Below are 144,179 nucleotides of genomic sequence, written 5' to 3' on the forward strand. Positions count from 1 at the left end.
AAAAGCTGAGCTAGAACCTTGAAAATTCACATGCCATGATCTAGTGTCAAAATCTGTTTGAGCTACTTAGATTGGTAGGTTGGAGCAAAAAGGTTAAGTTAATCTCTTATTGAAATAAGTGCAGAACCTTTCAACTGAACAGAAACACACACACTTAGGGTATGTCTTCACTACCGGCCGGATTGGCGGACAGCGATCGATCCAGCGGGGATCGATTTATCGCGTCTAGTCTAGACGTGATAAATCAATCTCCGAGCGCTCTCCTGTCGACTCCTGTACTCCAGCTCGATGAGAGGTGCAGGCAGAGTCAACGGGGGAGCAGCGGCAGTCGACTCACCGTAGTGAAGACACCGCAGTAAGCAGATCTAAGTACGTCGACTTCAGCTATGTTATTCACGTAGCTGAAGTTACGTAACTTAGATCGACCCTCCCCCCCCCCAGTGTAGACCAGGCCAAAGTTTCAGTACTAAATTCACCCGTGGGGTTGCCAGTACAGCTTCAAACTTTTAAATACACGTACATACACAATTAAAAAAATTAAAAGTAATAGTATACTGGTAACAGATTTTTTTCCCAGAATGAATAGCTTTCTCAAGATCCTTTCCAAAAGTACTCACTATCTCTGGAGATTTGGCCCATTCTTATTTGATTGTGGAAATAAGCATTCTGTATTGCAAACAAGTTGCAAAAAACCCCCAATCAAATGCAGGAAAGAATATAAATAGCTGCTGGCAGAGTTAACAGTGGATTACAGGCTTACTAACAGGTGGAATACACACGTAATCACAAAAGCATTGCATTGAGACAAGTACAGAACCAAACCAATACTAATAATTTATGGAGACATATATTAAGATATTCAAGGTTCAATTTATAAACTGTGACTGCATAACATGACTTCTGCCCCTCTGTTTGTAATTACATCACTTTCAGTTATATGTATTAAATGGTCCCCAAGCTGCTCTTTAGAAAATAATAAATTGCTTAATTTTAAAAGCAGCCCCATATGTTTAAGATAATTCAAGAGATACAATTGAGTAATATAATTCATAATTTTTGATTTAAACCTTTATATTAAACTAAAAATAGAGATCTACAGTGTTTATTACAGTAAATATTCTTATTAAAAATAACAGCACATGAGGAATTCCCAGCAGGCTCTGCATAAGCCGTCAGTGAAATATCTCATTGTAATTATTTTTCAGCAGTTTCCTCCTACTGTGATGCACATTGTTATAATATATACTCCAGAACACTGTGCAACAAAACAAGATGTTGGTACTTATCAGTCTTCTGAATGAAGGAGTTTCAATGTAACTTTTATTAGCTTATAATTAAATGGTGGGGAGGCAGAGAGGGAAGTACATATTGAAAACCAGCTCCATCCACAGGAAGCTGGTGGAATCCACAAACCTTTTTTCCTAGATGTACGGCGGCCTCATTGAATATTGGCATGATAGCTGATCCAAGTGATGTTTCAGCACAGTGGCCTTCTTCCTAAGTGGCAGAATGAGGAAAACGCTTTGGGTTGTCCCACACTACATTAGGCTACTCCAAATAAACTGAGGATGAAATACTGAGGCATTACACGGATTGCCTGATAGTATTGTGGGCCACATTTTCTTTAACCTGAGGCTGGTCAGGAAATTGTAATCTCTTTTTAAAAGATACCAGATGTGGGTCTCCTCACAGTTAGCCATGCTTTTATCACCCTCCAGGCTGGATTACTGCAGAGTGCCCTGGATGATGGTGTACAGTACAAAGAAAGACTCTCTTGTCCTGACAGTCCTCCAGCTGGTATCTCTCAGGGGCTAGCAGAAGACAACCCTTAACTTTTGAATTTATTTCCCCCACCCTCTTTGTCCAACAGAGTGTGTGGGGTGACCAACTGGCATCTGGTTTTATTCATACTCTTTCATTTGTTTGGAGAAGCAGTTTTGTTGCGTTTGCTAATTAACAAAGGTTTGTTTAGCTGACACCTTGTTATTCATATTACTGTATTATTTGTATTGCAATAGCACCTAGGGATCCTGATGATCGACCAGGAGCCCATTGCGCTAGGTGCTGTACAAACTCAGAAGAAAAAGGCAGCCCCTTCCCCAAGGAGTTTGCAATATACCTTATGTTGTGTTTTCTATTATGACCATTGTAAATGCAACTAGAGGCTGGGATATGTATCTTATACATGGAAAAAATGAAAGATGCACCAGTCTGAATAGTCAAAAGTGAACTTTACCTGCCTCCAGACCAAAAGCTACATTTTGCTCCAGAATAGCAATCTAACATGAGAAAAACAAGTGGAACATAATTTGAAAATAATCACTTAGAATTGGTTTCTGCCACCCTTACTTTGTTGTACCTTATTCCTTGAGTAGTCTCACTGAAATGAATGGGGCTACTTAAGAAGTATAGGTACTACGCATTGTGAGTAACGGTGGCAGAATCTAGTCTTCAGTTTGAACAGGCTGCCTTTGAGAAATGGACCTTTGCCAATATAAAAGGAGCCTTCTGAATCTGCAAAGATCTATAAGAACAACTAACAGTCACTGCATGCTAACTCTGAAATATAATACAAGTGCTAAGGAAGAGTGAATATTACTGATATCAGTAAACTAATTTTCTCATTATCCGTGATATAATAGACCCTAAATGATTTACTGATGTAGTAGAACCACTTTTGTAAGGTGTAGGTGGGGGAGGGGGAAACCCTAAGGCACTTCAAAAATTATAGTGGTTTTTATTTTGTACTATCAAGGAAAGAAGGAATAAAACACTGGAGGAAATATATTCATTAACGTCCCTGGAGAAAATATATTAATTATCAACAAAGGCTCAGCCAAAACGCTAAGACAACTTATGTAGTGCATTAGACAAAATATGCCAACTAATCAAAACTCAAGACAGACAAGATTAGGCTTGTGCAGATTGTCTCCCTGACATGCAGCGTTCTAGACAAGCAAAGCGAACATGCTACCAGACAAGCAAGTGAATATATTACACAAGGACCTAAGAAAACTACAAAATGATCAAAGACGTCTTCAATATCATAATGTAAAAATATAATGGGAAGGTAGACAGGATGATATAAAGAAACAGATCTCTTTGATATGCAAGTCAAGAGTGAAAAAATGACAGGCTCATAGAATTTTCAGATAAGGATTTAAGATTGTCGTGCTTTCCACAAGAGCAGCCTAGGAAGTTAACATGAAATGCCCAGCTTTTAAAATGAGATTAGTATACTTTTGACAAACTATATTATTCCAATATTGTAAAATTCAGCCAGTGCCAGAAAGGAAGGTATCACAGAACTCAGTGATGTAACATCTAATTAAATACAAAGCTAGAGAGAGCAATGCAGTTAAAGGAAGAGTCAGAGTGAGTGTCTGCCCTCACTGCATGAATTGCAGAGAAACCCTGCTGTGAAATAATAGGACCGGGCTCTGCTGATTTCCCCACCAGCCCTCCAGAAAGAAGGAAGCTGCAAAAAAAAGTAGGGGCTTTTGGCAGGTCTGTGCTGAGGAGTCATTACTCAGTTTAACTGGAAATGGAGCATCACTATCCCAAAGGCAAGAGCGCTTTCAGAAACACAGGCTGCAGCACTAAATACACATTGGAAGACTGGCTGCAGGAAACTTCTTGTAACATTAAGATTTCAGCTGCAGGAAGCCCTATATTTTTATTTGTTTTAAAGCTGGCTGTGAGAAGTCATTTATTCTTTGCCAGACATTGGTCATGTGAGGAACTGCTTTAGCCTACTGCAGCTGGAAAAAGAAGGAAGGCAGCAACTCTGCAAAGTAGACACTGGACAATCATGTGCAGCAGCCAAAACATTTGGAAAATGGGGTGAAGAGAGCAAAAAAGATTAACAATACAAATAAGATAATCAGACAACCAAACATCCACTGGGAAAGGACAGGAAGAGTGAGATTTATAAACCCTTTGTTGGCATGCTCACTGCTTCTTGTTTGGAGTGGATCATTGGTGCTTTAGAGGTACAATACACAGATAATTCTATGTATAATGTATCTAAACTATGTGCAAGAAGAGCTCCCTAAGGCCCTGGCTAAAATTGTCAGTAAAATCAAAGAAGGTTTGGGATGATCTCCTGTTTCTGATAGTGTTCACCCTGCTTGGATACAGCTATGTCATTCCTGCCAGAGGTGAAATATTCATAGGGTTCTAACAATATTTCTGAAGAGCAAATCTTTACCGTAGGAACTAGGGCCGGCTCTAGGAATTTGGCCGCCACAAGCAGCCAAACAAAAACAAACAAACAAACAAAAAAAAGCCGCAATCGCGATCTGCGGCGGCAATTCGGCCGAAGGTCCTTCGCTCCGAGCAGGAGTGAGGGACCGTCCGCCAAATTACCGCCGAACAGCTGGACGTGCCACCCCTCTCCGGAGTGGCCGCCCCAAGCACCTGCTTGGTAAGCTGGTGCCTGGAGCCGGCCCTGGTAGGAACTGACAAATGACATCAAAGGGCAGGTATACTTAAAAACTTTGCAGAAGGATTGCCCAGTTCCCTGGTCCATCATGTTGACAAGCACCTTCTCTCCCAGTACATGAGAGTTAGAACAGGTTAGTGAGGAGATTTTTTTGCAAAAGCCTCTTTTTAAAACACTTTGATAGCTCGTCTCTTGGGACTTGACCCCCATTGACTTCAATGGGCATTGACTCAGGCCCTATATATGTAAGTATGTCAAGAGACAAAAGGAAGATAAAAGGCAAACACATTTATTGAAAGAAAAAAACAAACACCCTAACATATCTAAATGGGGGGGTGGGGATGGGGGGGAAACTTCAGCACTTCCGATGATATGGCAAATGGAGAGAAGGAAAACAAGGGAATTTACAAATTTGGTCAAGAGTGAAATTTTACTCTTTCTGCCAGTGAACGAGTATTTTTATTTTATTTTTGTTTGTTTTGGTTTTCGTTTGTCTGAAAAACCTGTCATTGAATAAATCATGAATGTTCATGAATGTCACCAGTTTTAAACATAGCCATTCCCAGAGAGAAATAATACCCTTTTGACCTCCAAAACTTGACTTTGTTTGTTTGTTTGGAGGCAGTTGCTCAAAAGTGCAAAACAACAAAACCAAAAATTGATTGAATGTCTCGCTCTTTGCATACTGCTCAAAAATGTGGTTTTTTTCACCTGGTTGGCTGGTGGTGTGAATGTTTTTTGCACAGCTCTGTAAGATTCCCCCTGCACTAGGAATAGAACAACAAGTTACGAAAATGGTAAGAGGAGTGCCTGGGGAAGAAAGCACTGCACAGAACATTATAAAGATCAGAGGGAGCCCAGAAGCAGAACTAGAAAAATCTGTTCACAGTGTGCACCACTATGTAGAAATTCCCAGAAAACTCAAATACCACTATTGTCATTTTCAAACCAAGAAAGCTAAAAAAGGTGACAAAAGGGACCTGAGAAAGTACAGATTGTAAGTAGTATGGAAAGATTTTATCATGACATTTTGACATCAAACAACAGAAATAATAGATTTCAAGTCCAATCAAGAGAATAATCTGTCCTTGAATCTAAATTCTCTATAATAGACCATCTCTATATATGATGAACAAAGCTGCTAAATATGCACATGTAATCTATCCACTGTGTATGGAACTCATTGACTATAAGAGAGCTTTTGATTTAAATAAAAATAGATTTGTTATGAGCGGTTCAGCGCCAAGGCACATACAAAAAAAAAAAAAAGAGTTATATCCAGCCTTTGAGAAATAAACATGAAAATGAGACTTCCGCATACACTTAGACAAGTAAAGGAAATAATTGCCAAAACAAAGAATGAGAGACAAGACAGAGCCATCTCTTTTGAAAGTATTCAGCATCTATATAGACAATAAATACTGAACTTGAAGTATTTCAGTGCTGCATAGCTTGCCAATTGACAACATAAAGGAAATATAAGAATTGATAGAATATCTAATATGTGAGAGCCAAGAGAACTGAAAACTTAATCTGAGAAAAATGAATCTTATGCTCACAATACGTAGCAGAAAATAGCAACATCACAAAACAAATATACCTGAAAATGGACAGAAACTAGAAGACATCAAGGACCAGGCTTAATGAGTTTGAAAATCATTCTAAAAGTATGAGCGCCATAGACACCCAACGAGGTCCTGTTCCTGCTGCATAGCAGTCATTGAGCAAAATTCTGAGCTCAATTACACCAGTGTAAATCAAAGTTGGTGGGCTGATGCTCTAGGTTTTGTGTAGCCAGGTGCAGAATTTGTTCCACTGACTTCAGTGGGGATGGGATCAGGTCCTAACATTTGTTCTGAAGTAAAATGAAGAGTTTCAAAGTTTGGTGCTTTTCTTAGAGACGCATGCTGAAATCAAGAGTTTTCAGGAGAATCTCAGCTTTTTTTTTTTTTTAAAGTAAGGTTCTAGCCCCCTTGGTTGAAGGGAAAATCTTGAAAATGTGAAAGCAAGTGTTATGTGGCAAATACCAATGGATCACTCTGGCATTCAAAGTTCAGATAGCTTCTAGACTATGTTTTCAATTATCTCTGTGACTGACAATATTCCGAGATCTAATAATGTGTAAAGATGCAGGCCTACATGTATTTTCATTGTAATATGTCTGGACCCCAGGTGGAAGCCTAGCTGGTGGTATCCCGCCGTGAGAGTTAGCTTGGGAAAAGGAAACTGGGCTACATTTAGGACTGGAATTACATTGTCCCTGGGACAGATGATATGGTTTACATTTGTTGCATTGTTTGGGAGCTGCACGTCAGCATAGATTTGACTCTTTCCCCAATGCTTTGGCTTCTGAGCTATCACAGTAGGAGAGATATGTGGGCCTTCCACATGCTCACTTCTGAGCTTCCCTGGGTGCATTAGCTCTTCTTCCATTAATTTCCTAATGTGGAACGGGATTTCCTCTGTGTGACAAAACCACAGGGTGAACTCTGTTATCTGTGTAATTCAATTTGATGTCCTTTGAGTTTTCCAGTGCTCTGGAATAGGGCAGCATGCATTTGGAGTAGCTGATTCAACTTGTCAGACAGCACACTGTGTAACATGTGTATCAGTCCTAATTCAGCTGTGGAAGAATAGGGTGTCTCTCTTGTCATTCACTCTGTATATTGGGCTATTCACAAGAGCACTGCAGAAAAAGATGTCAACTGTGAATGCTCTAGACAAGGATATTTAGTCGGCTGTATTAAAAAGGGCCCACGTGAACCCTGGTACAAATATTAAAACTTCCAATCAAGAAACAATGTTCTTTATGCAAATGACTTAAGGGGCTGTGGACTTCTGTAAGGATAATTCATAATTCAGGAGTGGTCCAGGATTCCTCCCTAACATTGAACACCTAGGAATAATGATTTCAACCATCTCCAGATGCTAAAGAAACTCCATCACATCCTGAGAGTCAATGACCGGGCCTCAGAGGGCTGAGAGTCTTGGATAGTCATCATGCTGTGGTTAGCAAGATCTAAATGGCTTTAGAATTGATTCTTCTTGCTGATGTGACTTGGGGGAGGAAGGTAGGAGGCAGGAGGTAGCAGCTGGAGGACCAAGCAGAGGAAAGACACTAGTAATACAATTTGCATCCCACCAAATGCAGAAACTTCCTATCCTATGGTGCATAATAAGCAATTGCCACTCTGTTGTAGGCTTCCACATGTGATGTTCAGAACCAGTTTAACAAAAGAGGAATATCTATAACAGAGCAAACACCTTCCTTTAATTATACTTGGATTACTAAATATATTATTATTATTAGCCACAACACACACAAAAACAGATGAGAAATCTAAAGAGAATCAAATATGTGGATGATGCCCTGGCATTCAGGATTTAGCTGAAAGATGTGTAGCCATTCAGGTGGGTAGGCAGATAGTTGGTCTAACTATACAGCTAAATACATCCACATACTGGGGAAAAAAATTATATAACTAATGTTTTATACAAGTTATATTAACACATACATGAATATGAATGTGATACATGCACAGATCATGCTTCTTGTCTATTTGGAAAATGACTAGCACACCACTGACTCCTACTGAAAAGAAGAAAAATAAGCTCACCTGAGCAAAGAGTAAGACATCCTACATTTGTTCAAATCACATCCCATTTTGATGAATCTTCAAACATAGATGCAGAAAACACACTTTCTTTTCCTCATATGCCATTTTCAAAACTTTAAGATCCCAGAGAATTACAGTTACATGTGTAGACAGCAACGTGCCGCTAGACTCATAGTATGCCTCATGTGTATCTGAGCTTAGAACTGGGCCCAACTAGCATAGTAACCCAAACAGTGCAGCCTGGTAGCACCTCATACATAATTAGTACTATATCAAGCATCTATGTATTACACTCACCATGGAGGACCACGGATAAACAGAGGATATGCACTTCATATGCTAATTTCTATAAAAGGCTCAACAATGGATTGCACTATAAAAAGTCCTTATGCTTTCATGTAATGGAATGCCCTTTGTGTGCTAGAATCCTTGACGCGGTGCTGATAGCCTAGTTGTATCACCCACAGTCAACAATATCTTTCCTTTCACCATACTGATTAAATGAGTGACATTTGCTATTGGGGAATCCCCCATGGAACAATAGGAGCTCATATGCACCTAGCCACAATACCAGTAATGACATGATTCTGAGGGAATCTGAAACCCTACCTCAACAAATTTATTTCTGTTTTTCAACCTATATTCAAAGCAATACTTTGGCATTGTAATGTGATTCTTGACAGGGCTAGGGTAAATTCATCATGCTAAACTGAAATGTTTCTGGCAGATGTCTACTCTGCAACAATCAGACTGTGTGTACTATAATATGTGACAACCACAGTGCTACTTCTAGCTGTAAAATTACAAGTATAATACTTTATTAATGCTAAGTCTCAATGTAATTATGATATGCATTTTTTAATTAGGCAACTTTTTTTGCAAAAAAATATTTCTGTACTTTATTTATATATATGCAAAAGAGATTCGGTTTTAAAAGTAAATATTGAGGAAAAAATTACTATTACAAAGACACTAAAGAAGAATTTTTTATACTTACCAAAATTATTTTTCCCACTCAATTTACACCCCTGAGAAATTTGAAATAGATTTTTTTCTCCCCAATCCTTATCAAACTTTCTACTTCGCTACCTCTCACTGCTCATTTGTGACTGTTACTCTTGAATGACAGAATCCAGAAGCTGCTTTGGAAACAGACTGTGACTCAGAGGTTCTGAGTATTGGGCTCCTGATGCTTCAGGGAGGAAGTACACTGTGCTGAACCAGCAGCAGGAGCACCAGTCGATGGGTAACATACACTGTGCCAAGTCACAATCTGTTTCCCTGGCTGCTCCTGAGACAGTAAAACTCTGTGCTGCCCCTTGAGAGGGTCAAATCATAAAGTAACAATCTAGCCCTAAATGAATATCTACACTGAGACATCTTAAATTTGAAATATTTAGAGAAGTCTGTGGATTTTGTAAATAAGAAAATTGACAAAAAAATTTAATGCTTTTTAAATTTTCCAAATAGCTTCTTGACTCCATCATTCAAGGGTAGCCATACAGCCCCAAAGACTGTCCCACCCCCCTTCCACCACCATATTCCCTGCTTCTTCCCACCCTGAGGTATGAGTAGCTCACAAGAGATCAAGGGAGTGTCTTATATCCCTTTGCTCTTTTGCATAGGCACACAGGACTAGTGACCAGCTAGTCCCTAGTTTTGTTCTTTTACAATTTTTGAGTATATTTGTAAAGGTTGTGACTGAAGCCATGCTGACAGCTCCTGAGACTGAAATCCCAGTGACCCTCTCTTTAATACATCAGGCTGCATTTTGTCTTGCGAACTTTCAATAAAACCCCTATAGCATGGATGAACTTTCACGTTTTATTTCACTGAGAGCGGACTATTTAGCCATTCCTCTTCTCCCCCTCACTCCCATTTTATTAACTTTTGTATATTAAGTAAATTCACTTTTTATCTATGATGTTTGTTTTACAGGTAGTTCATCTAATTTAGAGTATTTTCTCAGGGACTTCAATTTAGCATTGCCCTTGAAATTATCTTTTTATGTGTTTTACATTTTTGCAATAGAAATTAATCTTTATTTGCATTATTAGTCCAGAACCATATCCTACTCCCATCCTATTTGATATTAGTATTGAAAACATCTGCCTCTGTCCTGTTATCCCAGGGAGCCGCCTTAAAGACACATGTCTGTGATTTGGTGGACTTACACCTACCTTCGATGATATACCATTCCAGGTGTAATTTAAATGGATTAAAAATTTGCAAAAAAAAGTTACCTAGCTTTTGTAGGTTCTTCAAGATGAGTTGCTCATGTCCATTCCATTCTAGGTGTTCACACACCCACGTGCGCGGCCGTCAGGAGATTTGTGTCTTAGCGGTATCCCTAGGGTTGGCTGTGGCGCCCTCTTGAGTGCCGCGCTCATGCGTCAGTATATTAGGTGCCTCTCAGTTCCTTTTTGTCAGCAACTCTGACAGAGGGGCAGGAGGGCGGGTAAGGGAATGGACATGAGCAACACATGTCAAAGAACAACAGTTATGAAAGGTAGGTATCAGTTTTTTCTTCTTCGAGTGCTTGCTCATGTCGATTCCATTCTAGGTAACTCGTAAGCAGTATACTGGGAGGCGGGCTCAGAGTTCACGGTCGTGCGGCTTACAACACTGCTCTACCAAAGCCAGCATCTTCTTGGGCCTGCTGGGTAAGTGTGTAATGCGACGTAAACGTGAGGATAGACGACCAGGTAGTGGCCCTGCAGATATCCTGAATCAGCACTTGGGCCAGGAAGGATGCCGATGAAGCCTGTGCCCTAGTTGAGTGAGCAGTCACGGTTGCCGGTGGAGGCACCTTCGCCAGGTCATAGCAGTATGGATGCAGGCTGTGATCCAGGATGAAATCCTCTGCGCAGACACTGGTTGACCCTTCATCCTGTCCTCCACTGCAACGAACACCTGCGTTGACCTGCGAAATGGCTTAGTCCTGTCGATGTAGAAGGAAAGTGCCCTCCTGATGCCCAGGGCACGCAATTTGTGCTTCTCTTCCGATTTATGAGACTTCAGAAAGAAGACTGGTAAATATATGTCTTGGCCGGTATGAAATTGTGAAACTACCTTTGGCAAGAACACTGAGTGCGGCTGCAGCTGGACCTTGTCCTTGTAGAACATCGTATAGGGCGGCTCTGAAGTAAGCACCCTGATCTCAGATGGGCGGATGTTATTGTGGCCAAGAAAGAAACTTTCCAGGAGAGGAGGAGAAGAGAACCGGAAGCTAGAGGCTCAAAGGGAGGACCCATGAGCCGTGACAGCACGAGGTTCGGGTCTCAGGGAGGGATGGGATTCCTGACGTGTGGGTAGAGACGCTCCAGACCTTTCAAAAATTGGACCATCATGTCATGAGCAAAGACTGACCTGCCCTGGAGCAGAGGGTGGAAGGCCGAAATAGTGGCTAAATAGACTTTGATCGATGACAAGGGTTATTCTCAGAACTTGAGGTACAGAAGATAGTCCAGGATTGCCTGCAGCAAAGCCTGCTCAGCCCGGATGCCGCGGTCTGAGGACCAGCACATCAACCTCTTCTCACTTGGCCAGGTAGGTTGCTCTGGGGGAGGACTTTCTGCTACACAACAAGACCTGCTGGACATAGGCATTTCCATTCCTCCTCATTCAGCCATGCAGTAGCCATACTGTCAAGTGCAACACCATCAGGTTTGGGTGCAGAAGACTGCCAGGGTTCTGGGACAGCAGGTCCGGCCAGAGAGGTAGCTGCAGCGGGGCAGCTACCGAAAGGTCCAGCAGTGTGCCAAACCAGTACTGTCGAGGCCATGCAGGGGCTATCAGGATAACCTTCGCCCTGTCCTGTTTGATCTTCATGAGGACTCTGTGGATCAACGGCACTGGCAGGAAAGCGTACATCAAGGCCCCTGACCATGGGAGCAGAAAAACATCTGATAGGGAGCCCTTGTCCATCCCCCAGCTCGAACAGAACACGTGGCATTTCCTTTTCTGACGGAATGCGAACAAGTCCACCTGGGGAGTCCCCCACCTCCAGAAGATCATACTGACCACCATCTCGTGGCAAGATGAGAAGGTCCTGCTGAAGTGATCTGCTAACCCGTTCCTGGTCCTGGGCAGATGTGCGTCTACCAGAAGAATGGTATGCCACACACAGATGTCCCAAAGGTGGAGAGCTTCTTGGCAAAGGCCCAATGACCTGTGTGACAGACCCAGACCAGTGGGTTACAGGAGTCTGGTAGAGGGCAAATATACTGGTCACTGGATGAGTAGTTTTCTGTTCCCTGAGTGACCAGAGCAGGGGCTGCACTAGAGTAATCAGGAACCTGCTAGACCCAGTTAAGGCAGGCAGGCTAATTAGAACACCTGGAGCCAATTAAGAAGAAGCTGCTAGAATCAATTAAGGCAGGCTAATCAGGGCACCTGGGTTTTAAAAGGAGCTCACTTCAGTTTGTGGTGCGAGTGTGAGGAGCTGGGAGCAAGAGGTGCAAGGAGCTGAGAGTGAGAGGATGTGCTGCTGGAGGACTGAGGAGCACAAGCGTTATCAGAAACCAGGAGGAAGGTCCTGTGGTAAGAATAAGGAAGGTGTTTGGAGGAGGCCATGGGGAAGTAGCCCAGGGAGTTGTAGCTGTCATGCAGCTATTACAGGAGGCACTATAGACGGCTGCAGTCCACAGGGCCCTGGGCTGGAACCCGGAGTAGAGGGCGGGCCCGGGTTCCCCCCAAACCTCCCAATTGACCTGGACTGTGGGTTCTTCCAGAGGAGAAGGTCTCTGGGCTGTTCCCCAACCCACATGGTGAATCTCTGAGGCAAAAAAATCCGCCAATCAGTGTAGGACCCACCAAGATAGAGGAGGAACTTTGTCACACCTGGCTCCGCCCTGCCTGTTGATGTAAAATATAACAGCAGTATTGTCTGTCAGGACCTGCACTACCTTGCCCCTCAGGTGGGGCAAGAAAGCCTGGCAGTCCAGGTAAACCGCTTTGAGCTCCCTGACATAGATAATGGAGGGCCAGATCGTCCCGCAGCCAGCGGCCTTGCATACTGAGCTCACCCAGGTGGGCTCCCCAGCCCAGATCTGAAGCATCAGAGACCAGAGTCAGCGATGGGGATGGGGCTGCGAAGGGAACTCCCTCCAACACCGACCCGGGGTCCAACCACAATCCAGGGATGACCGGATGTAATCCAGCACCCTGACTATCTGGTCTAGGTTATGCCTGTTGGGGATGTAGACCGACGCTAGCCATGCTTGCAGAGGCCTGAGATGGAGCCGGGCATGACTGGCCATGTATGTACATGCAACCATGTGGCCCAACAACAATAAGCGTCCTTCAAGTCGAGGGTGGCATACTAGTCTCCCGGATCGAGGAGGGGATGATGGAGAACAGACAGATCACGCAAAACTTCAACTTCTTGAGAGACTTGTTGAGGCGTCGCAGGTCCAGAATGGGTCTGAGGCCCCCTCTTGCTTTCAGGATTAGGAAGTAGTGGGAGTAGAACCATTTTCCTTTCATGTCCTGTGGAACCTCCTCTACCGCTGCCAGGTGCAGGAGGTTCTCAACCTCTTGAGCAAGGAGTTGCTCATGAGATGGGTCCCTGAAGAGGGATGGGAAAGAGGGAGGTTTGGGAGGGAGGGGCGGCAGCTCAGAATTGCAGGGTATAGCCCCGAGATACTTTCTCTAGCACCCAGCGGTCCGAGGTGACCCGTGACCAGCCCGAACGGTAGAGACAAAGACGGTTGAAGAAAGAACAAGGTGGATCTGGGGAGTTGACCGGGGCATTGTTCTCGAGCGCACCTTCAAATTGAGCACTTCTGGCTCCCAGGATGCTTTGCCAGGCCGGGCTGCAAAGGTGAGTGGGAGGGGAAGGGCGGCAATGCCTAAAGCTCGTATCCCTTCTCCTCACAGACCCTTGTCAAGATTGCCAAGGCCTTGGTGGTGGCGGCCGGAATTGCTTCCTCTCCAAATGCCATGTATGCCGACTCAGGGAGCAAAGGGTGGCCCAAGTGTCCTTTAGGCAATGCAGGCATGCATCAGTCTGCTCCGCGAAGAGAACATTCCCATCAAATGGGAGATCTTGAATTGAGGCCTGCATTTCTTGGGACAGGCTAGCAGTCTGAAGCCAGGAGCTGCACCTCATGACCACCGCCGATGCAACCACCCTAGCCGCTGAAGGATAAATGTCACATTTGGACCTAGAAAGGACCTAGAAAGAGCGTGACATCCATCTGAGGGCCCCCCTCATGGAGGCTGCTCTCTGCCCAGCTTCTGAGCCTTCCCGGCCGGATTCCACCCCTAGTACCTCAGCCTCGGTGCGTAGCACACCCCTGGCACTGGGCTCTGCCTGGCACCGCTCTCAGTCACTGGTGCCCCAAAAGAAGGCCAAGAAACACAGATCCCCAGCACCAGGGAAGAAAGGCCATGGGATTTGAAGGGAGCACCTTGCTGCCGCAGTACCCTCTTCCACCAGGGTGCCAAACTCCTGGGCCAAATCCTGGGGCAGGGACTCCTTTAACTTACGAGGGAGTCCCATAAGTTAAAATTATATCTGTCCAAGAGAGGCCGGTGGTTCGCCACCTGGAACTGAAGGCTGGCTGTTGAATAAATTTTCCTCCCAAAAAGGTCCAGCCTCTTGGCCTCTTTATTTTTGGGGCTTGAACTGGTATGCCCCTGCTTGTCCTTTTCATTGACTGCAGAGACGGCCAGCAAGTGTGGAGGCAGGTGGATATACAAGTACTCGAACCCCTTGGCTGGGATGAAGTACTTTTTTCAGCCCTCTTGGAGGTAGGCGGAATGGACGACAGGGTTTGCCAGAGGGCCTTGTCAGTTTTCAAGACCCCATTTTGCTCTGGTAGTGCAACACGGGCACGGGTAGACACCAAGAGCACATTGAACAGGGGGTGTCTGCCTGCTCGGCCATCTCCTCTACCTCTAGGCCCAAGTCCTTGGCCACCCATCGAAGCAGAACCTAGTGATCTTTAAAATCGTCCGGCAAGCTGGCACTCAAGGGTCCCGCCACCAACTTGTCCGGGCATGAGGACGATAACTATGCCGCCAGGGGAGGCCCCGGGCATCATTCTCTGAGGGGGAAAGGAGTTTCGGGGTGGGCACTCGTTCCTCTACCCCGACCTCCAAGTGTGCTTTGCACACCAATCCCAGTGCTGCTAGTGCTGTCAACCGTTGCTCCAAGGCAGCGGCCGACGAATGGTGCACAGGTGGCATCGGCATCACAGGTATGCCCAACGCACTCCAATAGGGCCACTGTGCTGCTACTGGCTGTATTGCCAAGATGGCATCGCAGAAGTCGACGCAGCCTCAGGTGCCCAATCGTGCAGTAATACCTTGGTGAGGGGCTGAACTCCTCTCCTTGCCAGAGGAATCCCCTTCTGGTGACCACAGTAGGGCTGTTGATGTCTCTGTCTGATGGCTAACCATTGCCACTGGTGACCAGTGCTTTGAACAGACAGACCAGGGCCGAGGGAACTGGTACTGCGATGGCGATCATTCCCACGGCGCGGGGGACAGGGATCTGCACAGAGATGACGACTGACAGAAGGGTGAATGGTGCCGGTGATACGGTGACCAGCGCCTCCCTCTAGCTGACCTGCATCAAGAGGGTGGAGACTGCGATCGCGGTGCGGGTGATCTTGGGTGAGCCACAGAGAACCTGGGCTGCAGAGCCAGAGATCTGCAGCACAGAGTCAGAGAGTGCTGCCTCAGCTCTGGGGATCGGCAGTGCTCAACTGCCTCTGAGGGGTCCTGATGGCTGGCTTGCCCTCATAGGGAGCCTTTGCCGCTTCCTGCGGCATATGTGGTGCTGGCGGCACTAGTAGAGGCCCTGCCACAAGTCTGAGTCCCCTAGCACTTCCGGGAGTGGGTGGCGGATCCCTTGGAGGTTAGAGGCCCCAACTGGGGAGGCAGGTCCATGTGGCTCCGGTGTGGGCCGGCGGCCCGAACTGGGTCCTTTGCCTGAAACCCCATGGCCTTTCTTCCCTGGTGCCGGGGAGCCATGCTTCTTGGCCTTCTTTTTGGGCACCGGTGATGGAGAGCGGTGCCAGGCAGAGCCCAGTGCCGGGGGTGCACTACACACCGAGGCTGAGGTACTAGGGCTGGTAAGACTAACCACCCTGGGTGGTAAGAAGGAACTGAGAGGGCATAGGGCTGGAGGTGCCTAATATACCTCCTGATGCATGAGCACGGCACTCAAGAGGGCAGCCAACTCTACGGATACTGGTAAGGAAATCTCCAACAGCCACGCACATGAGCACGCGCACACCTAGGATGGAATTGACATGAGCAAGCACTTGAAGAAGAACTCATAGTCCCTGTGCCCATATCATTTACTGTTAGAAGGGAAACAGGAAAGTACAAAGACATTGTAGAAACCATTAGAGTAAATCAGGTAAGAAACAATTCACATTTCAGACACAGTCTATCTCTAGACCTTGATATTGTAGCACCCTTGGATTCAGCCCAATAACTTGTGTTTCACTAAAGCATAACGTGTGTATGGCGAAAACATACAAGAAACATACTTATAGATTCATAGATTCATAGATTCTAGGACTGGAAGGGACCTCGAGAGGTCATCGAGTCCAGTCCCCTGCCCGCATGGCAGGACCAAATACTGTCTAGACCATCCCTGATAGACATTTATCTAACCTACTCTTAAATATCTCCAGAGATGGAGATTCCACAACCTCCCTAGGCAATTTATTCCAGTGTTTAACCACCCTGACAGTTAGGAACTTTTTCCTAATGTCCAACCTAGACCTCCCTTGCTGCAGTTTAAGCCCATTGCTTCTTGTTCTATCCTCAGAGGCTAAGGTGAACAAGTTTTCTCCCTCCTCCTTATGACACCCTTTTAGATACCTGAAAACTGCTATCATGTCCCCTCTCAGTCTTCTCTTTTCCAAACTAAACAAACCCAATTCTTTCAGCCTTCCTTCATAGGTCATGTTCTCAAGACCTTTAATCATTCTTGTTGCTCTTCTCTGGACCCTTTCCAATTTCTCCACATCTTTCTTGAAATGCGGTGCCCAGAACTGGACACAATACTCCAGCTGAGGCCTAACCAGAGCAGAGTAGAGCGGAAGAATGACTTCTCGTGTCTTGCTCACAACACACCTGTTAATACATCCCAGAATCATGTTTGCTTTTTTTGCAACAGCATCACACTGTTGACTCATATTTAGCTTGTGGTCCACTATAACCCCTAGATCCCTTTCTGCCGTACTCCTTCCTAGACAGTCTCTTCCCATTCTGTATGTGTGAAACTGATTTTTTCTTCCTAAGTGGAGCACTTTGCATTTGTCTTTGTTAAACTTCATCCTGTTTAACTCAGACCATTTCTCCAATTTGTCCAGATCATTTTGAATTATGACCCTGTCCTCCAAAGCAGTTGCAATCCCTCCCAGTTTGGTATCATCCGCAAACTTAATAAGCGTACTTTCTATGCCAATATCTAAGTCGTTAATGAAGATATTGAACAGAGCCGGTCCCAAACCAGACCCCTGCGGAACCCCACTCGTTATGCCTTTCCAGCAGGATTGGGAACCATTAATAACAACTCTCTGAGTACGGTTATCCAGCCAGTTATGCACCCACCTTATAGTAGCCACATCTAAATTGTATTTGCCTAGTTTGTCGATAAGAATATCATGCGAGACCGTATCAAATGCCTTACTAAAGTCTAGGTTACCACATCCACAGCTTCTCCCTTATCCACAAGACTCATTATCCTATCAAAGAAAGCTATCAGATTGGTTTGAATGAGCCCAGGTTAACTGACCTCCCTCATAATAAATTATCAGTGCTCCAATCTTTTTGTCATCCACAGATTTTATCACATCTTTATTAATGATCTAGATGATGGGATGGATTGCACCCTCAGCAAGTTCACGGATGACACTAAGCTGGGGGGAGAGGTAGATACGCTGGAGGGTATGGATAGGGTCCAGAGTGACCTAGACAAACTGGAGGATTGGGCCAAAAGAAATCTGATGAGGTTCAACAAGGACAAGTGCAGAGTCCTGCTCTTAGAACAGAAGTATCCCATGCACCGCTACAGGCTGGGGACCGACTGGCTAAGCAGCAGTTCTGCAGAAAAGGACCTGGGGATTACAGTGGATGAGAAACTGGATATGAGTCAGCAGTGTGCCCTTGTTGCCAAGAAGGCTAACTGCATATTGGGCTGCATTAGTAGGAGCATTGCCAGCAGATCGAGGGAAGTGATTATTCCCCTCTATTCAGCACTGGTGAGGCCACATCAGGAGTATTGCGTCCAGTTTTGGCCCCCCCACTACAGAAAGGATGTGGACAAATTGGAGAGAGTCCAGTGGAGGGCAACGAAAATTATCAGGGGTCTGGGGCACATGACTTACGAGGAGAGGCTGAGGGAACTGGGCTTGTTTAGTCTGCAGAAGAGAAGAGTGAGAGGGGATTTGATAGCAGCCTTCAACTACCTGAAGGGGGGTTCCAAAGAGGATGGAGCTAGGCTGTTCTCGGTGGTGGCAGATTACAGAACAAGGAGCAGTGGTCTCAAGTTGCAGTGGGGGAAGTCTAGGTTGGATATTAGGAAACACTATTTCACTAGGAGAGTGGTGAAGCACTGGAATGGGTTACCTAGGGAGGTGGTGGAATCTTCATCGTTAGAGGTTTTTAAGGCCCGGCTTGACAAAGCCCTGGCTGGGTTGATTTAGTTGGTGTTGGTCCTGCTTTGAGCAGGGGGTTGGACTAGATGACTTCCTGAGGTCTCTTCCAACCCTAATCTTCTATGATTCTATGATCAGCAGTGATTTTATATTTGCTTCCAGATCTGTCATGAATATATATGTTGAATAGCATACTGCCTAAAATGATGCCTGCAGAACCCTAATAGAAACACACCATTCCATGATGATTCTCCATTGACAGCTCCTTTTTGAGATCTGTCAATTATCCAGTATCTTAATCCATTTAATGTGTGCTTAATTGATACTGTATAGTGCTAACGTAGTAATCTGAAAGTCATGCAGAAAGTCATGCACTAAGTCAAATGCCTCACAAAAGTCTAAGTATATATCATCTACAGTTACCTTATCAACCAAATTTGTAGTCTCACCAAAGAATGGAATCAAGTTTGTTTGACAAGACCTATTTTTTATAAAACCATATTGATTTTTTACATTAATAACATTCCTATCCTTTAATTCTTCATTAATCTCATATCAGTTTTTCCATTATTTTGCCCGAAATTGATGTCAGGCTCACCTGAGGCATTCCACTTGCTCTTTTTGAATATTCACACAATACTGGCTCTCTAATCTTTTTGGAACATTAAGTTGTACAATAGAAACATACCTCACAATCGTAAATTTAATTATCAAATTGGCCAAACTGTTGCAACCACATCATCAGGCTGAAATTTACACTGACACACTTACTTAGCAATTATATTTATGAACAAATGGGTATAAGGCAGTAGAAAGCAATGCAATAAAAAAAGGGCAAAGACATTTGGAGAATAGGTGAAGGTTGGTTTGTAAAGAAGAAAATATAGAAGAGGTAAAAACAGTGAGAAGCTTAAGGGCTGGGCAGGAATAGAATAGTGACAAATGGGGATGGGCAAAAAAAAATCTGTGTACATACACTTTCTCTCCCCCCTCCCACTAGATAATATAGGTCTCCACCCCCAGAAAGCCTGCAATGTAATTTGTGTTTGAGAGCTGTATACATAAATCAGTAATAATGTGGAGTCTTAGGACTACTTCCAGCCCTTCCAAAAGTAAGAGTGCAACAGAATTACTGTTTTAGTTTCATTGCAACAAAGGCCTATTCAGCTTTCCAAATGAGTGTTCCTGTGCCTGTATACTCTGCCCAGCCCTCTCTTCCATTCAAAATGCAACAGTTCCAAATCCCAACACCAAGCATGTCCTCTCCACGAGGCCTATTTACTTCAGCTTGGTTCCAATAGACCAAGTTTTGACACTTAGGAATGTGGAACATTTACGACTCACGGTACATTACATCTACGGTATGTGTTTATTTTCATACCATTGTATATTATTTTTACAGTATTTGGGGATTTAATCTTTTCTATTCTAACCTCATTTAAGCTTACTCTTCTGCTCCATATAGTAATAAAAGTAATAAATAATGCTACTTAGAAATGTAGCATGTTTAAGCACGTACCAGACAATCTGTGTAATGTTTTGATACATACCCGATAGTGCAATTTGTCCTTAGTTTTATGTTCGTATTTTAGAAACAGAGTAGTTCTGGTTTTACATACTGTATTAAAAACAATTGATACAACTCTTAAAGGATAGTAAAATAAAAACATTATTTCAACAAACAATAAAAAAATACATATTTACCAAAGGCCTCTTCTAACAGGTCTTGCAATTTAAAAATCATTTTGATGCATTATAAATCACCTGTAAATAAATAAATAAATAAATAAAGTGAAGACATTCTGGATTTTGGTAAATATTTATAGAGCCAAACAATATGAAGTATATGTAACAATCAAATTTCTAGTGAAAATGTGTGTAAGTGGGTTTATTTTGAAAGGAAAATTCCTACTCCCAGTGTCATACCCAATTAAATTCTCCAGGTAATGACCCCATTTGCATAGAGAGCTGAACCCACAAGTGGGAATTTTAATGGGCACACCACCTGAGTACATTAATTGAGAGTGACACTACTTGAACTAGTTTTGTGCTTACCCCACTGAAAATTCTACTCATATTATTTTTAATGTCAAGCTACAAGTCAAATTTCAAGATGATGGATTTGTTCTTTTTTAAGCATTGAATTTGAATACAAGAATGCTTTAATTCTGTTATGCATTGCATAGCTTTGCTTTAACTAATCTGTAATTCTGATTCTCACAATTGCTTCATTTTTTCAGTGATTGGAATTTAATTTTCTTCATTAATTTGTGAATAATTAGATACAAAATAATGCCTTCAGCAGCTAAATTGCTTTTGGATTGCTGTTTAATGTACTTTTACCGGAATATGTGTTACAGTTAAGCTGGCATAATAGTTTACTAAAATGTAATTGCGTAAATATGTCTAATTATTCTTTCTGATGTAACAAGATTGAATATAAATTTCAGTCATAGATGACGTCCCTTTTCTCAAACTTAACTTCACCAAAGCATAGTTGCCAAAAAGTGATCACTGATGCAAAGATATTAGTTGTCATTTATGGTGGTTTCTTCGCATGGTGGTTCTCTTTATCCTTCAGACAGTGTTCATGATGACCTTGAAGTTATTGTGGATTCTAAGCCATCACTTGAAGCCTTCATTAATTATGTAATCAAGGTGTCTTACCACCACATCAAGAAACAGACAAATGGAGAGTTATGTTTTCTAGGCAGGCTAGCAAAACCTTGTCGTTTAATCATATCTCACCTCTTACAGTTCTGCTTGCAGGTCTTCCACTTACCAGTCTTAAACAGCTGTAATCGTTACAGAATTCAGCAGCTAGACTACATCATTCCACTGTATTATCTACCAAGTTTAGAAAAATGTGCAGGCCATACAGTAGAAACAACTGTTTCAAGATTGTCAACTTTATATTATAAATTATATAAAAATTATATAGAGCTTGATTCAAATTATGAGATCTGTTGGTTCTTTAATTGGAGACAAATTGATCAAGCAGAGATTAACCAGGATTTTTATAAAGTACTATTTATTATTTGGCACTTATTTGAAATAATTTATATGAAAAATATCAATGATAATGATGGATTAGCATATTTTGAATTCAAATATACTATTACAGTGGAAACCTCTTAAATGAAGTAATTTTTTCCCTCCATGTGACAACTTCACTATGGCCCAGATTCAGGAAGCAGTAGTCCATTATTCCATGGTTAATCCCACTGATTTCAAAGAAACCACTCATGCAGTGGGATACTACTCAGCAGGAGTAAGGGAGGCCAAATGCGATCATAGAAAGAAGAAATACATTACGGATCCAATGCTGCAATTCTACTCAAGTGAGTGTAGTTATTCAAGTGAACATATTTTCAGAGTCCTATGCATTGGTAGCATTATCTATCACTATATATGGGTGATACATTTTCTCCTTTACATGTTCTACGTGTAAAACATAGCTAAGTTACAGTTGCTGTAGGAAACCAATAGTAGGTTACTTAATAATAACTGGAGATCTCCAAATATATTACCTTCAGAAGTCTATTTTCTTGGAGTTGGATATAGTACAAATATGGACAATATAAGAATGCAGTCTACCATAGGACAAATACCTTGACATGTCAAAGGGGTCCAAGACATCTACAAAGGAAGAACGTGTCCTTACCTGTTCTCTTCTTTGGAGTACAAATATTTAAAATAGATGGAGATCAGGTTAAACAAACAAAGGCAGGCATTGGGGAATGTTTGATATGTGAAATGCTATTTTTGTTTTGTTTTGTGTATGGTTAATTCCAGCATTTTTAAATACAGTTTTAATATGCAGTGAAACATTTTATAATTATATAGTGTCAAAAGTTTGCTAAACACTTGAAAAAGACCCAAAGAAGGAACTGTGCGCTGAATTTATCATTTCAATAGAATACATACAGATGAAGAATAGGAAATATCAAAACCCAGGAAGATGAGTTGGAATGTTTAGCACACATTTTGTTCCATGTATTTAAGCTTGCTTTTGTTTTGTTATATTTAAAGTTGCATTGGTTTGTTTTAACTAAAGTTGTATATACATTTGCATTTTCATCCACTGTTTTTAATCATTTAACTCTGGAAATTTGATCATTTGGACTACAATTTTACAGGCTTGGTCTCTGCCCAAAGGTAAATTTCTTTGGAAAGTTTAATCTTTCTTTGGAAAGTTCAGACATTTTGGAGTACACACAAGTTCCTTATTTTTTTAAAAAATCCAGTTCTAACACCAAAACATACAAGGGTACAAAGTTGAAATGTGGCCTTCATTAATGAGTTTACTGGTGGAAACTCCTTAATGAATGTGTCCAAGTTAGTAGGTGTTGAAAATTACACTCTCTGCAACCTCAGTACATTTTGCCCAGTCTCTCATTTGGGGCCTGATCTAAAACTCCATGAAGTCAAGAAAAATCTTTGGATCGGGCCATAAATTCACTAACGGTGCAACTGAAAAGACCATAGTGTATATGAATGAATGGCTGACAGAGCGTGGCTAACTTAGCTACACAATGAAAACTTTAATGGAGGTGCATAACGAGGGAGGCAAAGACTTCACAGAAATACCATACACTCCAAAGGAGTGCAGGAGAGGGGCTCTAAAAAGATTTGCTAAGGGTATGTCTACACTACGAAATTAGGTCGAATTTATAGAAGCCGGTTTTATAGATATCGGTTTTATACAGTCGATTGTGTGTGTCCCCACATAAAATGCTCTAAGTGCATAAAGCTGGTGGACCGCGTCCACAGTACCGAGGATAGCGTCGACTTCCGGAGCGTTGCACTGTGGGTAGCTATCCCACAGTTCCCGCAGTCTCCGCCGCCCATTGGAATTCTGGGTTGAGATCCCAATGCCTGATGATACAAAAACAGTGTCGCGGGCGGTTCTGGGTACATGTCGTCAGGCCCCTCCCCCGCCGTCAGAGCAACGGCAGACAATCGATTCGTGCCTTTTTACCTGGGTTACCTGTGCAGACAACATACCACGGCAAGCATGGAGCCCGCTCAGCTCAGCTCAGCTCACCGTCACCATATGTCATCTGGGTGCCGGCAGACGTGGTACTGCATTGCTACACAGCAGCAGCTAATTGCCTTTTGGCAGTAGACGATGCAGTATGACTGGTAGCCTTCATCGGCTATCTGGGTGCTGGCAGACGTGGGGCTGCATTGCTACACAGCAGCAGCCCCTTGCCTTTTGGCAGTAGATGGTGTATTACGACTGGTATCCGTCGTCGTCGTACTCCAGTTCAATCAGAGGCACCTGGGCAGACATGCTTTGTCTCCTGGAGACTCAGTCCTGCCGGCAGTCCTATTGAACCGTCTTGACGATGATGGCTAGCAGTAATAGTACAGTATCTTCTGCCAAGCACCCAGAAGATGCCGAGGGCTATCAGTCATGCTGCACCGTCTGCTGCCAGCTTAAGATGTAAAAAATAGATGTATTCATTTGCTTCCCCTTCTCTCCGTGAAATCAACGGCCTGCTAAACCCAGGGTTTTGAGTTCAATCTTTGGGGGGGGCCATTCTGTGTGACAGCTGTTTGTGTTTCTCCCTGATGCACAGCCACCTTTGTTGATTTTAATTCCCTGTACCTGTACGCCATGTCGTCACTCGCCCCTCCCTCCCTCCGTCAGATACTAGTTTCGCGCCTTTTTTCAGACCAGACGCAATAGCACTGGGATCATGGAGCCCACTCAGAGCACCGCGGCAATTATGAGCACTATGAACACCACGCGCATTGTCCTGGAGTATATGCAGAGCCAGGACATGCCAAAGCAAAACCAGGACCAGCCGAGGAGACGATTGCAGCGCGGCGACGAGATTGATGAGGAAATTGACATGGACATAAACCTCTCACAAAGTACAGGCCCCAGCAATATGCAAATCATGGTGTTACTGGGGCAGGTTCATGCCGTGGAACGCCGATTCTGGGCCCGGGAAACAAGCACAGACTGGTGGGACTGCATCGTGCTGCAGGTGTGGGACGATTCCCAGTGGCTGCGAAACTTTCGCATGCGTAAGGGCACTTTCATGGAACTTTGTGACTTGCTTTCCCCTGCCCTGAAGCGCCAGAATACCAGGATGAGAGCAGCCCTCACAGTTGAGAAGCGAGTGGTGATAGCCCTGTGGAAGCTTGCAACGCCAGACAGCTACCGGTCAGTCGGGAATCAATTTGGAGTGGGCAAATCTACTGTGGGGGCTGCTGTGATCCAAGTTGCCAGGGCAATGAAAGACCTGGTGATATCAAGGGTAGTGATTCTGGGAAACGTGCAGGCCATAGTGGATGGCTTTGCTGCAATGGGATTCCCAAACTGTGGTGGGGCGATAGACGGAACCCATATCCCTATCTTGTCACCGGAGCACCAAGCCACTGAGTACATAAACCGCAAAGGGTACTTTTCAATGCTGCTGCAAGCCCTGGTGGAACGTTTCACCAACATCAACGTGGGATGGCCGGGAAAGGTACATGATGCTCGCGTCTTCAGGCACTCTGGTCTGTTTCAAAAGCTGGAGGAAGGGACTTTCTTCCCGGACCAGAAAATAACCGTTGGGGATGTTGAAATGCCTATCGTGATCCTTGGGGACCCAGCCTACCCCTTAATGCCATGGCTCATGAAGCCGTACACAGGCAGCCTGGACAGTAGTCAGGACCTGTTCAACTATAGGCTGAGCAAGTGCCGAATGGTGGTGGAATGTGCATTTGGACGTTTAAAAGTGCGCTGGCGCAGCTTACTGACTTGCTCAGACCTCAGCGAAAAGAATATCCCCATTGTTATTGCTGCTTGCTGTGCGCTCCACAATATCTGTGAGAGTAAGGGGGAGACATTTATGGCGGGGTGGGAGGTTGAGGCAAATCGCCTGGCCGCTGATTACGCGCAGCCAGACACCAGGGCGGTTAGAAGAGTGCAATAGGGCGCGGTGCGCATCAGAGAAGCTTTGAAAACCAGTTTTGTGACTGGCCAGGCTACGGTGTGAAACTTCTGTTTGTTTATCCTTGATGAACCCTCCGCCCCCCCCCACCCGGTTCACTCAACTTCCCTGTAAACCAACCACCCCACCCTCCCCTCCCCCCTTCGAGCACCGCTTGCAGAGGCAATAAAGTCATTGTTACTTCTCATTCATGCAATCTTTATTAATTCATCACACAACTAGGGGGATAATTGCCAAGGTAGCCCGGGAGGGGTGGCGGAGGAGGGAAGGAAAAGGACACACTCCAGTTTAAAACTTTAAAACTTTAGCACTTATTGAAGGCCAGCCTTCCGCTGCTCAGGCAATCATCTGGGGTGGAGTGACTGGGTGGCCGGAGGCCCCCCCACCGTGTTCTTGGGCATCTGGGTGAGGAGGCAATGGGACTTAGGGAGGAGGGCTGTTGGTTACACAGGGGCTGTAGCGGTAGTCTCTGCTCCTGCTGCCTTTCCTGCAGCTCAACCATACGCTGGAGCATATCAGTTTGATGCTCCAGCAGCCGGAGCATCGACTCTTGCCTTCTGTCTACAAGCTGATGCCACCTATCATTTTCAGCCTGCGATTCAGCCCGCCACCTCTCCTCTCGTTCATATTGTGCTTTTCTGTAGTCAGTCATTGACTGCCTCCACGCATTCTGCTGTGCTATTTCAGAATGGGAAGACATCTGGAGTTCCGAGAACATATCATCCCGAGTCCGCCGTTTTCTCCTTCTAATCTTCGCTAGCCTCTGCGAAGGAGAAACATTTGCAGCTGGTGGAGAAGAAGGGAGAGGTGGTTAAGAAAAGACACATTTTAGAGAACAATGGGTACACTCTTTCACGTTAAATTTTGCTGTTCACATTACACAGCGCATGTGCTTTCGTTACAAGGTCGCATTTTTCCTCTTATATTGAGGGCCTGCCGGTTTGGTGTGAGAGATCACTCACGCAGTGCCAGGCAACAGATTTTGGCTTGCAGGCAGCCATGGTAAGCCACAGTCTTTTGGCTTTTTTAACCTTCTTAACATGTGGGAATGGTTTCAAACAGTAGCACCCTCATTTCCCATACCAAGCACCCGTTGGGTTGGCCATTTAAAATGGGTTTGCAATGTAAAAGGAGGGGCTGCGGTTTCAGGGTTAACATGCAGCACAAACCCAACTAACCCCCCTCCCCCCACACACCCAATTCTCGGGGATGATCACTTCACCCCTCCCCCCCACCGCGTGGCTAACAGCGGGGAACATTTCTGTTCAGCAGAGCAGGAACGGGCACCTCTGAATGTCCCCTTAATAAAATCGCCCCATTTCAACCAGGTGACCGTGAATGATATCACTCTCCTGAGGATAACAAAGAGCGATAAGGAATGGATGTTGTCTGCATGCCAGCAAACACCGGGACCATACGCTGCCATGCTTTGTTATGCAATGATTCCAGACTACGTGCTACTGGCCTGGCGTGGTAAAGTGTCCTACCATGGCGGACGGGATAAGGCAGCCCTCCCCAGAAACCTTTTGCAAAGGCTTTGGGAGTACATGAAGGAGAGCTTTCTGGAGATGTCCCTGGAGGATTTCCGCTCCATCCCCATACATGTTAACAGACTTTTCCAGTAGCTGTACTGGCCGCGATTGCCAGGGCAAATTAATCATTAATCATTAAACACGCTTGCTTTTAAACCATGTGTAATATTTACAAAAGTACACTCACCAGAGGTCCCTTGTGTGCCCTCAGGGTCTGGGAGCACGCCTTGGGTGAGTTCGGGGGTTACTGGTTCCAGGTCCAGGGTGATAAACATATCCTGGCTTTTGGGGAAACCGGTTTCTCCGCTTCCTTGCTGTGAGATATCTTCATTGTCTTCATCCTCATCTTCCTCGTACCCCGAACCCGCTTCCCTGTTGCGTGATTCTCCATTGATGGAGTCAAAGCACGTGGTTGGGGTAGTGGTGGCTGCACCCCCTAGCATCGCATGCAGCTCCGCGAAGAAGCGGCATGTTTGCGGCTCTGACCCGGACCTTCCGTTTGCCTCTCTGGCTTTGTGGTATGCTTGCCTTAGCTCCTTAATTTTCATGCGGCACTGCTGTGCGTCCCTGTTATGGCCTCTGTCCTTCATGGCCTTGGAGACCTTTTCTAATATTTTGCCATTTCGTTTACTGCTACGGAGTTCAGCTAGCACTGATTCGTCTCCCCATATGGCGAGCAGATCCCGTACCTCCCGTTCGGTCCATGATGGAGCTCTTTTGCGATCCTGGGACTCCATCACGGTTACCTGTGCTGATGAGCTCTCGTGGTCACCTGTGCTCTGCACGCTGGGCAAACAGGAAATGAAATTCAAACGTTCGCGGGGCTTTTCCTGTCTACCTGGTCAGTGCATCTGAGTTGAGAGTGCTGTCCAGAGCGGTCACAATGAAGCACTGTGGGATAGCTCCCGGAGGCCAATAACGTCAAATTCCGTTCACACTACCCCAATTCCGACCCGCTAAGGCCGATTTTATCGCTAATCCCCTCGTCGGAGGTGGAGTAAAGAAACCGGTTTAAAGGGCCCTTTAAGTCGAAAAAAGGGACTTAGCCGTGTGAACGTGTCCAGGCTTAATTCGATTTAACGCTGCTAAATTTGACCTAAACTCGTAGTGTAGACCAGGCCTAAGGTTAATAGAATGCTCCTAAAGACCTATTAAGATGCCTGGGCATCTATTTTCTATATTTTCTTTTGAAAAAAGAAGGAGGGAATGAGAATAGTAAAGTTGCATGGTTAAGCACTCAAAAGTCAGAAAATGCCAAAGTCTGGCTGCACAATAAAACTTTACTCTGCTTCTTTCTACATATAAACATAATCTCATTACATGATCACATGCTATTTCTCAACTAATATACATTCCCCCCCCCCAGTAATTTAAGTTCCATTCTGAACAACTTTTATTCTGCCTATGCTGGACAAACAGTCCATTAAATTGTCTTTTCACTCAGCATACTACAGACTAAATAATCACATACAGGAAAAAAAACGGTTACCTACCTTACGTAACTGTTGTTGTTTGAGATGTATTGCTCAGGTCCATTCCATTCTAGGTGTGTGCACGCCCACATGCACAGTCAGAGATTTTTGCCTTAGCAGTATCTGTAGGGTCGGCTGAGGCGCCCTCTTGAGTGCCGTGCCCATGCACTGGTATGTTAGACGCAGCTGACCCTACACCCTCTCAGTTCCTTCTTGCCAGCAACTTGGATAGAGGGGTAGGAGGGCAGGTAATGGAATGGACATGAGCAACGGTGACAATCGCTGGAGGTGGCACCTTCGCCTGATCATAGCAGCAGCAAATGCAGGCAGTGATCCAAGAAGAAATTCTTTGAACAGACACTGGACGACCTTTCATCCTATCAGCCACTGCAACGAACAATTGTGTCGACTTGCGAAATGACTTGGTCCTTTCAATGTAGAAGTCTAGCACCCTCCTGATGTCTACGAAAAGCAACCTACACTCCTCCTCTGACTTATGCGGCTTTGGAAAAAAGACAGGTAAGTACACGTCCTGGCCCATATGAAACTGTGAGACTACCTTGGGTAGGAAAGCCGGGTGAGGCCGCAGCTGGACCTTGCCATTGTAAAAGACCATATAGGGTGGTTCCGCAGTAAGCGCCCTAATCTCAGAGATCCGGCGAGAAGATGTTATTGCAACCAAGAATGTGACCTTCCAGGAAAGGAGAAGGAGAGAGCAGGAAACCAGAGGCTTGAAGGGGGGCCCTGTGAGTCGTGGCAGCACAAGACTCCCATGGAGGGACGAGTTCCCTGATGTGCGGGTAGAGGTGCTTGAGGCCCTTGAGGAACCTGGCAGTCATGTCCTGGGTGAAAACCGACCTACCTTTGAGCGGCAGATGGAAGGCCGAGATCCCGGCCAAGTAGGCCTTGATAGATGAAAGGGACAAGCCTTAGAATTTGCGATGCAGAAGGTAGTCCAGGATTAACTGCAGCGAGGCCCACTCGGGCCGAATGCCTTTATTCGAGGTCCAACAAGCAAACCATTTCCATTTGGCCAGGTAGGTCGCTCTGGTGGGCAGCAGAAAGCCTCCCAACAGGACCTGTTGGACACCAACTGAGCACTCCTACTTCTCCGCATTTAACTATGCAGCAGCCAAGCAGATTCGGATGCAGAAGACTGCCGTGGCTTTGGGGCAGCAGGCCCGGCCTGAGCGGTAGCTGTAATGCAGCAGACACCGAGAAGTACAGCAGCATGCTGAACCAGTGCTGGCGCAGTCAAACCGGCACTATGAGGATCACCTTCGCCCTGTCCTGCTTGATCTTCATGAGGACCCCGTGAATTAATGGCACGGGGGAAGGCGTACAACAGAGCCCGCAACCACGGGAGTAGAAAAGCGTCCGACAGGGAGCCTCTGTCGATCCCCCGAATCAAGCAGAAAACGTGGCATTTCCTGTTCTGCCTGGGCGTGAACAGGTCCACCTCTGGAAGATGACGCTGACCACTTCCAGATGGAGGGACCACTCGTGGAGAGATGAGAAGGTCCTGCTAAGGCGATCTGCCAAAGCATTCCTGGCCCCGGTGGGCGGCTACGAGATGAATGTTGTGTTTTACACAGAAGTTCCAGAGCCTGGTGGCTTTTTGGCAAAGGGCAGACGATCTGGCTCTGTCTTGCTTGTTGATATAGAAGATAGCCGCTGTATTGTCCATCAGGACCTGGACCACCCTGCTTTCTATGTGAGATAGGAAGGCTTGGCAGGCCAGGCGAACTGCTCTGAGCTCCCTGACGTTGATGTATAGGAAGCAATTGTGACATAACCGACAGCCTTGCATGCTGAGATCGCCCAGGTGGGCTCCCCACTCCAGGTCCGCGGCGTTGACGACCAGGGTCACCTACGGGGACGGAGCCGCGAAGGAAACTCCCTCCGATACCAATTCAGGATTATGCCACCAGGTGAGTGATGACAGTACGTGGTCCGGGACCCTGACCACCTGGTCCATGCTGTGTCTGTTGGGGATGTAGACCGATGCCAGCCATGCCTGCAGGGGCTTGAGACAGAGGTGTGTGTGTCGGACCACATAATTGCAGGCTGCCATGTGGCCCAATAATCACAGGCACGTGTGAGCGGTGGTGAGAGAGTGGCCTTGCATGCATGAGATGAGGTCCGTCATGGCTTGGAATCGAGCCTCCAGGAGGAAGGCTCTGGCGTGAGTAGAGTCAAGGATCGCTCCAATGAATTCTGTGTTGCATTGGACGTAAGGTCGAATTTTTCTCATTTGTTAATAGCCCCAAGTCGCAACAGGTGGAGCAAACTCTTGGGGCTGACAAGAGACAAAATGGCAGTGCTGTGAATTGGAAGTGGTGCTGGCCCACCACAAAATGGAGGAAGCCCCTATGCCCTGGGAAAATTGAAATATGGAAGTATGCGTCCTTCAAGTTGAGGGCAGCGTACTAGTCTCCTGGATCCAGGGAGGAGATGATGGAGGCCAGGGAGACCATGCGAAACTTCAACTTCTTGAGAGACTTGTCGAGGCGACAGAGGTCCAAAATGGGTCTGAGGCCCCCTTTTGGTGTCGGGATTAGGAAGTAGCGGGAGTAGAACCCTTTTCTTTTCATGACCCGAGGGACCTCCTCCACCACCCCCACATGCAGGATGTGACCTGAAGATATTACTTCGAGCACCCAACGGCCTGAGGTCAGCCAAGACCAGGATGACCAGAAGGGGCATAGTCGGTCGAGGAAAAAGTGGGAGGGTGGATCCTGGGAAGTGACTGGGGCGATGTCCTCGAGCACACCCTCCGAATGCTTTCTTCTGGCTTCCCTGGCTCCTGGAAGGGTCAGACTGAGCAGATGTACCGGAAGACGACAGGTGTCGTCGCTTAGACCCCTTGTCTCTATCCTTTCTCCTGTAGGTGCTCAGCGGGGGAGTCCCCCAGGACCTAGACTGGGGAGGTGGAGGATGGAACAGCTTACTGTCCTGCTAAGGCGTATGAAGGCCCAAGGAGTGACATGGGAGTCTTTAAGACCGAAAAGCCTTGAGTCCGTGAGCACGGAGAAGAGCCCAGCCCCCTCAGACAGGAGTGCCTTAAGGGTGGCCTGCATCTCCTGGGATAACCTGGAAGACTGCAGCCAGGAGCTATGCCTCATGTCCACCACCAAGGCGACCACCCTGGCCACTGAGTCTATAGTGTCCCAGGCCATCTGGAGAGCTCCTCTCACCACCGCTGTGCCTTAAATCCACCAAAGGGCAAACTCCTGGGCTCGGTCCTGTGGGAGGGTCCTCTTGAATTTGTTAAGGGAGTTCCACAGATTAAAATTGTACCTTCCTAACAGGGAGTGGTGGTTAGACACCCGAAATTGCAGACTGGATGTCGAATAAATATTTCCACCAAACAAATCCAGTCTCTTGGCCCTGCCTGTCCCTTTCATTAAAGCGGACATGACCAGTGACACCACTGGAGGGTGTGTGTACAGATATTCGAACCCTCTTGCAGGGACGTAATACTTCTTTTCCACCATCTTAGAAATAGGCAGAATAGAAGAGGGGGTCTGCCATAGCGATTTGCCAATCTTAAGGACCCTGGGTGGACAGGCACTGGAGGAGGATATAACATTATAGAGGTTGTTGGATTCCTCCACGAACTCTTCAATTTTTAAGTTCAAATTGGAAGCCACCCTTTTAAGGAGGGCCTGGTGTTCCTGGAAGTCGTCAGGGGGGACTGCCTGTTTGGGAGGGACCTGCCACCGCTTCGTCTGAAGATGAGGGAGGAGCGGGTTCACCTTCCCTCTCTGGGGATGGCTCCTTGGGTGTTGGAGCCTGCTGTCCTATCCCCGCGTTGTATTCGGTGCCGTGTTCTGACTCCGGTGCCAGCGGTGCCAGAGGCGGTTTGTTCGAGGCAGCCAAGGAGGAATGGTGGGAATATGGGACAGGCATTATGGGTACACCCCGCGGGTTCCAGCATGGCCATTGAGCGGACCACTGTCCCTGCTGCTATGCTGCAGCTGCAGATGCTGCCTCGGTCTTGCAGATCAGCTGTGAATCACCCCTCCTCGGCGAGGGGCTGAACTCCCGGTCCGACTCCGACCACTGCCCTTCCAGTGACCAGGGCAGGGCTATCAAGGCCTCAGTTTGCCGACTGACCCTGGTTGGCGATCAGTGAGACGAGGGCGAGGATTGGTGCCTGCCAGATGAGCGGTACCAGGGAGGGGGAGACTGGTGTCGTGATGGGGAGCGATCCTGCCCCGGTGCGGGACTGATGTCTGGGAGACCGTCTAGGTGAACGTGACTTGCGCCGCAGCAATCTTTGGCATGAAGCTTCCAGTACCATGGGTACCGCATGGGCAGTAGGTATAATAGGCCAGGGGAGGCTCAGCCTCCCCTGCTGCTGCCGTGGCCGCCAGATCCCCAATTGTGAGGTTTTGGGGGGAAGTTTCTGATTTATTATGCCCCATGCAGGTTCTGGGGTGGCTGAGGAGGTGGTATGTGCTATTGCCTCCTCAGCCGCCCCGGAACCTGCATGGGGCATAGCAAAAGCTTGTTCTGGAGAAGAGAAACACATGCTTTTCTCCGGGCGGCTTGGGATCTATGGAGGGGTTAGGAGTGGAGGGGAGGTGCAGTTGCAGCTGGCCCTGGAGGACTCCTCCAGACGGGTGGGTGGGGAGCTTGCTTGTTCCTTAGCCGCTGGGTCCACTTCAGGCAACAAGTGCCCTAGGAGAAGCCGGGGTCCCCTGCCGCTCCCAGGAGTTGGAGTCGAATCCCTGGCCAGGCTGGGGGGTCCAACCACATCAGTACCCCCAGGAAGCCCTGAGGCAGGCCACATAGCCTAACATAGGTCCATTGCCTGAAGCCCCTTTCCCCTCTGGTGCTGGGGGGGCTCTTCTTCTTGTGCTACTTCTTAGGCACCAGTAAGGAGGAACGGTGCCGGGCAGAGCCCGGTGGCAGCAGCGCGCGCCACACTGATGCTGAGGTATTCAGCATGGGGTCCGAGTGGGAGGTAGGGTGACCAGACAGAAAGTGTGAAAAATCGGGACAGGAGGTGGGGGGTAATAGGAGCCTATATAAGGAAAAAGATCCAAAAATTGGGACTGTCCCTATAAAATCGGGACATCTGGTCACCCTAGTGGGAGGTTTCCAACACAGGACGAAGCGCAGCCTCCATGCGGAGGGCCCTCAAGAGGATATCCTGCTCCTTTTGGGGTCTAGGGCAAATTTTTTTGCAGATTCAGCACTTGTCCTTTCTATGGGACTCCCCCAAGCACTTCAAACAGCTGTCGTGGGGGTCACTAATAGGCATCGGCCTATTGCATGACGAACGTGGTTTGAAGCTGGGGGAACAGGGCATGCCCCACTCGGGGGCAAAGTCCCAGCAGGGACTCTAACTACCAAACTAACCTGACACTTAACTTAATGGCTAACTAAGTACCTACAAACTATATACAAAGAAGATAGACAATGGGCTGTAAAGAACTGCTAACGCGCTCGCAATGCAAGATGAGGCACTCCGACCAACCATCACAGGCGGTAATAAGGAACTGAGAGGGCATAGGGCCAGCGGTGCCTACTATACCAGCGCATAGACTCAAGGGGATGCCACAGCTGACTCTATGGATACTGCTAAGGCAAAAATCTCTGACGATTGTGAACATGGGCGTGCACACACCTAGAATGGAATCGACATGAGCAAGCACTCGAAGAATAGTGATATTTGCTAGCATATATAGACCATTTTAGGTCTAGACTTTTCAAACATTTAAGCATGTATGCAACACCATTGATATCAAGGGGCAGAGCCTCAACTGTATAAACTGTCATAGTTCCAGTGCTATAACAATTTACTCCAGCTGTTCCCAGAAGTCTATGCAGGATGATGACCTAAGTTTACTTAATAATAACTATCCTATCTTCTGCAATGTACCTACATTAGGTATGTAACTTAGGTATACTGTCTGTTTAGTGCACATAAAGTAGCTTTTTAGTTAGGTGCAACTCAAGGATGAAGTAGCTGAGGAAGGCCGCATCGCTGGTTGAAAAAAAATTGTAATAGTATTTGGCTGCTGACTACACACTTCAGAGGGTCATATAAAAAAGATGCCCAATTATCCTGGACTATTATCGTAATGAAATCAGTGAATGCATTCCAGAATAAAAATAAATAAGATGCTACATGTGTATTAAAGGTTATAGAAAAATATTGTGTACTATTTTGTATTTCAGTAAAGCGCTAATTAATTTTAGACTGTACTGTAATGCATAGGCACAAGGGGGCAAAATTAGTTTGCTTGCAGATAATTTAAAAACAAAGGTAATCCTCATACTAAAAAGTTAACCCATATACAGGCTCTGATCCTGTAATCAAATCCTACATCTGCCCCTATCTTGCAGAGTGGAGATGGTACTCCTCTCAAACTGTGGTGGAAATAGTTCACCATGGCAAAGGCTGATAAGGGAGGAAAGACCATTCTCTCAGCTAGTCAGTGCCAAAATCACTGTCAAAGATTTGGTGAATGCTCATGACAAAGTTCCTAGATGAATGGGTAGATCTCTGTACAGGTAGTCAACTTCATCTTCTAGAAAGCTGAGTGCTCGGTACAGGAGAACTTTTATGGCTACTTTAAGGAAACTTTTCAATTTCCTAATGTCTAGATTGGGCCAAAATCATCCTTCTACCTTTGGAATTGGAAAGTATTTGCAGCATACAAATACCAGAAGGCTTAGTTAGGAGGGGAGAAAGGTTAGTCTCTACCTAGTGAATCCTCATTTTTTTGTAGGGCCCCTCAGGTCACTATTTTCTTGAGCCAAGCTGAACTCAGCTGCTCTGAAGAGTATTCCAAATATCTGCATCACTGTTGGTTCAGAGATAGAATTCTCTGATTTGCATTCTCTCACTCCTAACGAGAACACATGATGACAATTTTGACAGGGTTTTCCAAATGTCTAAAAAAGTTCTAAGAACAGGCAGAGAGCTCTTTGCCATCTTTGGGACTCAGAGGAGCGAGAAATTTCAGATTAACAGAAGTTTTGCAGAAAGTTGTAAGGTATCTGATAAGAGCTTGTAATGGATTTGCCTCAGTGTAACCATAGTGTTTGTCTCCAAACACACACAGTCTCTCTCTCTCTATTGTTGTGAATATTATTTGGGCATCACATAATAAAATAGTTAGACCTACAATGAAAAAGCTTTTCCCTTTAGAAATGTATTCTTTTCTTAAAAGATGACTATTCCCTTTGAGTTTAACTAACCGTTCTTACTATAAATTACTAGTGTTAAAATCCGGTTATTATGCACAATAAAGTTCCTAAATGTGGATCAGGTCTCCTCTTGACTGAAGAAATTGTTCTCTAGAAATGTTATTGTTTATAGCCATCTACTATTATATATGAATAGCTGGAGTAAACCTCAAACAGCTGCTATTTGTAAAGGTTTTTATTAGTGTTTTTATATGAACAATTATTTTCTACTAGAAATTTAGCTATTGTCCCAAAAGCAAAATTTCATTCAGTGCAACTAAAATATTAGTAACATTTGTTGGAGATTCTTTAGAATTATTTTTGATTTTCTAAGGCCTCATGTATACAGGAGGTTGTATCATTTTAAAAAAAAATGATTTAGTAAAACCATTGTAAAAGGCCATGTGGACACTCCTCTTTCAGGGTACGTCTACACTACCCGCAGGATCGGCGGGTAGTGATCGATCTATCAGGGATCAATGTATCGCGTCTCATCTAGACGCGATACATCGATCCCCGAACGCGCTCCCCATCGACTCCGGAACTCCACCAGGGCGAGAGGTGGAAGCGGAATCAACGGGGGAGCGGCGGCCGTCGATCCTGCGCCACGAGGATGCGAAGTAAGTCAATCCAAGTCGATCTAAGATACGTCGACTTCAGCTACGCTATTCTCGTAGCTGAAGTTGCGTATCTTAGATCATTCCCCCCCCCTCCCCCCAGTGTAGACCAGGCCTCAGTTTGAGAGGCTTATTTAGCTTAACCCTGTTCCCACTCAATTTGAGCCAAACTGAAATAACCTTAGTTTAAACCACAGTAGGTGCCACACAGCCTTTTGCACTGCTTTAGTTAAATTGGTTTAAAAAAAAAAATCACACCTTAAATTAAAGCAATGCTACTTTCTTGTGTGGATGAACCCTAAATTTTTGCAGTCTCATGAGTCCATTAATCTTACTGCCACTTAAATAATATTGTGAACCAACTACTCCATGTTTAGTGTAGCTTTTTCGTAATTTGAAAGGGATATGTCAGTAAATATATTAAAAATACAATAATTCATCCTTAGTGTGATTCCAGTGTAGTCAATGGAGTTACACCAGGGATAAATTTGTCCCACTAGTGTTTAACTTACATTTAAAATACATTTTGTGTATTCCATATTACGAAGTTCCAAGTTATTTCTTCAGAAATTTTAAAGTCTAAATCTGCTATGTTGTGCGAAACTGTACATAGCGATATTGGTTCACTCACACTGTGGGTCACCCAAAGATTACAAGCTGTAGCAGGAACTCTCACATAAAGCAATGTCTGTATGCAGAGACTTCCACATGATGTTAAAATGCAAAACAGTAACAAGACAGTAACATAATAACAAAGTAGTCCAAAGTTTTAAAATAAAGTTCTTTTATTTCAAAATAGTGTTTTATAATTACAGAGATCCAGTTAATATAAAATACAAATAGTAACTTACCAATTTGTAAAAAACAGGGCCAGTTTGCAGAACTATAAACTATAAAACTGAAACACTGTGAATGTCCACCAGAAATTTTACAAACTTGATGAGTACTGATTTTTTAATTTAAACTACATTTTCACATTGTCTACTTTTAGTTCTGCTTGTTTTTATTACACAAGGTGCTCATAAGATTGCCTACAGAGCGGACATAACAAAAGAGAATTTTAAGAATATAAATATAAAAAAGAAGTTCTTTAAACTACTCACTAATATTCTCTGCTGCAGAGATAAATATTACAAAAGTGCTAATATTTCTATGACAAAGAGTAGCAGAATAGATTTAAATGTTAAACAAATCAGTTAAAATTTTCAGAATTAAATCTGCAATAATCTGGCAATAGTTCCAAGTCATTGGCAGGCTTTATATGTCCTATAACCTGCCAGTATTTCCACTTCCTAATATTTAACAAATCAAGTGGGCACAAGAGAAATATTAAAATTAGGTATATATAAATATCCAGATTCTGATTATATATAAATTGGTTTTGGTTTAACAATATTGGAACTATACTCTTTAGAAAAAAGAATGAAATACGTGCATTTCCCACCTTTTTCTACTTTGATCCCAAAACGTTTCCATTTGTTAAGTATCCTACAAGCAGTAACATTTGTGTGTATAACAATCTAAGTGAACAAACAAACCTTAAACCATGAAAAAGTAGTTTGTATAGACCATAATTGTTTGCCCATCTATAGCAGCCTGTGGTATAGTAATTTATTTTCAAGAGCAATACTAAACAATTCTTAAAATTCAATATTTACTAAAAGCTTAATAATGCAGATGTTCAGTTTTCCAGAAACCTATAAACCAAAATGTGACTGCTCTGGCACAAGGAGAAGACATAGGAAGCCCTTTTCCCCTGACTCACAAGCGCATTCAAAACAAGGGACAGCCATAGCTTATTTGCCTCTGCTAAGCAACACAGGGGCTGGGACAGCTAGCACAGTCTTCAGTGGTACGTGGTCCCAGAGAACATTTCCCCAACACCACTGTGGTGACATCCACCAGCGTTGTGCTGGGGGAAGCACTATCTACACTTTCCCAAGGTGCAGCAAGTCCCACTGCTCACTGTGATGCCCCCAGTTTCCCCAGAGGCATTATATCTTATAAAGGCAAAATGACTCCAGGGACTGCCACTCAGCCAGCATGCCTCTTCCCCCGTCCCAGTGTGGTTCAGACTCTAAGGAGTTATAAATGAGCCCCATGGGCCTGATTCTGAGCTCTGTGATTTTATCAATTTAACTATGTAGTTTTTTTACTATAGTGTCCATTACCATAATATCTGAGCACTTCCTTAATGAAGTTACACCATTGGAAAATGCTGACAGTGGAGAAACACCTGGTTCACCTTAATGTGAGATCAGAATCTGGATCTATCTATGTAGCAAAAACAGATGGGAATAGCTACTGTAGTAACTGTCAAAAATGGATAAAGATACCTGCTGAATAAATCTGCATTGAACTGGAATATACCACAATCCTGGAGAGGTCAAGGCAGAAGGAAACACCTCCCTAGTTCAACAGAATTGTGACGGATACAGCTATTTTAAGGTTATCATTTTCAGTGAGAACTCACAGTAGTAAACACTACTAGTCAGTGTTTGCAGAACCAGGCCCTAGGTAAGAACAATGTGTTGACAGTGAACTTCACATTTCCATGCTCTTTCAGTTTGTCACATTTACATACATTGAATTCTTTACAGTGGAAAGAACTGTTTTAGGGTCAATTCACTTTAAGGAAATGTGATATTACCCATCAAGGACTGTTGTAGTGAGACCTAAATCAACTAGGACCAACAAACTACAAACAGGAAATACGGAGCAAAGTTAAACATGTGAGATCAAGGCGTACAGGTAGTTTACATAACAGAACAAATGAGGCAGAGGTATTGAGGGGAGAACCTAGCAGATGCTAAGGTAAATGGGCACCTTTATTTCCCAACATCTGGAAATTGTGTAATCACTAGCTAAATTGGGCCAGAGTCTGTTCTCAATTATACTGAGAAAATCTAGATTTACATGGTGTAATTAAGAGAAAAAATTGGCCCATTGAATCCTATGTGTTTTTAAAAGACATTACTATAGTTCCTTCAGTTTTAAAGAGACACAATCAGCTTAAAAGTAACTATTTGAAAATTCTTTACATACTGTTTATAAGTAACACTTAAAAGAACCAATGTTTGAGAATAAGATATTTCATAAGTTTACTTTCTGCACTTGATAGTACTTCCTGTCTAGTTGGTTTTACTATTTCCTCTGACTGTCCATTCCCTCTATTTGTGTGGGTCTTTCCTACAGCAGAGGAAAGGGGTGGGAGGGGAAGGGGGAGAAAATTAAATTAGGAAATGTAGTTGTAAAGCCATAAAAACTGGTAGGTTTAGAATCTGAAGTTATTTTTGATGATATTCCTTTAAATAACTAGAGTGATTTTGACTATCTAGTCCAACTGAGAAATGGTATGTTTCATGTTTACCTAGGCTTTCAAAACCTTGTTCTAAAACTGATCACTACAAGTAATATTAACACTGAAGGGAAATACAGGTCCCATATAAAAAGTTTCTTCTGGTTTGGAAGACAGTGCGTGAAATCCTGGCCCTTTTTAAGTCAATGACAAAACTCTCATTGACTTAATATGCCTGGATTTCACCTATTACCAGTATTCACCATTATAAGCACAGGGAATCTCTCTCAAACCAATGGAATACTTCAAAAGAGAAGAAACATTTCAATGTGACCACTGCATCAAGACCAATTGTAGATTCCCACTGCATATTTTAAATTCACTTTAAAATATAACAGGCCAAGGTTACTTCAAACCATAAAAGGTGGAAATAAAGACATTTTGCTTTCAAGAACTCCTGCAAAAGTGTGTTAGGTATGGAAGGCTATTCAAGCATTTAAGCATTAAAGTAGGTGAGGGGGGAAATATTTAGGCTACTTTGCAGTCTTTTCTCTGGCCAAAAACTTTACTCAAATTGCTATTTTAACCAAGAAAGGCCTGTTGTATCAGGCCTTTAAGTTGATTGCAGTCAACTGTCCCATTTGCAAAGCCAAAAGAGGGTTGGAAAGTAACTAGAATTTCACATACTAAACCATAAAACATTTGTTAGAGTACAGGTTTTTTGTTTTCTCTAAAGATTCTTTAAACATAGCAAGTTAACAGTGCAAATACTAGGTTGCTGTGTGAGACTCTTACCTTATTTTTCTTCAAAAGTATTTTTAAAAGCTCTCCAGTTTTTAAACAGAATAATAAAAAAAGAGATACAAATATTTCATGTTGGGAAACAAATCCCACAGCATTCCATACAGATTTCCAAGCAGTCTGATGATTCGCAACAAGTGTCCATTATGCCACAATCCATGTCACATGGGCAGTTACAGTCATCCCCCATTTCATCCCCACAGCAACAACAGCAGGCCTCCGATGTACAGATGCCACAGGAAGCTTGTCCCAGAACAATATTACAGAGGGTGAGAAACTCACAAAACAAGCAAGCCAGGATACAGTGAACACAGCAATCTTCGTAAGTACCAGTTTTGTAGAGGGCCGCATATTAAAAAAAAAAAAAGGAAAAAAAAAAGGACAAATCAGTATTACATTTTATGTGCAAATATGTCACATAATAATTACTGGCACTGCTTTACAATCGGCAAAGCTTCCTTTCCCCTGCAACATGAAGTTCAAATTTTGTGTCCTCCTCTTCAAGGTTACAACACAGCCAGCTTAAATCTTGGATCTCATCTTGTATGTCCCCCTCCATTAGTCAATTATGCTAGCCTTGATGCCAGACTTCATGTCCTTTCTCTACTCTTGATTTCACATTACCCTCTGCATATCTCTATCATCTCCTCATTCAAATTTGTTTTCAAACTCACTTCTTCCATGACACCCATAAATTACCAGATTATGAAAGAAATATCAAGTTATCTAAAGTGACTGCTTCCTTTTGGTCTACCTTTGCATCTGTCTTCTAGAGTGAACACTCACCATATTTTATATCTGTGCCCTATATGGTACCAACCACAGAGCTGGCATATGAACATATTAGTTTCTTGTTGCAGGATCAGTTTGTGCGGCAAAGGTACAATGCAATTTCTGTACTGTTTACTTTTATTGTTCATACTATATTGGGAACCTTTTTTACTTGTAATTTATAGTTGTGTGACTAAAGGACAGGAGAACTGGTGCTGCGGGGAGGAATGGAATTAAGAACCATACCTCAACCCACATTTCAAGTCAAATCAAACCCAACAATTTTGAGAGTCACCTTCATGAGACATAATTCATAAGAGAAACAAAATCTCAAGAGACAGAGACAAAGACAAAAACAGAACACTGAGACTTTATGAATTGAGAGTTGGTCACAGCTGCCTATAATTTATGCATAAATTATGTGCTTGATTGTTTTGTTGATATTTATGGAAAAAAGTAGTTATAGCAAAGGAGATGCCACCACAGCATGAGGATTTTGCTTTCTCTGTGATATCAGGCTAATCTCAAAAACAGCCATATCAACATGCCATACATACATCTACATTTTCAACAATGAAGAAAAAAAATCTGTTCTGATCTCACATTTTAAATTATTCCTCTGCACAATTCTCTTATTAGTCTTAGATTTAATTATTTTTTAAAGCTAACTGGAAATTAGAACTAAACCTGAACTGAAATATCCTGCTGTCATGGGCACTGGTAAGTCACACATGGTAAATGAGAAAGTTCACTCGAGTAGTACCCCACACATTATCAGTTGGAGAGATGGCACCCAAACAATGAATACATGTAATCACATCAAATAATTGTCATTGATATTTTGTTCTAATTCTATGATAAAGGATGGGGAAACACACAAAGATTGGAAGAATAGCAAAACATTGAGCAATGAGAAGAAAATTATAGTATTGAGGCATACATTTATCAGATTTTCATCAAAATCAACTCAAAGGAAACCCAGTTACATACAGTATGTTCTGAAATGCTCAGCAGAACCCCCTCCCCAGATATAGCTGCATATATCATGCACACAAGTTTAATTTTGTGTTCAGCAACAGATACTATTTGGGGAGGAGTATATTTAATTTGTGAGAGACAGGAATACTTAGAACACAAATGAAAATTTTAAAAGTTGCAAGACTTTTTAAAGCAAAAGGTCACTATAGGGTAACATCTTTAAAGCTGTGGAATATTTGTTGTAAGAAATGAATGGTTCACTTGGACATAAAACAAATCTGATCAGAGTGGGTAATCAGTTTTGAAAATTAGACAGATTAAAATCTAAAATTAGATTAACAATATTTATAACTCAATGGATAAAATATAGTCCTAGTGTTTTTTCTATTGGTACACTTGTAAGTTAGTTTGTCCTTTCAAAAACATTTGATGCCAAACTGTTTAGCTATTTATAAACAGTTATTGCAAGGTGATTTTCATGCTAACCTACAAAGGTAACCAGAGGCAATAGTGATGATAACATAGTGCTCAAGAATACAGTTACAATTTTAGATGCTTGCTTATAGGCCATGTCACATTTTGAAAGGCTTTGTGGAAAAACTTGACCAGACTATATCTGTGAAGTCCAAATGTGGTATAATAAATGAGCTTACTAACTTATTTATAGTAAGCAGCGTCCAAACTGATGTACTAAATTTGGAAGAAATCTTAAGTTAGTGTACGTACTAAAGATCTACACTGTAAGTAAAGGTGTGATTGTAAGCACATCCACGCTATCTTTAATTTAGCACAACTCAGCAACCTGAGTGCATACCCAGAGTTCCTGGTGGGCTTCTACTGGCACAGCTAACCCATGCCAAAGCGCATATTGCAATCACATCTTCATTTGCAGCATAGATATACCCTGAGTGATTGTGATCAAGCAAGACTTATGGGTCTTTACATACATTTAATAGCTGAGAAATTAAAATTATAAACATGTATTTTTGAAATTAAAGGCCAATTAGAAATTTTGGTAGGAAACAGCAAAGCTGCAGTTCTCATGTTTAAAAAATAAATGAATGAGGTGATTTTTATTGAGCCAGTTGACACAGGAAAGTGTTGACAAGAGGCTTATCAGTTGCAGTAGGGAAGAACATTGTCATCTGCAGACATAAATATCTTAGGGTATGTCTACACTATGAAATTAGGTCGAATTTATAGAAGCCAGTTTTATAGATATCGGTTTTATACAGTCGATTGTGTGTGTCCCGACATAAAATGCTCTAAGTGCATAAAGATGGCGGACCGCGTCCACAGTACCGAGGATAGCGTCGACTTCCGGAGCGTTGCACTGTGGGTAGCTATCCCACAGTTCCCGCAGTCTCCGCCGCCCATTGGAATTCTGGGTTGAGATCCCAATGCCTGATGATGCAAAAACAGTGTCGCGGGGGGTTCTGGGTAATGTCGTCAGGCCCCTCCCCCGCCGTCAGAGCAACGGCAGACAATCGATTCGTGCCTTTTTACCTGGGTTACCTGTGCAGACAACATACCACGGCAAGCATGGAGCCCGCTCAGCTCAGCTCACCGTCACCATATGTCATCTGGGTGCCGGCAGACGTGGTACTGCATTGCTACACAGCAGCAGCTCCTTGCCTTTTGGCAGTGGATGGTGTATTACAATTGGTATCCGTCGTCGTCGTACTCCTCAGTGAGTTCAATCAGAGGCACCCGGGAAAGTTCTTCAGCAGATTCCTCTAAGAAATACTGCACCAAACTTTCCACTCTGGGCATCTGATTCTTGACAATGATGGCTATCAGTCGTAGTACATCATTTTCTGCCAAGCACCCAGAAGATGCCGATGGCTATCAGTCATGCTGCACTGTCTGCTGCCAGCTTAAGATGTAAAAAATAGGTGCACCAGATTTGTTCTGATTTCATTTGCTTCCCCCTCCCTCCATGAAATCAACGGCCTGCTAAACCCAGGGTTTTGAGTTCAATCTCTGGGGGGGCCATTCTGTGTGACAGTTGTTTGTGTTTCTCCCTGATGCACAGCCACCTTTGTTCATTTTAATTCCCTGTACCTGTATGCCATGTCGTCACTCGCCCCTCCCTCCCTCCGTCAGTTTCGCGCCTTTTTTCAGACCAGACGCCATAGCACTGGGATCATGGAGCCCGCTCAGATCACCGCGGCAATTATGAGCACTATGAACACCACGCGCATTGTCCTGGAGTATATGCAGAGTCAGGACATGCCAAAGCAAAACCAGGACCAGCCGAGGAGGCGATTGCAGCCCGGCGACGAGAGTGATGAGGAAACTGACATGGACATAGACCTCTCACAAAGTACAGGCCCCAGCAATATGCAAATCATGGTGTTACTGGGGCAGGTTCATGCTGTGGAACGCCGATTCTGGGCCCGGGAAACAAGCACAGACTGGTGGGACCGCATCGTGTTGCAGATGTGGGACGATTCCCAGTGGCTGCGAAACTTTCGCATGCGTAAGGGCACTTTCATGGAACTTTGTGACTTGCTTTCCCCTGCCCTGAGGCACCAGAATACCAGGATGAGAGCAGCCCTCACAGTTGAGAAGCGAGTGGCGATAGCCCTGTGGAAGCTTGCAATGCCAAGGTAGCCCGGGAGGGGTGGCGGAGGAGGGAAGGAAAAGGACACACTGCAGTTTAAAACTTTAACACTTATTGCAGGCCAGCCTTCCGATGCTCAGGCAATCATCTGGGGTGGAGTGACTGGGTGGCCGGAGGCCCCCCCACCGTGTTCTTGGGCGTCTGGGTGAGGAGGCAATGGGACTTGGGGAGGAGGGCTGTTGGTTACACAGGGGCTGTAGTGGCAGTCTCTGCTCCTGCTGCCTTTCCTGCAGCTCAACCATATGCTGGAGCATATCAGTTTGATGCTCCAGCAGCCGGAGCATCGACTCTTGCCTTCTGTCTGCAAGCTGACGCCACCTATCATGTTCAGCCCGCCACTTGCTCTGTTCAGCCCGCGATTCATCCCGCCACATCTCCTCTCGTTCATATTGTGCTTTTTTGCACTCTGACACTGACTGCCTCCACGCATTCTGCTGTGCTCTTTCAGCGTGAGAGGACATCTGGAGCTCCGTGAACATATCATCCCGAGTCCGCCGTTTTCTCCTTCTAATCTTCGCTAGCCTCTGCGAAGGAGAAACATTTGCAGCTGGTGGAGGAGAAGGGAGAGGTGGTTAAGAAAAGACACATTTTAGAGAACAATGGGTACACTCTTTCACGTTAAATTTTGCTGTTCACATTACACAGCACATGTGCTTTCATTACAAGGTCGCATTTTTCCTCTTATATTGAGGGCCTGCCGGTTTGGTGTGAGAGATCACTCACGCAGTGCCAGGCAACAGATTTCGGCTTGCAGACAGCCATGGTAAGCCACAGTCTTTTGGCTTTTTTAACGTTCATAACATATGGGAATGGTTTCAAACAGCAGCGCCCTCATTTCCCATATCAAGGACCCATTGGGTTGGCCATTTAAAATGGGTTTGCAATGTAAAAGGAGGGGCTGGGGTTTCCGGGTTAACATGCAGCACAAACCCAACTACCCCCCCCCCCCCCCCACACACACACAATTCTCGGGGATGATCACTTCACCCCTCCCCCCCACCGCGTGGCTAACGGCGGGGAACATTTCTGTTCAGCCGAGCAGGAACGGGCACCTCTGAATGTCGCCTTAATAAAATCACCCCATTTCAACCAGGTGACCGTGAATGATATCACTCTCCTGAGGATAACAAAGAGAGATAAGGAATGGATGTTGTCTGCATGCCAGCAAACACCGGGACCATACGCTGCCATGCTTTGTTATGCAATGATTCCAGACTACGTGCTACTGGCCTGGCATGGTAAAGTGTCCTACCATGGCGGACAGGATAAGGCAGCCCTCCCCAGAAACCTTTTGCAAAGGCTTTGGGAGTACATGAAGGAGAGCTTTCTGGAGATGTCCCTGGAGGATTTCCGGTCCATCCCCATACACGTTAACAGACTTTTCCAGTAGCTGTACTGGCCACGATTGCCAGGGCAAATTAATCATTAAACACGCTTGCTTTTAAACCATGTGTAATATTTACAAAGGTACACTCACCAGAGGTCCCTTGTGTGCCCTCAAGGTCTGGGAGCATGCCTTGGGTGAGTTCGGGGGTTACTGGTTCCAGGTCCAGGGTGATAAACATATCCTGGCTGTTGGGGAAACCGGTTTCTCTGCTTCCTTGCTGTGAGCTCTCTTCATTGTCTTCATCATCATCTTCCTCGTACCCTGAACCCGCTTCCCTGTTGTGTGTTTCTCCATTGACAGAGTCAAAGCACACGGTTGGGATAGTGGTGGCTGCACCCCCTAGAATGGCATGCAGCTCCGCGTAGAAGCGGCATGTTTGCGGCTCTGCCCCAGACCTTCCGTTTGCCTCTCTGGCTTTGTGGTAGGCTTGCCTTAGCTCCTTAATTTTCATGCGGCACTGTTGTGCGTCCCTGTTATGGCCTCTGTCCTTCATGGCCTTGGAGACCTTTTCTAATATTTTGCCATTTCGTTTACTGCTACGGAGTTCAGCTAGCACTGATTCGTCTCCCCATATGGCGAGCAGATCCCGTACCTCCCTTTCTGTCCATGCTGGAACTCTTTTGCGATCCTGGGACTCCATCATGGTTACTTGTGCTGATGAGCTCTGCGTGGTCACCTGTGCTCTCCACGCTGGGCTAACAGAAAATGAAATTCAAAAGTTCGCGGGGCTTTTCCTGTCTACCTGGTCAGTGCATCTGAGTTGAGAGTGCTGTCCAGAGCGGTCACAATGAAGCACTGTGGGATAGCTCCTAGAGGCCAATAACGTCGAATTCCATCCACACTACCCCAAATCTGACCCGCAAAGGCCGATTTTAGCGCTAATCCCCTCATCTGAGGTGGAGTAAAGAAACCGGTTTAAAGGGCCCTTTAAGTCAAAAAAAAAGGGCTTCGTCGTGTGTACGTGTCCAGGCTTAATTCGATTTAACGCTGCTAAAGTTGACCTAAACTCGTAGTGTAGTCCAGGCCTTAGGTTAGGTGGAGTACTTAAGCCAACAAATGAATTTATATAAATAATGAATAGAGGTGGCCCAGAATAAACCCTCAAGATGGAATAAAGCCAGAGAGCGAGCAAGAAAAACAAAACAACTTTCTCAGAAATTCCTTATCATTGTGTGGGAAGGGGAACTGGAAGAGGCAAATGCTGATAAGCTTCAGCGGGTTTTTTGGGTTTTTTTTTTTAAACAATGCTTATGTCTGTTAAAGTGTCTTCTTTATATGAAAAACCCCTATACCTATTTAAGTGACCTTCATCCAAAACTCAGCAGATATGTGAAATGAAGTTGGGAAATATTAGCTGAGTGAAGATGACTAAAGCCACACTGACGGTGATTAATTAGCTTGTTGTCATGGAGATGATGTTAGATTTGTTCAGGTACAATTTCCTCTCTGATTTTTGATGTAAAGGAACTAGAGGTAGAAGACAACAGTCACAGGAGTCTAAGGAGTGTCCACATTTGAGGAACTGGAGTTATTTTTACTATTCTCTACCCTCAAGACAGGCAGATAGACAGAGGTTAATAATGAAAGAAAACTGGTGTGTAGAACACAGAATTTGTTAAAGCATCAACAAAATCAAAATCTAATGATTTTGAGTAGACTGCAGGACATTTCACAACTGTGACACAGAGAGATAAAGGCCAAAATAAAGAAACACATACATTAATCTTCATCACTGCCTCCTTTTCCAGTGATGTGTAAATCAGAGACAGAAGCAGACAGACACACTCAGGATATAGCACTACTTTGATATACTGGCTTTTAAAGCAAGAGGCAAAACTCACCAGAGTCTACTTTTCAATTCTCAGTGTAGTGAAAGACATTCCGTGGAACCTGCAAAGCTTTCCATTATGTAGATATTTACTGAAGCAGACCAATTGCGTTGGTCTAAATAAAGCTACTTCACTCTTGGCTAATTATCAAAGGCCAAAGCTATCCATGTATGCTCAATTACACAAAGAAATGATGCACTATTAATTTTGGCTGATGGTTCTATTATGGGTGTCACTATGGATGTTTTTTCTTTCATCTCTTCTTCACAGGAGTGAAGCAGAAACTTATGCACATACTGTTTATTCTGATTTAAGCTGCCTTGATAGCAAACTCACACATTCTCCACTCAGAAGATATTTTGTTTCCTATGAGGTTTATTTAGCCTACATAGACTTCAGAGAATGAAAAGAAAAAAGGCATAACATCTGTGTTACTTACTTTATCCTTTCAGTGACCAGTGACTCATCTGTATGATGAACAAAAATTTTGGGCCATGTTTCAAGGGCAAAGTTGAAACATTAATGAAACTTTTCCCCCTGTGCTACTGATTTTAAATCTGGACTCTGAACAGCTGTTGGACTAGAAGATTATACAATATGTTGTGATGGGCAAGTTATCATCACCACATCCACCTAACCTCAGATTTTTGGTCTCTCAGTAGTTTCTCCAAAATCTCTATACTTTGATTGGTGCCAAAGGTACTACAGACCTGGAGGTTATGTTGAACAGAACACACTAGTAAGAGCAGGGTTCCAGTTGTATGAATTTAGATGGACTATATGGACCAAAGGTATTAACATAACCAAGTCACTGTCCAATGTTAAACAACTTTAAACAAGGTTCAGGATTTGGTATACAGAGACCTCAGCCTGCTTAGTACCATGGCAAGCACACTATTAGAAATCCTTTCAACCTTTTATGAAAGATACAAGAAGGAAAAGCAGTTAGAGCATTTGAAATGTAAAGCATTGAATAAGGTTTTCATTTTAGCAACTTCCTTTGCTCCCTTTCCCTTTAGCTGGGGAGCATTTTTAGAAGGGAAAATCCTCTTATTTGTCAGTCTCTTAGATGGCAGTAAAGATAACTGTCCTTTTGGGGAAAAGAGAAGTTTGTAGGGATAGTTTGTAGCGAGCTGTTGTTAAAGTTTGATCTGTTTCGTAGAAGACAAAAGAAGACAAACACTTGCAAAAGGAGAGAGAGAAAAAACGCAAAGATAGAAATGCGCTTCTGTCTTTGGTGTTGTGCAACCTCACCGTTGGAAAAAAGAGAAGGATCGGAAAGACAAGTGTCACATCCAAAGTGATATCTGGGATTTAGTCAAAGCCATTGGAGGCAGTGATATCGCCTGGCTCCCCATTCTCTGGCCCAGTCTGGTCAGGACAATTATCAGGATCAGGATGACAAAAGTTTGGGGCCCCAGAGACAGTGGAGTAGCAGCCATGATGGTGAAGCTCATTCCAATAGCCACATTTTTCCACCAAATCTCTTTCTTTAAGGACCCACAATTTTGATTCACTGATGTGACTCCCACACTGTGCTTGTTTACCAGGCATGATCTTAACACAGTCCTTCAGTTATATCAGTAGGACTTTTTGTTGGGACTAATTCAGTCTGTCTCGCTTTTGTACTTTTCCCATCAACGTTTGTTGTTATAGGTTATTGTGACATCTTATGAACTTACATTCACTTCTTACAGCTGAGCTCATAATTAGGCTAAATTTGTAGGCACAATTATTGCAACATCCCATCTAAGCATGTCATAAAGACAGTATTTCTTAGCTTCTTTAAAATGAAGACTGTCAGAGAAGTAGAGGAGACATTTCATGTTGTATTTTCTAATGGCAATAAGAAACCTTGGGTTTATTAGCATGTGCAACAGATCAACATGCTGCAGAAACCACACACATGCCCGGCTGTGGTACTAGCAGATGTATCCTAGTTTTTCATCTCCAAAACTATAAGTATCTCTCTGTCACTTGGCCTAAATGAACTCTCTCTTAGCGGATGGTAGAGGGTCCCTTATCTTCTTTGTAAGCCAGTCACTTAAAGGCAACAGGACACACACCACTAGTATATTACACAGGATTCAGTCAAAAAGGTAATTTCAGGTTTTTCAATACCCCTTTGCAGACAGTTATGTTCCTACTCCTTTCATAAGATTCTGAAACACTTTTTCCCAGGCTCCAAAACCAAGTCCTTATAGATTACTTAACTAGAACATCTTGGATAAGCACAAATATTTGTGATGATAGTGCTTGTATGAAAGATTGTTTCCAATGGAGTTTATTTCCACTTACATAAAAAACATAGCAGGTGCTACAGATGAGTCAGAAGTGGAACACATTAAGCCAACTATCTGGAACATGAGTTTCATTTTACATTCCCAAAGATGAGCAAAGATTATGGAAAAAGAATAAAGTCAGCAACCTGGAGGTGGAGGGTGTCTTTTTGCAACTTTTTAAACACCTATTCTTTTCTGTTGCAGAGACAGTCTTCTTCTTTATACTGTAATACAAAGTAGGGCTGCTGGACCTAAAACTGTCTCCTGATAATCCACAGAAGCTGAAGGTTTGAACTAAAGCCACTATTCACCTCAGTGACATGCTAACTTCAAAAATCTATTTCTTTGTGCAGAAAAACTCTCCCTTCATTCATCCATTTTTAAAAACCGGACGTTTCCTAGTGTAGGCTGGAGAAATTGGGGCCCGCACTGTCACAATAGCATTATTTAGTTCTTCATCTCCCAGTTTCCCATCCCACAGACCAGTGCCCCTTCCCCATAAACCAAGATATATTTGCCTTAAAGTTAATGGTGAAGCACTTTTGGTAAACAGTTTTCTTCTATCTTTGATCAGGGTAGAACTTGCTCTATAACAGACTGTGTCAGAGTGCTGGGCAACAGCAACTATACAGCACTCTGATCACTGTATCACCAATTAAATCGCCCATAGTAAGCTGGGCAGGCAAAGATAGACTGGAATGGTCTGGAGAGAGTTAAAGTGCTTAAATTATCCCATTAGCCCAGGGAGTAGAAGAAGAAACAGAAAAGAAGTAGAAAGAGGGAGGGAGGGGCAGGCAAGCTTTGAGAGCCAGCGCCAAGACAGATCTCAGAGGGAGAGATTTCCCTCTCCTCTCTTCTCCTCGGGCTAAAGGGCTGAGAAATTATATACTATTCTATATAAGGTGCTGCACAACATTGTAAAGTTGGGGGGGGGGGGGAATCATAAATACTACATATGTTGTTTACTAGCGGAGAGTCTCCAAGTGCACAGAGGAAGCCAAGAGCGAAGAGAGAGCCCTGTTACATAGACCTTTTCTCTTTCACTCTCCTCCCCACAAATCAAAAACAATTTCTAATTTCTCAACATCCTTTTTTAAAAGTGTGGACACCAGAACTGGACAAAGTATTTCAGTAATGAGCTCATTAATGTGATATACAGAAGAAACACCACCTCCTTCCTCTTACTCAATATTACCCTGATCATACATCCTAGACTTGCATTTACTCTCTTTGCCTCTGCACTGGACTGGGGGCTCATGTTCTGTTGGTTACACACTACAACCCTCAAGCCCTTTTCAGAATCACTATTTGCCAAGATACTGTCACCATCCTGTAAGTGTGACCTACATTCATTGTTCCTAGATGTATGAACTTGCTTCTGGCTGTATTAAAACGTACATTACTCAAATCAGCCCAGTTCACAAAGTGATCCAGATTGCTCTATGGAAGTGACCTGTCCTTACCATTATTTATTACTTCATCAATGTTACTGTCTCTTGCAAAACGAGCAATGACTTTGTGTTTTCCTCCATATCATTGAAAAGAATATTGAAGAACATTGGAACATCCAGTGGGATGCCACAGCAAACACTGCTGCTGGACAACAATTCCTCATTTACAGTTACTTTTTGAGACATATCAGTTAGTCATGCGCTACATTGATTTTGAATAGTGCTGTTTTCGTAATCAGATTATTGTGTAGTACAAAGTCTTACAGAAGACTAAGAATGACGTAGTTCCTTTTATGAACCAAACTTGTAATCTTATCAAAACACAATATCAAGTTCAACCAGACCTATTTTCCCTAAAGCCATGTCAATTGGCATTAATTATGATACCATTCTTTAATTCTTTACTAATTGCATCCCGAATCAACCTTTCCATGATTTTGCCTGAGATCAACGTTAGGCTAACCAGCCTGAAGTTACCCAGATCATTCCGTTGAGCTTTTGTTAACTATTAGAACACTAGTAACTTTTTTTCCCTCAGTCCTCTGGAACATCCCCCTGCATTTTAAGATTTCTTGGACAGGGTTCTAAAAACTCCTGGTCAGTGTCAGAGCAAACAGGCAATAAATACCACAAGCTAGTCAAGGTTCTGCAGCTCAGACACTGCATATGCACAAAGTTACTTTCGGTAGATTTTGCAAGAGAAGGTTATCATTTAAATGTTGTACTCAACCAATACATATTTTGTAGTAGCTTAATTTGCTTATAAATGATACTTCAGGCAAAACCCATACAGGTTTTAAGCGCCGTAATCTGTTTAACAGCTGTTTCCTTGAGAGATTTAAGGCCCAAATGGCTTCTCCCTCCCTCCCTCCCAATTATAATATTTATGCTCATTTAGTCTGGGAACAGAAACAACAACTAATAGCTTGAATTTTCTAGAGTAAAATTTTCACAGCAAACTATTCTAAAGCAAGACATAGTGTTAAAAAAAATTGCAAAATGTTGCTGAAAACTTTTGAAAAACTAATGCATTGAGGAAATCATGATCTCCTTATGGAACCTGTGTAAGCAAAAGAAATTCCTAATTTGTGGAGAACATTATTCATGGGAAATTATTCACGAACTTCTATCATTCTTCCAGATGAGGATGTAGAAGACTTTCTTCAAAGCTCATCAACACTTCGTAACTTGATTGAAAGTGTGTACTGCTAAATGGCAAAGATCCAAGCTAGGTTTGGACCTGGCAGTCTTAATTGCTTACTATTTATTTTTGCTAAATGAGAGGTTCACCCCTCACAATTTAGGGAGCAAAAGACCCAAAAATGAACAAAACTCTCCCAGGGCTCCTGCAAAAATTATATTTAATTTATTGGTCCCTTTCTTTATCAATATTTCTTTTAAGAAAGTGTTCAGTATCTTAGCGGTTGCATACATGCAGCACATTGCTGCAATTGGATGATAACTCCTTAAAAAAAAAAAAAAAGTCACTTTAGCTACATACAAACAGCAAGGATCTAAGTTAGGGTAAAGCCTTGCAGCCTAAACTTAACTTTCCGTAACCAAAGTTTGCCAAATCATTCCTCATTTTTAGTTATATATTTTAATGTCATTTTGTTTTTAAAGGTCACAATAATTATTATAAATAGTAGTATTAGCACAACATTTTTCATCTTCCTTATACACATTAACAATTACTCAGTATCCAAGTTAAATATTAAAGTTTGAAACAAGCATTTTTTCAGGTTAGCTTCCCTTCTGCTATCTCCACCCACTTCTTTTATTTAAATTGGGTAGATCTGTATAACAAATTATATAATATATAATTATATCTATAACAAATAGATTTTAAGAGATCCATTACATGACCATCTAAACGGCACAAGATCAGCCAAAGTTAAATTGCAACACGTAAAGAAAAAACATACATGCAGGCTGATCTTTTTTTCTTTTGTAATACTTGACACTAACCTGTCACAAACTGACCCAATAAGCTTTCATACCAGGCAGGCAGGTCATATACGATAAAAGGTTTTCATGTCTGTAATGGTAAATAAGCTCACTTACAGAATGCTGACCTTGGTCAGCTTTTTAGCTAACTATATTCACAGAGTTCAGACAACTCAAAACAAATCTCCCAAGCACTCTGCTGTCTCTCAGCAAGAATCAAAAAGGGCAAAACCGCAATCAAAGTGGCAGTTGAGGTCCTCAGCAGGGGTTTGCTTAAGGCCCATACAGAGAGATGAACAGAAGTCTCAGCAGGTGTTACAGGTCTCATGCAGACAGGAGGAGCAGACCTGGGGAAAGTCAAGGATGAACACTGAGCACTGTCAGAAGAGACAGGCCACAACCAAAGCAGCACAGCAGTCTGAGACAAACAAGAGACAAGCTGAAGAGAAGCCAGCTGAGCAAAAGTAAAATAATGATGATAATAATAATTAAATTAAACAGAGATATGGTATACATTTACAGAGCAGTGTACAAGAGCTAACAGCATAAACCCTGTTATCTATGTGCACAACCCCCTCTGCAGCTGCTCTGCACACCACCTTGAAAATATTCAATATTCCTCAGCAAAATACTGAACTACAAATTTTAAAAATACAAACGGGCCACATACACAGCACAGTTTTCCCTAGTTTGGAGAAAAAAAACATAAAAATGCAAAACATGAGAAGACATGATAGTATCAGCATTTTAAAAGCTGACAAAAGTCATTTCTCTTCTTCGGGAAAATTAAAAAGCTACCTGAAACAAACAGGCATATAACCTTGCACAACAAAAGAAAGCTTTCATGAGGGCCCATAATATGAGCTCTTGAAACACATAATCTGATAAGGAAGTTGATCAAATTTTTAAATATTGCCAGTTTAAATTAGATAAGGATACCTCAGAATCTGCAGTATTCCCTCCCTCTGTTTATCATACCAAACACTATGAATACTACCAATAATTAGAGCTACCAAAGCTACTGCAGTCCATAGGCCCTGATCTGTAATAGGTTAGTCTGACAGCCAGCTGGCCTAGCAATGGCTCCAGAATTTTCCTCTGTCATAGAATATCAGGGTTGGAAGGGACCTCAGGAGGTCATTTAGTCAAACCCCCTGCTCAAAGCAGGACCAATTCCCAGACAGATTTTTGCCCCAGATCCCTAAATGGCCCCCTCAAGGATTGAACTCACAACCCTGGGTTTAGCAGGCCAATGAGCTATACCTCCCCCCCAATTGTTCTAGAATCTAGAGAGAGTCCTGCCAGGTTGTATACAGCATGCCTCTCCCTCCTGTGTATCCTTTCTCCTCCCTTTCACATTCTGTCATGAGAGGAGGGGGACCTGGGTCCCAACCCAGGGTCCTGAAGGGGAGTTCCAGTGTCCACACCACTTGTTGGTCCACCCCACATTGCACGCCCCTATAGATCACTTCCTAATGGGCTGTGGCTCTTCTGTTTGGGGCACAGTCACAGGCTCAGCAGTATCAGTGTAGACAATGTCCCCTGCTTCAGGGCCTCTCTTGGGTTCCCAGGTCAAAAGGTATGTGTTAGGGTTACTACCTTTGAAATGCAAAAAACCGTCCCCCCCAACCCCACAAGGCAAGCCTGCCGCAACCTAACCACAAGACAACTCTGCAACCCCCCCCCCCAACAGCCAGTTATAGTATCTAGAGAGAAAACACATCTAGATAAGACTGATAACTCCATTTTTTATTTTTACACTGTGATCCTATTTATCCAAGCTGCTTTGTTTGTGTGCATCGTCATTGAGATTATTTTTCCCAAACTGCATTGAGTCTATATTTTAACTATACACTTGAATGTGAACGTTCTGGAACTTTATACATAAAAAAAATCAATTGAATCTATTTCTTGAATTTGTATTTACCATTTCATTTTGCCATTTCCAGCAATTTCTTATTTTTAACGGCAGCATCGTAGAATTCCAGACAGGAATAGCAGAGGTTGCGTCTAATGCAAAGCTCACTTTTAACCACTTCAACACTGAGGTGATTCCGCTCATCAGTCCAAAGGTTTGGTAGTGGGCAGACAGCTGCTGTATTTTTAACAGTTTTGATCTGTCATCACTTAAACTGAGGAAGTGGGAACACTGCAGCATCTGTAGCTGGATACTAACTTTTAACATTAGATATCCCAGTGTATTGTGCTGATAATGCAAATCTTTAGACCCAGGTAAAAATAAAAACCTGGCAGATTAAATTATTTTTCTGGCAACTGGCAAATCCATATAAAAAAAGCCAGGCTGGTCAAATACCAGCCAGGTGGTAACCCTAGTATGTGTGGGGTGGGAGAGAATATGGATCACAGTTTCCAGAGTGCCCATGCCAATGCTGTAGTCACTTTTCCCACAGCTCCAGGCATTAGCCTCACTGCCTGGTGAAGTCTATAACACCATCCCCCTGTCCCTCGGCTACCAATGCCCTTTTAAAAACCGTTCCTCCACCTGCTGAGGGGCAGGCCTCCCTGACCTAGTACTGCTCCCCATGCCTTGCTCTGATTTAGCATAATGTCTGTAAACCCCTTCATACACTCTTCCACTCAGTTCTGGATTCGCCAGGTGGACTTGTGTTGACAGGCCACCACATCCTGTGAAAAGAAGTCTGCATTTTTATTCTCTCTGCCAACTCCACGTAGCACTTCAAAGCAGTATGTTTGCAGAGATGTATACCACCGTAGGATTTCTGAGTTGTGGTTATTCATAGACTGTTGCCATTGTAGGGGTGTATGATCAGTCACCAGCCGGAATGGGTGACCCCACAGGCACACCTACAATCCACTTTAGCGCGCGGGCCTCCTTCTCCATCACCGAATAGGCAACTTCCTGCTAAGATAAAGGATAGGATGTTCCACCTTTTCCCCCACTTCTTGTGACAGTATGGCTCCAAGGGCAACGTCAGATGTATTTGCAAAATGCAAGGTTTTGAGAACTTGGGGTGAAACCAAACTGGTTCATGGGTCAGTCATTTTAATACCTGGAAGGCTTTGCCACTTGCTTCAGTCCAGCAGATTTTTCTTGGTGGGGTAATCTTCCTTGGAGATTGTTAAGAGGGCACAAACTGTGGCAAAGTGGGAGATGAACTACCTATGGTATTCCACTAGCCTCAGGAAGCGACATACCCGTTTCTTTCTAGAAGGGATTGGGCATTCTGATAAGGCCTTCACCTTTCCCAATGGGAGTAACCACCTCCCACCTTCACCACCAATGGGAGTAATCACCCTCTGCCCACAATATATCCCAGGAAGTTTACTTTATGGTTGGCCAATTGACATTTAGTAGAGTTGGCTGTCAGTCTGGCTTCCTGGAGTGCCTGTAAGATAAGTGTGAGGTGCTTCCTGTGATCATTCCAGGTCTTGCTATAAATGGGTCTCTTTCCATTGTGTCCACAGACTCCCCACTTTCTTCCTCCAGGGCCTTCCTGGGCCCCGCTTCTATCAATTCCCCAAAACTGCCAGTCCTGCTTAATTATAACAGGGTAGGCTAGGTTCGTGGTCACCCCCACACAGGCCATGTCTGTGTGGTTCTGAATTGTTAACTGCACCCACCTTGTGGGGTATGAAGCATATATCCCCCGGGATGCAGAGTGGAAACGTGGCACCTAATTGCTCTCCCTTGATGCCAGCCTGGTATCCTCTTGACCATCATCTGATTACACTCTGAGTCTATTAAGCCTTGGACCTGATCCCATTAACTTGCACTGGGACCACCAATTTTTCTGTTCTTTTCTTACAGGCGCTGGATTCTGCCACACAGAGCCACCCATATTTGCAATCCATATTTGGGAAAACCTGTCAGAAACTGCCTAGCTGCCCACACACACAAAGCAGTTACCTGAGAGTGGAAGGGTCTTGGCTGCTTGTGCTCTCAGATTCAACAGTGTTCCTGTGAAGGAGCCTCTTACCAGGCTGGAACCTCCTTCCTGACTTCTCTCTCCATGAGCATTAACTCCGGAAGGTGCTCTGCTCAGCTGGCCTTCCTCCCCTTGGATAGGGAGGTTTCTCACACACCACCCCTCCTTGCCCTTCCTCCAGTCACCTGAGTTGCTTGTGGCTGGGCTGAGTACCCCTCCCTGCAGTGTTTCTTGGACAGGCCCAATGGTCTTGGTCAGTGTCACTGCTTCTCACAGTCTCCGATCAGTGTCTGGATACCCATTCCTATACTCTGGGCAGGAAAACCGAGAGGAACTATTCTAACATGATCTTCTCAGCCACCTGTACTCCCATTCTTTCATCAGACCAGAGCCACTACCAGCAGTGTTCCTTTAAAGTCTGGGCTACCACCGTGGGTCAAGCTCCACCCAAAAATTTCTCTGGCTGCAACTCTCCTATAACATCACTACTGTAACTATGACAATTGCTTCCATTGAAAAGCAATAGAAAATATTTTTAGTTATTGTCAGTATAATAAATGTCTTGCCCTCCTATCTATTCAATTTCTTTTTTCCCTTCACTCCTCTGCACATGGTTCTCTGCTGCCTGGTCTCCTGACATCCCCCTACATATCCTTTCTTGCTACTTGGTTCTCTTCTCCCTTGCTCCCCTGTACATGATGCTCAGCTCTCTGTTCCTCTTCACCACCTATTCCCTGGCAATGATGCAGCTGGGCGGTAATTCCAATCTCTCCTGGACACTGTTCCTTCCAAGTCTACTCAGTGAATACTGATGTCTCCTTTACCTATGTAGCAAAAGGCCTCTAGAGGCACTGGCTATACTCCCACCTAGTTACTCATTTCCAGTTGTTTATACAGGCCTCAAGGTGTGTGTTTGCAAAGAGGAACCTATCCACATGTAATAGTACACCTCTACCCCAATATAACGCTGTCCTCGGGAGCCAAAAAATCTTACCGTTATAGGTGAAACCATGTTATATTGAACTTGCTTTGATCCGGCGGAGCGCGCAGCCCCCTCCCCCCGGAGCGCTGCTTTACCGCGTTATATCTGAATTCGTGTTATATCGGATCGCGTTATATCGGGGTAGAGGTGTAGCTCAAAACAATTAAGAGAGTCAGCACTCCCAAGCAAGAGTTCTGCACAGCTCAATCTGGGAATACCGGTATAAAGAAATATAATGTTACATGCAGTACTATTCATCCACAAAAAGATTAGCAGAGGACCATACAGAATGGGCTACCATGGTTGCAAACCTCCAGTAATGGAGATGCTACTTAAGAAGAAGAAATACAATGCTGCCAACAATCTGCATAAAAGACTATTTCTTTGAATCAACATAAGAAAAAGTTAACAGAGAAGTTAACATTTTTAGTTCCAATGTGGCTATTTCAATTAGTAAAAGCAAGTGTGTATTCATGTATTTGGAAAAAATAAGTCAACCCAGCATGCAATGGTCACCACTGTAACATACCACCTAATCATCACCTTCTTCAGCTAGGTAAGTTACTATATTTCCAACAAAAAAGTTTTAGTTCTGAGCTGTAGCTCAAAAATTACTTTTTCAAGAGAGACGAGGTATTGTCTTACCCTTTGAGAGTTTCTGTTGTGTTTGCAGTGGATGGTATGGAGTAGAGCAAGGTTTCTTCAGCATGGATTAATAATGGATGCAAAGTAAGTACAGGAATAGTGAGTACATTTATGCCCTTGTCTGGATGTGAAAGTATTTCTAAATTGCGTATTCTACTAAGCTGTCCCAAAGATACGTTATCTAATTCTTTAAAATAGCAGAATTTAAAGGTTTCTACTATTGCTACTGAACTGCATGGTCACATTGTGTTGAATCAGTGCATTCAGAGCTGAAATGGTTAGTGAAAAGTGATACGAGATGTTTTCCCCTTTGCTGGTAGCAGGGCAGGATCTCAATTTAGCGCTTCAGAGAGCGCCAGCAGCAGTGTCAAACTTCTGTATGAGAAGATGTGGTCTGCTGGGTGGAGTAAGGTGCGGGAAGGTGTTGGCTTTAGCTTTCTACTGCATATACTGAGGTCTGGAGCAGATGCTAGCAGGTGCTGCATGCTGCTTCTTTTCAGTGATCAGTGAAGCATGCCCTGTAGTGTACACCTCCATCCCCTTCTTCCCTGACTGATGGACCTTGTTCTGGTCAATATGGGTCTTCACCCTCCTGTGCTGCTCCAAAGCACCATCATGTAAGTGTAGGGTTTTGTCCATAGATATTAGATTTGGTAGTGAACTGATGGACCACCTGGCACGAACAGATTAATGTACTCTGAAATACATATTCAGCACATCACAGACCCGGTAGCCCAGCTATAAATGGGTCTTGCCTTTATATAAAAAGAATCCTTAAATAACACGGAGTGAGGGGAGAGTTTATTGCACCACCCAATTTCTTTCATCCTGTTGCTGTGGCAGTATGGAATTTTACAAGGCTCAATCTATTGCCTTGTGATTTCTGTAAAACGATACTTTCCCCTTCCTCATGGCCCACCCCAATACCTTATGATTTAAAATCTCCACTTAACTCCTACAAGAGAAACCCTGTCTCCATTTCCCTTCCTCCTTGGAAGTTGTACACCTTGTGAAAACTATTACTGTACTTTCATTAAAAACTCATTTTCTGTCATTATTATTATTTAAATTATCTGTGCATTCTTCCCAGTCCATGGTTCATTTGGATTTTTATCTTCCTAAAGCTCACCGGAGCCTCTTCCTCTACTATTGGGGTTCCCTGGGCTCGTCTCTCTGACTTGTTTTTACTCCCTTTCAACGAACTCCAACCCTGATCCCTTTTTGAGTTTCCTCCATTTATCCTTACTAATGTGATATTCCCCCACACACACCAGCCCTTCTCCTTCTTAATAAGCCATATCTGTCCTCTTCCCCCTGCCATTTCCACTCCTGCACATTATACCACTCCTGTGCCATCCCTGTCACTCATGCACACACTCTTTCTGCAGGTTGAGTAACTACAATTGATTAAACTAACATTTTCTGTACTAGTGGTGTTGGCAAAGCCACCTCTGGTAGATACTTTTAGTGATATGATACGTTCTGATGCTGCAAGGGCACATTTGACCCTGGGTTCTAATGAGTTTTTGACTGCAACACCCACTCCATGTTCACAGTGATCTTGTTTGCTTTTTCCATGCCAGAAAAAGGTGTCATGCATCTTGCAGAGAGAGCCTGTGTCAGCTAGTCTGATTTCAGAGAAAGCAGCTATGTTGATTCCAAGCTTCTCCAGCTCTCTGTCAACGACAGCATAATTTTCTAGGGTCAATGACCTCCTCTAGATTGTCTGACATGCCCGTGCACATTGTCCTCACATTCCAACAAGCAAGTTTGAAGAAGGCATCCATTGAACCTTCTGCCTAGGCAGAAATAAAAAAAATAAGACTAACACTTGCCTTGGAACCAGAGCCCTCCTCTCAACAGTACTGACTAGGCCCAAGACGTTTGGAAGGCAGCACAGTTGCAGGAGATGCCAGAGGGCAGGGCTGAATTGCAGTACCAGCCTCTTGATGTTTTCTCCATAGGAAATTTGGTTCAGGCTTTGCTCAACCAAGAACTAGCTGCAAGCAGGGCCGGCTCCAGGCACCAGCTGAGCAAACTGGTGCTTGGGGCGGCAGATTGTTGGAGGCGGCATTCTGCCCAATCCTAGGGCGGCACGGCCGCTTTTTTTTTTTTGGGGGGGGTTCTTGTTCTGCTCCGGCCGCCCTATGGGGGCGGCGGCGCGGAGAACCAGAGCACCCTGCAGGGCAGTCCTCTTCCTTCCCTCCCCGCCGACCGGAGCGGAGCCCTCGCGACAGGAGGCGGCGCAGCGGGAGGGGCCGCGTGGCAGTGCCCCTGCTGTAGCCCTGGCCGCCCCCTTCCTGCCCGCTCCCTCCTCTTCCCCCCCCCCCCAGCCGGTCCCCCTGCACCCATGCTCCGGCCATGCCACAGGTTTTTTTTTTTTTTTTTGCTTGGGGCGGCCAAAAAGCCAGAGCCGGCCCTGGCTGCAAGACAGCAGCGCCAGATGGACATTTGTGGACATTGTTTGTGGACGTTGTTTTTCAATCCAATAGATAGCTGGCATACCCCCACCCATCGCCAAGCACTCAAACACATGGCAAGTTGTACTGGATATGTGATACCAGTATGCGGGCCTTATATGCCTGACCTGACAAACATTTCCTAACATTACTTTTCTATGTAAACAATTGCTATCATTGTGATGTGATTGTCAATTAAGCACAAAAGAGAGGGGGGTGTTCACAAGAAAATCTCTTGGTTAGGAAAGATATGGTTCACAATATGAAAAGGTTTTAGAAACTATACTCAAAATTTGTGCACACCACTGCTAGGTGTATAAATGTACAATGTTAGTTACAGCACTGAGGAATGTGAACCTATATATTTGTACGTTTAACTATATTTGTTACTTTGAATATAGTAGATTGAATATGCATTTGATTAATCATAAGCAAATTAGCCTTCTATAAGAAGTTACGAAAGAATAACATTTTCATAACTGCCTTCAGAGCTGGGCAGCTGGAAAGCGGCAGCTGCTGGATGGGCACCCAGCTCTGAAGGCACAGCAAAGGCTGTCGGCCTGACGCTCACCTCTGAAGGCAGTGCCACTGCCAGCCGCAGTGCTGAAATTGTTCCCTTGCCACCCTTGCTTCTCCACTGCTGCTGGCAGTGGCAGCGCTACTTTCAGAGTTGGGTGCCTGGCCAGCAGCCACCACTCTCAGCTCTGCCTTCACACAGAAGGGGAGCATGATCAAATAAAGTTGAGAACCACTGCTCTAGATAAATGTTCTTTTCTGAAGTGGTGATTTATTCCCTGTGCATTTAGGTCAAATGACCAGTACCGGTGTGTCCACTTGCGGGTTTAATCAAGAAAATGAGTGATGAGAGAGATGAATATTTCCTGCATAATAAGGACTTAGTACAAACATCACCAACAGTCTTCAGAACTCCACCTCCACTTCCAGCAGAATAAACTACTCAAGTGCTGAAAAAGTTGCCAGCAGGTTTATCCTATTTTTTGACACAGATGCAGAAGTGTCATAGGACCACAATGCAGAATAAACCAAGTTATGGAAGAGAAAAATAACATTTTCCCACAGATGTGTACTCACCACCTGATACCTCCATACAGTTTAATTACAACACAATAAAGCTATGCTGCACTCAAACTGAAAACAGTTGAACCTGAGCAACAATTTCAGCAGCTGTCTTAGATCATACTATTCAGAGCCAATACAAATGTTCCCACCTCCAAAAACCATAGTATTAAGCACCAAATTAAACAAGTCTAATTTTAGCTGTTGGATAATTCTGTATCTAGAGATTATACGTGACAGTACTGTACGTGACTATACAGGGAGTGTACTGTATTTTTAATTTACGGGACTCGAGTATGAAATTACCTCAATTTATGAATGATGACATGAAGTGAAGCAACAACTGTATCAAGCAGAATTACTCAAACAATGAAAACAGTAAGTACCTGCTAACAGTTCCATAGTATTTTGTATATATTATATAGATACATGTTTTCACATATGAACAATTACTTTATATTTTAAGCCCTGTCAGGTAGGGCTTAGCTCATTTGTTTAAGCCCAAAGTAACTTGGGAGATCCCTGCAATTAAGAGGAGTAAAATAAGCCCTCTGCTTTTTTTTTTTTTTTCTTTTCTTTAAAAGAACACCCAAAGTCCACTGAATGGATCATACAGAAGGATCCTCCTACTTACCCCTTGCTCCCTCTGGGGAGTAAACAATAGAGGAAGCAAGGGGCAAGCAGGAGGACCCTTCTATTTGATCTGTTCAGTGGACTTGGGGTGTTTAGGGGGGGAAAAAAAAGGCTGACAGGACTTACTTTACTCCTGATTTCCCCAGGACAGACTGTGCATAGCTGAGGCAGGATCTCCCTTATGCTGCCCCGCAGGCAGTGTTGCTCTGTGCCACCCCTGCACAGGCCTTTGTGCAAACTGCACAATCCAGTCCTGACTATAAAGTGTCATTTCTAAGCATACACAGCATAGTATGTGTCATTATTGAAACTTTCCATGCTCCATGTGTTTACAATGTATTGAGGGTCTATGTTGAACTACAAAGCAGCAAATCCACAGGGAATCCCCTGAAGTTTCATTTGGGCCAAGAAATGGGAGCATAATGACTGGAAGGAAAACAGGACTCAATTTAAACACACATCTGAAGGGTTTATTTTGCTTTGTAATTGATTTTGAAAAGAGAATTAAGTTACTGAGAAGTTGTGTCTGCATATAGGACTCTTGTTACAAGACAATGCTTCATAAGAGATTTCAGGGCCTGAATTGCTGTTGTTCAGTGTTAAATTTAAAAAAAGTAATACTTCTGCCCATTTTATTTTGAAGGTTTACAATTAGCTGTTGAAGACAGAATTGAGAGAAAGGATTTCCCGGTTATGTTCTCAACTATGCCACTGACTTGCTGCAAACATGGGGAGTTAAAAGAACAACTGGATGCAAGTTTTTATTCTTTTGCATGGTAAATATTCACTAATTTGAGTGCCCAATTTGAGACACATTGAACCTGGTTTTCAGAGGGGATAAGTGCATATGCAAGGTCTTGGGAAAAATTTTGAAGGAGAAAGTAGTTAAGGACCTTGAGGTCAATGGCAATTGGGACAAATTACAACATGGTTTTACGAAAGGCAGATCGTGCCAAACCAACCTGATCTCCTTCTTTGAGAAAGTAACAGATTTTTTAGATAAAGGAAATGCGGTGGATCTAATATACCTCGATTTCAGTAAAGCATTTGATACGGTACCGCATGAGGAATTATTGGTTAAATTGGAAAAGATGGGGATCGATATGAAAATCCAGAGGTGGATAAAGAACTGGTTAAAGGGGAGACTGCAGCGGGTCGTACTGAAAGGTGAACTGTCAGGTTGGAGGGAGGTTACCAGTGGAGTTCCTCAAGGTTCGGTTTTGGGTCCGATTTTATTTAATCTATTTATTACTGACCTCGGAACCGAATGTAGAAGTGGGCTGATAAAGTTTGCGGATGACACAAAGTTGGGAGGTATTGCCAATTCGGAGAAGGATCGGGATATCCTGCAGGGAGACTTGGATGACCTTGTAAACTGGAGTAATAGTAATAGGATGACATTTAATAGTGAGAAGTGTAAGGTGATGCATTTAGGGATGACTAAAGAATTTTAGTTATAAGCTGGGGATGCATCGGTTGTAAGTAACGGAGGAGGAGAAGGACCTTGGAGTCCTGGTTGATCGCAGGATGACTATGAGTCGGCAATGTGACGTGGCCGTGAAAAAAGCTAATGCGGTCTTGGGATGCATTAGGTGAGGTATTTCTAGTAGGGATAAGGAGGTGCTGCTTCCGTTATACAAGGCACTGGTGAGACCTCATTTGGAGTACTGTGTGCAGTTCTGGTCTCCCATGTTTAAAAAGGATGAACTCAAACTGGAACGGGTGCAGAGAAGGGCCACTAGGATGATCCGAGGAATGGAAAACCTGTCGTATGAAAGGAGACTTGAGGAGCTCGGTTTGTTAACCCTAACCAAAAGAAGGCTGAGGGGGGATATGATTGCTCTCTTTAAATATATCAGAGGGATAAATACCAGGGAGGGAGAGGAATTATTTCAGCTCAGTACTAATGTGGACACGAGAACAAATGGATATAAACTGGCCGTCGGGAAGTTTAGGCTTGAAATTAGACGACGGTTTCTAACCGTCAGAGGGGTGAAGTTCTGGAACAGCCTTCCGAGGGAAACAGTGGGGGCGAAAGACCTCTCTGGCTTTAAGATTAAGCTTGATAAGTTTATGGAGGGGATGGTTTGATGGGATAACGTGATTTTAGTCAATAGGTCAATAACATGCCATCGCTGGTAATTAGTATCAATGATCAATGTGGGTCTGGCTGGAGAATCATGCCCGCATGCTCAGGGTTCTGCTGATCGCCATATTTGGGGTCAGGAAGGAATTTTCCTCCAGGGTAGATTGGCAGAGGCCCTGGAGGTTTTTCGCCTTCCTCCGCAGCATGGGGCAGGGGTCGCTTGCTGGAGGATTCTCTGCGACTTGAAGTCTTTAAATCATGATTTGGGGACTTCAACAGCTGAGTCAAGGGAGAGAATTATTCCAGGAGTGGGTGGGTCAGCTTTTGTGGCCTGCATCATGCGGGAGGTCAGACTAGATGATCATAATGGTCCCTTCTGACCTTAAAGTCTATGAGTCTATTCACAATCTTAATTAGGTAAGTGGAGTCTCAGGGGTTTAACATCTCTGAAAACCAACCTGGAGGTGTCAAATTGAACAACGAAAAATTGACACTCTCTATGTTTATAAGTGGTAAGTCAGTTTCTTCACTTGCATCAATATGTTGACTTTCAAATAGTAGTAATTCTGGAATTATACAGCACAGGCAGAAGCAGAGCAAACTTCCTCATAGTGCACTGTGAATGTGCCTCAACCTTGACTCAGGGTTACCACTGCCAGGGGTAAGAGAATAATTTAATATCTAACCTCATTCCATCTTTGCTGAGGTTGTCAATAAGGGTACTGGTTATCGTGCCAATATGACTGTGGCTTTTAGTCCCATGATTGACATTAAATCTTGAATTGGAATTTATAGCTATACCTGCCTCTCTTAGCAGTCAGTTTCCCCCTGAACACCAGTCATGATTCATTTTTTGCCAATAATGTGACTTTCTTAAGTAGCAGCTACAGTCTTACAAATTCACATTATACATTTTTCCCTATCCACCAACAGGAGCACCAGTTTTTAGGAATACTAAAATATCCTTTTAAGAGTCTGGATTTTCTAAACTCAGCAATGTTCAGTCCACATGAGCCACAAGAATAGCCATGTGTTCAGTCCACATGAGCCACATAAAAAGACAATATGAAAAATGAGTGAGTATGAGGAAAATATTGGGTAGGGAGGTGAAGTGGATTTAAAATGAAATAAAACAGTAGAGGGGTCTAGCAAAGCATAAGATGGTGCATTTGGCAGTAAATTTGAAAAGAATGAGAGGATAACCAGAGAATAATAGCAGGTAGTTGAAAATATCATATGAAAATAAATTCACAGTAACCAGAAAGAGCCCCACAGTACCAGTATGAGTGACTCTACCCCTGAAGTAATTACACATTTTCACTCAAAAGGAAAGGCTACTGAAGTCAAAGGGAATCATTCCACTGCTGTAACAGGCTTTGGTTTAGGCCTGATATGTACATATCTTCTGATCCTCTTCTCCTTAATTCTCCTTATGCCTCCTCTCCTCCCATCCAGATTGAGAGTCTCCCCCATGTCTCTGAACAAAATTACCTCCCAGACCCTGTCCCCTAAGATTCTGTGTTCCCAGATTGCTTAAACCTGTTCCACCTTCCTCCCCACAACAGTGCATGAAAGCCTGCTTCAACATCAATAAAACTAAGAGAGCTTCTAGCGTAGCTCCTGTTGTAACAGGCAGAAGAAAAGCTTTCTGAGTATATTAATAGTAATGGAAAGGCAGTGAATTGAAAATGGGCTCAGGAACTCTGGGGCCATTAGTGTAATTGTGGGCAGTGAAAAATAAACTCAGCTAAACATAAGGAAAAATTTTACTTTTATTCATTTAAGCTATGCATAGGGAAGAGAGGGTAAGAAGCAGTTGTTCCATGCAAAATATTTACAGACTAAATATAGTATGATGCATGATAATAAATAAATAAATAAATAATAATAATAAACACTGGTCCAATTTTAACTTCTGATGTTCAGATCGCACAGGAACTCAGGAAATCTGCTAACAGCACATTTTCAGCAACAAATCTTGCCCTGGGAGAATCTGCCATTACAGGAATTAAATGTTTACTAATCTCCCAAACCAATGCTTGTACACCATTTGTGGTGTATTTGTGAGGATGTTGCCAATTTAGAATTGCAACTATTCAGTCTGAAAATATTATCCAACTATGGCAGAGAAATGTTTGAAAGCAGGAAATCAACTATTGCTTCAATTTCCTTCAAATACTTAATATTTTCCTTTGGGGAAATAACTTGTGATTTATCATAATTTTTTCTATTTGCTTCTGGAGCATGAGCCATGCTCTTCAATTATTTTTAGTTGATTGTGTAATTATGAAAGAAAATGGGTTTTTGTTAGTCTGTTTGATTTGGTGTGGGGTTTTTTTGTTTTTGTTTGTTTGTTTTTATAATAAGAATTTCATCTTACCTTCAGGAGAAGAACCTGGCTTTTGAGAATATGCAGAGCTTATTTTACTCTTCTTGCTGCTATCACTGTTGACGGACAAGCTGGACTGAATTTTTCTGTGCATTTTTTGTGAAACAGGAACTGAACATTTTCTATTATCTGTAGCTACATGTTTGACCCCGTTGTGAATTCCATTTCCATTACTCAGACCTGCATGACCATTCTGTATCTTGCCAGTTTCTTCCTCGCTCTTTTCCAATGCTGAAGTATTTGGCTGAGGCAAGCGTTGAGGTTGTGCTTAAAACGAAAAAGAGAAAGAGTTAATACAATTGTCAACTGGTATCTGAAAAGACTGAGACCTGACTGGGAACGTAACTATTTATTGCCTTTATTCAGTGACCAGAGAGAAAGAGGAAGAGTATAAGTTAATGAAAAAAAAATCTCTAGACTACAAATTATGGAGATTAGTGCAATTTAAACATTCATATAATGCCATAAATATATGACACTTACAAAGTCAAGAATAAGACATGGTCCTTACCCTGAACAGTTTACAATTCAGCATGAGTTAGAGGGAGACAGCAGGAAGAACAGAGAAGAAAGGAGAGAAGACCTGTGCAGATGGAAAGAAATGGGAAGAGAGAGGGAGAACAGGAAACTGAAGAAAGGGAAGGAAGATACAGGAATGGAGAGAAAAGGAGCTAGAATGTGGTAACAGTAAAAAGGATATGGGAAGATAATGAGGCAAATGAGACAGAAGAGGAAAGGAAGGAGAACAGGGGAAAGAATGAGAGTATACAAGCATGACAGTACAGAAATGAAATAGGAGGAAGGCAACGCAGCTAGGCTGGTAGAAATATCCCAGATGACAAGGAAAGGGAGGACAGACAGACAGCAAAATTCTGAGCTGAAACCCGTGAAGGCCAATGTTTCTTGGGAAGGACTAAAGCACAGAGAGTGGGGCAGCTGGTTCAACTGACAGGTGCAGTATTTTCAAAAGCAATATGCCAACTGATTTGTATGGCAACCAACAACCCATGCAAAAATCAGATCCTCCCAATTCAAAGTCACAATTTAAAAATGTTTATAATGGATCAAATCAAATTTTAACTGCTATGAATTTAAACCGTCAAAAGAACAGTTGCCTAAACTGTGTCCAGGACATACTAAAACAAGTTCACAATGCTCTGGTTAAGATTATTCAAATACTTCTGTTATAAAGTCCTATTAATAGGACGTCTATCACCGATTTAAAATTCTCTCTGGTCTAAAACTTGACATACAATATCTCAAAGCAGCAGAAAATATTTGTGGACAATATCCATTCCAAGGATTTTTAAGTTTATATGTAAGGAAAAGAGTAGTTAGGGTTTTTAAATATGCTTTTTATGCTCTTAATTTTAAAAATGTTTGTGTTTTTAAATAGAAATATTAGTCCCTAGTCTGGACTAGTCACGTTACCTTAAAAAATTGATACCTATGGAGTTTTCAAATGGGTGAAATCACATTATAGTGAAATAATGAGGTTTGATCACATACAAAGCACCAGCTCGAGGCCACAAATGCACCTACATGAGCACTGCAGAATCTAAAAATACCCCTAAATTCCAATCTTGAGTAACAAAGAGTGGACACATTCTTTTTATCCAGTATAGGTCTTCTAGGTGCTTCCCCTAAACTACTAACACTGACTCAGTCTTTTCCAGATTAAATCTTACTCAGGCACCAAATCAGCCATTTTGCATTTAATGAATCATAACAACAGATTTATAATACTGAAAGCAGTTTATCAGATTTCTTATTAACATTTCATCTAATTGCAATTAGATTATACTAAAACAAACAGATTGAAATCAGGGAATAATTTTAATGTGCCCCTGAACCAGATGTTGTTTTCCTCTATAGTAATCCCAAATGAAGCTACTATAGCTAAGTGAACATTGCTGGGGGGATTTAAAAAAAAGAAGAAGAAGAAGAAAAAATGAGGGGTAGTGGTTTATTTTCTCCCCTCTCTTTACAAATACATTTCCCATTTTTCAAAATGTTTCTGCCTATCTCAGACACATGCCTGCCTCACTACACTGACTCAAGACCAAAGCTTCAATGATAGAAAACAATGGAATTGTTCCTATTACTTAACTACCTCCCCTTTCTTGGTCCTTTAGATCATGACTTAAAAAATTTACCAGACACTACAAATTTTATTAAGATGATGTTAAAAAACAAAAAAAGTGAACGGTACAGAGTTTAAGCATAGACGTTTCTGGTTATCAGGGAATAACATACAGATTATCGAGGGTGCAAAGTTTGGTTTAAGAGCGGGTGGCATAAGGAATACATAATCTGCAATATCCCCGATTGGGGGTAAAAGGTTGATGGGTCAAAATACAGACATTGAGATATGAGGGTATGAAGTTCATAAAGTGGCTATGTTCGGGTGTGGAGTATAATGAGTGGCTATGATGATGAGGATGGATTGACCCTCATTTGGTGAGATTTAATGTTCAGGGAGTTTATGGTTCCAGTTCATATGATCCAACGGAGAAAGTCTCTTGATCCCTTTCTCATAGTTGAAGAACGATGTCACTCTGGCTCATGCCTCCTGGTACTGTCGGTGGCCGGTGATGTGCTCGATGTAGATGTCCCTGGACCATCGGATGGTGTCTGAGACCATGAGGCGCCGCATGATCCGTGCGTAGCGTTGACCGATCCCGCAGGTCCGCAGCACACGCTCATTGCAGAGGTCCCAAAACACAGGGCTCCGACGATCAGGGCATCCATCTGCACCTCGTAGCCCTTCGCTCTCAGGGTGTCGGCCGGGGGGATGTACTTTTCCAGCTTACAAGCTCGGGCTTCGCAAAATGGCAGGGTCCTGTTCTCAAAGGAGACCGTGACGTCGACGAGGATGATCTTTTTCTGGGCCTCGTCGGTGACAATGACATCAGGTCGTAGCTGGCTGTCGGTACCGGGGATGGCGCTGTTCACGGAGATCTCCCTCAGGCGTGGTACGATGGCTTTCACCAGGCGGTTCTGGATGGCGTTGGTACTACCTGGAGTTCTAACCCTACTAAGACTGAGCAGACCAAAAATGCAGAGGGTGAAAGGTTCACACGCACACAGTGGAGAGTTCCAGGGACACTGCCAGGTGAGAAGACCAGCTCCATGTCCTCTTTTCACTCAGGAGAGGGATAACAAAGTTTTGTCCCCAACTTGGAGTCTCCATTTTGTATCAGCCTTCATTCAGTATATCTAATACATCTGAAGCCCAATCACCCACACTGCTGTAAGGGAAAAGGTATGCAGTGTTGTAGCCATGTTGGTCCAAGGATATTAGAAAGACAAGATGAGGTAGTATCTTTTTCTGGACCAACTTCTGCTGGTGAGAGAGACAAGCTTTTGAGGTTACACAGAGCTCTTCTTCAGATAAGAGACAAGGAGCTTCTCTCTCTTTTTCCCCCCTCACCTCCAGAATATGCCTGATGGTGGAGTTGGCAGGCCTTCATTACTCTACATGTTGCCTGATTCCTGGTTGGTGTGGCAACGGAGAGGAGGTGGGGGTGGAGGCTCTATTATTCTTCCAATCATCCTGCCTTTGTTTATTGGTTACTTCTTCCTCTAATAGCTTTGCCAAGTGCAGCAGCTTGAAACGGGCCTGATTCCTGACCATTTCACTGTTGCCTGTAGGTTTGGAATAGAAATACTGAAATTGACTCGTGTTTTGAAGCTTGGCAGATCTAGGAACAACAGCACAAGCACTTAGGCTGTCTTCTCTACAGACTCTGGAGAGTCTTGTTATACATTCTGTTAACATTGAAAACTTGTCTTCATAACCATAAAAGGTCTAGAAACAATTTTTGGGGAAAGGAAAACTTGGAAAGAACCCATTTGAAACAGGATTAGACAGGGAATTACAAGTATACTTTAGGGAACAATCTACATAAATTTCACCTACATAATAGTAAAACTGTACACATATATGGCTAAATTAATCCAATGGTCTCAAACCACTATCCAATGATATTAGCTCCATTTTGAAAATGGGGAAACGGAGACACATGTTAAATGGCTTGCCCATGGTCCCACAGCAAACTATTAGCAAAGTAAGAAATAGAATTCTTACTTCTCAATTTCTAGTTGCTCTAACCATTATGTCCCAATAGTTCTTTCCCATCTCTAATGTATATAATTAGGAAAATTGAAGTGATCCTTTCCAGATCTCAGAGGAAACTAAACTTGCTTTGCCCACTCAAATTTCTGCTGGTAAGTATTTTGCTTAGGATGCACTGGTACCAAGTATCAGAGGGGTAGCCGTGTTAGTCTGGATCTGTAAAAAGCAACAGAGAGTCCTGTGGCACCTTTAAGACTAACAGATGTATTGGAGCATAAGCTTTCGTGGGTGAATGCATCCGACGAAGTGGGCATTCACCCATGAAAGCTTATGCTCCAATACATCTGTTAGTCTTAAAGGTGCCACAGAACTCTCTGTTGCTTTTTACTGGTACCAAGTGTTACAGCAGCACACCAATAGCCTAAGGTTGCTGAGGGAGTGGGTAACCTTCCTCAATAGATGAAAACAAGAGAAGATAGTAAGAATTCTGTGTGTCTAGACACAAAATTACTAAAATTGACAGTTATGACCTTTTCCAAGCCAGCTAAATTGGTGGTGGTGGCTTACAACTGTTTGTGCATGTTTCGAGCTTTATTACAATACAATAACTTGACAAATTATCCAATCTTCAATCTTCAAAATTATGTCTGTTTCTGTCAATTTGTGGGTGAATGGGAAGTCTTGAGGTAACTAAACTATACTCAGTTATTTGTTTTAGCTTTATTTTATTATTATTTTTACTAAGGATTTTTTTTTTATAATAATTCTGTTCCCAAAGTACTCTTACTTCAGCCTTTTAGCATTAACATACAGTTTTTTAGCTGACTGGCTTTACAGTATTCACATATGATATGTAGGTCAAATCTGAATAAAACCCCCAAATGTATTAGTTATCTCAATTTAAATTTATTTTAACTTTATTGATAATTTTTCACCAGGGAGACTTGAATCTTATGGTTAAAATACACTTGAAACCAATTAGGAACCATAGGACTGCATTCTAGCATAAAGAACAAAAGCACTTGACAGTTCTAAGATTAAGCCACAATCATTTGGTTTAAAACAGAAATATTTTTACCTTATTTTTTTTTAAAAGGTTGTGTACATCTTTAAAAAAAAAAAAAAAAAAGAGTAATATGGGAAATGACACAATGCTTCTTAAAACATAGTGATACCCAGGGACCCTCACTCTCCCTTTAATGATCCACTGCTCTCATTCAGCTGTCTTTCTTTTTTCAAATCTTTACATATGTGACAGCTCTCAAAAGTAGACCATAGACCATCTGGCATTTTCAGAGGTGTAACTTGTGCAAATTCAGCTCTACTGGGAACACAATGCTATCTTCTGCCTGCGTTATAAAAGATACAATAGAATGTAGAACTTATGAGTTGTTTTGAATTATTCATTTTTTGCCTGTATATTCAAGAAATTTTACAAACTCTGCATTTTGTACTACATAATCACATGCGTTAAAGGTACAAAGAAACTTTTTGACACCTCTTTTCTACAGAAAGATGGCATTTTGTTTGATATGTGAACATTCAGCGTCTGTTATATCATTCTAAACAGGCCGCGTGCTGCTACAAAAGACCTCATTTTACACTCTATGTATGAGCAAAAATTTTATTCTTGATATTCAGTAACTAATGCAATACACATCAAAATTTCAAATACCAGGTGTATGAACATTCAGTATCTTAAAACCAGAATGGCACTGGTCACCTACTATATGTTAAAGACATTGGGGGGGGGGGGGAGAAAAAGAAAAAAAACCTCTCCTTGCACAACACAGAAATATTGTAATTTTAAATATCCACAATGAATAGTTTCAAATGTCCTAAGAAATACTATGCTTTTTAGGTTAAAATGTTTTCAATGTATAGCAAAACCAGTAAATTTAGATCAATATTTTATACAGTGCTAACGCTAGTGAATTTTCAATAAGAATGATAAATACTGGATTAATGATTCAATAGAGTGAATCTCTTGATAGAAAGCTAGCAGATTATGTAGCTAGCAATAACTATACATGAATCTGCTGCCTGTGGAAAAGCAATAAAAAGGCAATATATTGCTATAACATATAATCTATTAGCGTGTTTCACTGCTGCCCTGTCATGAGTCTCTTTACAAAGTGGGCCTTAATACAGTAACTGCTGTTATTTAACCAACTTTATATAATAATTTAATTGTAAGGTGAGTAAATGGTAACAAAGTATTCCAGTATTTGAACATTTACTATGCTTTTGATAATTCTGAAGTGATTATTTGCATTCTTATTCCGATTTTGAATGCAAGCCAGTTGTCAAGGTCACAAAAAAGGCTTACTTGAATATACATATAAACACATACCCCTATACACATAAAGAATATGACTTTTTTAATGATTTGGATAGATTTAGAAAACTATAAATATGCATTTACTGTACCTGTGACTAAACCTTTACTCATCTAAAGAGAAAATATATGCAAACATGGGGAAATTCCCTTTTTTAGCATAAAAAGATCTGTGTAAAGACATTTGGGATTTTACACAAACTTTTTAACTAATATATATGTAGAGTACACAAAATTCCTCAGAGCTGAAGGGAGTCAAATGACAACAACATCAGGAGGAAGAAAACCTGAGACCGCTCATTAGCAGCCTAATTACATTTCAAAACAACTCCAAGGCTGGCAACACAATGTGGAGTTTACCAAGCAGCCCATCTAAGGAAAAGTGTCCTCCAGTTTATTACCTGAGTCATCAGATTATTATCCAGAAAGAAGATCCAACACTATGTGGTGATTCAGGACATGGCATCACAATACTCATTAGAGCAACATTTTTGAAATAATGTAAAAAAATGTAACTTGGATACACTAAGAGATCTGATTTCTGCAATTTATTCTTTAATAAAGAAAAAATGATGTCTTCTGGAGGGTACTGAGAAAATATGAAGGACTATTGCAATTTAAAAATGTACTTGTCACTTGTTTTTGTTTCTCCCTACTTTAAATACAGCAAGTGGAGTAATCATCTTTTAGGAGATAGGAAGGTCCTGCTTTGGTCCAGTAACATCAAAGGACTGGCTCTCCTCTGCTTTGTATGGTAACTGTTTACACCCAGTGTGCACAGGCTGAAATGGTGAGACAAACAGCAAAGCAGTGAAAAGTCAGACCCCTAGTTTCTAGCCTGCTCATCTTCATGACACAAATCTTGTCTTGAGAAAAAACACATTGCAACTAACTATGGGTTATTAAAAAAAAAAAGCCCACACCTGTAATTGTCTCTATTTAAAGTAAAACTAAGATGACTATACAACTGCTTCTAAGAAAATCCTGATGTAAAAGGCAACATTTCAAAATGACTGTTGCACAAAAGCTTGTATTTTAAAAATTACAAATTGAGTGTGTTCATACCTTCCATGAGCATACCATTTTAATAAAGCTTGTAGGACTCAAAGACCTCAGTAGTTTCCCCTCCTTCTTCCCCCCTCCCTTTCAAACTAAAATCCTGACTAGCCTCTACATGAATCTTCAAACTACATCAATAGGTAGCTCTGCATAGCTATCTAGAATATTAACATTCAGATTACAAGATGAACCCTTTGAGTCAACCTGTGAAGTGGCTTTTGTCAGCAATTATTTTTGAATATTTTCTAGGAAATAAATAGCATATACTGCACCTTCTGTATCAAAGAAAGCATACATTAACTAAATAATAAGGTACCATCAAGGTACAATCTATCTTTTAAAATCAATTTTTCACACTGAATTTTTTATACCATGCTGACTTTAGAAGGAAAACAAAGTACCAACTAACAGCATCAACCATTTTTTTTAGAAATGTCTTCATGTTTTACAAGAAGCATCTTCAAAATGAATACAATATATTACTATGAAACAGGATTTCTTTGTAAAGAAAATACTTTAGTGAAATTGCTGGTAGAAGTTTTACAAGACCCACACTGAGAACAGTTTGTTAGAATGTGTCAGAAAACACATCCACAGAACACCAAACATAATAGGAGTGGAAAAATAAATTTTATAACATCAGTTTTCAACCTAGGGAGAGGGAGACCAGCCTTTGGCAATTGTGTGCAAATTTGCGAGGTGAAAAGGTGTCAAAAAGCTGTTCCCATCAGGCTGGATAAAATATTAAAAAAAATAATTTAAAAATCAAATTTTATTTACATTAAATACATTTTTCTTTTTAAAAATAAACCCACTTACAATTAAATCTGAAATTGACAACCTATGTTAAGACCTAAGCTTATTATAATCTATGACAATAATTTAAATTAAATATAAAAAACAATATCAAGCAGTACAAGTACTTGCTGGGTACTTGAAATTTTAAAGAATTTTAAAGAAAGTCAAACCACTCAACTGGTGGAAGTCACTGGCTAACCATCTGGAATCAGAGTCTGTTGAAGTGCTAAACTAGCTTTTGACAGAAGTATTCTCTTCTGTAGGTGCAGGGAGAACATTAACTGCAGTTCAGTTCATTCAGCTAGTTCAGTTCAATGACTAGCTCTTTCAAAGTTGAGAAACCAACAGAGTTGGGGGGGGGGCAGGAAAAGCTTGTTTTCCTCTTCCAATCTATGAATCAAAACTAGGTGTGAGAGGATGAGATCTACTAGTTCTGAAGTCTTAATGGACATGGTGACCATTCAATTCACTAACTATAGATAATGCTTCCTTTGTTTAATAAATCAGTTTGTTTTATATGCAAAACATGTCTTAATAAAAACTTGATTTTCCCCCTTATATATCTAGCACATTTAAGGTAGTTTCATTTAGCTAATGAAAACAAATTTAAAAAACTGTTTTGTGCATTTTAATTGAATTCAAATTTCCATCCAAATGCAGTCTGACCCAAATCATGAGTAAAAAACAAAAAAAAAATATAGTAAATAAGAAATGTGCTAGTCACCATTTTCTAACATAATAAAAACCATAAAAATTAAGAATCTGAATAAATGTGTGTTAAGATATCTAGTTGATTAAATAAATGTGTATTGATACAGGGTAATACCAAGTTATTCCAATCATTATCTTTCTTAAGAGCTATAACTAAAAAGTGCAAATGTAAAACAAGACTAAAATTGACAATTTAAATCCAGGTTTCCTGGTTGCTGATTTAAATCATGATTAAAATCAATTATTTAAATCACTTTGATTTAAATCGATCTACCCTGGTTCCCATCCCATTTCCAACCTTTTGTGGAACTTCATTTCCTCAATCACTTTCAACCAGTTCTTCAGATGCCAGAGGTATTCTCAAATATGTGTATGCATGCCTACAGCACTTCCTCTGGAAGTACTGTAGGATCCTGCACCTCTTTTGAAGGGCAGCAGGAACTTGTTCAAATGATTCTTTGATATATCCAAAAGAAAGCCGTTATAAATTCCATGGAAAAGGTTGAGAACTACAAATTCATACAGTTGACCAGCATTCCCACTGAAATAATGTTAAATATTCCATTTATTAATCCTCTTTCTTCAAATGGAGTTTCAAATGTTGAAGGAGTCACCATCTAAGAAATGCCTATTCAATTTTTTCATTAAAAATAACAAGTTATGAACTTTTGCTGAATTATTCTATTCAATTTTTTAAACAATTGTCCATGTCTTAATATTCTAACATTAGGATATTTTCCTGCCCTTTCATTACCTTCAACTGGCCAAGAGGTTTCTCGTTCCTTCTCAAATGCTAATCACGCCACCATCATCCACATTTGTGTGACGTTTAGGCTAAACCATACTATGCTGCTACCTGGGATTAACTTTAAAGGCAACTTGGAAGCTCTCAACAGAGCATAAAGTAGCCAGCAACCTCCAGAGCAGGGAAGACCTTTGAAGACATAGTGCATCTCTGGTTTGCACACAGCAATTGTCAATCCATTTATAGATACACACACACACACACACACGGTTGCTACAAGGCCCTAAATGGCCAGGCCTCAAGTTATTTACAGTAAGAAACTGGCTTTCCCTCTCTGAGCCACAATACGATAGTTTGTCAGGAAAACCAGACAAAGCCAGAACAGTCTAGGAAGAAATGTGCTCACTTCTGGAATTTGCACTGATCCCCCTCCCACCCTCTGAACCCCTCGATCCCACCCCAGAGCCCGCACCCCCAGCCAGAGCCCTCACTCCCCCCATGCCCCAACAGCCTGCCCCATCCCTGATCCCTCTCCCGCCCTCTGAACTCATTGGTCCCAGCCCGGAGCACCCTCCTGCATCCCAACCCCCTCATCCCCGGCCCCACCCCAGGGCCTGTACCCCAACCCCCTGCCCCAGCCCTGATCCCCCTCCCGCCCTCCAAACCCCTCGGTCCCAGCCTGCAGCTCCCTTCTGCACCCCAAACCCTTCATCCCCAGCCCAACCCCAGAGCCCTCACCCCCTGCATCCCAACCCAGAGCCCCCTCCAGCACCCTGAACTCTTCATTTCTGGCCCCATCCCAGAGCCCTCACCCCCAGCTGGAGCCCTCACCCCTTCCCACCAGTACCCCCAATTTTGTGAGCATTCATGGCCCGCCATACAATTTCTGTAGCCCGATGTGATCCTCAAGCCAAAAAGTTTGCCCATCCCTGAGCTTGAGGGTACACATATGATAGATCAAAATAATGCACCAATCATAGGTCACAGAAATTAAGCTCTTCTGTGAGTTTTTGCACTACTGAAAATTCTGTAAGTCAGGGGTTGTCAACCTTTTTCTTTCTGAGCCCCCCCCCCCCCAACATGCTATAAAAACTCCATGGCCCACCTGTGCCACAACAACTGGTTTTCTGCATATAAAACCCAGGGCTGGCATTAAGGGGTAGCAAGCAGGGCAACTGCCCGGGCCCCACGCCACAGGGCCTCCCTTGAAGCTAAGTTGCTCAGGCTTCGGCTTCAGCCCCAGCCCCAGGTGGCAGGGCTCAGGGACCTGGGCTTCAGCCCAGTGTGGTGGGGCTTCGGCTTTCTGCCCGGGGCCCCAGCGAGTCTAATGCTGCCCCTGCTTGGCAGACCCCCTGCAACCTGCTCGTGGCCCCCCCAGGGGGCCCCGGACCCCTGGTTGAGAACCACTGCTCTAAGTCAAATATCGAGAATATATTTGTAATAGATTAAAAGAGACTTACCCCAAAAAGTATACAGGAAAATTCTAGAATTTATGCTTAATGTAAGATCCTAACACACCAATATGATCAACTGTTTCACTGAGAAACAGAGCTATGCTTCTAGATTTATACTTTTATAAAGAAGGCAAGTGTACCTCTAGGTGCCAAAAAGTAAACTGCGCAATTGGAATGACAATTACAGCAATCATGTAATTAGTACACATTACAACACATGGTCATACCACTACATAAACACACACTGGTGTCCAATGAGACTTAGACATACTAAACCACGTAGTTAGAACAATTTTGATGCTCCCCACTAGTCTACCTGGAGGCTCTCAAAACAGTGTTTAAACAGAGGACACCAAAGACAGGATACTGGCTGCTGGTTGTCACCTACTAAGCTGCACTACAGGATGTACAAAACAGGACTAATGACCCCACCCAAAGAGAGTGCGGAGTTTCTCACTCTCGTCAGTAATTCCATCAGCTACACCCTGTGTGAAAGCCACCCTACACACAAGCCAATCAAACAAAAAAATCAAACAAAAAATACTTCAGTTCAAAAATTAGTTGGAAAATAGCCATTTCCATCCTCTGCCAGGACTGACTGCGGAGATAATAAAGGCAGGCTAATGCCATTCCACAGGGTTGTCAGTATTCTCCCCACTCCTGCCATTCACACCCTCCACCCCGCAGAAATGATCATCAGGCTTATTCACAGTGTGACTTGTATATTTAATTTTCATACGACTGGGGCTTCACAAACACACACATGCACACACACTTTCAAAAAACTGCCAACAAAGCAAAAATTCAGGAGCTTCTTTAAAATTTGTATCTCCCTTGATTTCTAGGATTGCATTGCCATTGCTACTCATACTGGACTTAGACCCCTAAAGTTGTTTCTCATGTCAGTAGTGGACTTCAACAGAGTTACACTTTGGGGGTGAATTTGGCCCAGTTTCCAATTTTAGTTTTCCTCAGTTCTATAATGCTATGTATTAGCCAACACTTAATGTCTCAGACTTAGCAATAAGATTCAAAGAGCTAAGTAGTGCAAAAATAGAAAGAGTAAAGGCAGAGAAAAGGAAATATCCTCGAGAGCAGGGGAAATCTGGAAACAGAACATCAGTGCAAATTTTAAAAACAGGGGGGTGGGGAGTAGATCCTCTGATCTGTGTTTCTGACACCTTTGCTGCACCAATTTTCTCCCTGCTTTTCTTTTTGTCTCTTATGTATCAGAGGACAAAGAAAGATGCAGCTAAAGTACAGTAGAAATGAAAGTGAAACAAGAGGAAAGCAAAGGGGTCAGGAACCACAAGCAGCAGAAAGAGACTTGATTTTTCATTATTCAAACAAGATACCTGAGTTGTGGAGGAGACAAGATAATGTGAGAAAATAGTGGCAGCCACCTGACAATTCAGGAGAAGACAGTATCAGAAGAGGAAGTAGACAGAACCATTGGGTTTTTCTGGGGTAAAAAGAAGCACAACAATTGTAAGAAGCCCCTCAAAAGCAAAACAAAAATCCAAAAGATGTAAAAAGCTATATGGAGATAGCTAAATGATTTCCTAGAATTTTTAAATGCAATGGAAATACGAAAGATAAGTCAGCAGTCAGCTTAACACTGTGAGACACATGGATGATAATAAATAGGCGTTACTTGGAACAGCACAGTGATCTATTAGCAGCACAACACTTCCCTCTTATGCAGGGCCAGAGTTTGACTCCAGATCATCAGGCTGGAAGTCAGCCACACTGTGTTCCTGTGGGGAGACATAAAATGGAAACCTGGGGCATAGATAGGAAAAGGAGGAGAGGGGGATACAAGGTGCAATTCGTGATGCTTTAACATCCAGTCTTCCTCTTCTAGAGGACTAGTTGCAATTTTGAGAGTTGGGAGGGTGGGTGACGGGGAGGGAGGAGGAGGAGAACACTGGAAGGGGGAGGTGTCCTTGAGACTCACAAGGATTTCCTAAGGTGAAGAATCAAGAGATGGGGAGGTAGAGACGCAGCATGTTCTTGAACTTATTATGCTGACATATTGGAAGGAATTCTCCTCCACGACAGCCCCTGTACACTATTAGAGTCCCTTCACCAGGGACATTCCCCAACACAGGTACTGTATAAGGGACCTGGATTGGCCCCCTCAAGCTGCATTGCAGCAGATATGCCTGGGGCCAGAGCAGGTGTAGGAGGGGGATCTCCATAGCAAAGAGCACCATGGGGACTCCAGGGCAGCTTTGGGTTTTGGAACTATGCACAGCAAGTCCAAGTAGGGATGTCATAATGCAGAGCAGCTCCCTCGGCTGTGTTATGTCAAGGGCTGCACCAGCTCAGCATCAGAATGGTAAAAAGGTGGCTGTCCCTGCTGCCCTGGGGCTGCAGCTATTTGTGTGGTATTTCTGGAGTTGCAGCACTGAAACTCGCCCAACATATTTACTTTGTGTGCAAAAAGCACAAGTGTGTGGGGGAAGATGAAAAAAAAGATAGAATCTTTGAGCTGGTGTCAACAGTTTTTATATTGACTTATACAGCTGTTTCTAAACTGACATAATTAAATGAGTGCAAAAAATGCATGTAGATAAACTCTTGTTTCATGATACGTTTCAAATGCTTAAAAATGTTATTTTTCAGCACTGAAAACAAACATGAAAAATAAATTATCTGCCATGTCTCTGAGTATTCATTTACTGGACATTTAACTGCAGATACAACTTTGATTTGATCAATCTGATATTCAGCACATCTGAAAGCAGGTTTTCTTACTTCTGATTTACTCTACTCTACCAGAGAAAAATATAATGCTCTAGAAAGAATTCTTATTTGACTGCACTATTACAGTGCTCATCCATCCTGGCAATCCTTTCATACATGAGATCCATTGCATGGAAATGATACACAAAAAACTAACGTTAACCTATTAGTAAAACAGCTTTTGTCTATCAGTTGTAAACTGCCCTGTATAGGACTGTAGAACGTGGGATGACTGATCAGGTCCTGTGAACTTCCTGTAAAAGTGACGCACTCAGTTTCCTGAGAGGAAGTAAAGCACAAGATGCTAGAAACCAATGCCAAACAATTTGGGAGCAGCACTGGTATATGAATCAAATAACTGGCGGCAAGGATCCAGTAATGGTTAAGATGTCACATCAGTGACGAGCAGGGGCAGCAAGGCACAAAAACCGGGGAGAAACAAAAATACAAATTCACAGGGCAAGATGAGTAATAGAACATTCACTGAGGAGGTAGGGCAGACTGCCATAATGGGATGAAATTACCAATACAACTTTTTTTTTTCAGCGAGTTAAAATTCTGATCCTCCTCGCAGTTCATGGAACAAGATATAAATCTCTATGAAATCATTATACTCACACAATTTCAATACAGCTGAGGCCAGTGGCACTCACAAGTCCTTATCTTGTGGAATTAACTGAGTGGCAGCAAAATACTGTTTTTTATCTTTAACATACTAACAGACTACAGTAGTCTTATTATAACATTATAAAAAGCATTCAGCAATAAAAATGAGAGTTTATTGTCATTATAAATTGAAGATTTTTCCTTTAATTTGTAAAACTAATTTGGCCCTGCTGCAGCTTATTTAGTGGACCTCATGTTTAAAAATATTCCTAGCTAATGTTTGAAATCTGCTAATGTTCAGCTTTTGAATGATTCTCACTCAAGGGCTTCTTGTAACATGGATCCTTTTCTGAAAAATACCTCGGCTGGAGTGTGTTTAGAAGGCAGATACTGTAAGACTTGTATGAACCCTTTCCCATTTTCAAAAAACATCTGGTTTTCTTCTCTTCAACAGTGATTATTCTCTTAACACAAAGTGCAGACACATTAGTGAAACCTTTATTATAGTAGCATTATTTGTGATACTATGGTAAGCGTGTCAGAATTTCCATTACAAAACCCTTGCTTACAGGATTTTATAACTCAGCTGTAAGATTTCACAGCCAAGGAACACTGTTTTAAGTTGAAGTGCTGAACTTTCTAGTCAAACTTCTTTTTCTGTACCTGTCCAGTTCAGGAGCTAAAAAGACAGTTAAAAACACTGCCTCTGACCTACCCACCAGGACCAAGCTCCAGTGCAGACCCTTTACCCACAGCAGAGAAAGCAGCTGCATCCCATGCAGACAGCCTTCCTCCCTACAGAGGTTATAAAAGCCCCCACAATCTCCACAAAAACACTCTGATAATCACCAATAATAGTTGCTCAATCAGGCTCCTACTTAACAAGCCAAATCTGTTGCCTCCTTCCCATTGTCTCCAAAGGACTAAGCAGCTGCACCAGACATCTCAGCCCTCCTCCTTGCACTTCTTGGCCCCAATTATAAAAGCCCCCAGCCCCGTACTGCAACTACTGCCAGAGGGACAGAGCTCCAGCTTCTTGACACTTTCTCATTTGCAGCAACCAAGGTTCATATACTCTGCCATTTCGTTTACACTGCTGCCTTGTCAAGCCAGTTTTAATTAATTCCACCATCCTTTATTTTGCATTAAGCTATTTCATAGTAGCCAGTCCTCTAATTCTACCGTACTGCCCCATGTCATCTCCCTTTGCCACTGGAATCCTGCCATTTTACCAACCTTTGTTTTCTGCCATGTCTTTACTAACAAGCACCTTTTACCTTCACTTTCCCTACAACAGCCTCCTGCAGGTCTCTCTTGAATTTTCACTTCCATTTGCTTTTCCATATCCATGCACCTGCCCCTGCTCCTCTTCATTCTTTCACCATTGTTCACTGTCCTCTCTTCTGTCTATCCCATGATCTCCATCTTCAATTTCACCATTTAATGCCTTCTCCCACCACTCCATGCAGGCTAGACTGGGAGTTAGTGGGATGTATGAACTCCTATTTCTCATTTATTTACTCCTCTATTCACTCTACCTCCCCGCATCCCAACATCTATTCCATTTCAGGCCCAGCAGCACACCCTATCTTAAATTTCTAATCCTTCAACCTCTTCTCCTTCCAACTCACTATTATTGTTGCTTTCCCCACCAATCTCTCTCTTCTTTAGCCCCATTCACTAAACCTTCAAATATGCTCTCCAGTTTCTCCTCTCCTAAACCCGCCCTCCTCTCCTTTCTATCTAGATTCTTATAACCAGGGCTCCATGTGTTCTGTGGCCATGGATTTTGCCAGAGCATTGTGCTGCCTAATTTCAGCTTTTGTCTTTGTAACAAAAGGATTGAGTTCCTAGTCCTTATGTTTGCGGAGAAAACCTCAAAAATATGAATCAAGTGTAAACAGATGTAGTGTCACTACCTAAATCTGCAGAGAGCCTGGATCTATAGCTATCAAAGGTGTGGCTTGCCCCAGTCACCTCACTCAGAGCCTCCTGGACTTCACAATTCTGCAGCTGCATAATTTGGTATTTTTCCAAGATGACACAGAGTTAATTTTGCTGAAGCCAGACACTTGACATTTTGTTTCCTGCCTCTCTCTTATGCCATGACCTACCTAAACTGCCTCTTGCTCTGCAGATTTCCCCATAGAAGAAGTTAATAGGATTATAATGCACACTCCTGCACTGAACCACAGAAGTAGGCAGAAGAGGCTTGGGGAGCAACAACTGGAGTCCAGCTACCAGCCAGGGAGAGGGAGACACAAATGGTGGCTGGCAACTTAGGAGAACAGTGCAGCAGTTGAGGCCTGAGAGCTGGGGAATTAAGCAGTTGAAGTCCGCTACCATTTCCCTCCTACGCTGGCACACATGAGGACAAGGAAGTTCTAAACTGGGCTGCCTAAACAACATAATGGGAGCCAACCCCTGGGGAGTGGAGCCAACTGCCTGGAGACCATAATGAATCACCCATTCTTGAAAATCATCATAAACAGAATTTACATCAATGAATATTTTAAACTATAAGCCACCACTGGGCATATTTTCATGGGGATTGAGGGGATGGGAATGAAGGATATTTTATAGCAAGAGAATAAAATAATGCTGCTGCAGAATTTCAGAGCTATTGCCACAATATTTGGTCCCACTATGCTGTGGAGCGCACAGGACCCTGATTATAAACAGAATGAATTATCTTAGTACTAGAACATCTCCCTAGAAATAATTACCAAAATCTTTTGCTTCCAAGTTCCTCAAGGCTTGCATTCTGCTCCTGCTGTCTTAAATTTTCCAACACTTTTCTGGATTCCAGGCCTCCACCCAGTATTTAGTCAGTGTTATACAGTCTAATTTCAACTACGACTTTTCTGTGGACCAAAAACTGTTGCCATTTGCTATACCCTGCAGTATTACAAACCCCAAGCATAAAAAAATATTAGTCAGTCCCATCCCGCACAAAATTACGAGACTGGCTTAAAAAACACTGGATTTAAAAAATAGTTTTATTTCCCTTATAGTCTGGGTTTTGAGCCTTTAGGGTTCATGTTTTCAAGTTTTCTCAGCAACCATGGAGGACTAGAAACTCTTTTTTTTTTTTAAATGAAAGTTGAAATTCTCATGTAATCCATCACCTGACTCTAGGTACGGTTGCCAGACATCCGGTTTTCGACCGGAATGCCCAGTCGAAAAGGGACCCTGACAGCTCGTCAGCACAGCTGACCACTAAAAGTCCAGTTAGCCGCAACTGGTCAGGCAGGCTCCATGCCCAGCTTCACAGGGCTCCTGGGAAGTAGCTGGCATGTCCCTCCGGCTCCTAGGTGGAAGGGTGGTCGGGGGACTCCGCATGCTGCCCCTGCCCACAGGCACCACCCCAAGCGCCAGCTGCAGGAAGCGTGGCCAATGCGAGCTGCAGGGACAACACCTGCAGGCAGGGACGGCACCTGCAGGCGGGGGCGGCACACGGAGCCCCCTGGCTCCCCCTCCACCTAGAAGCCAGAGGGACATGTTGCCACTTCTTGGGAGCTGCCGGAGGTCAGCACCGCCAGGAGCCCGCACCCCAAATCCCTCCCATACCCCAACCCCCTGTTCCAGTCCCGGAGCCCCCTCCCATACTCTGAACCCCTCAGCCCATACCCCCAGCCGGAGTCCTCACCCCCTCCTGCACCCCAACCCCCTGCCCCAGCCTGGTGAAAATGAGCGAGTGAGTGAGGATGGGGACAGCGAGTGATGGAGGAAGGGGGGGTGGAGTGAACGGGGGGCGGGGCCTCAGAGAAGGGACAGTGCAGGGGGCGGGGCAAGGGTGTTCAGTTTTCTGCAATTAGAAAGTTGGCAATGCTAACTTTTCTGGAGCTGAGACATCCAGAAAAACGAACTGTCACAGGGCTCTATGAATGCATAGTAACCTTTTTCATAAAACTCTTAATGCACTGTTCTCTAATCCTCGGTAGTCTAAACAGTTATAATAAAAACTTTGAGCAGCACAAGATTTCCAAGCTAGATTTTGATAGAAAATACCATGAAGGCCAAAGTCAACCCGTACAGCCTTTACACTGTAGCATTTGTTTTTAAAAAATGCCAGTCACTCTTTCTCTACTCCCTGCCCATCACGGCATACCTTTGCACGCAAGCAGTGAAAAAGTGAAACTAAAAAGACTTTCAAACTCTCAACAGTAGAGAAGGGGATGCAGAAGAGAGGCAGAGGGAGGCACAAAAACTTTCCAGTGATCAAGGGAGAGAAAGCAGCGGGAGCTAGTAGGGAGGAAGCAAAAAGAAGTGTCCAGAAAAAGTGAAGAAAAAAAAAAAGCTAGCAAATGAGGGGAAAGACGACAGACTGGATGCATCTGAAGAAGTGAGCTGTAGCCCACAAAAGCTTATGCTGAAATAAATTTGTTAGTCTCTAAGGTGCCACAAGTACTCCTGTTCTTTTTGCGGATACAGACTAACACGGCTGCTACTTTGTAGACTGGATGCAGTAATTGTAACAGTGCTGGAACCATGACTTATAAAGGAAACAGAAACTACTAAGAAAGATGGGAAAGATGATTGTGTGTACAGTGTGTGTGTCTATGTACGTATGTGTGATTTTATATATATCTCCACATGCGCACACGCACACATAAGGCTGAGTTGAGAGTGAGATAAAAGGGGAGCAAGAAGAATGCACTCATAGAAAAGGATTAAACACAAGCAGCAAGTTAAAGTATTTTTATAAAATAATTTATTGTGCATTTACGAATCGTCAGCTATTTGGTACCATAGCTTCTATACCATTTCTTCATGGTACCAAATAGCTGACGATTTGTAAATGCACAATAAATACATGACAAATGTATGTGATTAATTTTTAAATGGCAGAATATTATCAATAAATAAATAAATAAAAGCTTAATAACCATTTTAAAGCAATGTGATTGGTGTAAAGTATTATTTCTGTTTCAAAATGCTGGAAGACCCAAATAAAGTGAGTTGTGGGAAGTAGAGGAAGGCTGGGATAGGGCATATAGCAAATGGAAGGATTGTGGTTATGGAGAGAACTCTCTCCCCCCTTGCAACTACGGTAACCATTATTCTGCATCTACCTTGTTTATGCTCAATATCCTATCCCTTATTTCTTCCAAAATTTGCATAAATGCCTTTTAAAGAAAATTATCTGTATCATCAAAACATTCAAATGTCGTTTTTATATTACCAAAAATTTAGTTTCTGACTCCTGGTCAGCATTTTATGAGGCAGAGCAGACTACTGTATTGGACCTTTGCCCATGTTATGGGAAGGGCTGCCCAAGCAACTGATCCACCTTTTCAATATGTCTGATCTGTTCTATGACCATCTATCAGAGGATCAGGGACCAGAGCACCAATAATAAGGGCTGTAGATAAACAAACTGCAATGCTGGACACAAGTCAGCGGAAGCCGCACTAGCAGCATTCCTGCCTGGCAGAGAAGAACCAGAAGATGAGCAGGGAAGGAGGAAATTGTAGGCAGATTAAGAGGGACTGAAAGGCAAGACAAAGCAAAGTAGAGACTGGAGAATTTTATTATTTCTATTTTAATTATTCAAACAACTTTAAATAAATAAAGGATATTAAAAATTATTTTATTTTAGCTTTTTCACATCTCCTTAGGTTCCAATAGTTGTAATCTTTCTAAGGTGAAAATTCATATTAGTTTCACACTTCCAAGTCTTGCTCCAGTACGACACACCTTACTAAATCTGGCTATAATTAAGACTACCACTGTATATGTAAGAGGACCTGATAACTTTTTCAGATTATGGGTGCATGTTGTTTGAGGCATTGTGAAGGAGTTAGGGTAAAGATCGATTGCAAAGACTTTTCCCAGACAAAAATCTTTCTTAAGGCAGACTCAGGGATATAAAGATGCTCAGTGATAACCTGAAAGACTTTACCAATTGTATTAAGAACTTTTGAGGGGGGGCAAATATTTTATAAGAACACTGTAATTACACACCAAAAAGCCAGGAAATGCTAACTAGTGAAACTATATAAAACTGGAAATATGGAAGTCTACTTTAGAATCACTCATAAAGCCTTAAATCTGCACCCCTGTCATCACCATCACCATCCAGTATACCTAATACATAATGAAACTTCTATGGGAGACTCAGTGTTCAGACCCTCAATCCATGGCAGACTGGCCCCAAATCCTCTACTATCACTGACCACATTCTTTGCATCCGAAGAAGTGGGTATTCACCCACGAAAGCTCATGCTCCAATACGTCTGTTAGTCTATAAGGTGCCACAGGACTCTTTGCTGCTTTTACAGATCCAGACTAACATGGCTACCCCTTTGATACACATTCTTTGGAAATTCAAGCAAAATGAACATTGTCCATTAATGTATTGTAGTCTGAATTATATATTTACAATATTTTCACACATCACATTCTGGGTTTAAAATGTATTTAATGACAAGTCATGCTTGACTAAGGCTCTTTTATATAGTTCAATAAAATCCATGTTTTACCAGTTGATTAGAACTTACAGGTGACAGAATGCAGTAAAAATTTTGGTAGGATCTGTAATTTTTTCCACCCACATTATTTTCTCTTGTTCCCAATAAAGTAGGGGAAGAGGGATTTTTAGTGGGTTATGTCAAGGATTTTTCAGAGACATATATAAAACTACATTATGAAACTTATCCCAGCAAAATCCGGGCAGAGAAAATATACATTGTATGCTACAAATTGGGTAAGGCTCATTAGGTTCCAGAAATTTTTTTAGATATATCTTCAATATTTAAAGTCCATTATGATGTTAACCAAGACTGAGAAATGATTTTACAGTCACTTATCAAAACTGTTATCCAGACAATTCCTATCTCCTACCAAACTTAGTCAGAAACATATGAATGAAAATTTCAAAGGTCAGCCAATTTGAGTAATTTTTTGTGAAAAAGTGATAATTTATTTTAAATATTGGAAGTATTTTGTCAGCCTTAAATAATTTAGAAATCACTCAACAGATTTTACTCTAACTTCCCAAAAAATTAACACACCCACCCACTCAAGAGACACCCCCACATACACACACACACCCTTCCACAGGAACCAAGCATGGACATTTTTAAGATCAAATGGAGAATATTAAGGGATAACAAGAAAGTATAGTTTAGACCGGGCTCTTAAACTCAATTTACCTTAGGGCCAGTGCAAGTCCTCAAATCCTCCCAGCGGGCCAATAATGTCACTGAAAATGGTGTTCAGAAAAGAAAACATTTATATTGTATTTTTTATTTTGAATTTCTTAGAAATAATAAAACTGTCATACAACTTTATACAATTCTTCACTTGCCAGACACCTGGCAACGCTTCAGTTCTTGTTTGTTGATGTTTGGCCTCAGTGACTGAGCAGTTGAAACCTTCAGGATTGCAGCAAGGTGTGCATCAGATAGTTGTATTCGGTATTTTGACTTGTTTATATTCATTGTAGAAAAAAGTGACGCTGCCTCCATGGCTGACTCTGCCCGGCAACTAATGATGCTGCCTCCATGGTTGACTCTGCCGGGTGACTAGTGATGGTATCTCTGTCCCTCTCCCCCAGCCAATGGGAGCTGTGGGGGATGGCGCCTGCAGCAAACATTGCCGGCAGCGTGTCTGCATGCGTCTCTCCTCCGTGGGCCACAGTGGAGAGGTTCTCGAGCTGCAGATGGCCCGCAGGCCTGGACTTTGAGACCCCTGGTTTAGACTGTTTTGCAACCTGGCCTATAGTGCCCATTATCGAGCAAACAATGGAAGATTGCCACATACAGTCCTCCCAGAGAGTAATTTAATAGCTTATGTGGAATGCCACATATAACATATTTGCAAGTTGAGCAACATGTACCAGTCAGGGGAAAAAGATCAAATTTTTCTGTTGTAGCAATGCACATTCTGAGTTAAAAGTAGTCCCAGTGTTGGTCAACAGGCAGGCTGGAGTTAAAGCCCTATTCAAATATTATAGCTTTTTAATTTTTTTAAATCCCATTATAGTCTTAACACCTATTAAGGCTATATTTTCCTGAACGTGAAAATAACTTCTCATTTTTTTAGTAATTATATTGATACTAATTTTAAAGAGATACATTATCAGGTTAAGAATTATTCTTTAAAACTAAATTCTCTACTAATATTTTTCTGAAGCAAATTCACTTATTAAACCTGAAAGAGCCTTTAATATCTAATTCACTTTTCACAATTTATGTTGTATACTTTTTGCAATTCAGTTGCCTTAGAAAATTAAAATGGAATAGTCAGCTTCCCTTTTGTGTACAGGCTGTTTCCCATCAATTTTACATTTGACTTCTCATGTATTAGCACACTGCTGAAATGTCTGGGTTGCAAACACTGGAGAGGAATGGTAATTTTTTGGGTTTTTTTTTTTAATTCATTAGATTTTATTATTTTATGCAAGCATTTTTATGGGGCTTGGCCTTTAAAAAAGTTTATTTTTACATAGGCTAAAGTTTGAGCTAAATTTGATCCTACAGTGTACCTCTAATAACAGTCAGATTTTATTTTAAACGTATTACTTGCACTGCAGATGACTACAGACACCATCACACTTTTACAAGTAAATAGATTAGTTGTCTGTGGTCTCAGACAAATAGATATTTCAAGTCCTGTTGATATCTGAAGATACAACAACAGCCTGCTCTCACTTGCCTACATATACCCACACAAATAGTGATCAACATTGTGCTACACCTCATATTTTGCTACTCTAAGCGGGCTGTTTCTATAGTTTTATATAATCTCAAACACACATAATAAAACCTGGATCTTAATTGGAAATCACAAAAAACACACCACACCAGTACAGCCTTAATGAAAATGAGCATTAATAATTGAGTAGTCAAAGACACAAAGGGGACCTGGGCACCCATAGACTTTCCTAGAAGATCAGAGGACATCCAATCTTCATAGATTGCAAGCTCTTCAGGGTAGGCACCTTGTCTTCCTGTATGCGTAGGCAGTGCCTCAGATAGGAAAAATGTTGCAAACAGCATCAACCTTTGCACATTGAGTTTCTTGATCTAACCAAAGCTTTCAACATGGTCAAATGCACTGCCCTCTGGCAACTGCTCTCTAAATTTGGATGTCCGGATAAAATTTCATGATCATTTGGCAATGCCACAAACCACATTTAGAAGAGTTAATGTTGATGGTGATCTAACAAACCCATTTCCAATCACAAATGGGGCGAAGCAAGGATATGTCCTTGCTCCTAGCTTTTTTGGTTTATTCTTCACTGTAATACTCGAGGAACCCTCCAAGACTCTTCAAATGGAGGCTTTATCCTCTTTCACACTGGTAAGCTCTTTAATCTCTATCATCTACACGTGAATACAAGGGTGATCGAAGCATTGATCCAGGAACTACTCTAACCCAATGATCGTGACTTCGTAGCACATTCTGAAGCAGCACTACATGACCTTACAAACTGCTTTGCTGTGGCAGCTCAGAACTTTGGCCTTATCACTCAAATAAAAACTATGTACTAGCCAGCTCCCCAACGACCTTATCAAGATCCAAATACAAGTCTGGAAGGTACCATGCTCCAAGTTGTCAGACAGTTTAGTAATCTCAGCAGCATGTTAAACAATGATATGACAATCAATCACAAAGTGGATATGCAAATAAAGAAAGCCAGTGCCGCAATATGGTTTCCTTTATCACTGAATCAGAAAGCAACATGGAATCTCTTTAAAACAGACAAAAAAAATCTAAGTGTATAATGCTGTTGTCCTAATGACATTGCTCTACAGGGTGAAACATGGATCTGTTATTAATGGCACATTAAAAACCTTGACAGTTTCCATTTGCAACACTTATGATGACTGCTGGGCATCAAATGGTAGGACCAGCTGTCCAACAGGGAAGTCGTGGCAAAAGATAGTTCGGTTGGTATTGAGGCTCATTTGATTTGCACCCAACTGAGATGAACTGGTCATGTAATTTGTATGCCTGAGAATCGTCTAGCAAAACAAATTCTATATTCTGAATTACGCTCCAGCAACCGTAACTCTGAAGAGCAGATAAAACACTTCAAAGATACTCCAACAAAATCTGCACAAGATGAATATTTCTGATTCGATCTTTGATAAACTGGCATCTGACCACATCAGATGGCAGCACACCTAAGTGTGAGTGTCCACAACTTTGAGGAGAACCACATTGTGCAGCTCGAAACACGGGGCCAGGCATGGAAACAACATGCAACTCAATTAACACTGGCAAGCAAATGGCTCTGTGGTCAGTCCGGCAAATGTTGTTCTTCCCAAATTGGCTTACTGAGCCATGCAAAGCCCCATTAGTACAAACTGTGATTGTTGATGTCACCCTCGAAATTGGGGTGACCAGTATTATTAGTAGGCAGTGCCTCACACACTGCGGGGACTACTGGAATGCAAAATAAATTAATAATGTTCAGAGATCCTTCTATCCTCTGGACAGTCAGAATTCAGATTCACATAATCACTCATTAACTTGCAGTGGGAATTGGGTATCTAAGTCCCCTTACACGATTGCTAGTTTGTCACTCAGGACAGGTCACAAACACAGAAGTGTTTATAAAAGACTAGGAAGTAAACTACTAATCTGGCTCTCTCATTTTAAGAATTAAGAACATAAGACTGGGCATAGTAGGTCAGACCAATGGTCCATTTAGCCCAGTATGCTGTCTAGCAGATGGTGTGATATGCTTCATAGGAATGAATAGAATAGGGCAATAATCGAGTGATCCATCTCCTGTCATCCAGTCCTACCTTCTGGTAGTCAGAGGTTTAGGGACACACAGAGCATGGGGTTGGCTAATAGCCTTTGGGGGAACCTACTCTCCAGGAACTAATTTAATTTTTTTTTTGGCCTTTGCAAAATCCCCTGGCAATGAGTTCCACAGGTTGACTGTGCATTGTATGAAGTAGTACTTCCTTATATATGTTTTAAGCCTATTGCCTACTAATTTCATTGGGTGACTCCCTGGGTCTTATGTTATATGAAGGGGTAAATAACACTTTCCTATCCACTTTCTCCATGCCATCATGATTGTATAGACCTCTATCATATCACCCTTTAGTTGACTCTTCTCTGAGCTGAACAGTCACACTCATTTTAATCTCGCCTCACATGGAAGCTGTTCCATACCACTAATAACATTTGTTGCCTTTCACTGTACCTTTTCCAATTCAAATATATCTTTTTTGAGATGGGGCAACCAGAACTGCATGCAGTATTCAAGGTATGAGTATACCTCAGATTTACATAGTGGCATTTAATAAAACAGAAAATATCAATCTCTTTCCTAATGGTTCCTAGCACTGTTTGCTCAATGTGCAGCAAGAGTCTAAAAAGCTGATATTTTCAGAGAACTGTCCACAATGACTCCAATTTCTTGAATCGTAACAGCTAGTTTAGATCTCATCATTTTGTATGTATAATTGGAATTATGTTTTCCAGTGTGCATTACTCTGCATTTATCAACATTTACTTTCATCTGCCATTTTGTTGCACAGTCACCCAGTTTTCTGAGCTCCTTTTGTTACTCTTCGCAATCAGCTTTGGATTTCCTGAGTAATTTTGTATCGGCTGCAATCTCTGCCACCTCACTATTTACCCCCTTTTCCAGATCATTTATGAATATGCTGAACAGCATGGTCCCAATACAGTTACTGGGGAAACCCCACAATTTATCTCTCTCCATTCTAAAAAATGACCATTTATTCCTAGCCTTTATTTCGTATGTTTTAACCAGTTACTAATCCATGATCCCTCTTATCCCATGACTGCTTACTCTGTTTAAGAGACTTTGTCAGATGCTTCTGAAAGTCCAAGTACACCTTTACCTCGATATAACGCTGTCCTCGGGAGCCAAAAAATCGTACCACGCTATAGGTGAAACCGCGTTATATTGAACTTGCTTTGATCCACCGGAGTGCGGAGCCCCCCCCCGGAGCACTGCTTTACTGCGTTATATCCATATTCGTGTTATATCGGGTCACGTTATATCGAGGTAGAGGTGTACACTATAAAACTGGATCACCATTGTCCATGTGCTTGTTGAGTCCCCCCAAATAATTCTAATAGTTTGGTGAGGCATTATTTCCTTTTACAAAGGCCGTGTTGACTCTTGTCCAACATATCATGTTCATCTACATGTCTAATAATTCTGTTCTTTACTATAGTTTCAACCACTTTGCCTGGTAGTGAAGTTGGCTTGCCAGCCTATAATTGCTAGGATCACTTTTGGAGCCTTTTTTTAAAAAATTGGCATTACATTTAGCTATCTTCCAGTCATCTGTACAGAGGCTGATTTAACTGATAGACAGAATTCACTGTGGTATGTAACCTATATATGCATGCACACACATATATTATATGGAAGACGCATTAACAGTCTTCAGCCATGCAACCTACACCAAGTTGTGCTATAAAACACATGAAAAATACATATAAATTAAAATGATAAAGGCTAACCATTACTGCAATAGTTCACGTTCATGACTTTTTTTTTTGGCAAAAATGTATTCTAAAAATACAAATCATGTATGATCATGTTTTTGTACAGTATGTAATTTGTTGTCTGCAATGCTAAATATTGCTAATTGAAACCAGTATTACTGAAAATAGCAGACTGAAGCCACACTTACTCAGGGAATCCATAATATTTCACATTGAATTTGGTCACACTTTTTATTCCTCTTTCACTTTAAAGGCACAAGACAAATATACATGATATTTTCCAATTAAAGAGAAGTAATTACAATTACAGTGAACTATTTTTAAAACCAATTCAGCATATAACGGTTTTGGATTAAGTTTATCTTACATGGTACCAACAACAAACACTATTCTGAAATGTAGCTAGAATTTACTTTATATTCAAAACATGGCAAATTTATCTGGAAATCCCAAACTATATGCAGAATTTATGATTGTCATCCTAGCAACCAGGCAAACTGCTGTTGAGGCGGGCATGCAGTTATACAGAAACAAAAGGCCTCAAATAATCTTGGCCATTAGTATACGTAGCATATGTGCGTCAACACTGTGATCACCCAGCGCAGCATCTAAGGTTCCTGTTGGAATCGTGACTGCCGCTATATACACAAGTGGTGGCCATAGCCAAAAAAAAAAAAAACCCACCTTCTTCCACATTCAGTCACCCGGGAGGTTACACCCTATGAAAACTAGCCATGGTGGTTAAACCACTGCAACTCATTCTATCTGGGGTTGTGGATTAAAAACCAAGAAATTTTCAATTTATACAGAATGCAGCAGCCCCCCCTTTTTAAGCAAAAAAGGCTACAAAGTGCACATCACTGGCACTTTGCTGATTCTACTGGCTTCCAATATCTGGTTCAGTTCAAAGTCCTGGTTCTAACCTTCAAGGACCTTAACTGATAAGGACCTGATTATCTCAGATACTGTCTTACCATCCAAGTCAAATGTACTCAAGGTAATACTACAGCTGATAGAGTCCAGGGTGAAATTCTCCAGAGTAAGGGGCAGAGCATGCTCAGCTGAGGGACCTTGGAATATCTTACAGCAAAAAATAAGAATGATCCCAAAATGAACCCTTTCCAGGTACAATCTAAAGCCTACCTTTTTGCAAAAGCCTTCCTCACAATAGGAAAGAACTCATCCACATTTCTCATTAGAAGAAAAGGGGGGGGGGGAATCTAAACAATCAGAGCTCAATCATCAGAGAGTAGTGATGAATAGAATCCATTATGGAGAAATATAATGTGACTCCATTGGTTGTGCTACCTCAGAACTGTGATGAGCATATTAGGAATATTCAAGATTTTTATTCTGTCTGTGTACTGCTGTTAATGGCTTACGATTTCTCACTTGCATTTACCAGTTTACAGCAACTGCACTTGTATCCAAATCTTCTAAATTCTCCTCCTTTAGACTTGATGCACCTGTATCAGGACTAAACTCAAGTGCCATAGAAAGGACCAATTAAGAGCCCACTCTAGAATACAAGAAACACATAATGCAGTAACCTGCCCCAAGCTGACTAAGCCCTTAAACTTCTCATTCAAGATCAGAATTCCCACAACTGGTGTACAATCTAAGATCAAGCTTATCAGAAGAACTGTATATAGTACAAGATGTATAACCAATATAATACATGACGTATAACTTGTCCTGTGTTGTCTTTTTAAAATAAGTTAAATAATCAAAATTAATGTTTTGGTACTTACTGGTTGAAAACTGTCACAATAAGTCACATTATTCATCCTTATGTAGTGCTGAAAGGATTAGCTTATGCTCAACATTTTGAAATACAGTGATTTCAAAAGTATGCACTTTGTGAGCAATCTTAGTATTTGGTAGGTCATCAGCCTTTTGGGTGCCAAACTCTTTTCTCCACTTCACTGTAATAGTTCACTTGAATAAACAATATAATAGATTTAGTTTCAGATAAGGAATTAAACAACCGGCTGGGAAGAACAAGTTAAAATACACATGGCATTAGGCCAGTCAGTACATACTGGAGGAGATCTGAGAGTTGAGAGAGAGGAAGCACATTAGAGGGAAAAGCAGAAGTTAGTAAAGGAGGTGTATGGTAGATGGGTGAGAGGTTAGGGTGATCTGGTTGAAGGAGAAATTGCTTAGGTATCCCAAGAAGTGGCTACACATAAAGGTGCTCCTAGACACAACTACTATATCTATTGTCTGGACACACTTCCTCTGAAAATGTGTTAAACGTCTCAAAGGGGATCAAACATTCAAGATCATATCCTAGATGCCTTTATTTGAATGTCTGGGCACTGAAATAAACAAAGCTGGACTGTTTATTTCAGGGGTCGGCAACCTCTGGCACGCGGCTCGCCAGGGTAAGCACCCTGGCAGGCCGGGCCAATTTGTTTACCTGCTGCGTCGGCAGGTTCGGCCGATCGCAGCTCCCACTGGCCGCGGTTCACTGTCCCAGGCCAATGGGGGCTGCGGGAAGCGGCGCGGGCCAAAGGATGTGCTGGCCGCGGCTTCCCGCCGCCCCCATTGGCTTGGGACAGCGGACCGCGGCCAGTGGGAGCCGCGGTCGGCCGAACCTGCCGACGCGGCAGGTAAACAAACTGGCCCGGCCCGCCAGGGTGCTTACCCTGGCGAGCCACGTGCCAGAGGTGGCCGACCCCTGGTTTATTTAGGCACACTTCTGGTCACATGCTTGCTCATGCACTGCATCTATCCCATTTGGAACATTGGGCAATTACGTCTTTAAGGATGCGGATGGACTACTTAGGATCAGTATGCTATTTTCATTCATTTTTCTATTAATCTAATTTTTAAAGCATTTTAGACTTACAAAGTAACTAGCCATCATAGAGGATTTGCCAACTCTGAAGTTGGAAAACAGCCATTTGAGTTACTCCAAGCACTAAGACATTTTTTTAAACAGAAAAAGATTTTTCATTCTCATAACTTTAAAACAGTTTAATACACTATAAGATTTCTAAGAAAAATTCATCTTCAAGGGATCATTCTAAAATCAGATACTATAATGTGAGTTATAAAAATGTCCTAATTTTAAATTGTATAATATAACCTACCAAAAAACAAAAATACTGCATTGCAAATACCGAAATAGACCTTTTCCTTTAGCAGTTGTTTTCATTAATTAACTGTAGAAAATAAAATCTGTGTAAATTTGAGTAATAGAGAAGATAATAAATCTCCTAGAATAATATAATCACACCACCTTCCTTACCTCCTTTTCTTTAATTAAGATAGTGGGCACCACAATGTACATAGTAGTTTATCCCCCCAGAGATGAATGAAGTATCCCTTTCCCAAGAGAAGAACCCTTATGCAGGATGCTGTTTAGTAGAGGAGAAAGAGGCAATTGAAGCAGAGAAATGATGGATAGCAATGACCTTTCTATCTGTAAAACATAGGCATATTTTAGGCTATTTAATTTTCAGAATTGGATTATTATTAATCAATTATTCATGACAATTTGAATCTATGGGAGATGATTTTTGTTTTCTTAAATATCACAAAGCTAAGGTCCTTCTTGAGAATGAGAACGGATATTAAATCCTCACAAGTAAATAACGATCAAGTCACTGAAACCCTCCCCCCATCTCTCACACATTTTTTTTCCTACATAAAACGTACATTAATGATGACTTTTCACTTTCTGTAAGACTTGTCTAAAATCTACCTACTTAATCCTTTTGAATGTTGTTTTGACTATAAAAAAGACGTTTTCTGTGCTGGTATAGTTTGAGTATTAAACTGCAGAAGCCACTGTAGTTTGGGATCGGTGAAAGAATGTACACTCCATCTCCGACTGGGGAAGAGAAGCACTGCCACAAGCAGTGCTGTTGCATCATAGCCTTTTCCACAGACAAATGCGGTTAAACTTAAGCACCTTCTTTAATTTCAGCTTAACAGGGGGAAAAACATACAGAGCCTTTGAAAGGTGTGGGTGCACAGCAATGGGCAAGGACAAGATAGGATTAATGGGCTCAGCATATATAGCTATGGGGTGTATGTGAAAGGGCGTATGAGTGATTGTGAATGTTTTTTCCTGTCTGGCCCAGCCTATTTTCTGCATATCTGGATAGCGGAATTTCTGTTCCCAGAGCACTGATGTTCCATCAGGCATCCCTCCCCCAAGTATCAAAGAAGGGTTGCAGCAGAAGTAGAGTCTCCATAAAGGATGTCTGACTGTACTCCGATGAGGGGGAAAAGAGCTATTAGCTGGTATTTAAACACACAACTAAGGAAGAAGGCAAACCTGATAAGAGGCTGGCTTTAGAACAGCTTCATTAGAGGAATAGTATCCTGAATGCTTGCAAAATCCTGAAATAAGAAGGCCGAGGGTGATTCTCTGTGGAAGGAAAAAGGTTTACAATCGTTTCTGGGATTTTTCAAGGCTATAAAATCCTGGCTGATCAAAAACTTTAGGAGCTGCTGGTGCAGAGAGGAACTCTCTTACAACAGGAGCCATATAGAGCTACCAAATTCAAGGCTGGAGTAGGCTGATTACAGGAGATTACCATCTGAAGGATGAAGTCCAGAGGAGGGCCTCAAAACCAAGAACTTGGTGTGAGAGGGTTGCAATGTGGTAATACAGAGTCCTTGGCCTGCCTCAGAAGAAGACAATGGTTCTTCCAGGTTGTGAGGCTAGGTTCAAACATTCTGCTACCTGCCTAGCTAATTATACTAGAAGAACTATAGCTATGTTTTGACCTACTGGGCAAAGTGTTGCAGGTGCAAATACTAACTATTGGGTGAGTAACCACTTGATAAGCATCATACACACAGAATTCACTTGTGAGAACACACAACATGTGAGTGCAAAAAAATCCACTTACAACAGAAATGGTGGGCTGAAACTCTCTTCCAGACCACTCATGCTTGGATGCTTTCCTTCCCACTACTGTTTGTATGTTTCTCTTCATAGACTGCAAGCTCTTTGGACCGGACCTTTTGCCCTCCTGCACACATGGGCAGTGACTAGCACACTGTTGGCAGTATGAAATGCAAAACAAACAAACAAGGTTGGGCTCCTTCCTTCCTCCAGGCAATTAAAGAATTCATACTAATCTGTCACTGGCTCTAATGATTACCAGTTAGATTAATTTGTATTATTCTCTCCAATGAGGATGAAACTGAAGAAACTAAAGAAAAAATGCAAGAAAAAAAGTATGTCACAGCATGCATTTTATAACATTTCAGTGTTAGATAGCTAACTTCATGCATAAGTGTTAATAGATTATATGGCCAGAAGTGACCACTGTGATCATCTAGTTTGACCTCCTATGACTACACAGGCCATAAAACTTCATTGAATTAATTCCTGTTGGAACTACAGCATATCTTTTAAGAAAGCATCCAAGCTTGATTTAAAAATTTCCAGTGATTGAGAATCCACCACAACCTTTGGTAAGTTGTTCCTATGGTTAATTACTCTCACTGTTAAAAATGTATGCCTTTTTTCTAATGTGAATTTGTCTAGTTTCAATTTTCATCCATTGGCTCTTGTTATACCTTCATCTGCTAGGTTGAAGAGCCATCCATTATCAAATTTCTATGTCCCACGTAGGTATTTATAAACTGTGATCACATCACCCTTAACATTCTCTTTGTTAAGATAAATAGATTGAGCCCCTGGAGTTTCTCACTATAAGGCATATTTTCCAATCCTTTAATCTTTCTCATGGCTCTCCCCTGAACCCTCTCTAATTTATTAACATAACCTTGTGTGGACACCAAAACTGGACACAGTATGCAAGTACTGCCAAATACAGATGTAATAGGACCTCCCAACTCCTACCTAATAGTCTCCCATTCATTAATCCAAGGATTGCATAACCCTTTTGGCCACAGCAGTGCAGTGGGAACTCATGGTCACCTGATATCCATCATGACATCCAAGTCCTTTTAAGAGTCACTGCTTTCCAGAATACAGTTCCCCATCTTGTAAGTATGCCTACACTATGTCCTGAATGATCATCAACTGGGAGAAAGATGTATGTTGGGGGTAGGCCACTTGTCAGGGGTAGTATGATTGTGTTCGTTACTGGTTTCTGAGACTTGGGTTTGAGGATTCTGGGGAGGGGTGGGGTCACAGAGGGATTTGTGGGAGTCCAAGCATGTAGAGGTGCAGCAAAACCAGTTAGGCAGCTGGTTTGGGGAACAGGCTGCAAGCTAAGGGGTGTGAAGGGGTGTGTATGAGACAATGAGTGGATGAGATATTTCAACTATACACACACAATATGATGGGGGCTAATTTAGCTACAACTAATCAGGAAAGAGATCTTGGAGTCATCGTGGATAGTTCTCTGAAGATGTCCGTGCAGTGTGCAGAGGCGATCAAAAAAGCAAACAGGATGTTAGGGATCATTAAAAAGGGGATAGAGAATAAGACTGAGAATATATTATTGCCCTTATATAAATCGATGGTACGCCCACATCTCGAATACTGCGTACAGATGTGGTCTCCTCATCTCAAAAAAGATATACTGGCACTAGAAAAGGTTCAGAAAAGGGCAACTAAAATGATTAGGGGTTTGGAACGGGTCCCATATGAGGAGAGATTAAAGAGGCTAGCACTCTTCAGCTTGGAAAAGAGGAGACTAAGGGGGGATATGATAGAGGTATATAAAATCATGAGTGATGTGGAGAAAGTGGATAAGGAAAAGTTATTTACTTATTCCCATAGTACAAGAACTAGGGGTCACCAAATGAAATTAATAGGCAGCAGGTTTAAAACAAATACAAGGAAGTTCTTCTTCATGCAGCGCACGACTTGTGGAACTCCTTACCTGAGGAGGTTGTGAAGGCTAGGACTATAACAGCGTTTAAAAGAGAACTGGATAAATTCATGAGATATTTCAACTATACACACACAATATGATGGGGGCTAATTTAGCTACAACTAATCAGGAAAGAGATCTTGGAGTCATCGTGGATAGTTCTCTGAAGATGTCCGTGCAGTGTGCAGAGGCGATCAAAAAAGCAAACAGGATGTTAGGGATCATTAAAAAGGGGATAGAGAATAAGACTGAGAATATATTATTGCCCTTATATAAATCGATGGTACGCCCACATCTCGAATACTGCGTACAGATGTGGTCTCCTCACCTCAAAAGAGATATACTGGCATTAGAAAAGGTTCAGAGAAGGGCAACTAAAATGATTAGGGGTTTGGAACAGGTCCCATATGAGGAGAGATTAAAGAGGCTAGGACTTTTCAGCTTGGAAAAGAGGTATATAAAATCATGAGTGGTGTGGAGAAAGTGAATAAGGAAAAGTTATTTACTTGTTCCCATAATATAAGAACTAGGGGCCACCAAATGAAATTAATGGGCAGCAGGTTTAAAACAAATAAAAGGAAGTTCTTCTTCACACAGCACACAGTCAACCTGTGAACTCCTTGCCTGAGGAGATTGTGAGGGTTAGGACTATAACCTGGTTTAAAAGAGAACTAGATAAATTCATGGAGGTTAATGGCTATTAGCCAGGATGGGTAAGGAATGGTATCCCTAGCCTCTGTTTGTCAGAGGATGGAGATGGATGGCAGGAGAGAGATCACTTGATCATTACCTGTTCGGTTCACTCCCTCTGGGACACTTGGCATTGGTCACTGTCGGTAGACAGAATACTCGGCTGGATGGACCTTTGGTCTGACCCAGTATTGCCATTCTTATGTTCAGTTTATTAATTCTGCCAGGTAACGTGAATTTACAAATGCAAATGAGCAATGATAAAAATAGTGAACTCGTTACACAGAGTCCCTAAAATTCTAATCTAATGTACTATATGTGGATCAGTAAAACTGACGGATGAATTTAGTTACATACACAGCAGGATAACAAACATCTGTAAAAAAGAAAAACTTGGAAAATTAACAGATGGAAACATTTAGAATATGAAAACTAAAAGGTTCTTATTACAAAAGGAGACATGTATCAACTGTGTGGGTGGACAAAGCAATCCATATGGAAAAAGAGAAACTGAATCATTAGGACAGTGGTAAATAGATGGCAAGACTCCTGAACAAAAATTACAATGTGTCCTTTGTTTAAAATTAATTTAAAAACACAAAAAGCTAATTATTTGACTAGGCAGTATAATGTAAATTTTCTTATTTAAAATATAACCATATGCCAAAACACTGTTTACTTCTAGTCCCAGACTTATTTTTATATACAGTATTTCTTGAATTTACTTGAATAATACAATATACTTGGCTGAATCATTGTCATGCTTAGCTGAAGTACTTATTATTAAGATGATAAACAGTATTTTAGACACACAAGGTTCTCTTTATTGTACTTGTTCTGTTATTCAAGCTTCAATTATCAAGAAGACCAATGTATAAAACTTTTACAAATAGCACTTGCGGTATGTAATTGAGTCAAATACTGTTCATGCGATGTAAAAGCTACGTCTCTCCTCATGCCCACAACTGATGAACAGTGAGAAAATCTGCTTTAGTATTATGATTTTTACTACTTTTTCTTGGAGGATCACTTTGCTCTGCATTAAGAAAATTAAGGAAAAAAACAATGGTGAAATAAAAAAGGAGTATTCATTATCTCACAACAGTTATTCATACATGCTTCATCATAAGACAGCACTTTACTGCTATATGAAACTCAAATAGAAAGGATGAGAGCTTTAGAGGTATTCAGCACTGACCTAACTCTGCTGTCACTGAAGTCAATGGTAAAACTGATATTGACTTCAATGCAAGCAATTAGGCCAATGCCAAACCCTTTTGAAAATCCTAATAAATATTTTGGTGGATGTTTATCCTACTCCATTCTTATCAATGATGAGATGATCCCTCCCATTACTCAGGCTTTCAATCATGGTGTCATTTTAGACTCTCCTTACTTCCATGCACTTGATAATTCCTGCTGCTTCTTACTATACCATATCTAGAAAAAAAATCATCCTTCTGTCTCCAATCCAATTGCCAAGAACAGAATCCACGCACTAGTTTTTATATCTTGACTACTGCAACCTTCTGCTATACCATTCTCTCTCCACTGCAGTTCAGTCCATCTAAAATATTGCTACCAAGTGATTTTACTTTCCCAGAACTCTAGGCCTTCCTCCCCAACCTCTTTTCTAATCCCACAAAAAATTCATTCTTCTCTTAACCTACAAGGATCACCATACCCCTCCTTCTGCAAACAATTCTACCCTCATCTCCTCCACTACACCCATCTCTCTCTTTGCTCACTCTCAACTCTGCATCTTCTTGTCTGTCACCATTACATTTAGAACATCACTCTCTTCCTTTCCAAAACCTTTTAATATCCACTTTTTCCAAAGAGCTTTTTTCCAGTTATGACTACCAGCTACTCTGCTTTTCTAAGGCCTAAAACTTAGGTCTACACCTAAAACTTAGGTCGACCTAACTACATCACTCAAGGGTGTAAAAAATTCACACCCTGAAAGACGGAGTTATGACAACCTCAGCCCCAATATAGACACCACTAGATCCACAGGAGAATTCTTCCATTGATCTAGCTACCACCTCTCGGGGGAAGGGGGAGGAATTTCCTACAGCAATGGAAAAATCTCTCCCATTGCTGTAGCAAATGTCTGCACTACAGGGGTACAGCTGAAGGTTTGCGTCTGTAGAGCTTGTAGTGCAGACACACCTTAATACTCAGTAGAGTATTTTGAACTGCCCTAGCTTATGCCCTTAGACTGATAGTCCTTTGGGATAAGGAACCTGTTAATTGTGGCACAGCTCTCCCACCATACTGCTTTACATACATTTATGTCACCATATATAACAGTGGTTCTCAAACTATTGTACTGGTGACCCCTTTCACAGAGCAAGCCTCTGAGCGCGTCCCCCCTTATAAATTAAAAACACTTGTTTATATATTTAACACCATTATAAATGCTGGAGACAAAGCGGGGCTTGGGGTGGACGCTGACAGCTCACGACCCCCCATGTAATAACCTCGCGACCCCCTGAGGAGTCCCGACCTCCAGTTTGAGAACCCCTGATATATAACAACTATTACCCCAAACTATGAAAAATGTACAGATTTACCTTTAGGTAAAAATTTAAGCTTTCCTAAGAAACACCTAACTAGTAATAGAATACATCCAAGATACGGCAAAATATTTATGGAGTTATCTAAAAAAGGGAGAAGTTGATATTTCAAGAGAGACTTTTATTCAGCTGCTCAGAGAGGGGAGCAGATGGGACCACACAAGGGAAAAGAAATGCTTAATTATGGAGAGTTCTGAGGACTAGAGTAGCACAAATTTATCCTACTGAAACTCCGCTGAAGAAGGACAATACATGCAGACTGTGACGCAACTCTGACCTTTAAGCGGATGGTCAGTCCACATTGTTCAGGTTGAAAGTAGATGCGAAATGCTGCTTCAAGCTTATTCAATTTATGAATATACCTTATAATTAGAGACATTTCCCCATGCTACCACTCCCTTAACTTTCAAAAGTTCAACTATTCACAGAATGTTAAAGTAAACACAGTATTAGCACTAACAATTATTAGCAAAACATTTTATCTTTAAACATGTGCAACTTTCAGGATACACTGGGCAGTGCATAAACATTGACTGAAAAGAGAAAATGGAAGTAGCCTTACATTCTTTATTTAAAATAAATTATAGACTGGGGTGCAGCTTGTAAAAGCTATCTAGTGTTAATCCCTTACCAATCATGCTTTAAGATATGTTTTACAACATTCTTTTAGTTCTGTGTCTGCCAAGGCTACATTTTGTTATGCAAGACCTTTCTGCAAGCGTGCTACTTTAGGACTTGAAATTCCTTATAAACTTGTAGAATGCTGTTGCCCAATATATCTGAATGGAAGCTCTAGCTTTACAGAAAGCTGCTCTGAGCCTAGTTTACTCTGCCACTTAAACATGTAACTTAAACCTACAGTGATAGTACCTAGTAAAGCTGCACACTGCAACTAGTTTGTCTGCTACATAAACTCATCTTGTCATGAACTTATAGGCAAAGTACATCATATCACATAATATTATGTCTTAAAAAGGTAAACTGTACAGGAGTTCCTTATTATACTGTTATGCAGAGACACTCAAATCACCAAAACATCTTGTTTATGTCTTGGTTTCAACCTCTTGCTGATAATCCTGACAGGAATCATTTCAGGGAAGAAATTCTGTTGACATACATTATGGTTGCAACATAATTGATTTGACACATTTAACTGAGTCAACAGTCAGTACCCCATTACACTAGTAAGGCAAGCCTAAACGACAGCAATTTGTTCTGGAAATACTTACTTCTGATGAGGTCACCATCAGTGCGATTTCCCCAGACAGACTGGTCTTGTATCTCTGGTTGTATGCTTTGGTTATTGGAAGGTGGTGTTATGTCTCTCTCTCCTGCAGCTGTATTCACTTTGTCACATTTTTCTAAATCAAAAGAAAAACATATTTTAATTTCAAATCACTGATAACAGTAGTAAGTATTGTTATTCTCCCTTTTAAATAATTCACAATAATGTTAGTTTTCAACCAGTTTTCCCATCATTTGTGCTCATCAGATTAGTTCTTTAACGAAAGTCTTTCAGTGGGCTTGCATTTTACATGTTCACATGCAAATATACCTTAAGACAGTTTAATGGCAAACTGTGTTTCAAGTTTAACAACGTTTATTTACCTTCCAAAACAACATTTTCAGATAAAACCTCGTGTACAAACTACTTGCTATGTGTGAATTTCATAAAAGCTACAGGAACTATGTCAAAGGTCTGAGATTCAACATATGACCAAGGACTTTTATTGACTAATAGCCAAAACTGAAGGAGACAAAAATCCCATGGTAACAGAACTTTCAGTTGTTGTTTTTTTAAAGATATGAAAAGCCATTGTTGAATTAAAATGAATTTCTAATCAAATTTACAAAATGCTGTTCTTTTTGTAATAAACATGCTCCAACCGTAAGGAAGCTTACTTCACGGTGTTGGCCAAGAGACTTTTAAGCCTTCTTTACAAGTACTATGGAATGCAACAGTAATATGTTCACATGTAGCTTCCCATATGAAGTTTCTTCCTGCTGACAAGCACTGACCCATATTTTCACTCACCAAAATAAATGAAAGCTTTCATAGGTATCTTCCATAGGCAATTATTTTATTCACAACACATCAGTCACTGATAGATCACCAGTTTAAAAATCTATATTCCATGTTAAAATGGTTCATAAAATACTGCACTTAGATTTCAAGTTGAAGTAATATTTCAAACTGCATAACATTTTTGAAATGTGTTTTATAATGTGTGCTATTTAAAGCTATTTTAAAATAAAGTGAACTACCACTTGTTGAATAAGTGGGGGGAAATGGCATGAAATTCTTAATGTTGTTACCTTTATTAATTTACTGTATCTCTAGCACACAGATAACAATTTAAATCATTTTAAAAGATTTTGCTCTTAAACTAACCAGAGTAGCAAAATTAAGAAGATTATGACACCAATCATGAATTGCTGGAAAACAATTGATGTTTCACTGTGCAGCGGTAACTGTTTTGTATAAGATGTGATGGTGCACAACCCTATTTAAAATCTTGATGTAGTAAATGATATTAAACAACAGTCCTACTGAAAGAATAACTGTATTTTGGGGCAGTCAAAATTCCAAATTAAATTTTAGTCAAGTGAACGGGAATTCTGAGTGTAGAACCAACCATAAGAGTCAAATTTCCTTAGATGTCACCACACTTACAGCAGTTTTCATTCAGTCTTAAGTAGACATCTTCCCAATATCAAAAGTCTGCTATGGTCAGTGGAATAGTTCATAATTCATTACCTTTAATTTTACTTTTCTATTAGTTTTACACTCATTTCCCAACTTCTTTTCATTGCTGAGGATTAAACCATACTTGAATTCCCTAATTTTTGTTTCCTCTGTTTGAAAAACTGTGATGGTATATACGGTATACCACTGCTAGCCAGCACTACTTAATTGGCTAGTCTGTGAACCAATCCTGAAATTGTGAATAAATTGTTAACATCAGGAGAACAAAGGTGCAACATTTAAGAAAGGAGTGTGGCAATTAACCAGTAAAATAACTCTTGATCTGAGGATTATCCAAAAATGAATATCTTAAATTGCTGAAGGGATATCAAAGGACAGATGCAGCATAACACCATTAACTTCACCAAGTGAGGATCTGCCCCCAAATGTCCATAGACAAAGTTTATCCCAACATTTTTTCAAATTTCACAGTGAAAGTAATAACCATTGACTTACCTTCTCGTTTCCCTCTCCTTCCTACCTCCCCACCCCAGCAGAATATCTAAATTTATTTATTTAATGGGAATTTTCCCCATAATTGAGATCTTAGGCTTCTTGGATTGCATTATTAGGCTTCAAATAATGGAGAAAAATCTTGGATTCTATATTAGACTAACACCTGTCAGGAATGGTCTAGATAAGTCCTAACATGAGTGCGTTTTGTTATGAAACATACCTGAAAGCAAGGTCAATAAATTAAAGCATTACAATGACTATTACCAACAATCCAAGCAAATGCTTAAACCTTGGTTGATGTGTCATACCTACTCAGAAAGTTTTCCCAACAGAGCCTAAAGCTGATATGAGAGCAATGGCATGCTCAGGCAGTAAACAGGTGCACTCCTTTTTCATGGGTTTTCTGTAGGAACTTATAACACTTTTCTGGTTCAAACAAGTTTGGTCTTGAGATTTCTCTCTCTGTATACTAGTCTTCTCTTCTCCATTACATCCTTCAGCCTATATGAAATTAACCCCCAAAATTGACAGCCAGTAGGAAAAAGAGATGCTCTTCAACTCAGCTTATTTCCAAACTCTAACATCCTAGATATTTTGTTTGATATTCATTAGAATGCGTTCATCCAAAAAAACAATCTCTCTTTAAAACTTCTGTAAGTTTTTTTCAAATGATACAATAAAAGCATCATACCCTTTCCATGGTTATTACTGTTATTCAATTGTATTATACTACTGACTCAAGATCAAGTCCTTCTTGTACTAGGAACTGCTGCTTTAAAAAAACAAAAACAAAAAAACAGTCCCCAAGAGCTCAGAACTAGACCCACAAAAGTACTTATCCATTACAACTTTTAGCTGACCTGCTTCTCAGTAGAATCCTTGGATTTAGGCAGCAAAACTGGCGATTAGGTACCTAAATCCCTTTGTTGATCTAACTACAGTCTAAGGCCCTGACAGAATCATAGAAACGTAGGACTAGAAGGGACCTCGAGGTGTCATCTAGTCCAGTCCCCTGCACTCATGACAGGACTAAGTATTATCTAGACCAGTGTTTCCCAAACTTGGGACACCACTTGTGTAGGGAAAGCCCCTGGTGGGCCGGGCCGGTTTGTTTACCTGCCCCGTCCGCAGGTCCGGCCGATCGCGGCCCCCAGTGGCCGCGGTTCGCTGCTCCAAGCCATTTCAGACCATTTTGTCCAGAACATTTTTAATTTTAATCCTATCCCTCCTAAGCACTTGCAACCCCTCCCAGCTTGGTATCGTCCGCAAACCTTTACAGATGTATCCCAGCCCTGTGGACATGAATCATTTCACTGGTACTATGCATATGAAACTGAAAGCTGAAGTAGGTTTACAGGAAAAGCTACAGTTATTCATTTATGAGTTTCTGCTTTTCATTTGGTGCTACTTTAGAACCAACACTGACAACTATGAAGTAAACCAATTTCACAAAAATAATAAGCCAGATAATTTTATATCTGGAAACACACAAAGTAAGTACTTAACTAGTTTGGGAAAAAATAACTATAATTGCCCAACAGTTGAAAAAAAAAATCCCCATTACTCATAACACTCAGAAACTGCTGGTAAAGTGTGACTATTACGGCAACTGGAGTAGCTAGCTGTAACCTTAAGAAATTCTAGGAGTCCCAGTGAAGCAGGATTACTTCAGTCCAAGTCCAGTCTGGGTACAGTGTTCTTTTATGGCCCCAGGATAGCATCCCTATTCACATAAGAACTAAAGCATGCAAAGTCAATGGGACTTTGAGCACATGCTTGAAGTTGAGAATGTGCTTGAGTGCTTTCCCGAGGCACTGAACATTAATTCTTCTTTTTTCAAACACTAAATTAATTTCATATTTTGAATTTGGATGGAAGTATATTTTGCAGGGAAAGAGGAGGCTGCTGGATGTCATTTTCAGAATTTGTCTCTTTATTTCTTCTATTTTTTCAGCTGAAGTGTTTGAATCGGTTTCAACTCTCTAAATCTTCTTTAGATATCTGTTACTCTCTAAAATGCAGTTATTATTCTTCCTTTCATACTAACACTGTTTGTTTCTCTATTTTGCAAACACTTAGGCAATGTTCACTAATTGTTATTCTAGATTATTTTTAGTTAAGAACCGGCCAAGGTAAAAGCTTGCTCAGTACTTTTAGATAATACTCCAAAACAGTCGAAGATATGGCCTGATTATCCTGCTGGAGTTCTGTGCTATTTAAATAAACAACCTTTTAATAGTGTGAAGTTTATTTAAATGCACAGGATTTAATATAAAAAGTCTATCCAGGGGTACAAGTAATAAACAGCTCCAGGTCAGTGCTAACATTTTAGACATTTTACTCCAATGGGAGCTACTGGTGCTCAGAAATGCTGAGAGTCAGACTTCTTATTTAGGTGCATTAGGTGTCCTTCACAGTCCAATCTACATCCCACAGAACACTCATACAGGGGGCAGTCAGGCAGCTGGGGAGCACAGGAGGTGAGAGGTGCTAGTACTGCTAGTTCAACAACTACAAGGGGCCTGTCCAGACAGGATCATGGCCCCACCCAAGCAGACCTAATCTTTATTGGGGGAGGAAATGCACAAGCACCTTCAAAGGTATGTCAAAGGTGCATTCTTAGGGCTCTCCTCAGTGCCATGTATACCTCATTGGTACCAATGAGGTACCTCACTGATGCCGATGAGACTCTCAGGATTCAAAACTAAGCATTAAAATGACTCCATTTCAAAAGGGACGACACTACTAATTCATTTGCTACTGATGGTAAGCCCAGCAATATGAAGAGCCAAATTCCAATTACCTTAATCACACAAATATTTATCAATTAATTTTAAAATGGTCTAATAAGAAAGGTGATTGGAGAGATGCTCCGATGCTATTTTGGTGAGCATGGTGTAAAAAAAAAATAGATGTGGCCCAGTATACACTTCATAACTTTTGCTGCCATCATCATCTTTCTTTCCCCACAACTTGCATGGGTGTACCCAGCTAGCTGCTGAAGCTATTTTCTTCCACTTCTTTTTTCTTTGTCACATAACTGTGGCATTTTTCAGACATTGAAACCTTAAATAGTTCTTCCTTATAAAAAGTCTTGTTTTAAGAGGAAGAGCACATTTAGGCTTCAGCCCTCTATCTGACAGTGCAACTTAAAGTATAAGTAGTTGAGTGAGGAGAACACCATTGGAGAGTCTGTTTTCCTTGCAACGCAGTGCAGAATTATGGAAGAGAAGAAGAAATGGATGTCCTCAAGAAGTGAGTCTTTGCAAATAGTTGGAAAACATTTTAGAAGGTTGTATTATATATTTTCTGACTGAAGTGTACTTAATATTTTCTATTCTACACAAGAAGCCAGCTATATCTAACTGATGAAACTTGGTCAGTTTTCCCAGGCAAACAGAGATTCAGTTAATACTCTTTATTGCAAATTTATGGAGTCCTAATTTTAAAATGAAGACGTTTTCAACAATATGATAGCAAGAATTGTGTAATTAATTACTCAGATTATTTCTATGAACCCCCTGACCTACCCCAAAAAACATTCTGGTCTTTCAGTACACTAAACAAAAGCTTTTCAAGAAACCTACAACTTCCAGCGAAGTCAATGGACTCATAGGTGTTCAGCAGCACCTAACAGGGTCAGGCCACAAGGAAATCGCTCTATAGAATATTGCACATGTTCATTGCTATTTCCCCGCAAGTCCTGTTGCTCAAAATAAAATTCATACAAATTGATTTGCTAATATTCAGAGTTATTGGGAAAACTGGCACTCTACTTCCATGCATTCCTGTATCTGTTTCCTAACAAAGAAAAGAGTATTTTAGAGGTATTTCTTCTTAAAAACTGATTTAAAAAGCAGCAACTTCCTCTATTTAAAACAAATGCTGTAAATATTTCACAAGGGTCTTAATTTGAGGGTGAGGTGGATACTGTTTTCCTTACATTACGTACAACATACCTTTAGACATGATAGAACTAATCTCTTTAATTGAATCTACAAGATATACTTCCACTGCTAGTCTGTAGACTTCATTTTTCTTCAGTTTTTAAATATTTACTAGAGCACATACTGGGATCACATTTATAAAAGGCATAACATTAGTTTATTTATGCTTCCCCAAAACAATTTTATTAATCTAAAACAGCGGTTTTCAACCTTTTTTTCATTTGCGGACCAGTAAAAAATTTTAAATGGAGGTACAGGCCCTTTTGGAAATCTTAGACATAGTCTGTGGACCACCAGGGGTTTGCAGACCACAGGTTGAAAACCACTGACTAAAACTATGAACTCAGTTCTTTCACCCTAACACTGAGTAATAACTTACTAAGCAACAGGAGATTAATATGTGTAAGGGTGAAAGTCCTAAATATTTTTCCTAAACCTTCAATTCTGTAATTCCTGAATTACCCTGGCTTTGTAACCATATACTGCTAAACTGATTGAAGCGCCGGAATAATGATTGACAATGATATAAACTCACCTCTTTCCTTCTCCCCTCCCCTCCAAAACAGATTTAGACTAAAAGAAAGTAATAAATATCCAGAAATACTACTCAAGTTTAGGTTCATCATCAAAATACATCACATTTTAAAGTTGTAGCAAATAAGACCCCAATCCATCAATGGAACTTCTTACATGCTTAAAGTTGAGCATGTCCTTAAGAGTTTGCAGGGGCTGTGACACTGGTAGACCCTGTGCCAGCTCTTGACAAAGTGTAGGTGTCAGCGGAGAATTGACAAATTCATAGCTGAAAACCAGACCAGCTCACCTGTATGTTAGTATTGTTTAAGATACATGTAAAACTTGTAAGGATATGTTTAGACTCTATAACAGAGGTGGGCAAACTAGGCCCACAGGACCCTCCAGCCCAGCCCCTGAGCTCCTGGCCCAGGAGGCTAGCCCCCGGCCCCTCCCCTGCTGTTCCTCCTCCCCTGCAGCCTCAGCTCACCCCGCTGCCAGCGCAACACTCTGGGCGGTCGGGCAGCGCAGTTGCAGAGCCGCAGCCTGACCCAGTGCTCTGGGCGGCGCGGCTGTAACGCCACCAGCCACCGGTGCTCTGTGCTACACGGTAAGGGGGCAGCGAGAAGGGGGGGTTGGATAGAGGGCAGGGGAGTTCATGGGGGTGGGGGTGTGGATAGGGGTCGGGGCGGTCAGAGGGCAGGGAACAGTGGGGTTGGATGGGGCAGGGGTCCCGGGGGGCAGTCAGGAATGAGAGGGGGGTTTGGATGGGGCAGCAGGGGGCAGTCAGGGGTGGGGGTTCCGGGGGTGGTCAGGGGACAGGGAGCAGGGGGTGGTGGATGGGGGCGACAGGGAAGGGGGGGGATTGATGGGGTAGGAGTCCCGGGGGGGGGGGCCGTCAGGGATCAGGTGGGGTTGGAATCCCGGGGGGACCATCAGGGTACAGGGAACAGGGAGGTTGGATGGGGCAGGAGTCCCGGGGGAGCCGTCAGGGGGCAAGAAGCGGGGCGGGGGGGGGTTCGGATAGGAGGCAGGGACCGGGCCACGCCTGGCTGTTTGGGGAGACACAGCCTCCCCTAACCGGCCCTACAATTTTGGAAACCCGATGTGACCCTCAGGCCAAAAAGTTTGCCCACCCCTGCTCTATAAATTGGTTGTAAATTGCTGCGTGCATTAATCTTATTGTAATCTCTGTATCCCATGCTATAAGGTTATCTTTTGCTTTATAACTGTAAAAATGCCTGCTCTGAACTTGATAGCTCTGACAGAAGGAGTGGTTCCCCCACCCACCAAGGACGACTATGAGACTAAATGGACCATTGTAAGACATCACGATACAAAAACTTTGCTAATTACGCCAACACAGGCTACATGCAGAAGGCCTTGTCCCATCACTTTGAATTCTGAAAGAGGGAAATAAAGATAGCTAACATCAAAATTTTTCATCTTTGGAGTCTGGACTCTCTCGGGGCGATAGACACTAAACTGAAGCAGAGATCCCCAGGGTTTCCCCTGGGTCCACCCTGAAAGACATTTTGAATTGACAGATTACTATAGCTCTGTCACTTTTTTGGAACCATAGACTCATTTTTGTGTATATTTCTGCTTGCTTTAACCTGTAAATAACTCTCATTTCTTTTCTTAGTTAATATAGCCTGAGTTAGTTCACTGTAGGATTGGTTACCAGCATTGTCTTTGGTGTGAGATCTAAGGTACAAACTGATTTGGGGTGAGTGACTGATCTCTTGGGACTGGGAACAACCTGAATATTTTGTGATCTTTGGTATAAGTGACCATTTATCACTAAATACATCTCGCCTAGGTGGCATGATAGACTGGAGTGCCCAAGGGGACTGTCTGTGACTTCCTGGTAAGACTGGTATAATGCTTCAGGACTGAGTTGGTGAAATCTAATTACAGAACATACAACCAGTTACAGGTGTCTGCCCTGAGGCTGGCATTTACAGTCATGAACCACTCCAAAGTATGTGACAGACCCCAACCAGTGAACAAATCTAAATCAAAGTACTTACAATGCTTGTGATTCATTGGCTCTTCAGAATATGATCATATACTCCTTTAAAATGATAGTTACACATATAATAGATGTCATTCAAATTTCTTCTTACACATAGTTTGCCCATGGCCAAATCAGTGTCATATTTTGTCCCAGGTCATTAAATAAAAAGCCTAATATTTGGAAGCTAAATGATTTTATTTCATATTAATAAAATACAAAAACCCAATTCAAAGCCTCAAATCTTAAAAATAAAGTCATGTTCCTAAATCAATTATTTCACTGACCAAACTTCAATAATTTCTGCGTATGGCCTGCATGTAAAGTTTAACCAGTATGGACATTTGATTATATGACACAATAAAGGTGACACTTAATGCTCAAAAAAGTATGTTGACAATAAATATGTATTACAGACATTGGTCCTTCTGGCAAAAACATGGTTCTAACAGTTCAGTTCTGCATAGTTGATCTTCTGTATCTAATTTAAAAAAAAAAAACTTTTGCTGTTTAGCAGTTATGAGTCACTCTCTAGGACAAGAAAACAATAAGATCAGTATAAGCCAATTTAACATTTCTACATGCCAGAACATTTTTATTTAGCTTCGGATACTTTCTGGTTTCTCAAATGAGACTTCAACTTTGATTCCATGTAGCTATTGATTTAAAGATGTTGCCAAAGAAGAGAGGGTGGCTTTATTATACAGTTGTACAACTGTGTTATCATGCTGTGTAACTTTATACATAGCTGGTAACTGAAGCAATTTTAAAATTAGATTCTTCCTTTCTATTCTTCAGAGACTTATTTTATATCGCTATCAGAATTCTTGAAATCAAAACTGCCAGCTGTAAAAGAAAAAGATAAAGCCTGATTGCCACAGACCATAAGTATGTACAGTAAATGACCACATCCTCCTGTATGTTATCTTCAGAAGATAAGGCGTCAAACTAATTTACATGCAGGTTTTCCAGAAATCAACTCATTTGGATGCCAAACTAAAAATAAAATCAGATTTAATTCTGAGAGTGTAGTACTAAGATGAAAACAAATGATATGCATCCCTTTGAATAGTGGATTAAAAATAAGTTAATAAAGCACAAATTGGGTTTATCAGCAGTATCTCAGGGTAGCCTCAAAGGGAAAACAAAGTGACCTCCAATCTGAACAAGTCATGGTCACAAACCTGCTGCCTACCTCAATCTGCTCGGAGGACACGTTGGGAATTTGAGAGGCATTATAGAGAAGTGCTTACGAACAAAACCACAAGACTGAGAAGCGAAAGAAAGTGAACGTTTAGGAACTTGGGGGGTGGGGGGTGAGACCCACCTACTTTTTTTCTGTTGGCTGCATAGAGCCACATTTTAAGTAACAAGCGGAGTCCAGAGGAACAGCAGAGACCAGGGCTGAACACCCCCCTCCTTACACACACCACAGGAACCAGCGAATGTACCATTCCAATCAGAGGCGCAACAATTGGAGAGAAACTTTAAAGCAACTCACCGCGAGGCAGCGAGACCAGAAGGCTGCGTTCAGTCGGTGCTGCAGGCGCCGGCCCGTCAGGCCCCGGAGGAAGAGGTTCCCTCGCTTGGGACATCTGCCAGCTCTCTCCCCGCGTCCTAGGAGCTTGCACCCCCCCAACCAGCCTAACACGCCACCCTGAAGGGACAAACACACGAGAGGCCTTTTGAGTGCATTGCTCCGCCGCACGCTCACGGCTCCGGGGCGAGGGCTTGGGGAGGGGCTGGCCCCAAAGAAGCAACAACTTTGCAACTCCGCGGCAGACGCGTCCCTCCGCCCCTGCCCTCCCCGCTGCATGCGGAGGGCGCCTTTGGGTGCACAGGCACAAAGTGCTTGGAGCGGAGCCCCCGAGGTTCCTGAGCTATGGGGGGCTCGGGGGGCGCCCGAGGGATGGGGGGTGCTCAACGCCCCATAGCCAGCAGAAGCCACCCGCCATACCTTGGCATTGCCTTCTGCTCGGCCCCTGCACACTCCCCTCCGCCACCTCCTGTGGCGGGATGTCCCTTTCCTCCCCCCGGCAGGGGAAACTTACCGAGGCTCCCAAAGCAGCAGCAGCATCTCCCCTGCCGGTGCGGCCGCCTCTTCACCTCCCCTCTCCAGCTGCGGCTGCTGCCTCCTTCCTCCTGTGCAGCCCCCGGGCTCCTACCGCTGCAGCCCCTGGCACCCCGCCCCGCTGCCGCGCGGGCTCTCGCCCTCTCCAGCCACCGCGCTGCACACACCAAACGGGGACTTTTTTCGTCCTTCTCCCGCCCCCCCAACACTTCTTCTTTTTCATCATTTCCGGAGACTGAACACATCCAGCTCTGGCTGGCAGCGATCGAGGCTTGGGGGCGGCGGCTCCCCAGGTCCCGCTGCCCGACCGGTTCTCCAGAGGCTGCGGCAGGGACGCTGGACCAGAAGGAGGGCATGGGCCCCAGGCCCAAACTGGGAGCATCCTCCTACCCATGTGGCTAGGGTTGGGTATGGGCCATGCTGGGGTTGTAACCCTGCAAGTGCCTTGAGCAAACCGGGTGGCAGCAGAGGGGGAGGGAGAGACACCACTTCCAAAAAGGAGGCTTTCATGCCTGAGCTGCGTTTGCAGCTGCAGCATAGGGCTGGGGAGAGTAGCACTTTAACAGGGCTAACCTCTGACTCGGACATTAGTCACTTTGGTTTCAAAAACTTAGGCTACTTTTCAGGTTCAACCAGTTTGCAAGTAGCAACGTTGAGGTGACTGATCTGCGAAAGTCGGAGACACAGTAGGCCCTAAAGCCCAAAGCCTTCCATCAACAGTAGAGATTTACTTTAAAAAAATCAATGAAACATTTACATATTATTGCACAGGTAAGATATGTATTATCTTTAATGATTTTAAACACTTACACAAAACTATTCAAAAGGTCTGCACACAATAAAGAAGGAACGAGCAAAGATTTTACAGAGCAGATACCTAGAAAGCTAAACCACTTCCTTCCTTCCACCAGCACCTCTTCAATATGCACCTCTCACTTGCAGGTCTGTTTTTATCCATATAGAAAAGAAATTCTTGTCAGTCTTAGGGCTTGTACCCACCAGCGCTTACTATGGTATAAGGCATGCGTCTGACAAAGTGGGTATTCACCCACGAAAGCTTATGCTCCAATACATCTGTTAGTCTTAAAGGTGCCACAGAACTCTCTGTCGCTTTTTACAGATCCAGACTAACACGGCTACCTCTCTGATACTTGATACTATGGTATAAGTCGCTCAGGGAAAAGTGGAAAAGCCATGACCCCTGGTGTGGACAGCACTATGTCGGCAGGAGAAGCAGTCCCACCAACGTAGCTACCGCTGCTTGGGCAGGTGGAGTAATTATGCTGACAGGAGAGCTCTCTCCTGTTGGCATAGAGCATCTGCACTAGCAGCGCTAAAGTGGCACAGCTACATCAGTACAGCTGCCCTGCTGTAGCGTTTCTAGTGTAGACTAGCCCTTAGGCCCTGATACTGCTTAGCTTTATTACCATGAGCATTCCATTGACCGCATTAGGACCATACTTGATAGTAAAACGAAGCACACGTATTAAGTGTTTGCAGGATTGGCGGCCTTAATATGCTCCTATAAAGCAATTCAAACTTCTAAAACAAAAGCAATTTGTATGATTTAATTGTAATTTCCTTTAAACTCACTAGCAGATCATACACCATGGTTCAGTCCCCATATTTGAACCTTATCTTTCATCAAAGCATATTTTCACCTCTCTCTCTGAGAAACTGAAAAAACACAACTAAGTAGGAAATATGTGACTAAGGACAAAATAGCCTAATTAATAAAATTTTGAGAGCAGGTGAGAGGTGGATGCTAGTTTTGATATTGTAAGCACTAAAAGGCGAAGCTCAAGTGTTCTAGACAAAAGTTTCATTTTAAAGAAACATTTCTCTGCAGTGTTTGCAAACCAACCATTGTAGATTGTAAATTCCTGGGGATAGAAACCATCCTTATATGCCTGCAAAGCACCATGCAGCTTTGGGGCCCAAGCTTATTTCAATGGACATAAATGGAAGTTTTGCATTTGATTTCAGTTAGAACAAGATTGCATTCGTATGATGCTATTGTATAATCATTGTCATCACTGAAAAGATAGCACATGCAATCAGTTGCCTCACACTGGTATCCAAGACACAATTTCTCTCTCTCTCTCTTTGAATAGGAAATAACTTAATTGTAGTATCTCCTGGAAAATACAGATGTAATGATAACCACTATAAGTAGTAATTAATAGTGCTGGTGCATGAGAACTTGAAAGTGAAACTTACTAAAGAGAAATTGATCATTATTGTTTATTGACAAGATGAGAAATAAAAAGGAAAAAAATACAGCTAGTGAAATTTAAATTCGATTTTATACAATTTTCTTTCAATTTTAATAATTTAAAGTCGATTTAACAACCCAACACTATATGTTTAAAGCTTTTCATAACAAAATGACTGAACTGAAAAGATGTATGTGTAAGAAGTTAAGTATGTTGCCAGAAGCTCGGAATGAGCGACAGGGAATGGATCACTTGATGATTACCTGTTCGTTCCCTTTGGGGCACCTGGCAGTGGCCACTGTCAGACGACAGGATACTGGGCTAGATGTATCTTTGGTCTGACCCAGTATGGCCATTTTTACATAACATAAGAACAGCCGTACCGGGTCAGACCAAAGGTCCATCTAGCCCAGTATCCTGTCTACCGACAGTGGCCAATGCCAGGTGCCCCAGAGGGAGTGGACCAACAGTCAATGATCAAGTGATCTCTCTCCTGCCATCCATCTCCATCCTCTGACAAACAGAGGGTAGGGACACCATTCCTTACCCATCCTGGCTAATATCCATTAATGGACTTCACCACCATGAATTTATCCAGTTCTCTTTTAAATGCTGTTATAGTCCTAGCCTTCACAACCTCCTCAGGTAAGGAGTTCCACAAGTTGTGCGCTGCATGAAGAAGAACTTCCTTGTATTTGTTTTAAACCTGCTGCCTATTAATTTCATTTGGTGACCCCTAGTTCTTGTATTATGGGAATAAGTAAATAACTTTTCCTTATCCACTTTCTCCACATCACTCATGATTTTATATACCTCTGTCATATCCCCCCTTAGTCTCCTCTTTTCCAAGCTGAAGAGTGCTAGCCTCTTTAATCTCTCCTCATATGGGACCCGTTCCAAACCCCTAATCATTTTAGTTGCCCTTTTCTGAACCTTTTCTAGTGCCAGTATATCTTTTTTTAGATGAGGAGACCACATCTGTACGCAGTATTCGAGATGTGGGCGTACCATCGATTTATATAAGGGCAATAATATATTCTCAGTCTTATTCTCTATCCCCTTTTTAATGATCCCTAACATCCTGTTTGCTTTTTTGACCGCCTCTGCACACTGCACGGACATCTTCAGAGAACTATCCACGATGACTCCAAGATCTTTTTCCTGACTTGTTGTCGCTAAATTAGCCCCCATCATATTGTATGTATAGTTAGGGTTATTTTTTCCAATGTGCATTACTTTACATTTATCCACATTAAATTTCATTTGCCATTTTGTTGCCCAATCACTTAGTTTTGTGAGATCTTTTCGAAGTTCATCACAGTCTGCTTTGGTCTTAACTATCTTGAGCAGTTTAGTATCATCTGCAAACGTTGCCACCTCACTATTTACCCCTTTCTTCAGATCATTTATAAATAAGTTGAATAGGATTGGTCCGAGGACTGACCCTTGGGGAACACCACTAGTTACCCCTCTCCATTCTGAGAATTTACCATTAATTCCTACCCTTTGTTCCCGGTCTTTTAACCAGTTCTCAATCCATGAAAGGACCTTCCCTTTTATCCCATGACAACTTACTTTACTTAAGAGCCTTTGGTGAGGGACCTTGTCAAAGGCTTTCTGGAAATCTAAGTACACTATGTCCACTGGATCCCCCTTGTCCACATGTTTGTTGACCCCTTCAAAGAACTCTAATAGATTAGTAAGACACGATTTCCCTTTACAGAAACCATGTTGACTATTGCTCAACAGTTTATGTTTTTCTATGTGTCTGACAATTTTATTCTTAACTATTGTTTCGACTAATTTGCCCGGTACCGACGTTAGACTTACATCTAATGTGGATAAATGTAAAGTAATGCACATTGGAAAAAATAACCCTAACTATACATACAATATGATGGGGGCTAATTTAGCTACAACAAGTCAGGAAAAAGATCTTGGAGTCATCGTGGATAGTTCTCTGAAGAACTTTATGTTCTTAACATGTTTTTTTTCCCCCTACAAAGATATTTATAGTTGTGTTCTATTCTATAATCATTTGCATACATAACGTTTTATAGAATTATTTGTATAACTTTATTAAAGCAATCCAGATAATATTTTACATTTATTTGGAAGAATGTTTTATCCTGAAGCATCCCAAAGCACTTCAGAAACTATATGTATAAAGTCACCTTTGGGATGGTGGGTGTGATGGGGTTCCCAGGGTGCAACCTTGACTGTGGGACCGCTGAGCCCTCTAAACGCACCAACCTGGGCTGCCTCTCACACTGTGATGCTGATGTCAAGCTACAAGCCTCTGACTGGCACTGCACTTACACAGCCATCCACAGGCAGGGACGTACCCAATTGAGTTGATCTCCTGGCCACTCATGAACCATCAATAGAGAGGATCCAGCCAATTCCCCCTAGCTTCCCAAACTTGCACCCGAGAACTGTAGCGTCTTGCAATGGTCAGAGGCGTGGCCCGTGTAAACTCATTACCTAGTTTGCCACTTGTTGATAGGAAAGTGGATATTCACCAGCCTTTGTAATCTGAGCTGAGATTTCCCAAGATCTTTCACCAAAACACACAGTTTCAGGTAAAATATAAAACAGATTTATTAACTATAGAAAGATAGATTTTAAGTGATTATAAGGAACAGGCATAGATCAAAGTTGGTTACCCAAGAAACGAAAATAGAAATGCAGCCTAAATTCTTACTTAAACAGACTAAGCAAGATTTGAATCAAGCAATGTCTCACCCTAACAGATGGTACAAGCAGGTTCCAGTTCCTCAGTACACAGACTGGACCACTTTCCAGCCTGGGACCAAACTTCCCCAGTTCAAACCCTTTTTCTTACAGACGTTTTTCCAGGTGAGATGGGGAGGGGAGGGAGAAGTCCAAGTGATGATGTCACTTCCCCTCTTTTATACTTTCTTCCAGCTGCTAGAAAGTGGATACCAGCCAACTGGTGCACAGTATATAAAACTTCATATCTATACAGCATCATGTAGAAATATTACTCAGAACACTCCTGTGAAGTAGATGTGAAAGTATTGTTATCCCCATTTCACAGACAAGGAAATTGAGACAGAAAAGTAAAATGACTTAGCTAAGGCTACAAAGCAAATCAGTGGCAAAGCAGGGATTAGAACTCAAAGCTTCTTGACTCCTAGTTTATGCTAATTCTTCCAGTAGAGACACTGCAAAATTTTAGCCAAGTACACTGTGGCAAACTCCTACTTCTTCAAAACATGCCATTGGATCATAAATGTCAATGTGAAGCAGACATATCAATTTTTCAAGTCTTACAATAAACTTGATGGATGAAAGTATGAGTTTACTCTGCCAAGTTTCAAGTTGCAGGGAATCTACATATTTTAGATTGAATCCATTACAACAGTTTGAAACAAATGAATAAAAGCAAAAAACATTCTCAGTTGAGATTGGCATATTGTAATTAATTGAGCTGTGATATAGCTTTAAGAAATTTGCCTGGTGAGAAAGATAACTTAAATTCAAGGGTGCAAAAAGTTCCTATTCAGCTCAGTGAGGTATTTACTAGAATGTGCATAGCACGCTTCACATATGGTATGGGACACAGAGATATGACAAAGTCCTCCATCCCACTCCTGTTACCACAGCAACCTTAGCTCTGGGCAGTTGCACATATATATTTTAATATGTTCTTTCATTATGTGATAATAAAATCCCTGCATACTCTTGCAGCCCATAATGACAGTCTATGACATGGGTAGGAAGGGGAATTTAAAATGTTTTCAAGAGATTAGATGGAAGGTGGGCATGATCATTGTTCAGATCTAGACAGCTGCTGGAGGGTGGGAATGGGGGGACACTATTACAAGGATAGTGGCCTGTGTTTCATACAGAGCTGGTGTAAAAGATGTAGTCTACCACTGATATCAAGATGATGAATTTGGGAAATGAGGCAATTTTTTTGAGGCATTATATGAGTTTCCTTTTTCTGTGAAAACTGTAAAAAATATATCATTCCTTTTTGTTATTCAACGACTTTAAGGCTAGAGTAGACTACTATGATAATCAAGTCTGGACTTCCTGTGGAAGACAGGCTATAGAATCACCATTGAATCAAGCCCAAAAACATGTGGTCGAACTAGAGCATATCTTTTAAAAAGACATCCTGTGTTGATTTAAAGATTTCAAGTAAATCCACCATATCTCATATTAAGTTGTTCTAATAGTTGATTGCCCACACTGTTAAAAATTATGCTTTATTCCTAGTTTGACTTTGTCAAGCTTCAGCTTCTAGCCACTGAACCTTACTGGATATTGGTTTGTTTGTTTTTTGAAAGGTAGATTTAGGTAGCAGTGAAACCATTTACTGCAGTGCTCTTAAGATGTTTATGCATAACCGCACCCTGGTTGGTTTCAAATTAGGGCTTTCAAGGGATGAAAAAAATTAATTGCATGATAAAAAGATTAATCATGATTAATCGCACTGTTAAACAATAATAGAATACTATTTATATAAATATTTTTGGATGTTTTCTACATTTTAAAATCTATTGATTTCAATTACAACACAAAATACAAAGTCTACACTGATCACTTTATATTTATTTTTTATTATAAATATTTGCACTGTAAAAAACAAAATAAATTGTATTTTTCAATTCACTTAATACAAGTGTAGTGCAATCTCTTTATCACGAAAGTAGAACTTACAAATGTAGAATTATGTACAAACAATAACTGCATTCAAAAATAAAACAATGTAAAACTTTAGAGTCTACAAGTCCACTCAGTCCTATTTCTTGTTCAGCCAATCACTCAGACAAACAAGTTTGTTTACGTTTGCAGGAAATAATGCTGCCTGCCTCTTGTTCACAATATCACCTGAAAGTGAGAACAGGCGTTCGCATGACACTGTTGCAGCCAGTATCGCAAGATATTTACATCCCAGATGCGCTAAAGATTCATATGTCCCTTCATGCTTCATCCACCATTCAAGAGGACATGCATCCATGCTGATAACAGGTTCTGCTCGAGAACAATTCAAAGCAGTGCGGACCGACGCATGTTCATTTTTATAATCTGACTCAGATGCCACCAGAAGGTTGATTTTCTTTTTTGGTGGTTCAGGTTCTGTAGTTTCTGCATCGGAGTGTTGCTCTTTTAAGACTTCTGAAAGCATGTTCCACACCTCATCCCACTCAGATTTTGGAAGGCACTTCAGATTCTTAAACCTTGGGTCGAGTGCTGTAGCTATCTTTAGAAATCTCATATTGGTACCTTCTTTGTGTTTTGTCAAATCTGCAGCAAAGGTTTTCTTAAAATGAACAACATGTGCTGAGCCACCATCTAAGACTACTATAGCGTAAAATATATGACTTGTAGGCTCTAAAGTTTTACGTTGTTTTGTTTCTGAGTGCAGTTATGTAACAAAAAAATCTACAGTTGTAAATTGCATTTTCAGGATAAAGAGATTACATTACAGTACTTGTATGAGGTGAATTGAAAAATACTATTTCTTTTGTTTATCATTTTTGCAGTGCAGATATTAGTAATAAAAATAATAATATAAAATGAGCAGTGTACACTTTGTATTCTGTGGTGTAATTGAAATCAATATATTTGAAAATGTAGAAAAACATCCAAAAATATTTAATACATTTAAATCAGTATTATATTGTTTAACAGTGCGATTGAAACTGTGATTAATCACACTTAACTCACGCAATTAACTCAAAAAATTAACTGTGATTAATCGACAGCCCCATTTCAAATACACCTCTACCCCGATATAACGCTGTCCTCGGGAGCCAAAAAATCTTACCAAGTTATAGGTGAAACCGCGTTATATCGAACTTTCTTTGATCTGCCGGAGTGCGCAGCCCTGCCCCCCCGGAGCACTGCTTTACCACATTATATCTGAATTTGTGTTATATCGGGTCGCGTTATATCGGGGTAGAGGTATATAAGAAAACAAAATGTAAACAGAATAAGGATGTAGTCTCCACCTTGGGAACTTTATAATGTACCAACAGCCAAATGTAGCAAAAGAATATTACAGATAAAAAAGGGGAGGTAAGGAAGAGAGAGAGAGAGAGACAGATGAGAGTTAAAGCAAAGAATGTTATTCTGTAAAAGAATATGACGTTGCAAGTGAAGTTTACAATTTCTGATGTTGTATTCTTTTAAATTTAGTATGAGATAGGGAGTATACAGCACATAAGTGGAGATCAACAGTGAAAAAGCAAGGTAAAAGAAGTGAGTATTGAAAAGGAATTTTCCTGCATTTAATAAAATTATCTTTGTGTCTTCAGCGAAGGTTAGAAATACTTTTAACATGGTCAGCAACATTATACACTGTAAAGCAAAATAAAATATTATGAGACAAATTCATTCCAGATGCAATTCAAATGAAGTCAAAGAATTTACACCAGAGATGAATTTGGCTCAAGAAACTTTATCCCACTTCTAGCAAAGTAGATCATATGGCATTGTTTATGGTAGTTTCAGTTATTTCTGAGCAAGCTCAAGCAGGTAGTTCACTCAAGGAGGTAATAGATCTCATGTAAAAAAGGAATAAATCATATACTGAAGCATGCAAACTGACATTTCATCACAACAAATTGTCAACTAGCAATTCATTATATTCCTACAAATAAGTCAAGAAGAATTATTCAAGAATCAAGCAAAAGTAAGGGAGTTGGGTTGCAACAATTAATTTACTTGCAGCATATACTCAGCATTCAACTTTTCACACTACAATACAACCTTAAAGAGAGCCTATCAATAAGAATCTTTAATTTCAATAAACATTCAGGTTTTTGAAAGAGCACCTTTTCAATACTGTATAATGATTTTTTATTAAATCCCTTCAGAACATTTTTAAAGGTTTTTCTGCTCCCCTGATGTTTATAAGCATCTTCTCAGAAAGAAGAGCAAATGGGCAACAACACAAAATTGCTAGTGAATGGGACAGGAAGTTCATAACAGTGCAGCTGACTGTACACAAAGCACTGTCACATGCACCAAGTAAACAAACTGAATAAACAATTTTTTCCTCACCTACATCTTCCAGTTATAGTAATCTTTGGTGTAACTTGTATCTATAACAGGTAAAAGAAAGTTGAGATAAATGTGATTCTCAAGTTGACTGTACTCCTTTCTCTTTTGTAACTCAATAAATATTTGGATGCAGTGTCACTCACTATTTATATTTGACACACATACAATTGTAATTTTAATAAGTACTTACATTACAGTTTCGCAACAGTATCATACTAATAATTTGTCACCATCAAGTAAAGCTAGTGAAAATACAATACACAGAATTACACACACACCTCCACACACACAAAAAGATTTCCATGTAAAAAAGGCTCTACAACTCTTTCAAAATATTAAAATGAAAAATATCAAAAATATGCCTATTATACAAATAGAATGAATAATGCATTGGAACAGAATATTGTACGTTTTATTACTGTGTTACATCAGGATATCACATCAAGGGACCCATAAAGATTTAGCCAAGTTTTTTGTGTGTAATTCTTAATATGCATTCATAACATACACCATAATGTCTCCTTCTGAGCTGTTATAGTGTATGGTATGAATGGATATTAACAATACTATGCATTCAGTATTATGGATTCATAATATAGAATACTCTTAGTTACATATTGTGTATTATTCCTAATACATATTCAGAGCATATCTTGTAACAGCTCCTTTGGAACCATTAATGGGTATGCTGTGAATACGTATTAACAGTAGAATGTATTTGCATATTATGAGTCCATAATATTGAATGCATAGTAAAATCTTTTATAAAAAGTAGTTACTATACATACACACAGAAGCTGTTCACTCATGCTTCTCACTCAGACACCTCTGCCATTTTGTAGAGTTGTTTCTCACTTATGTCTGTGCAACTGTTGAGGAAAACCAGTTCTGAATTGTAACAATTCAATGAACTATTTTCTTACTGCAAGATATTTCAGAAAGTCATTTCTCTCTCTCTCACCCTGGGATAACTATGACCAAGATTTTAAAAATGGATGCCTCAATTGTGTTCCTAAATTTGCATTTCGGCACCTAAGTGTTCTGATTCTCAAAAGTGCAGAGCAGCCAGAAGCTCACATACACACACACACACACATACACACACACACACCCCTCATCAAAATATTTTTGTCAAAAATAAAACAAAAAAAAACAGCCAACCAACACAACCAACCAGATTTTCAACAGAATAAAAAAATTCTGTGGAAAATTTTGAATGTAATGATTGTTTTGCAAATAATTTTGAAATAAACATACTTAACATTTTCCCACCCTCTCTCTCTATACACACACACACATACACACACTCTCTCTCTCTCTTCTGGCATTCCGACCCCAGCTCTGCCATTAGGGTGAAATTCATCTCTTACAGCACAAAATTTGTGACACTAATACAATATTTTGATCAATAAGGTGACAATATTACTATACTGATAAAGAGCATGATGAACTTGTGCAAATAATGCATAGTATTTGCATCACTGTCTCCATAAAAAAATTGGTATTAGATTGTGCCTTGTCTTACTTGCCCAAGCAGAGGAATAAAGGAGAATTATGCTCTGCCTAATTCACTTGCTCAGCTAAGTAAGACCTACCTGGATCTTGGGTCCAGATCTGGTGCAAAGCACAGCCCATGCTCTCTGGATACTCCCCCCAATTTTGCAAGTGGATAGGACAGGGAGCCTTGGTTCTTCCTGCCAATGACTGGCCAGAGTAACAAGCCAGATATGACGGGGGAAGTAAGCTGCACCCTTTCAAAGCCAGCAGTCACTCACTGCCCCTCCAATCCCCAGAAACAAGAGAGAAGCAGGTGAGGAATTGTCACTTGCTGAGCCTCAGTTCCTTCCCAGCATGGCTATGCACCACCCCCTTACTCAGGGTTGAGCCTAAAAGCTCAACCTAACTCCCATAAATGTGTCTATGTAATTATAGAGAAAACTCACAAAATCTTTAGCTTCTTGTAGAGATACAAGGGTTTTCAGCTGGCAGAGCAGTGTATGTACATTTAATGCCAGAATGTGAACTCCTTTTCCCATTGTTGAGCATTTACTTTCACAAGAAGAGCCACTGGAACCAGTTGGAGTGCTGTGAGTGACACTTCTCTTGGGGTACTCAGAATTGTGAGTCACTGTTTCCCCTCTCAGCCTCAGCAAGTGAGAGCTTTGCTGCTGCTAGACTATGTGTCAGCTCTCTGACACACCAGCTTGTCTGCCTTGCCAGCAAACTACTGCCAGTCCAAACCTTGCCTTGCAGGTAATAACCAGTGAACCCCAATTCCCCAGAGATATGTCTCTGCAGTGTCCGGTAATTCTCACTGCACACTCACAGAAGTGATTAAGTTCACTGCCTCCAGAGAGACAGTATGTACATTTAGCTGAGAACTCGCTCTCCACTTTAATACACAGCACTGAGATAAATAAGTTTATAATAAAACAAGAATAAGTTTATTCATAAAGAACAGAGATTTAAGTGATAATAAATAAGAATTAAAGAAACAGGTATAGTTACAAGTAAAACAAAACAAAATGCTTTCTAGCGACTAAAACTTAATTTCAGCAAGTTACAATCTTTCTCTAAGCAGATTTCTTGCTTGTAGTCAGTTTCCAGCTACTGACTCCATGAACTCAGAGGGTGCTGCTCCTCATTGTCCCTAGGTGATAGATGATGAAAAATGTCTCTTTGCCCCCTTTACATTTCCCCAAAGTTAATTGTGTCTGTTTCAAGAGCTAGGAAAACTTCCTGGGGATGCAGACTCTATCGTCCCATTGTGATCATTAGTGGTCATCTCCCCCAATTGCTAACTTGATGACTTTATTTACCTTATATGTAAATGTCCTCTTCACTGTGCACTGCAATCAAGCTGTTCAGAGAGGTAAATACACATTCCTTTGTCTAAGGCAGGCTCAGCTTTAGGTGCTGCCTGCCAAATACATTTTTAGAACATATTTTCAGCACACATTTTTATCTCTTTTTATACACTCTACGTACATCACACAATGTAACAAAGTGCTGTTTGTATATAATACTTTACACGACACCTTTACAATACAGACTGTGACAACAGTGAATTAGGGCAATAAGTATGTCAGGCCTGATGTGAGTTGTAGTATGCTGTGCCCTCTGCCAGCTGGCATTGAGGGATTCCAGGGTCACAAGTGCTCATGTGAGTAACGGGTACCAGACCTGCTCTTAAAGCAATAAGACATAGAAGATATAGTTTTATTCTTCCACCCTTACTCATGTTGAATACTACTGTACTCCTTAAGCAGTCCCATTGAGTACACCAAGGACTGTGATGTGATGGCATGAGTTGGCTTCCCAGGAATTTCCCCATGCAAGAAGAATCCTCAGCTGTTCTATTAGGTTTATGCTGGTTTGCACTGCAGGAGGGTTCATATCAAGGCTGGGAAACTGGATGCTTTTACTCCAACTGTTTGATTTCAGAGGGATCAAGGAAAATACTCCTCAAGATAACTAAGGGTGACAGTATCTAGTCTTGAGTGACTCTGGGCAGCTGATATGTGCAATAATCATCAGAAATATGTGGTCTGGATTATCCTATTTCCATTCAGCTGAGAATCACTTTACAGAATACCTTGCTAGGAATGCTTATCAGACTTATTCATTTGTAGTTACAGGAATCTGTCGAATCACCTTTCTTAAAGAGTGGTAGCATTGCCATTCTCCATGTACTTCATCCTTCATCTAAATGAGATTAAATAGTTTCCAAAGGAGCATAACCATTCCTCTTCCACCATGTTTTAACACTTCAGGCAGTACCATCTGGACCAAGTGCATTGTTGTTTTTCAGGGACTTGATTGCAGTTTCAATTTCTGCTTCTAGTATGTGTTGTTGTTCTTCATTGTTGCCTTTGCAGTTAATGGCCTCAAGGACAGCCGAGTTAAATTGACTATGCATGTTCAATAGCCGAGGAAAATATTCTTTCCATCTTTTGAGCTTCTGATCCTTTTTCTGCTATATTATTCCCGAGTGTCGCATAGCTGACTTGATACAGGTGTTAATTTATTTGATAGTAATGAAGCTTTCTGAAAAAGCCTTCTGCATTGCTTTTTGGAAATTGTCTTTCTTAGCCTTTTTGACTCTTCTTTTTAGTTCTTGAGCTGTATTTATTTGTTTTTCACCTCAGGACAGTCTTCAACTTTCACATGTTCTTGATACACTTCCTTTTTTCTTCTTAACAGATTTTCGATCTCTGGTGTCACCCAGTATTTTATTTCTGGATTCAACCCTATCACTAAAACCTCCTTACTCATGATATGCATGATGCCTCTCACCTTTGCCCAGTATTGTTCTACTATTGTGCCCTCTAGGTCTAAAGAGGAGCAAAGTGTCCACCAATTGTATTCTAAAAAATCACCATAGTGTCTGTATTTTTCAAAACTTCAAATTATAAACTCTCTTGTGTTTTTATTGTTGTTTTTTAGCAAATTTTGAAGTATTAAGAACAGAGGAAATCCTTTCTGAATCACAAACTGGCTTTAGACCTGGATGTTCCAGCATAGATCAGAAATATGCTTTTCGTCAAATCTTATAGTGACACAGAGTTCAACAAACCCCTATTTTGTAGATTCATTCACTTGAGGAAAGCATTCGACTCCATTAACAGAGAAAACCTGTGGCAAGTCCTCAAGTGGTATGGTTTTAGCAGCAAACTGATTCAAATACTGTGGTCTGTGTAGCACAGTGTGGCATGCAGTAAGAATCAATGGACAGATGACAGAGTGATTTGAAGTGAAAACTGGAGTCAAACAGGGATACATACTCAGTCCAGTACTTTTTGCTCTATATTTAGAAATCATCATCTTGTCCACCTTCCTTAGGAATATTGATGAAGGCTGCATGATATCAGAGCAAATTATCAGTCACCTTGACTTTGCAGATCATATCCTAATGATAATGCCTATGGAGCACTACAACCAAGAAGCCGCAATTAACCTGTACACTACAGCCAGCGAATGGGATTAAAATTGAATGAAAGAAACCACCAAACTAATAGTAACATCAAATGTCAAGAAAGAGGCTAAAGTAGTCATGAACAGTATAGATTTTGAACAAGCAGACGGCTTATGCTACTTGGGCTCCATCATAAACACATGGCAACTGCTATGAAGGTGACATTGGCAAGCAGATACTTGCTGCCAGCAGAACATTCCTGTGCCCGAATAAAAACATTTGGAACCTTAAACCAGATTATATACAATGCAAAACATGCGTTCTGACAAAGTGTGTGGAGCAAAAGGAGCATTTGAAATGAGGTGCTTGCATCATATCCTAGATTTCATAAGGCTAGACAAACTAAGGAATGATGACATCCATGGAAGACTGAAAGTGTAGTGAATGCCTGCAGTCATCAAAAGGCGCTAACTACAATGGTTCAACCACGTAGCCAGACTGTCCCCACACCAACTGCCTAAAAAAACTGTTCTCTATGGAAGAGTGCATGGTGAGAGAGGCCATGGATGTCCAAGAAGATAGTGGTATAATACAGTATACAAAACCATCTGGGCAACCCCCCCAACAATTTCAACAGATGAATCAAAACAGATGTGAATGGAATCTGCTCATAACCTTGGCCCAGCCCAACCCTAGCGTTGGAAAAAGGAGATGATTGCCTTATTAGTATTATTATTAGGCAATGCAATTTAATAATAAGGTAACAAACAATAACATCAATCAATTAGAATTGTACATTTACTGGGCGTGTTAACATGAGTGTGACCTCACTGACAGCCAGAAGTTTCAAAGTATGTTCAGATGTATTACTTTAATAAGCATTATTATTAACAAGTATTTCATACATAGTCTATAAGCTATTTTATCATCTTAATATTACTTTGGAGACAGTATCTCCAATATGTTTTAATATTCTCTCAGGTAATTGATAGCAAGTATCAAATATCAACAACCCAAGATGTTTATAAAACCACACATAAATGTAATAGTGCCTCAGCTGGAAAACTAAGAGGTCATAACAGAGAAACTAGAACCAAGAAAGCCCCCAAATACAGCAGGAACAGTGAAATTAAGTTAATGTGGGGGAGGGTAATCCTGTATAGTAGAATGATCAAGTAAATGTCATGACATCATTATTTATCAAAGTTACAGCGGAGAAAAAAACCACACTGAAATTTTAGTGTTCTCTCCTTTATAAAGTAAATGGTTACCATTATAGTTTAGTGGATAAGGTTATTACATTGTACAAATTCATTCATTTCTTTCTTCCTCTATTTCTAATATATTTTATTCTTACCATTTTTGAAGTATTAATGAAAATGCTGTAAAAGTTGTAATGTTAAAGTATCATTTTATTTAACTTTATGTTATCAAGCCTTATAAACAGCTTTATGTAAACTTATACAAGCAGCTATTTGGCGGTTTGAGGTGGGCTTTTTTTAAACAGGCAATACACTACAAATAAAAAAGATAGTATTTGATTACTTAGTAACAATCCAGAACCACAGCTGTTGTGTCTCATTTTCTTGAAGAATACATATGCTTAGAATTCCAATAGTTTTCAAATTACCTTAATTATCAGCAACCAACAAAATAAAACACTCCTCTGTGGCCTTCCAGGATTGATCCTAGCAGGGTTGGTCTTTAAAAATACATGCACAATTCATGCAAGATTATTTTGATTTTGAATTATTATTGATTATTTTATGTTAATAAAAATAAACACAGGCTACAGCCAAGCACAGAGCAGACACCTACAGTGCATCCTGATTACGCCAGTGGAAATGGCCTGACCCCAAAAATGCTGTCACATATTGTTTATGGCCTGGTCTTCGCTACTAAAAAAGGCCCTGACTTTGTGCACAGCCTACCCAACTGTACAGCTGTGGGGGCAAAGAGTTTTAAAAGATCACTTGGCCCAAAAAGCAGATGGCTGAAAAGCCCCTCACTCATGCCTCAGGCAATTCAGAAATTGGGGTAACAGCAGGATTCCTATAGACAGACAATCTTTTGGTTTAACTTCCTAACCTTGGCACGTGCTCAGATAGCAGTTATGGAGTCAGATTAGAATAGATTTTGGTACATTTAATTAGTTTACATAATAGAAAGGAAATCAATTGGAGATTTTTCTGTATAAGAGCTACAGGATTATATAGCCTACATTTTGTTTAAACCATTTGTGGCTCAATCCTACTCCCATTGGAATCAGGGAGATCAGCCTTTGGTCTAAAAGTTGGGAAAGGATGATGGAAGTCCTCTCAAAAAGCAAAGCATGCTGGGATTGTATGTTCTGCAACAAAAGAGCCCATTTGTATCTAGAAATTTCACTCCTGGTGAAGCAGGTGTACCAATAAGAAATCTATGAATTGTGTCTTCCAGCAGTAGTGTTTCCATAGCTATTCAAAAGTCTGGGGTTCCAGGATACAGTCAGAGTTCAGGCCAGAAATAAATGCATGATCTTCTTCCCATTGAAGCCAATGGGAGTTTAACCATTGACTTAAATGGGAGCAAAACTGGGCTCTAATTATGTAGGAAAGAAGAGATACACTTTGACCCAAGAATGCGGTAACTACTGTGTTTAACCAGCAGTAGCCACCATTAATCAATTCACAGGGAAAAAACACACTCACATAAAATAGCTTCTGTTTTCATCCTTCTGGTCCTAAAGAATTTGGGAAACTATCAGGAACTACTGGGAGGAAAGGTAGAGCACATTGGTCCCAAAATGTTGGTCACAGTGAGTGGTAGGTAGCAACCATTATGATGGCTCATTCCCCAATCTGTGATTTATCTTGTATTTTCTACTTCAGAAATAAAAATAATACCAAGTATTTAAATAGTGTTTAAATTTTTAATGCATTGTACAAACATGGACTAATTAATCAACATCCTGTTCTTCAACACAAATATTCACAGTGTATGTCCTTAATCAACAGCAAAGAAAAAACTGCCCTAAGAAACTGGGGAAAGGGGATAAAGAAACATGGGGGTAAATCCATCAAGACAGCCTCTAAAAGCTATAATTTTTTTTTCATTTTATGGATATTTTCAGAAATGTACATCAGTTTAAAATAAAAAGAGTAATTGATACAAAACATCCACACAAAAATCAGACAATGATAAAATAAAACCAATTTAAATATTGTCTTAAGGCATGCAAAATTATCCCATATAGGTTATAAAAAAAAGTCAATGAAATTTAGGAAGAATTAACACAAAAATCAAATCTTCAGAAATATCTAAATTATCATTAATCAGATTTTCTTTTTGTACCTCTGTTGTTAAAAAGAAAAAGAACGAGCATATTATTTGTCAACATTAACTGAAAAACATTTTGATTGTACATCTGTCAAAAGTTTCTTTCTGTACAGATTTTGTAAGCATGAAAAATGTGAATTTCTGTATCAAAATATCTAAAGTCTCCTTTATGACTCCAGGTTACCTTTATTATATTTTCTTATCAATCACACAACCAAAGGAAATAAGAAGAGTCCTACAAAGTTGGAGAGAGTTAACTGAAGTGGTCTGAGTCAGTGATTTAAAAGTTGTTCTAAAACACTTGAGAGCACATAAAGACCATTCAAACTTCTGACTCAATATTTTTACAGACTAAAGAAAAAACCTTACACAAGTTAAGTTCTTTAGCATTTTCTGGTAGTTATAATATTCTCACATTATAAGACAATATATATTGTAAAGTATTTTTATTTTACAATGGAGTAAGGTGGTGGCCCAGATTCTGTCCTGCATCACTCTCTCTCTCCTCCCCATAAAAATTCCAAAAAGATGGCTTCCCCCAGGAAAGCAATGGCTTAAATTCCTCTTTCCTGTGACATCCGCTGATGCGTATCTGAACAATGGTCATCTGCAGAAGGTAGCAGCAGCAGTGGATGCTGTTTATTATTTTTTTAAATTATAGTAGAACAAATTCTGATCTAATTTATACCAGTCCTGAAGTCAGAGTTATTTGGCTTTACAGTGGTATAAATGAGATCAGAATCTTGAACCATGTGCATAGCAATATTTGAAATGTTGTATTCCTTTGTACTGCGCACACACACACACACACACACACACACAGAGTAATTTCTTGGAATCTGGTACATTAAAGCAAAGGTTTTAGAAATATTCTATAGACTACCATACATATACATAAGTGTTTATCTAAGTATCTGTCTAGAACCCATTTTTAGATATACTCATACTCTGCATGTGTGAAAGATATGTTACAGTAGACCACAAGATTATACATTTATCTTCATTTTTGAAGGTGAATGCCTAGAACTCATGAGTGGCAAAGGATAATGTACAGTATTTTATCCTCCTCAATATGAGGGGAGACAGGGTAACAGTAAGGCAAAGCTATAGTACTAAAAAAGGAAAAGGCCTTTGAAAGGAAAAAAGTAGCTGAAGAGCAGAAGTTCTTATTATGCAATAGTTAAAGAGAGTTCTGTGAGAGGGATACTTATTTCAACCCCAATGTAGCATCAAAGTATCAAAGAACTATAATTGTCATCTAAGTTAACCAATGTGACAGATGACAGTTCTGATGACAGGAGCTAGAACCACTGTAAACATGTGAAAATGGCAAGTTAAGGTTGACAGAATGAAAATAATATGGTGGCACTGTACACTGAGAATTGTGGATTGTTATTCAGTGCTGCAAAAAAAAATTATTGATGAGGTAGAAAATAATGAAATTAAATAATTTGTCACCAGATTTTTTTCACTCTACCAATGACAAAAAAAAGTTGACTTATCCCTTCTTTGGTTTTTGGTTACATTTTAAAAATTTGCATATTATTTATACATTCAAATATAAACTGATATAAAATTACTAATGTTTTTAACCATTGCTTTTTTTTGTGGGGCATGTGTGGCTTAGGGGATTGATAACCGGGCAGATTCAGGTAAAGGAACTTTGGTCATGTAGTAATGGTTACACTGCTGCTGCTTCTGTTATATTCTGTGCAAAAAGAGAAGACTTCAGTTCCCAGCACTGTCTCTCCAGCACCTTTCACAAACACTGAACACACTTACAGAAAAAAGCTTTTAGTTTTCTGTTTATGAGCAGTGTTGCACCAGTCATCAGTGTAAATTGGTATGGCATGAGCCATACTGACACAGCTGTGATCAGCAGAAGCCCTTGATATACCTGGGTGCATATACAGGCGAGTCTCATCTTATGCGGGGGTTCTGTTCCGCGGTTAGCATGTAAAGCGAAAACCGCGTATAGTCAAAATTACATTGAGTTGAATGGCGGGCGGAATTGCCCGCACTACAGGTACAGTATTAAAATTGTTATTTTTCTATTTATTTTTTTTTGCGGACTGCGTAAAGCCGAAATCGCGCATGTTAAATGCGCATAAGATGCGACAGACCTGTATAGTATCATAGGACATCTTCTGTATGGGCTCATCAGCTTTGGAATTCAAACCCCGCTCCCCAACCATGTTGTTTCTAAATTGCCAAAGTCTGTGAGCTTCCAGGCACACTGTAGAACTCATCTGCTCAGCAGGCATTTGGGGATGGCTCAGGCAGTTAGGGTGGTGTACTTTGGGGAAGGTGAGGGTTGGTAATTTTTATTTGTAATACATTTCAGGACTGGTGCTATGTTGTATAGCAGGGAAGTGGGGAGAGGGTTGTGCTCTTGTTTGAGTTGTAATGTTTTTTGTATTTAATTTGTTTTAATTAATAGCAAGGGCACCTACAGCCCATAATAGGCATCTTTTTGTCTTAGTTTATTTACATGAATAAATAAAATACACTGACTAAATTAATAGATTCATAAATGTGAAGGCCAGAAGGGACCACATGATCATGTAGTTGAACAACTGCATAACACAGATCATAGCATTTCACCGCTAATTCCTACATTAAACCTATAACTTTTGGTCAGTCTAAATACTATTTTTGATAGACATCACAACTTGATGTAAAGTATAGATAACTATGATACAGTATCAAGAAAGTCCAAATTTAAAAACACTCAATTTTTCCATAGCTATTATTTGGGGAAAGAAATAACCTCAACTCTTGAATCAGAATAAATATATTGGGCCAAATGTAAATGGGGGTATAAGATAAACATAGCTTGAACAATCCTGTTAATAGTTTTTCCTGCTACAGACATATCTGTCTTTCCTCTCAGCATTCATAAGAGTTACAGCAACTTAACTGATCTCTAACTTATGCCACAATTTACATCACCACTACATCTGGCTCATCTCTCTCATGACCCATCAAAGTTCATATGTAAATGTGTAATGTCTCTAAAACTTATTAATCCAGTTTGATTAAGGGATAACATTCATGGTGGTGGTGTATATGAGGCAATTTATGGAATTTGAGGGTGAGCTGAGGCATTGTTAAGTGCAAGAGCTATTTATTGCTAGAATATTCCAACCCCATAAACATTATTGCTATGAACCAATAAGGCAGAAGTAGATTTAACAAACAACATAACGGGAGGAAAAATTATTTTTCTAGATATGTGAACATTTGAAAGTTCTGCAATGCAGTTGCTGCCTAAGATATGACATGGAGAGCAAGGTTTAAGTGAAGTACATGTGGTAATTCAAAAAGTGAATGTCATTCTCTCCAAGGCTTAGGCTAAAAAACAAATAATCGTGGGGGGATTACCTGTGTAGAATTGGAGTGATGAGACTGAAGAGTGAAGACACATACTTCAGCATATAATGTATGGTTTATATTCCTATTGCCACTGTAATTGGGTAGTAGGGATCTTCTGTCAGCCCATCCTGTTAGGTGTTAGAAGCCTGTATAAAGTTGTTGAAATTCTGCTGTCTCGTGGCAAATGTAGCTCTTTAATTTCTTCAGGAATATAAAGGAGGTAGGGAGCTGCCTTCTAGGAAGAGGAAATTAAGGAGTTAGAAGGGAGGTCCTGGTGGGAAACACCAGTAAAAGCCCAAAGAGGAAGCTTAGGCTAAGATTTATACTCTGTTATTGTTTTTGAGATACCAATATAGCCAAATGCCAGGGACACTACTCAGAGCCTACCAGCTCTGTGACTTCCAAAAAAGAACTCATCCCACTCACTGAGCATACACTGTAACTTAGGATATAGAGAATATTCATATTTACAGCATAAAATACAAGATCTTGGTACAACTGTGAGAGCAATCCTGGTTGACGTCTTGCACTTGTGTGGCACACTCCTCTCTCCCCCATGATAGTACCGCTTAGCACTGGTACATTGGTGTTCCTTTGTGCAAGACTGTACTGTGGTACGGACTCTGTAATACCAGCACAGTTATGCCCAGCTGTTTAATGTGCCCTCCTCCATTATGATACACTGTTATCACACTGTTGTTCAAGTCATTCTATATTACTTCCACTGGTGAAAAACTCTCATCATTCAGTCTACAATTTAAGGAATTAGCATAGAAGCACTTTAAATAAGGTTCTGTCGAGACCCAAATTTCATCCCCATCAGCCTCACCATCATTCTACACGTCTGTTAGTCTATAAGGTGCCACAGGACTCTTTGCTGTTTTTACAATCATTCTAGCTTCCAAAGCCAAGTAGACTGCTCTGTAATTTGAGGGCATGTTTCAGCTCAGAAGTGCAAATCAAAACTCACACAAGGTAACCAATTTATATGCCAGTGGAGTCATTGGGACTGATTCTCCATGGCCTTGTATCTTGTGCACCCATTTACACCAGTGCAAAATGGGTGTAAATGCTACCATTCCGATTTGGTGTAAACAAAAACACAAGTGCAAGCCAGTAGAAAAGCAACTGTGACTCCATCCACACAGTGACATTATGGAAAGCACTCAGCAACGTCCTAGTGACAGGCTAGTACTTCCCCAAATACCTGTCAGCCATCTGGAACAAAGATTTAAAAAGACCCTCTCCCAGATGACAGCTGTGTTTTCCTGGCAGCTTAGGAGAAGAGGGGAAAAAAGGCCTCAGTCCTCATTTGCCCCAATATTTTTCATTCTTTGTACCCACAAATGGTGATCACAGGAGATTGAAGGGAAGGGAAGAGAAGAGACACAACATTTAGCTTTGCCTTTTTACCACAGTGATTTGGAATGGGAGCTGTCACCACTTCAAAAACAGCTGATCATGGGTAATAGCTGTCTCAGCAGCTCCTTACCAGAGATGGGAATCAGAGACTGCAACCCACCCTACAACCTGAATATTTTTATTTATGGTTTCTACAGCTCTAGGACTGTAGTTATTCCTACTCCCAAGATGGGTGAGGGAAAGGGGAAGGAATAGTAAGTAGTGCTGTTTAGCATACAGGGAGCTGATTTACAGACATTTCTCATTATGCGTAGTTGTTCTGCTGTTCCAGCTTGCAGAGTGGGTGGAACATAGGAATTGCCAGACTAGATCAGGCCCAAAGGTCTATCTAGTTCAATATCCTGTTTTAGACATCATCCAACACCAGGGGAAAGTCTGAGAACCTCACAGTAGGCAGATGTGGGATAATCTGCCCCTCACATTTGGTCACACCCTAATCTGAAATAGTGAGTGTCTCTTTCTTTGCCTCGTACACCATGACTTTAGGCTCCCCAGTGCACAAACGGCTTACACAGCTCAGTCACTGTATCTCATATAAAAATCTCTCTCACACCCTCAATCCTCAACCCAAGTGTAAATTCAGCAGAGTTGAGGATTGATTTCCAAGTATGCTTTTCTTTTTAAGGCAATTCTTCTATGCATCTCCATTGAGTTTTGTTTTGTTTTTTTATTCAGGAAGCCTCTGTTCTGTTCTTGACTGTATCACAAGCTTCCTGAATAACTTTAAGTAATTCACTTAATCTTTATGTGCCTCCTTTATCTAATATATAAAAGAGCGATAATATCTACCCCTCAGGAATGTCGTGTGCACTGCTATTTACAACGGGCTCTGAGATCTTTGGACAGCAGGCACTACTGAACTGCAATGTATAATTATTTGTTAAAAATCCAAAGATGAGAATTCAGGAAATTTGCAAATGCAACTCTCAGCCATCTCCAATGGGAAGAAGTTAGAAGACTCTGTCACTAGAATGGGCAGTCAAAAAAGAAAATGAAAACAATGTTAAGGTCTAGTCCAACTCACCTGAGGTCAGACTTTAGACGCTCACCTGTCACAAAGAGTAAGGGAAGATGTGTTAACTAAATAAGAGCTACCACTTGTCATGACTGAGATGAGGGCAGTCAGACCTAGTGACTGGAGCAGGAGTCGTCAGTCAGGCCAAATCAGGTACCAGGAGGTCAGAGTCTGAGACAGGTCTGAAGTCAAACTGAGTGTCAAGCATCAGGCAGGGTCAGGTTACTAGGAGATCAGAGTTGGGAACCAGGTTACAGATAACTATCAAAGAGCAAAGTCAAGGACAAACCAGCATTGGAAACCAGAGTCTAAGGTCTACCGCAAGCAGGGTCTGGTGCAGAGACAGGCAGGCAGTCTGTGTTGTTGCTCTGACAACTCCCCTTCCTAGCTTTCTGGTTTAAGTACTAGTACCAAGCAATCAGTGGGCTACGAGGGGCTGCCACTCAGGTCCTGTTGGGCAATACCTTCTGCTGAGCCAGCTCCAAGGGCCCTCCTGTAGGAGACTTTCCTAAGCTTGAAGTGGGTGATGTAGAGGTGTCAGCATCCCAGAACCCCTATGGTTCAAGGTTCCAGACAATGCAGGTTCTTGTACCACTGAGAGGACAGGATAATTATCTCTGAAAGTATACTGGACCATATTTAAAGAACGAACACTCCTACAATATTATTTAGAAATCAACTGGCTTCTTGTTAAGGACATGGGAAACCAGTTTGTCCCTTCTTTGGAAAGTAATGCCATTTCACAGATATAAAAGGAACTGTGTTGTATGTTTTCTGTGTGCCACATAAATATACATAGCAGTGCTGTTGCACCTTCTGAAACAAATAACTGTTGAAGCAATAAACTTGTTAAAGGAAAAATGGTTTCAGAGCTCCAAGGCTATGTATTTAAATAATTGAACTTACTTATAGTCTAAAACCTGAAAAAAAGTTAAAAAAAATAACACTCAATTAGAAAGATATGGACTCATCCTGACAAGGGGAGGGAGAAGAGATAGAGATCAAGGCCCATAACAAAAGATCTATTCATTTATGGCAGATCATCTGTGGAACAATTTCAGCATGCTTAAAAATATTGTGTCTAATATTGTATCTATTGTATCGTCTAGCCAGGAATTATTTTCTAAACCTGCTGCCCACATTTGACCATGGCCAGCTCACTTTTCGTACTGTACATGTCAGTTTGTGTGGTCAAAAGCAGCTCACTGCCCCATGTGGAGGAAATGCAAGAGCCTTGAAATATGAAGTAGAAGTGCTAAAATGTCTGACCTCCAGCATATATAGAGGAGAATCAGAAGATTGGTCAGTTCCTCCCAAGAGGGAAAGGGGACAAATGAATAAAATATTTAGCCAGAGTTCCTGTCAAATGCAAAAGAGAAAACACATTTTTAGGTAACTCAAATATATTATTATAAAATAAGGTCACTTAATGGCCTCAATATTTTAAGCTCAGCAATAATATAACAACCCTTTGCATTTATATAGCAACAGCTTTATTGTAGTCAATAATAACACACCTGTAAGAAATCCACAATTATAAGACATGCAGGACAACAATGTTCTTGCATATGCATGAACAGATAAACATTTTAATTAAAAATATTGCTATAATGAGTAGGTACAGTCAAGCATGTTTTTATAAAATGATCATCTTTTTCCAAGAATGGTATTTGTCTCAGCAATAGCACGATATAGTTGGTGCTATTAATATTTATGCTAGAATCAGTGGATACAACTTCATAGAAGAGTCTCTTATCTAAAATGTAACTGTTACAAAGTTTGCTGTCATACCTTTTCCCAGTATTTTGTTGAATGTGTTTTCAGTATTTAGAGTATTGATAAAATGCATGTCTGGTTTACTGAGTGTTTATTCCTCTTGACATACATTGCTTCTTTGAGGCAGTACATGTTCGTTTGCATTGAGACTCTTGAGAAGAATGCTGCAAGTGTATTATGTGGTTGATTTTCTTCACATCAAAGTATCAGCTTTTCTAAACAGGTATCAGACTGCTTCAGCATAAAATACACTATCTGATTCACCTTCTAATGGGCAACTAACATCTACTCACATAGTAATCCCAATTACCAGATCCTATACAAATGTATAAGGATTACATTTGTATCTACAATACTTTCATAAAATAATAATTTAATGAGCATGTGTTAAGAGGTATTAAAACAAAATCTATATTTTGCATTTGGCTTAGATTTTAGCATCTGGTAGGACTATGCCATTTTTCTTTTTCTTCTTTCTTCTATTATTTATTTTAGTTTATTTTCAAGGTAAGTAAATAAATTGGGAAAGGAAAGGGCTAGTATAAGTTAAAAACTTACATATGCATTGAACATGACTAGATTGTACATTCCAGTGGGTAGACAGCCACCTTTTTAGTGTCCTCAGATATGATAGCCATTAACCCAGGTCTGCAGACACCTTGAAATTTTTATGAATTATACAATGCAGATTTTAAAACATAATCTCCTTTTATGAATCTTGGCAAAAGAAATAAGAAAAATGGCCGGGCAAGATCAAACATTTGTTTACATCTCATCTCCAGCAAAATATAATTTTAATTTTTGACTGATCTTTAAGTAGATGCAATAATTATGTAACTAAGTAAACTGAAAAGGACAGGCAAGAGATTACAAAAACCCAGAATGAACTAGAAACAAACCTACTGAGCAACCTATGACTTTTACCACACTTAAGGGACCTTGTCAAAGATTTTATGCTTAGCACTGGACTCGCCTTAGATGTTTGTAATCTAGTGGGGAAGTTTGTGTAGGTGTTAATAGCTCATTTCATACACTGAATCAGAGAAGGGGGTGACCTACACAAAAGACTAGGACCCAGGAATGACTGAGTTCTACTTCCTCCTGTGACACCACCTCAAATAAATCACTCACTCACTTCTGTCTCTGAACTGTTTTTTAAAAATGGGGATAATAATACTTACCTACGTCACAGGAGAGTTGTGAAAAGTAACTAGCTTGCAAAGCATTTGAAGCATGACTAGGTGACTGCTAGGAACCAGATCTTCACCCCAGAAGCACAACAAACAATGAAGCAGTTAGGATCTTACTGTATATTAGACAGTGAAAAATGGGGAATGTTAAGAAGGAAAAGTAACAGAGTAGAGGTCTAAGCCTGTTAGTTGCTAGAGCACTCTCAACTCTATTGACTTAAATAGGAATGAAAGGCTCTCTGAACCTCACATCTCTTGCTTCACATTACCAGAGAGAAATAAGGTACGGAACACACACAGAACAAGATACAGAACATCACAGGCAATGAAGTAGGATGGGACATTAAAGAGAGAGTTGGAACAACACTATGGGACAACATTATGTTAAATAGGATAGCAGATATTCAGAAAGCTGTTAAGTATAATGATAAAAGAGGGGAATTTCAACACTACAGTATGTTCAATAGCTGGGAATACGGTCGTATCCAAATATAGTAGTAACACTGTGTAGAGGTAAAAAGAACAGGAGTACTTGTGGCACCTTAGAGACTAACACATTTATTTGAGCATAAGCTTTCGTGGGCTACAGCCCACTTCTTTGGATGCATAGAATGGAATATATATTGAGGAGATATATATACACATACAGAGAGCATGAAAAGGTGGGAGTTGTCTTACTTTTTTTCTCTTACTTAATTGGCCTCTCAGAGTTGGTAAGACAACTCCCACCTTTTCATGCTCTCTGTATGTGTATATATATATATATATATATATATATATATATATATATCCTCAATATACGTTCCATTCTATGCATCCGAAGAAGTGGGCTGTAGCCCACGAAAGCTTATGCTCAAATAAATTTGTTAGTCTCTAAGGTGCCACAAGTACTCCTGTTCTTTTTGCGGATACAGACTAACACGGCTGCTACTCTGAAACATGTGTAGAGGTAGAGACACACAGTTATATATTTAATTGGGTAACACAAAGTCTGAAAGCGGAAGTTTGGATAATACGATGGCTTTAAGCACTCTCAGGAGTAATGGCTCTCCATATTAGGAGAACTGCC

General features: G+C 41.4%; 1 protein-coding gene across 2 annotated transcripts; it reads right to left on the reverse strand.

Annotated features, from left to right (window-relative positions):
* Nucleotides 1-37,243: 37,243 nt before the first annotated feature.
* Nucleotides 37,244-116,926, reverse strand: MDFIC (MyoD family inhibitor domain containing). Of its 2 annotated transcripts, none has more exons than XM_065403045.1 (5): nucleotides 116,823-116,926; nucleotides 116,273-116,428; nucleotides 106,322-106,453; nucleotides 68,007-68,282; nucleotides 37,244-40,883 (listed from the first exon to the last, which is right to left on the reverse strand). In XM_065403045.1, the coding sequence occupies exons 2-5, from the start codon at nucleotides 116,364-116,366 to the stop codon at nucleotides 40,636-40,638; spliced, it is 750 nt and encodes a 249-aa protein (XP_065259117.1). In that variant the 5' UTR covers nucleotides 116,367-116,428; nucleotides 116,823-116,926; the 3' UTR covers nucleotides 37,244-40,635. The 2 variants fall into 2 exon arrangements, with proteins under 2 accessions (XP_065259117.1, XP_065259124.1); XM_065403052.1 differs by lacking the exon at nucleotides 116,823-116,926 and adding an exon at nucleotides 116,729-116,770.
* Nucleotides 116,927-144,179: the final 27,253 nt, after the last annotated feature.

This window comes from Emys orbicularis, chromosome 1, assembly GCF_028017835.1.
Source record: "Emys orbicularis isolate rEmyOrb1 chromosome 1, rEmyOrb1.hap1, whole genome shotgun sequence".
NCBI classification, from domain to species: Eukaryota; Metazoa; Chordata; order Testudines; family Emydidae; genus Emys; species Emys orbicularis.

Coding starts and splice junctions, on each gene's coding strand:
- MDFIC (XM_065403045.1), bottom strand. CDS start 116,366: ATGTCCCAAGCGAGGGAACCTCTTCCTCCGGGGCCTGACGGGCCGGCG. Junction 68,283..106,321: donor TGATGGTGACCTCATCAGAA/GTAAGTATTTCC, acceptor TTTCGTTTTAAG/CACAACCTCAACGCTTGCCT. Junction 40,884..68,006: donor GCCAGGTTCTTCTCCTGAAG/GTAAGATGAAAT, acceptor GTACTTACGAAG/ATTGCTGTGTTCACTGTATC.